The sequence below is a fragment of the Orbicella faveolata genome, unplaced genomic scaffold (genome assembly GCF_042242905.1).
Source record: "Orbicella faveolata isolate gen_17 unplaced genomic scaffold, um_ofav_v1 contig_4, whole genome shotgun sequence".
NCBI classification, from domain to species: domain Eukaryota; kingdom Metazoa; phylum Cnidaria; class Anthozoa; order Scleractinia; family Merulinidae; genus Orbicella; species Orbicella faveolata.
The window spans coordinates 9,097,501-9,202,764 of NW_028301569.1; the positions used below are offsets into that span (position 1 = coordinate 9,097,501).

The window sequence follows — 105,264 nt, forward strand, 5'->3', positions numbered from 1 at the left end:
TTGATTCCACGGTCAGCCTTGCGCTATTTCCATGGGCATGACTCGATAATATTTCTGGCACGCGGCATCGACGAGAGCCTCTTCGCCACCCAGTGCATAAGATGAGCGATGAGCAGGACAGATAGTCATCCTCGAAATGTCATCAGGGGCAGTGAACATTGATCCCCGCGCTAAGATAAAGTCGATCTCCGACTCAACATCAGTGCCGCCGACGGAATGAGCGTGTGCAGAGATGTGTTTTCCACATGGAAGTAACGGGAGTATAAGCGCACCTTTTTCGTTTGCTCGACTTCTTTTATTTTGAGAGCGCTGTTCCCTTAGTTAATTTCCATTCTCAACTCCGCCGGTGTACAAAACTGAGTGATTATCTGCTTGTTTAAGAAATTTTGCGTCTCAATTTTTTTTTAATTATTACGTCCCTGTTCCTATGAAAAGTTTACGTTTGTCTTTATTCAAAGTTTTCTACATTGTATGTTTGTTTGTTAATTTGTTTTGTTTTCTTTTGTAATTGTTCGCCCCTCTTGCCTACTTGTCGTTAGGTCTTTCCCCCTTGATCCTTCGTCTTTCCTTTCGGCCTTTCTGTCAAGGATTTGCTTTGAGTATTCTAGATCAAAAGCAGCAGGTTTTTTTTTTCAAAAATACAAACAAACGAACAAAAAAGCTATTTGCGTTTCTACAAAATATGGCACCTCTCAAAGTTCCATTTACGTGGGCCTTCCTTAAAAGGCGTGTGACATGTCATCGCGTGACGTACAAACATTACATGTTTCGAACATATTAGCACCGGATTCACTAATTTTGCTCGTTTCGGCCACTAAGATGCTTAGAATTTACTTGTTTACAAGCTCACTTGTACGTCATAGAAGGATAGAAGCTAAGAAATACTTGATACTGTCAAGAATTGCGATGTTTTTACAAGAGCCGTCGAGGTACTGCTCAGATCGGTTATTCGTTCGGTAAACACTGTTGAACGGAAGATTCAGAAGATGACTATTTGAACAGAAAATATGGATAAAAACCCATCTACAGCCACTGGATTTACAAGGTGAGCTTATAATATTCATTTTTTATTTAACAGGATGCTAAGAACTAAGTTTTGCTTTTACTATGATTTTGGGTTCGACAACAGAAACTCTAATTCGACTATTTGCAGTTGTTGACACCTCGAGGTAGCGACTGTCCCGATTTCTGTGCACCAATTAAAAGCCCCAAACTAATCTTTATATTCTTGAAAAGAAGAACATTTCCACTAAACACAACTTTAATCTCAAGTGATTCGGGGTTATTCCACATAGGAAAAACGTGTCTTGAAAAACGCTCCAAAATTAGATTTTAAAACCATAAAATATTGGTGATTTTTAAACACGCGCCGTGAATTCAAAATTAGACGAAAAATCCTTGTTTTCGGCTTGAATAATTTGCCAATACCTCCCACACAAATATACAAAAAGAAGAAAAGCGAACTTGCTTTTGCACTTTTCAGGAGCGAAGTTCTGGTGTTGATACTCGGCGCACTAATGTCCGCCATTTTTGAAGTGGTAGGCATCTTGTACAGTTTTTGCGAATTTTCTGGAAAACAAAAGTAGATCTAAGCAAAAAAATCATACCACGTTTATTAACTCATCATAGGGTATCTCTGAGCGAAATATGAGGATAGTAATTTTTTGGACCATGTTCCACCTCTCACTCGGTCACGAAAACAAGGCGCTCTTAAGATGCAAACTGATATTTCGTGAAATGCTGAGGGGGGAGCAAATCGCAGTTAGTCTTCAAAAGACTCTTTGAGACACAACGACAAAATTTCCAAACGTTCGCGAGGCTTAATCAATTTAACATCATTACCTCGTTTTTAATTTTTCACCTAATATTTTTCCAGCTTCAGTGCACTTTTAGGGCAATTTTTATCAAAACAATACCGTTATTTATAGGCTCCCGAGTCGGTGATATTAGTTGGTGGCGAAAGATGTATTAGACCACCTTATCATACCGTTAGCCGAATCACATGAATGAGTGGAAAATTGGAGCTTTTAGTTAAAATATAGTGGTTAGAAAGCATGAAGTGTTTTTATTCGTGGCAGTGTTAAATAGTCACTGGACAATACGACTCTTCGTAGGTTGCTTGATAAGCCTAGAGCAAATCTCAAAACGTATGGTGAAAGGGCTTTTTCCGTGGCGGCACCAAGGCTCTGGAATAAACTATCCTTCCAGACCAGACTTTCATCATCAGAGGCAGTTTTTAAGGCTAATCTTAAGACTTATCTTTTTAAGCGTGCATTTGATTTGTAGTTTTTACTTTTTATTTGTAGCCTAATTGTATTATATAGCGTATTTACTTCTTAGGATTTTAACTTTTAGGATTTAGGATTTAAGGTTTTTAAAGAATTAGGATTTTAATTCTAAAGTATTGTAAAGCGCCATGGACAATAAGTGGAAAATGGCGCTATATAAATGTATATTTATTTATTTATATAAATGTATATTTATTTATTTATTTATTCGTAGTAGGCTGATTGGCGCTCTATTCGCACCATTGCCTAAATGGTTGCACCTTTAGGGTTTCACACATTATGCTGTCTTCATTATGCTAATACTCGATGCTCGGAGAGTCTCGCTTTTGTTGTGCTTCATTATGTTTAAGCCTTGTCCAGTCGGGAAATATTTGGCGATCAAACACGATCAAACATTGTTTGGTAACCAAACATTTTCGCGTTGAATCGTGTTTGAACGGACATCAAACATTTGATCAAACACTGTCAACCATTTTGCTCGTTTGGTTGGTAATCAAACATGCTTGATACCGTATGGCCACTCAGTTCAACATCAACATGTTTGGTCACCAAACAACTTGCGTTTGATCGTGTTTGGTCGCCAAACATTTCTTGTGTGGAAAAGGCTGAGAGTCCAGAATTTGAGGGCACCAAGTCTTTCAAGGGAAAGCTAAGTAAAATCAGAAAGCCGAGAGTGATTTCATTCACACCCAGCTAATAACATCGAACAGCTGAAATGAATGCGAATTGTTAAATCGCCATCAGTCCTTTAGGCTAGAGTCTAAAAATCTCGTCTAGTTGCACGTACAGCCAATGTCAAAGCTTAGCTAAAGCTCACCAAATAAAACTGTCACATTTTGTTGTCAGTGTGAGAGGCAGACTGAAGACAGGAGGTAAATTGCAGACTGAGGGTACAATGTAGACTGCATTGTGATGTTAAATTTCGACGAACGAAAGCTATAACAACACGGGATGATTGGTGTCGGAATCGATCCTTTGCCATACTGGCTGATATCCTATCCAAACAGCCCTCCATTTTTAACAACTCCTCCCTCCCCACCCCAGATATTATTTCTTGTAATCAGTCCCTGAGCTAAGGAATGAATTATGCTTCCTTTTTTTTTCCCTAGAGTGTACTTATTAAGATTTGCGATGAAACTAACGCAGACAATTGTCATTTTACTTGTAATGACCAGAGTGGCGGGTGTAAACACAATTAGGCAACTGTCGTGTTCGAAAGCGAGGAGTTTTATTGCCACGGAAGGTAACAGATTTGCCTGCGAGTGCGTTAAGCGAAGTAGCGTGGGAAGAGGTATGTAGGGGGAGGACAGCTTAAGAATGAGAGAGAAGGGAAGATAGAGGGTGGTATAGTGAGTGATCGAGAAGGCGCGGTGGCCTCATGGTTAGTGCGCTGTACTCCGGATCGAGTGGTCCGGGTTCGAGCACTGGTGTTCTTAGGCAAGACAGTTTACTTTCAGAGTGTGCCTCTCTCCACCCAAGTGTATAAATGGGTACCGGCGACCTTAATGCTGGAGGTAACCCTGCAATGAACTAGCATACCATCCAGGGAGGAGTAAAGCAGTAGTCCTAGTCGATTATGCTACAGGTAAGCGCCGACCTGATGAGCCACTTGGCTCGTATGGAGACTTTGCCTTACCTTACTATACTGAGTGATCAATCCTGACTGTAATAATAACGGAGCGAAGGTGTTTGTGTAGAAACTAGAAAGCAATAAAAGCATATTGACATTAAAAAGAAAAAGAAACAGTTTCAAATTTGACATGATTGAAACAAAAGGATTGAAATACTATGAGGACAGGGCAAACAAGCTTATGACTACATCTATTCCCGCGAGGAGACTCATATAAAATGGACTGGGGTGCTTGTCCGAAAGTTTGAAAAGAACCCTTCAGAGGTATACCAAGATCCTGTTTTGTAGGCGTGGCTTGAATTGTTTTTTTTTTACCGATAAGAGGTATCAATTCTAAAACAACACATTATCTCCTGTCATGTTCAGTTTTTAGCTCAATACCCTAAAAGGTACTGCAAAAGCTTCCGCTGTGGACCTTTTGAGGATGAACACCTGACGAGATACCAAAAAAGCCTTTTTGACCCCTAAAAGGTACGACGAGCACCCCCGTCCTTTTTATATGGGAGTCCCCCCCCCCCCCCCATGGGAAATTATTTGACAAAACCTTTAAGAACATTGGTCGTAAGTCAGCGGCTTGACCAAAACCTGCAGCGCATGCACACAGACAAGTTTACAGGGGAAAATTGAGCATTTTCTGTCTCTCACAGCCGTATTCATCGCATTCTTAGTGCATCATTAGCGAGATTAAGCAATGACGACAGCCACGCCAACAACAACAACAACAACAACAACAACAAGAACGACGCCTAGTAAAAGAATGAATTCATATTTTACCTTCGAATTTCCCAATTATCTAGTTGTCGATCTGTTCAGCCTTCTGATCGGTCCAAAAACTTGTTTCAGCTATTTATGTGACACAGCGATCAATTCGAAGTAAAATACGAAAAAGTAGCCGCCGTGGCTCACGTTCTGCAAAATACGCAGAACTTGGTCATTTCACGTTGTTGTTTTGCAGAGAACGGCTAAAAACTATACAAGGATTTTAGCAAGTGCACAGCCATTGTTCTGCTTATTAGACCTTTTGTTTGGTGACGTTTTCGATGTCGTTGTCGTAGTGGTTTGCTTGACTTCCCTATTATTTGCAATCTAAACCTTACATTTATTTTCTTCATATTTAGGATACAACTTGTGGTAAGCAGTGTCCCCCACGAGGTTTGTTCAAATTTCTGTCGCTTTTAATGTTACATAGTCTTTTCAACCGCCCATGAATTTAACACTCACAACAACGTTAACGTCCGTGCACAAAGCAGCAACCATTATCATAATTGGACTTACCTTTGTACTGTTCTCTTGTCATTTCGTTATACTGCGTGGTTGACCACAATCAAAATAGAGTAAGCATCAAGAACTCAAACAAAACCAAACAAAACCTGAATTTCTTTGCAGTACTCGACAAGATGTACACTGGCAAATAATAGAGCGTTTTTACTCACGTGACCAGCAGACATGCAAATTTACTGAAACAAAAGAAAGTGTTTACATAAGGAAAGAGTTTCACTCCTGCCGGTTAGACGGAACATGTTTATACACTGTTCAGACAGGTTAGGTCGTTACAATTCTGCAATTTACAACATGCAGCTGATTGCACGGGAGTATGTACAAACAGAACAATTGTAACCTTCCAAATGAATCATCATATGACTTGAATTGAGTGAAAACAAGGATGTAAACACATTAGCCGAATCTGTTTATTGTTTTGGAACACCAATATGGCTGCTGTGATGTTATTTGAAACTACTTCATCAGTTCAGTTTTGAATGAAACAAGACGGCTGAATAAATTAGAAAGATTGAAGACTTATCTGTACAGCATTAGTCTTTATCTGAAGCAAATTTTCACAAAATGCAGGAAAATGCTAAAAGCGTAAGATGGAATAATTTACCAAGTCTTCAATAGTTCAACTCTTGGTATGAATTGTTTGTGTCAAAATTTCAAGTCGTGCCCTGAATAATTGAAAAATGAATACAATTAAAAGAATATTTTAATTCTTGTTCATTTATCTAACAGATGTTGACGGAACAAATTTTCAACTTACTTTCCCTACCAAGTCCGTCACCGATTACGTCAGATTTGATCTGCTGCGTTGTGCGCCACCGCTGACCGCTTTCACGGTTTGCTTTTGGATAAAAACTGCTGACCAAGCAGACGACGGTTCCAGCTTGAGCTACTCACTTCCAGACGAAGACAACGAGATTTTAGTAATCGATTATACGAGTTTCAAACTCCTACTTGGGGGTGACGGCGAGTAAATATCATTATTTGATTTGAATTGCACTGATTTGAGTTAACAGATAAAATTAAGTGATGAGAAATTGTGGAGGAAAATAAATGATAGGAAATTAATAGGGTATTTTCATACAGTTACACCGACATCTGCAGAGGCGTGGTAGCCTCACGGTTAGTGTGCTCGACTCCGAATCGAGCGGTCCAGGCTCGAGCCTGGTCGGGGACATTGTGTTGTGTTCTTGGGCGAGACACTTAACTCTCACATTGCCTCTCTCCAGCCAGGTGTATAAATGGTTTCCGGCGAATTTAACGCTGTGGCCAAAAAAACCCTTGCTATGGATTAACATCACATCCAGGGAGAAGTAGAAATACTCATTTCTTTATGCTACAGAAACTGGAGATAAGTGCCGTCCTGATTGGCCACTTGGCTCGAATGCAAACTCTACCTACACCAAAATCTCCAATACAAAATGTAAAACATTTCAGTCAGAGAGGGGATATTTCATATTAATATACGTTATGTCCTTCAGTCAATGTCATGGAATTTTGTTTATTTTCTTACTACTAGAAGAATGGATACAAGCGTCAATGATGATCAATGGCATCACATCTGCTCAACATGGGAGAATACCGCTGGCTCGTGGAACTTTTACATTGATGGCTCTCTCTGGCGAAATGGCGATGGTTTGCAAACAGGACACGTGGTCGACAACAACGGCATTTTTGTCCTTGGTCAAGATCAAGATAGTTATGGGGGTGGTTTTGAGCAATATCAAAGCTTCTTCGGTCAGATGTATGGTGTGAACATGTGGGACACTGTTCTGCCGGTCGACGAAATTTTGCGCTTGTCGACAAACTGTACTCATGGGGTTGGCAACTATCTCAGGTGGATTGATTTCGTGACAGGTTTACATGGAAATGTGACAAAAAAGTCTCCAGCTACGTGCCTGGTGTGAACTGAGCATGCGCATTAACTGATTGTTTGTCTCTATATAGTCTCTTGTTTGTATTTGTGCATATCTTCCCAACTTAGGTGACAATAGCTCGCATGTTGATGGTTAGAAATCCGGCGCGAGCAGATATTATTTCTCTTTGTAGAACTTGTGGAACTTGTCAGTTTTATCAAAAAGTCTGTAACTCGACAAAATAAGTTCTCTTTAATTTTCCTCTTACAATAATAAGCAGTTCCTCATTTAAGATCACAATAAACTTTCCTTTGAATATAAATCTTTGCATTTTATGTAGGTATAAATTTAGTTGATCCTTAGTTTCACCTGATTTAGATGCTTGGAAAAAAAGGTCCGTTTACATAACATATATTACAATGAATTAAAACGAATAAAGCGATACTTTACTATTTAAAAACAGCTAGGCTTTTTATTTTGCCTTAATTTATGTGAAATTTATTAACTACCTTGGTTTTATATCAAGCTACACAGTAAATAACGTTAACCATTTACAATAAATGTACAAGTTTAAACTAGGAGATATATAATTAGATATATTACAGATATAAATGCCAAATCCGCCAAGATGGCGGATTTCCGTCGAAACAGATCGAAAATATATAATTCATATGTCACATGACGCATTTATTTCATCTAAACACTCTCTAAGTTTAATGACAGTAATTAAAATAAATCTGTAAAGCCTGGTTCACACTAGCGACATAACGACATAACGACATCGTCACAAACGACATAAAAAGGACGTTATCTCGACATAAAAAGGACGTTATGTTTGTAGTGTGAACATTTAGACATAATGACATATCAGCAACATAACAGCATGAACATAACGACATAAAGATAAAACTGATCTTTTCCTTATGTCGTTATGTCGTTATGTCGCTACTGTGAACCAGGCTTAAGTTATAAAGCCTAGTTCACACGAGCGACATACCGACATAAACACATCGTCATAAGAGGGACGTTATGTCGTTAAGTTAACTTTGTAGTGTGAACATCCTGACAAAATGACATAATAGCAACATAACAACATGAACATTACGCAATAGGAAAAAAAAAAAAACTGATCTTTTCCTTATGTCTTTATATCGATCGCTGGTGTGAATCAGGCCTAGCTGGAGCCCCAGGGGTCAGAATAAGGTAGTTTCTGAGGGTACGTTTCTTTGCGATGACTTCAGATCAGGATCAATGATCCAAAATCACTCGGATCACAATTCATCAAAGGAACCATTGAATCCTTGCCTAGACTAGGTTCGTCGGATCTTTTGATGCGCAATGATCCAGGGGGAGGGATTCCATATATAGGCTATATGGGTATGTGCCGTGGGAAAGGGTAGGGTTTTTGAGGTTCTCGATTCTTTTTGCCCCAGTTGGCATTGGGTATCTATTTACATTCCCTTCGCTCTTCAAACAGGGTCAGGGTTTAAGACCCTTCGCGGCACACACTATACACAAATTTACGGAAGTACCCTCCCCTCTGGGGAAAGTGATCCGATTGATATTGGATCATTTATCCTGATCTGAATCATCACGAAGGAACGCACTCTGTTGTTCGCTTTGATCAAAATACACAAGAAATCTTTTTTGACCAGGGTCTTGTTTCGTGACACAACAAAGCAGCTTTCAAGTTTCTATTACGTTGCCACTATCCCCAAGAGACCAAAGATACGCGCATGCGCATTTACACAACTGAACACTTTTCTACCACAAGAAGCGATTCCCAGACTTTCACTTCTTCCTTCGAGGTAAATGTCTTAGATTTCTTGACACAGGAAACAGTCAACAGTATGGCAGTGGCAAATATCATTATAGCACCACCCATGTAGAATACTGGGTCATACGATCCTTGGAGATCTGCTACGAAACCTTTGAAAAAAGGGAAAAATCGCAAATAAATCTCATGAACAACGTAAAACAATTTATTTATATGCTTTTTACGAGCCTTCTAATATTCTGTATGGATAGTAGCGTGGTGACGCTATGCCAAAGTTAAATGTGCAGGATATAACCTCACATTGACAAATGCGAAAATTAACGGAGAATATTCCAAAGTTCCCGGTGATCCCCCGAGGGCTAACAAAGGTTACCTTTCAAATAGGTTTAAAAACACCTAAAGGCTTCTGAAAATGCCACTAGCATTAACACAATCTGTCCAAGGCGGTTTAGTTCAATAAGTCGTCATCAAAATAAAAGAACAAATAATTCAAATGGACAAACAACTAACTTCAAATTGGCAAATAAATTCAAATTAGTACGGGATGTGACGGGGGAAAGAAACGGAACTAGCGTCCCAATTGCGATCTAACGCTCTGCTACACTCAACATAGACTTAATAAATACATTAAAAATGCTGTTGATTAAGAACAAAAGACCCAAACTGAACACGCAAGCGGATTTCATTCCCGCGAAACTTTTTACATGAATGTTTACATGTAACGTTTGCTAATTTCATTTTCTCACATCCTAAAAACTATAAATATGTCTTGCCGTTAATTTTAATTTATTCATTCGACAATGATGACATGAAGTCGTCGAAACGTCATGTAACTTTGCTTACGTTAGTTTTCCTGCTTAAAAATAAATACAAGCTAATAAAAGTGTCGAAAAAAAAATAGAAGATTTGATCAAATGATCATTTGATCACAAGGAGGATACTGGAGTTTTAAAAAGGCTTACCTCCTAGAGCCGGACCACATGCTGAAGTGACACAAGTTACGGACTGATAGACACCGAAACCCAGGGGTCTGAGTCTTTCAGGAAGACTGTAAAGCACTGCGATACTCAAACCGGAACCCATTGTCCCATCAGCTAAGCCGTATACTACAAAGTACGCAATAAAGTGAACATTTGAATTTGCCATAGGTAAAAGGAGGGTAACCATGCCTAAAATACCACTGGCCACAGAATAAATGTATATCATGTTTATCCAGCTGAAGTCATTCAATCGACCAATCGCAGGTCGCACTAGTAAGGAGGCCACTCCACTGTAGATGTACAGACGGGAGGCGACTACCTCTGAAAAACCGATCTCTTCCAAGTAACGAACCTATACGAAGAGAAATAAGTTAAACTTCTAGCAGACGGATTGTTAACATTATTGCCAGGATTAGCACCGAGTGAGTGCAAATGCCTTTCAGCGTAGAATGCTGGCGCGGAGGCGCGGTGGTGCGGTGGTCTTAAAGTTTGTGTACTTATTGAGATTTTCGGATGGAATCGATTCGATGGCATGGAAAACCCACACGGAAATTTCTTCATCCAATGACAATCGCGAAACGACTTTCTCACACGTCAAAAAGCGTTTCATCCAATCAGAAAGCAGCTGTCAAAATGAATCAGTCAGTTCGCAACGCGTTCACGTTGTTGTTGGTACGATTTTGGGGCCTCTTCAATCTTTATTCAGGGAGTTTTTTGAGTTTTCACAAGTTTACACTAGTTTTCTCGCGAATTAGCTATAAACCGCGAACAATGGTGGAAAGTTAAAACAGGCTTACCACTTTATCTCTTTTACCCATTGAAGATTTTATGCAGGAACAGCAAAACAAAAATACTCGGGCAAAAACCCGACAAGTCGTTAGCTTGCTAACGAATTCCTCAAACAGAAGGAAGACGCAAGAAAAGGTTAAGAAAACACACCAGATGTGTGTGAATTTAACCAACAGATGGCAAGGATTAAAAACCATCAAGCCTTCGAGGGTTTTTTTCAAGTGTTAATCGGTTTTTGAAAGAAGGCAAATATCTCGTAGGTATTATCGACAACAAAGAATTTGACCAAGCAAGGAAATGTCTGGAAGCTCGAAGAAAACAACTTAAAAAAGACAAGGCAAAGAAAGTAAAAACAAACAAACAAACAAACAAACAAACAAACAAAACAAAGACAGCTGAGCCGTTGAGTGGAAAAGAGATAAAGTCGGTAAACATTCTGTACGAAAAATATTTAGGCTTTCGAAGAAGCGACAAAGTGCTTGCACAAAATAACTTGACTAAGCTTATTGTTTTGCTGAATGAAAAAGCAATTATATTTATCAGAACGTTGAAGGTCAAAATCTCAGTAAGCAAAAAATAAACAAATTACAGCATGGAAAGTGCTTTGTACGGTATTTACGCACTCGTTGTTTTTGCATCAGAAAACTCGTGCGTATATACCGTACGACCGCACATTGCCATAAAGTAATCTATATATTATTGACGAGCGCGCGTTGGATATGAGATGGTAGATAGTCAACGAGGCAGGTAGCGCCGAGTTGACTACAATCCTCTCATGTCAGGATGATCCAACAAGCGCGAGTGGAATAATTGTTTCATTGTTAACGCTCCCACAGTATAGAAAACTAGACTAAAATAGAAATAAAAACGACCAAACAAATCACGCGTATTTGTAGAGCATGGTATAATGGCTCAAAACCTATGATGGCTAAGCCAATAAAAATTCTCGAATTGCTTTATCCAATGATCCAGGTTTTAATAAATCTTAATATTGTGCCCATTGCTCGTATTGCATATCTATAGAACAAAGTGACATTGTTACCTAGAACTAAGCTGCAATGCGCAAAAAGAGCTAAAGCTACTTTGACCCGGCTGCACACCTTGCGCCTTTTACACGCCCTGCGTGCCTACAACACTGTTTCAGACTTACCATATGCACGGGTGGAATGTAGTGAGCAAGGTAAAAGATAACTCCTGCCAACGAAGAGAGGACGAATGCTTTGTGTTTAAGAAGTGAAATGTCCCAGAACTTCTTGTCTTCTTTTTGTTCGTTTGTCTTCAGTTCCTCTTTCTCAGAATCTAACACTACTGGTCGGTAAACAAAGGCCAAAAGACACATTAAGACATCAATGCCAGCCATAGATAGAAACGTTCGTCTCCAACCAAAGTTTTCGAAAAGCAGTTGTACGATTGGGCTCATGATAAATAGCCCTCCACCGGGCCCCATTGCTATTAGTCCCAGGCTCAGCGAGCGCCACTTTGTGAAGTAACTTGGCACGGCAATGTACGTAACTATAAAAATACACCCTGATCCAAAACCGAACAGAGCTCCGTATGTTACGAACATGACATAAAGATTGGAGACTTTTGATGTTGCAATGAGACTGGCAATACAGATCAAGGATCCAAAAAATGACACAAGTCGAGCACCAAATCGTTGATAAAGCCTCCCAATAAGAGGACCATAAAGTCCTATGCCCATCATTGCAATTGATCCAACCCATGCTGTCAAGAGAAAATGCGTATGACACTTGCTTAGCTTTGAATTTGGGTTATTTTCCAAGAGTGACAGAGTTCCCCATTTAAAAGATTCCCGCATTAAAAGATTTCCCGCTTTTAAAGATTCCCCATTTTAAAGATTCCCCCATTTTAAAGATTCCCCCTTTTAAAGATTCCCCATTTTAAAGATTCCCCCTTTTAAAGATTCCCGCTTTTAAAGATTCCACGTTTTAAAGATTCCTACTTTTAAAGATTCCCCATTTTAAAGATGCCCGCTTTTAAAGATTCCACATTTTAAAGATCCCCGCTTTTAAAGATTCCCCATTTTAAAGATTCCCGCTTTTAAAGATTCCCCATTTTAAAGATTCCCGCTTTTAAAGATTCCCCATTTTAAAGATTCCCATTTTAAAGATTCCCCGTTCCCCGTTCCCCGTTCCGCATTCCTCGTTTTAAAGATAGCCGCTAACTGCATGCTCATTCATCCCACGTTCATTTGTTTGTCCCCGCAGGAGATCGTTCGTTCACTCGCCAATTCGTACATTAGTGCGTTAAATTCATTCACTTATTTGGGGACAATCGAGAAACAAAGATACCTGTTTTAGCCTTTCCCTGCTGAAATTCGTCCAGCAGAGCTGGGAATAGAATGCCATAGCTATAGGTAAATCCACAAATGGCGACATTTGAAACAACGCCTGCAAAACACACCAGCCAGGACCAACAACCGTCCTGTTGGGGTGAGCTTCTTTCTGCGCATCTCACTACTTGTGTTGTTTTCTTTCCACTCTCACTAGCCTCAACCTGCTCGACCATAGCTGTCATCTTCAATTAGCTGCAAACCAATAGAAAGGTGGAAGTTACTGAGACGTCTCAAGACTTCTTGAGTGGAAGAAAATATTACAGAATGTCGACTCGACTTAAGCCTGCGTCGCAGACGGAAATTGGAACGTGTGTCTGACGGTATAAAAAGACAGGTACAAACCAAACACAAACAGTGTACTCGGTGCCATGCCAACGGGAGTGAGTTAATTAATAGCTGGCCCAGAGGAAAACAGTTGATTTTGCTTCCCAAGGGCAATAAAAAAATAGAACTTACCATAGAACAAACATTAGCCACGCACAATATATAACCTCATTAGGCCGTTATAATTGGTGGCTCACTCACCACGGCTATATGTACGCGCGAACCTTGATTCAAAAATTTATATCGTTAGCGCGCGCAGCTTGGGACATCAAAGACTGCAAAGATGGCGTACAGAACGACGTATCTGTCACAGGTTATTTGCATGGTGTGCAGGTGTTGTTACCTGCAAATAATGAGTAAGCGCCAGGGGAGACAAACTGTTTTTGTCATGTTTTGTACACCCTTTATTTTTTTTATAAGAATATTTTTCTTTTTCTGGCCGAGGCTGAATATTCTTATTTTCTGCCGATTTCAGGCTGAAAATATTCTTGTGAATATTCTTATAGCATATGACATATTGGTTTTCGACTGTATTTGGTGTCTGGATGGTGTCGAAGCAATTTTGGAGCCAGTCTGCAGGCATTATAGCCTGATATCACGCACATAACTTGCAGAAATGATTATTGGCATCGAATAAACGACTAGTGCTGTTTTTGTTGCTTCTTGGTTAGTTTTGCCGTTTGGAGAAAGGAACAATTTTACACGGTTGAGTTAAAAACGTATAATTGTATTGAATTTACAAATTTTGAACACACATTATATTCTTTTATAGTCCGAACCTGGAGTTTATTCTTAAAATATTCTTAGAATTTCGCAAATTTCAGCCTCGATATTCTTATAAAACATATTCTTATAGCAAACGAAATCTGTATCAATGGTTCTGCCAGATAAATAATTTTAAAAATTCTGCAAATGTCATAAAACTTAAAAAGCGTTTGAGATCATGCTATAGGTAAACAAGAAGTTCGAAGAGCAAGCTTTGACGTTGCGCCGGGCAAAAATTTCAACCTTCTAAAACTTTTTTGTTTTAAATTTTTGCGGGAAAAACGTTGGCCTCCTATTTTCGTAGGGGAGGAAGATTGCGTGACGAGCCCAAAGAGCGTCTGCGTAGAAGGCCAGAAAAAAGTAACAACGAGAAAAAGCAAAGTGATCCATCGCAGGACAGGCGGATTAGCGAGACAGAGCTCGAAACGTAATACACGAGAGCGAAGCGTCGATCACACTCCGCGCCCGCACGTGTATCGCGTTTCGAGCTCTGCCTCGCTAAGCCATCTTTTCTAGCCTAAGTTGCAGTTTGCAAAAAAATTTAAAATGTTCAAATGTTGTGCGGAGTGCGGAGTGCGGAGTGCGGAGTGCGGAGTGCGGAGTGCGGAGTGTAGAAATTGTAGCCAGAGTATCGGAAATGCATTATGTAGAAAATGAGTGCAGATAAAACGGCTTGTATGGAAATGGAAGTTAAAAAAATTATCTTTATTCCGTCAGCCGTACGCAACTGAATAAGTCGAATAAGGTATAACACCCTGTAAAACTCCTTCCATTCCCCAGCCCTCTGTGCGGACGGCGAAGACAATAACTCGATCTTCATAAAAGCTTTTCACGGCCGGGGGTAGGGCTATATAGGTCTGTGCGGCCCCAAAGGGTATGGTTTTTCAGCCGTTTTGGTCAGAGTATGGTTTTAGCACTCTAGTCTTGAATTAGGAATGTTTCTTAGAAGAAACTACTTTTTCATCATTATCAATAAGACCAGCAACAAAAACCCTTCATAACTTATGTTTAGGGCAAGTGTGCCAGCGGCAGCGGTCATAAATAGGGTAGCAAAAATCGCAGATTTTGGTCATAAATAGGGTAACGATTTTGGGAAGTGGGCCACACACCTCCAACCAACTTTTCTAGAAATCTTTCCACACTCCACATTTTGTACACTCCTCATTTTGTATATTCCTCATCTTGTGCACTCCGCACTCTGCGTTTTCTACCTAACCAGTTCGGTTTACCGAGAAACAACTCCAGCGTAGTGGTCAGAGCGGGTTTTGAACCCACGACCTCCGGTTTTCAAGTCCGACGTCCCTGAACCACTCGCCCACGTTGCCTCCCTTGCAGGTTATTTCTTGATATCCCTTGTTCACAGTGCGTTGCTGATTTATTTGTAAACATCTCATTCTTTTGTGTGAGTGTTTGTCACAATATTATTATTTTTTAGGGCCCGTACGCAAGGGGTTGATAAGATTTGTTTGGCTCTGCCTAAAATCTCGACAAATTTTGTCTCCACTTAAAAACACCAAAATATTCAATAACCACAAGTGTCAATCACGTTGAAATCTAACGCCTTCCTTTGGGTTCCGTTCGCGGGAAAGTGACCTTTAATTATCGAGAGATAAACGGTTACCTGTCTTGCTTCGGCGTTTTATTGCTTGTAATTTTTTTTTCTTTATCGTCCTTCAAGCCATTCAGTTTGCTCTGCGAGCCGTATAGCTTGTATGGAGTCGCATTCAACATCTCTAGGTAAGAATTATAAGGTCTTCGTCGTTCTCATCTTCACAGCTCGATTGCGGCGCAAAAATTAAATATTTTGGCGAGCTTCTGCTGTATGTATAGACTCTAAAAAGCAAGATCAAATTTCCTTGATTGACATTTTTAGTCATATTAACACCAGATGTTGCTAAAACTAGTAACGGGGAACGGGGAAGGGGAACCGAGAGCGGGAGTCTGGGAACGAGTATACAGTGGTAACCCGCCTGAGAATTCAGAATGGCGGACAAAGGAAAAGAAAAGGGAACGATCTGAGGAAATGTGAGGAAGTGGTACGGTTGTAAACGTGAGTATCCACCGGCTACGTCCCCAGATGACCAGTACGTTCTTGTTAGAGCAGAGTCCGATTGGTACTGGGATGAACAAAGCATGAAATGGCGCCTTGGGAGAAAATTCAGTCGGTGTTATCACATGCCACCCCGATCGGTCAGGCCACAGTCGTTCTGAAATAGAATTTCAAGCCTTCACAGTCTTGTCATATCTACTCGCTTTGTGTTCGACCTGTCATGTCAATATTTAAAAATAGCAACACGCAATAGAATATCGAGAACAAGTGACATAACACATGACTATCTTTGAACGTGGGTCGTCCGCTGTCTTGACTGTCTTCAAGTTCGGTAGCATGGTGGCCTTTCGGAGATGGGCAATTCTGCTGGCAAATCAGGTAAGCAGCAGATATATAACCTGTGGCCTGGCCACTTTGTTAAAGACAAAATATATGAGAAACGAGCAAGGAATATTCCAGAATAATGCTGGTGTTGGTGAAAGATGACTGCGGAAAAGCGACCACGTGACACTCGGTATGTTTTTAGATGACATGTTGTCACGAATGCGTATCAGACGAGAAACAACCTTTATTCTCAGTTTGCCTTTTGTATCCAGTCTGCAGTCTGCATTTTGCACCGACCGATTGAGGTAGCATGTGAAAATACCGATTCGATTTTCTCCCAAGGCTCCATTTCATGCTTTGTTTATCCCAGTACCAATCGGACTCTGCTATAACAAGAACGTACTGGTCATCTGCGGACACAGCCGGTAGAAACTCACGTTTACAACCGTAACACTTCCTCATATTTTCCCAAATTGTTCCCTTTTCAAGCCTTTTTTCTTTTGTCCACCATTTTGAATTCTCAGACTCCCGTTCCCGGTTCCCGGTTCCCCGTTCGTAACTTTAGTGACATTCTTTTAACGCCTGCAAAATCTGATAGTTTTGACGCTTGACAAAGATTTGTCCCGCTCCGAGGCAAAACGACGGCGCTTTTAAAGTTTGTTACGGCTTGAAAAAATGTTGGTAGGAAGAAAAACACCGTACGCACTTGTAGAACGCAACTGATGACAAATATTTTTGCATCGCCTGGAGCGTGCGGGCCCTAAGTTGTTTGCACTTTTGCGTTGCTGATACATTATGAAAATTACGTTAGTTTTGCGGGAAAAAGGGATGTGAGAAAAACATGTTGCGATATGATAATACAACTAATAAAATAGCGAGAGTCAGAAAAATGAGGAACACTATGGTTCGATTTAGAAGCATAACGTGTGACCCCCTGTGTCGTAGAAGGAGTTCCGGAACTTGAATAAGGAATATTGAAGTGATCCTTTGGAAGATGATAATGATACTTGTTTCGTGACAAAAGCGATATAGGACACATCCGAAGTTAATATAGAGCGTTTGCTAGTTGCTGAGATAATTTACACTTAATTACGTTGTGAGAGATTTTCTCCTCGGCGACAAATCCTGTTCTGGAAAATTTTCGTTACCACAATATTAGCATAAACAGAAACAGCTGTCTTTTCAAAAGGATTTTATGTCAGCATTTGACCCTTTCGGCTCCGAGTCAAGTAAACTTATTTACAAGGGAGTGGATGTTTCTATCTTGGTTCGTCGCTTTCGTGACAAAGTTGGACGGGTCTTCGTCAGTTAACCGCTATCGTTCTTTTGATACTAAAGCAAATACCGAAAAACTCGTTCAAGTTATTTTGTTCGCAGTCTGTAACCGAGTTAATAAAATCCCTCGGTACGTTCTATATTCAGGTGTCAATGATTAAATCAAGACGATCAGAATATAATTTTCACTTTTGTTCCAGGGCCAGTTTTTACGTTCAGTTCAGATGCGAGTCGCGATGCGGCGAAAACGAGTCGCGGACTGAAGCGACGAAAACGAAATTTTGGTTCCCCCCGTGACGGCTTTTTCATCAGCAACAGAAAGAAGAAAGAGGTGTATGTAAATTTTAGATCGCATGAAATATGAATAATCGAGACCAAACACAAAATCTGACCACCAACGAATTAAAGGAGTCGTGCTTTCCTAGTGAAGGCTGAAGAGTGCCAAGAAAAACCGCAGAGAAGTGTTTCCTGACTTTAATGTCCGAAGGTCGCAAGAGAGAGCGCTATTTTCTTGATAAAAGACCTTTGCTGCGTACACGTGCGGCGGGCTTCACCCACACTCCACTCGAACGATCGAATTGAAAATAAAGGCGCCATGCAAGCTCGGGAAATTCACGGTCACTAGAAAAATAAACAGGAAAACAGAAACATTTGGCATTTATAAACTAAATCTAGAATGTCTCAGTACGTCTTTCCTTCGAAATTCTGATTGTTATGTAATATATTGACACTGCAGGGTTCAGTCTTTGAATCCGTAATAAAGGAATATGTTTTGAAGATTCCTAGGGTCGATTATTATAACATAATCAAGATCGGGCAATTCGTCGACTAGAAAACTAAAATGATTTTTGGAATCGCTTGGCATTTCCAAAGAAACATAGAATGCACTCAGGCCGGATTTCGATAAGTTCTTCGCCGGACAAACCGTGCGGACATCCACTTTATACGGTCAGAGGGATAAAAAAAAGATAAACAATAACATATAACCGCTTACCTCTGAATTATTTCTGGCGATCACTAAAAGCTTGCAGGCGAGCGGAAGATGGAGCTCGAAACAAACTCGAAGAGCTGCCAGGAGTATTAAATTGTAATGCTGTTCTCTCGGTAGCGTGGCCTGGTGTTTTTCAATAGGTTTATAAGTGAGAGCAAAAGCAAAACTGGTTAAACGAGAAAAACGATTATCAAACCGGATCGAAGAGGAGACGCTAAACATAAATTTCACGCGGTACAGCAAGCGTCCGTTTTTTTCTTTTATTAATTATGATTCTTATTTGCCATATAGGCGGTAAGCTTTTTACACAATCTTGTTCAAGGCGATCACTTGTTTTGAACAGGTAGCTATATAAAACCAAGAAATTCTAACCGGTATTTCAAAGACTAAATACAAGGTGTCGAGTTTCGCTACTCCTCTGTCCACTCCTCTTAGAAAGGTCAGATGCTCAAACTGCAAGAAACAGTACAGCCTTCAGATAAATTGTAGACGGAGAAGATAATCCTTGGCCTCGCACGACCCTGCTAAATACAGTTGACAAGATAAGCGTGTGAACCGGGCATGCACGTGAACTGAACGTGTCGGTATACGAGCGTAGAGTCGCTCAATCACGTGCACAAACTAGCCATCTTGATTATTGCAGACATCTTTAAATAAACTACCCTGTTACAGCGATATTGGATTTGTGGTCAAAATGCTGCTAATATAATTACTGAGTACCTACGGTCTTAAACCCAAATGTTTCAAGAATATCGAGATGGCTCATCTCGATATTCGAGACATACTTGAAGGGAGAGCATTGTAATCAGTGGTGACGTCACGAAGCGTGCTCGTGTCTTGAGTTGTCAGTAATGAAAGGCTACCTGCAAGACTTTCTCAGTTCCATAATGACACTCCTTTTATAATCTATTATATATGGGTTTTCATCAGTGGAAACCCAGTTTTTTGTTGTACGCTCGTGGTAGTGAGTGGCCTTGCAGAGTGCGGTCGGTTACAAAATGGCGGCCACTTCTTAACGTTTTCAAAGTGTTTGTGCAGAAGATTGTGATAATTTTGTTTACGTTTTGAACTACTAGTAGATTTATCCTAAAGTAATTATTCACTCTCGATTTCCGGCTATGCGTGACAGTTGTCTTGCGCCCTCGTCAACCGTATCACTCGAAATCTCGAGCTCAGAATCAAATTAGCTGCAATTACTAAATCGTACCCGCTGCATCATACAGACCTTTGTCGCTATAGGTGTAGAGGGCCCGTCTAATCCTACCTCTCAATAGACCTTATGACGGTTTTCAACGCCATCTTGACGGGTAGGCAAAGCGTTCACGGTTCAGAAATTAGTGTCTGCTTGGGAATACGATGGTAAATAACTTTTTGCAATATTGAATTTTACACTAAAAACCCTCGTGTTAAACCTTGTTCCTAGAGTCTGAGACCGTGGACAAAACTGGGGGCGGGAGATGATTGACATTTCACAGATGATTTCAGACCATGTGCAACGCACGTGCTACAATTGTAGTTTGTTAGATACAAATACAACATACATCTTTTCTTTTTAATATATTCATTTGATCCATATCCAGAAAAACCAACAACAGAACAGAGCAACGTTAACAGAACATTATCGTCCAATATTCTGAATATTGTGTCGGATTAACACTTCTTAGATGTGATCATTTAGCACACAACTATCGAAAGCAAATAGAAGCAAACTTGAAGCTTAAAACCGAACCGTCGGCTTGCATGTTAATTTTCTTTCCTTTTTTTTTTTTTTCGGGATGTAGAAGATAAAATATAGTAATTAGTGGTTTGACTTGATTTTTTTTTTTTTTGAAATAATCGTTTCTTTTAAGGTCTCGGTAACATTATAAACATCACTTTTCCGCAAAAGGACCGGAAACTCGCTACAGCGGTTATAACTTCCCCTTCTCAACTTCAAGTTGTTTTAAGTTAGTGTTAGTGTTCCGCTTGCGCGTCAACAGAACCCACAAAGTTTTTTTAGAAACTAACATCTATGTCATACACTTTGCCAGTTTAGTCGAAAATTGAATGAGATACGATTTCTAACCGCAATGCAATTTTCCTCCTATTCGGCTCCAATACGATCAAGTGGTAACAGATGGCCATAATGTAAATTTCTTGTTTTTCTCCGTTTCAAAGCCGCACGGAAGTCTCTTTTGCCAAAGACGTACAGACATGGGTTGAGAAATGAGGTCAAAAATCGAAGCCATATGCAGATGTAAATAACAAGAGGCGGTAGTTGCTCCAGATGATGAAGTCGCAGGATGAAATAAGGCAGCCAGCCTACGGTGTAAACCAGCAACATTACCGCAAAAATTGTAACAACTTTCTTTTCTGTGTTTTTTATCGCTTTTGCTTCTTCCCAACCTGGAGTACTTCGCTTTTGAACTAGGTCGATCTGTCGTGACACTTCGACGAAGATCTTCGCGTAGACGAAAACCATGCACAAAAGTGGGGCCAGGAAAAACACAAGAAGACACGTGATGTCGTAGATGTTTTCACGCCTGATGACGTCAGGAGGGGGGATTTGATACACATCGTGGTGAGCTATGTCCATCCAGCTTAGCTGAACTAAAGCAGTTGCCGCTGACAAGATCCAGATAAACAGGATTACGGAAACGCATCTTGAGAGGGTGACTATTGACGTGTAGCGCAACGAATGCATTATGGCCAAATACCTAGAAATATGAACAGAGGGTGAATACTTCTGAGAACTCATAAACTACATATCGTTCCGCAAAACATATCACAAATCCTGATGCGTTGTAAAGATCAATGTCGGTGGCAGAGCATAGACCTCTACCCCCGAGGAAGGGGGATTACCATAAAAAAAAAAAAAAAAAAGAAAAAAAAACAGGGGTGCTCGTAGTACCTATATATGGGTTATTGACCAAGCGTGAGGTCAAGATGGCTGGATATTGGCCAAGTTCTTTTTTTTTTTGCGTTTTTATGGACCGAGACGAAGTCGAGGTCCATAAACAAGCAAAAAAAGAACGAGGCCAATATCCAGCCATCTTGACCGAACAAGCTTGGTCAATAAAGGATTTATTATATGGGATAAAATACCAAAAAATGATCCGTGTACGTGTTTATTTTCGAGGACTGAAAAGGAAGCCCGTTACATGCAAAAATCAATGGCGCGTTCTCCTTTATCCTAATTGGCTGAATGCAGAAATACAATCATTTGATTGGTTTACATTTTTGACGAGTAAATGTCTAACTTCTGAATCAGAATAAATGAATGTACGAAACCGCTCGAGGCAAATTCGAAAAGTTTTTTTTACCTCAAAAATGTCTAAAATGGCTTAAATTTTCAGCACTTAAGCTCCAAAGAATGTTAAACCATTAGAGCAAGACAGTTCATTTCATCTGGCCGTCGCTTTCGCCGATCCTTGGGCGCTTCGAAGAACTGTAGCTTGGCTCTGTGGTGCAAAGCTGCCCCGACGTAAGCTGGATGTTGAAAGTACAGTTGTTAAAGCTTCCAATCGTTGCTCCTGAGAAAAAACCCGATCCCATCTGGACTGGATTAAAGGTGGCAGACTCAACACTGGTAACAGAAGTGGTGGGACGAGTTGTGGTTTCTGTGCGAGTGGAGATGCTAGAAAGCTGGTTGCTGCTGGAGCGGCTCAGCGCAAGGGACATTCGCCGTTGATGTTCATGCGAGGCCGATTTGTAAGCGTCGAGACTTTTCAGACTGCGATGGCCACTTAACTGTGCCACAAAATTATCTGGGACGTCTGCATCGAGGAGACGTGAAATGCAGGTCTTTCTCACCGAGTTGTTGGTTACTCTGCCCTGTAAACCAGCATTTTTCGCAGCGGTGGGGAGAAATTTGCCGATTTCGTTTTTACCAAGCGGACTTCGCATATACCACACGTCGTCATCTGGTTTTCGCTGATGTTTGACTGCGAGGTAAAAGGGGGAATCTGGCTTGTTCATCTCCAAAGGACGACGGCGAGCAAATTCTTTGAAGAATTTAACCGGGCAACGCTCGTTGCCGGTTGCTTGCGCAGTAGGGTGGAAAGCACGAACACTGTATGGCTTGTCCTGGCCTTGACGTGTTTTGGACCCTCGCTCATATCTTCACACAAGAATATCATTCTCCGTTTCTGGGTCTTTCTCCAAAGTGACGTCTCCCCACTTTAATCGGCGGCTTTCGTCTCGAGCTCTGAACCCAAAGTGAAGGGCAATTATCCACCACAAGGTACGCTGCAAGGCTGTCGGATTGGAGGTCCCAAATTCACCACACTCGAAAAGCTTGTCTTCCTCGGCCTCGGTCAGCTCACGGGCAGCTTGTGGTCTGTTCCCCTTACCATGTTCCACAACAAGCTGACGACGCTTGGCACTTAACGCTTCTCTGGAGAGTTTGAAGTTGTCTCCGTCAATAATATTTACATTTGAACCTCTTTCGCTCAAGGAGCGTTGGAGACTACGTTGAAAGGACGTCAAACTGACAGGCTCGTACTCTGTGCCGTCCAATTTCTTTGCGGTTTTGAAAAATTTGCACAACAGCAAATTCAGTTCTTCCTGAGGTATGTCACACTGTTCCCTACTCTCGTTTTCTTGTAAACAAAACCGCTTCCATACCTTCATGTCACTTTGTGTTTTTACTTTTGTGTTTGCCGGTTTTTGTTGCAAAATAAATTCATGAAACTCGTCAACATTTTTGTTTTCTTTGTTTTCTTTCTCGTTGACGCATTCAGTTTTCTCGTTTTCCAGCTCCATCGATACACAAACCACAGGAAATCTTTAACTGTCACGGAAAAGATTTTTCAGGGAAAAACTAAGAAAGAAAATGTTGGTAAACCGGCTTTCGCCTCGGATGAATTTTCCTTGCGGGACAAAGCCCTTATCCCGGGCGGGCAAGATAGCTCCATCTTGCCCACTCCGGTAGCCAATCACAGCACGAGATTCGGTTCATCTTGCCCGCTCACGGAGCTAGTCATATAATAATGCGTTGTTTTAGAGCTGGTACCTCTTATGGGTGAAAAAAAAAAGATTTCAAACAAAGTCCACAAAACAGGATCTTGGTACATGGTACCTCTAAGGGGTTCTTTTCAAATTTTGTGACGAGCAGCCCCGTCCTTTCTATATGGGAGTCCCCCCCCCCCCCCCCGGTAACTCTACAAAAGGTTATGAGCGTGTATACGGATGCGCGTAAAACCTATACAATCATCTCACTCTACTCCATTCAAGGCCCTTGAGGTAAGAAGGGCCCATACACGCGTGTACTAAAACGGTCAGATGAGAGATTTACAATTCAATGTTTCAGTTGCTTTTTTAGAAACCCAGTCTCAGCTGTGTTTTGAGTTGTAAAAGGTCAACGAAGGCTAAGATAGTGGTCCTACAAGATAAGTTGTATTTGTCTTGTTGTCTCTTATATGGTTCTGGCCGGAATGATTGGCAGTGACGTATAATTTAAGATATAAATAGTAAAACAGGTCACGTGACATGTTTTGTCTCTTGATATCTTGTCAAGAGAATAAGAAACTAGACCATCCCGGGCACGGATAGTTTCTTCGAGTAAAGGAAAAGAATAAATGATATCTTATCTTTCGCGAAAGTTACCTTTCCCCACCCCATTTGAGATTTTACCATTGCCCGGATTATGACATCATCAGACACGTGACCGCCATCAAAATATCTTCAGCGATTTAAGGACGCCAAATTCCTATTGGTGTGTACTTTTGGTCTTCTTAGGGCAAAAGGCAACGTTATATTTCTACAGAAAAAAGGTTTTAACTTTCCAGGGGGTGTTTCCAAGGAACTAGCCATGCCTTAAGATGCTTGAGTAATTAGCATAGATTTTGACGATTTTACTTCTCCGTTTACTCATTAGTTATTGTTTCGATTGAGACAATATATCAAACACTCGAGACAGTGCTTCTTTGGCTATCCATGCCGCAAACACCTAGAGATTCGTCAAAAATACTCCGCTTCGCGTCATATTTTCAACTGCATTCTAGGCGTCTGGATATCCCGATGAAAGACTGTCTCTCGTGTTTGATATATTACTTCTTAACTGACTAAGAGGCGTTACTGGTTAGGAAATAAGTAGGATCTTTCACGTACAGATTATTTTACCTGTCCAAGCTAACGGCCGCAAGATGACAAACAATAGAAACTGACGTAAAGCGCAGCATCTGATCTTCAGCGATACACAGCGCCGATTGGTGCAAAATGTTGCACGTCATAAACAGTGGTATACTAATCAATCCCGTGAGTAGATCGGATGAAGCCAGGCTGCATAGCAATACGTTTGTAATCGTCCTAAGACATCTCTTTCTTGCAAACAACACTAATACTAGTCCATTGGCCATCAAAATTAAGATCCCAATTGTTATAGGTGGAATATCTTCCCTGACGCTGAAGCCAAACACGAAGGATTGATTGTTCATTTGAGAGCCGTCGGAATGTGAAGTGTTCAATGCTTTCGACGTGGAATTCCGGCCTGACATTGTTGTTAAGCTCAGCTGTAGACAATATCTCCTACAGGGTAAAAACGAACTGAAGTTAGTCAACAGCTAGTTTTTCTAAATGTGTTTATTTGCTTTGAGTTCATCTTGAAGTAAAATTCAGTCCAGGGTCAAGTCGGTCAAAGCCTGATTAAACTGACTCAGGATTAGCGAGAATTTTGAATTCAGTTTGGTAACGTTTCGGTGCGTTTTTCTGTTTATTATATTGTTTGTCGTTCAGTTTTGAATTTGAATAATCTCAAACTAAACAAAACATAAGCAGTGAAAAACAGTTTAATACAAGAAACATTAATTAATCCTGGGTATGCGTTAAACAGCTTTCGAACAAACCATCCCAGGGGGCTGGCTATAGAAGCACTGATTTTTTGATATAGACTATTTTGTAGTGTCTATAGAGGCTTATAGACCCTTTAGTAATCCGTCCTTCTACTCCCATGTTTTTTTATGTCCACTCAAACCAGACGAAGTAACCTCGATGAGATGAGATAACCTCGCGGTTCTATTAGCCTCCATGCACAAACTATATACCATTGTAACCTTTAATTGTTATATATGTATCTTTTTCCTCTTTAATACTAATATTGTAACTTCAAAATGTAAGTGCAAAAAAATAAAGTGAAGTTGAAGGCCTCTCATGCAATGTACAAGATTAGCGTTTTTATCCTGTTAAGACGCTAACCCGGGAGGTACTCTGCAAAGTTTAATAATAGGAGGGTCCTCCAAGGCCTAAACCCTTCCCCTTTGTATGCCATTTTGACAGAAAAGTAACCCCCTTCACTGCATCCCTTTTCTAAGCCCTTGGAACGAAGATAATGAAAAACACTATAGGAGAAAATCAAGCATCAACAGAGGAAATGTTTACTAAAGAACAAGTATTATATATTCAAAAGGGGCGCTCTTTAACTTGTTTTCTCTTTTAAGTGGAAGAAAGAGTTAATACTCTTTAACTCATTTTTCTTTCCACATGGAGCACAGCTACGTACAGACCAGTTGTCTTGATCTCTTAAGGTGTTTCATAACTGTGAAAGCAAGTAAAAGAATTCTTTCACAGGAATAAACTGTTGATGAATCCTAACTGTTTCCAGAGACGAGTTTTTCAAAATACCCAAGATAGTTCAGCGAGCGCTGTGATTGGTTGAAAGCTAGTTTCCGGAACTATGGAAACCGAGAGTTACTTCCAACATTTATTTCCATAAAAGTAGAGTACTCGGTTCTCTTTCATAAAACACTTGGAAATGGTTGGACGTTTTAACAGCTGGGGAAACATGTACACTCGCCTAGCTACCTCGGCTATTTTATCATACTTATCGTCTCCAAAACATCTGCTCGTCGTTACCACACTTTTATCATGGAAACAAGGAAAGCGGATTAATGATAAATGCATTTCAAGCCGTCTTGGCCGGCAATCATTATATCTTGCTCGCACGTGAAAAGGGAAGCAAATATCAAAATATTAAACAGAAAAATGACAAAGCTAATCATCAAAGTTTGTTGAAAGTATTTGTTGATAAGAGATAACGCCCAGAAGTTCAATAAAACAATCGCAGTTGATCAAATAATAGCGACTTGTGAAACAGCTAAAAAGAAAATTAAAAGACGTTTGCCGGTCAGTACATATTAGGGACGTTTAGGTAGCTGCGACGGCGACGCCGAGGACAACGTGGATTAAAAAAAATGAATTTATACTGTACTTACGAATCTCGCGATACTCTTAAGTCATTTACGGTTTGTTTTCCTTTGTCAAAACTATCTCGAAACTGATAATGGAACTCAGCGCAAAATTCGAAATAGAATTTTTACAAACTATCCGTTATCCGTCGTGGTTCAACTCCTCCGCACAACGCAGAATTTGGTCATTTCACATAGTTGTCAGTTTAACAGAAGACGGCAAAGAAAAGTACCATGCAAGAACTATTATGCAGGTGCACAGCCATTGTACTGCTCATTAAACCTTTTGTTATTTAGCGACATCGCCGTTACCGTTGTGGTTTTCTTAAACTACCTATTAAACTAAGTTATAATATTTGGCGAAGTCCCAGATCGATAATGAAAAACCAAAGGTTGCTTTAACAAAGAAATATATAGATATTTTTTTGTAGAAATTTGGGTTGCAAAATTTGCATTGTAAATTATGTCAAAGTACCACACCTATTTTTAGTGTTGGAGGAAGATTGAATCGTTTGTGCCACTTTCATAAAGAACCAAAATAATTCAATCAGTCTTTCATAAGAGAACCTGTCAACTGGCTATCCGCTGCCATTATACGATCATCCTTTAATTAAGACTTTTACCTGCACAAAATGATGCTTGTAGATTACGTCCATAAACTTTAGTTTCTGACTTCTGCACATATTGGTAGTGATTAGAAAAACAGGTTCATCATGTATTATCATATTAGTGTATTAATATAATGAAAGCGATTTCTGAAACCGCAAAATATATATCATGTTGCCAATTTCCTCTCGTATCGCCGAAATGTTTGGTCCTCACAATGGATAGGGAAAATTCCCCAAAATAGAAATCATCCACTGAGAATGTAATAAGAGAACGTCCAGCCGGCTGAATTTATCTGCGAGATCTTAGATGAAGACAGTTTATTAGCAGATTGATATCGTTTCTAGCACTCTTGAACAGCGTTGTTGTTAGAGCACACACTCATATTTGGGAAAAACCTTTTTCTTAGATAACTGAAAATTTTGAATATTTATTACACTGTGCACGGTATAAACCAATCTCGGAAAAACGTTTTGCGCAAATAGATTAAAAAAAAAAAATAATAATAATAATAAAACAATTATGTGATGAGCTGCCACATGCAATTTTGTTCCTCTAAATTTGAACAAAAATACCTCGATATTATGTTGGTCTATATTGCACGTGCAGATCATGATTTTGTTATTATGAAAGTATATTTTAACTGGTGTCGCACAAATACAGTAGCACAGTTGTGGTTCCGGCCCTAAAGTTGTAAAGCTGAACTGAATCTGCAATAGCGAAGACCTTAACTTTTATTTGTTTAACTTATTATCTGGCTCCTTGTTTTAAGCGTTGATTACGTGCAAGAAGCAAAAACAGCGATGTAATTGTTGTTAGAATATTGTAGCACACACAACGCTAGAATAAGTTTACTCAGTTCTACTAAGACATTGCAGCAGCATTTCATGAACATGAGTAAGCAAAATTCAGGAGGATTGTAATTACACAACGTTTTTCCGTTCTCGGCTTTACGTTTTACCGACAGCAATTTCTTACACTAGCATACGGTAAGTCATTTTACGCTCATTGACAGAAAACAGAATTGCAGCCGATAAGTAGATTTATATTAAATTGAATTTCTCTCCTGCCATGGATTTCTGGTGCATTCAATTTTTTCTGACCCACCACTCTCCTAAAAAAGAAATTATAAAACTTCTGCCACGAGTTTTGGTTAATTGTTATTCTTTCTTATATATAGTTTTTGCCTTCCTCGCTTGCAGGGGTTTAATGGTAGAGAAAGGATAAGCAACGACCCGAAAAAACACATTCAGATAGCAAAATCGATAGAAAATGATCAGAAATTTCTACTTAAAAATGCAATAAATTAAATTTTAAAGAACCAGTCGAAAACTTAACATATTTATAGCGAATATATATAATAGTTTTTGACGTTGTAGTATCGTCTGCTTGATAATTTGCCTTTCACAAAAATTCAATTTTACAACACCCAACGGAAGACATTATCCCATTGAGATAAGAAATATATATGTATACCTTTTACTTCAACCGCGCGAAATGTTCCACGCAAACAAATAAGTTAAAATAGACTTTTCCTTGATAAAAAAATAAACTGAGCCGGTATACTTACAGTCGCTTGTAGTCTTGCTAAGTCCTTAACGATCTAACGAAGGCGATTTGCCCTGAAATTAATTAGAACTGAAAGGTCACCATGTTCGGTCGACACAGTTCTTTGTTTATTTTCTGATTGTGTACTAGAAGAGAGGAAATGGGACAGTCGTATTTGATTAAAGGCGAGCCAATAGTAAAGCAGTGATATCTTAACACAACATGAAAAGCACCATGAAAATTGATTTCTATTCCATATGTGCCAAAATACAGAATTTGCAAATTTTCAAGCAATGTTGATTGACTTTCCTCTCTTATTATTCAAATTCAGCTTTAAATCGAGCTGGTTACTTCTAAATCTTTTAAAATAATCTCTCTGTCACGTCTTTAGTGAATTCTTAGTAGGCGAAGACCCTTGTCGGTTTGTCTTTTCAATCTATCATTTTTTTTTTTCATGATTCCTCAGGCAAACATAATATTGAAAATGATATCCGGCTACCTACGCTAAAAAGCCTCCGCACTTGTGTTATCCTTTTTTTATTCCATTTATGTCGAAAGGTCTCCTAATTAAAGGCCATAAGTAAAATAGGATCTAAAAGGTGCGAACAGCTGCAACTAGAAACAGAAAAAGGTCATCCCAACACATACACTATCTTTATTTCCAGTTGTCTTGTTGAAATATAATGATAAATTGAACACTGATTATTCAGAATAAGGAATTTTCCAGTTGTATTTCGCGTCGTAAGAGTCATTGAGTTGGCCGACTTGAAATTTTTCTTTCAATAGATGAACCTGAATTGCCGTTTGTGACATACTACTCGGCCGAGTCATGATTCCCTTCTTTAATCTCATAAGGTACTTTTGTTTTCCCGTCCGCTACTACATGTCTCCGGGTTAAATAAAAACCGCGGTATCACAAAAGACTGGCTTGTCATGTCTGCCTTTTGACTGTTAAATAAGCCGGGTGAATAACTGTTTTGCATTGAAGCCGCTGAATATCGAATATATTGAACACCTCAGGAAATTTTTTTAAGCGAGGGATAACTGGCAACAAGAGATGCTTGCAACCATATCCAGAACTACGCCGCAAAACGTTTCCCGATATGTAATTTTTAACGAATTGTTTTCCCTCAAATTTATATTATGGTTAACAGCCACTAATTACCTTTTTCTTCCAGAATATATTTTGGGGGTTCTAATTTCCCTTGCAAATATTTACGGCAAACTAGGGAAAAGTTTTGATAAAAAAATAAAAACGGGATATAACTGACGGTGGTGCACGGTCGTTTTGTTACTGAATGCCTTTCGTTGGTATGGCGCCTTCTAGAAATTATACACGAAAGGAGCAGAGGACTGGCACTTAAAGTAATGAATAATTAGACTATCAACCTGAGTTTTCTATGAGCGAATAGTCAAAACGACGCGTAACCGCGTTAACTGTCGCTCATCAAGAACGAGGGCGAGAGGTCTAATTGTTTTAAGAGATACATTAAGGGATTACAGCACACAAACTCCAATTTTGGGGCGCGTTGTTTATTAGCGAAATAAAAACAATGCGAGAACCAATCAGATACGAGTATTTCCAACAGAACGCAGCCGAGTGGCTACTAATGCCATGTCTTAATACTGAACCATTCAACTGTGTAATTAGAAATCCGCGAATCTGATTGGTTCTTTCGTCGTTTTCTATTCGCCACCGCTGATATGTCTGTCCGTGGTGGAAGTGCCGCAGGCAGAAGACATGTTTAGAGCTATGGGGGAGCCTCTCCTGCATCACAAATCGCCTTGTTCTTGCGTCAGATAAAGTCCGCAGACACAGACACGTACTAAACAAGAATGCTTTTCATCCCAACTTGAAACAACACCAATTTATAAGGGGACTTTTAGGGAAATTGCAGAAGTGCTTTTGATTAGTTTTCTACACAGCTTCCCGTCTAACACGTTGTAATCATTGTAAGCGAAAAGACCAGCTACATACCAGGCTTAAATTTCCCAGATCCTGGAATTGATCGAACACGCACTTTACCGATGACCTTAAAAGGTTAAGTAAAGAGACCGTTCAAAGCCAAGAGTCATACGATATTTACCAAACAAAAGCTAATTTCAAAACGAAACTTGTCCCAGGCTTACTTTACCTCATAAATCACACTTTGTTGATCGGTCTTCTTTGAAGGATTATCTTTGACGAGTTTTCCACAATTGCGTTGATTTTGTCGCAAAAGACTGAGGCAATCCGGGTTGGGACTCAAGAGTTTTCTAATGCTTCACGAGAGGTGTTTCCAATAAGGCGCGCTCGTTGAGCTGATCGCATGAATTGCACGCAATGTCATTGTTAAGTCCTTTTCAATGCCGTGTCAGACTGGCGTTTGCCAGCGAAAACTTCTTTTGTCAACAAAAACATAGCCTATAGAGATTTAGCTTCGTTTTCTGCTCTGAACTGATAAAAATACAATTACGAGTTTTGATTATATTAACGAGAGAGTTAATTTGATAGTTATCTTTTTATCATTGCGACAACTGTATCGCTCATCGAGAGTAAGATACCATTAGCAGCGTCCTGATGTTTTGCATTTCCGATTGTCGTATGCAATTATTATTATTACGATTTTTTCTTTCATTTACAGAAACTTTATTACACCTGACATGAGGCCTGACATCAGTAACAGCCTCAACTGAGCCTAGTTTCTGTAGTTTAGTTTTATAATGCAGAAAGTAAAGCAAGCAACTTCAGTAGTCTCGGCCTTTCGAGTTTGTCATAAACTTTTACTGCATCAAGTTTACTGTATTATATTCTAAGAGCGGTGCTGGAGTTGTGAAATTAAGTGTTATTACAGACGAAAAAATCATTCTTTTCAGTCTGATAATAGGTCAGGATTTATCTTTCTTCAGTTATATAAACATAGACTAGAGTAAGGGTCGATGTAATACGTGCATAGTTCAAGCTTAAAAGAGTATCCTAAGAGATAATTACTGTATGACCCGTGCCCAGTCGTCTCTTGGAGTCCTGTTGACCCACAACCTCGTTCGCAGGGCTTTTTCCTTAGAGATTGGGAGGGGCGGGAAAAGATCCTGGCATCAGCTGTTTCTCCCTCGACTCTCCCCCTTTCTTTACAAGGAAGAGAAGATCGAAACGACAGAGACAAGTCAGGAGACACGAGAGGGAGAGGGCGGAGGGGAGGGGGGGGGGGAGTGGGGAAAGTTTGTCTTTGTAGTCCAAAATGGGTGTGTTTCGCGCCTTAGGGTTTGAAATTGGAGCTTTTTTAGCTTGCTTGCTTTGGGTTTTCTTTTGGAGGAAGCCAAAGGAGCTTATCTACATAAACCAGTGCATTTCGTTTTCTCGGGCTATTCATAGAGCAATGGTGGCAGAAAGATGTTATTCGAAACTGATAGAACGCTATTTCCCTCCTACGTTTAGCGTTAGAGACTATCTGAAAATGAATGTATTCTCTTCGTGATTCACAAATAAAGCCCAGATTTTACAGGAAAAGTACGCCAGAAGCTACTGAAACAAAATGCTACATTAGAACACTTTGTAATTAGTAGCACTTTCTAGATCTTATTTGTATTAAGTTAATTTAAATTTTAATCACTATTCATAAGTATATAATATGTAAATGATTTTATGTAAAATTAGGGAGGGCCATATTGTAAACTACTGGGAAACCAGTAAATTATATTACCCTCGTTAAATAAAGTCTTTTATTTTATTATTATTATTATTATTTTAATGTGCATTCTTCCAAACGAGAGATATAGAGCACCCTCGACAAATATTGGTTTTTCTCTCATTCCGAATGAGAGATTGTGTTTGTCTCCTTCAATCTAAATGTGGGTAATCATTTTAAAGTTAGATCATGGCTGCTGCTTCTCCTTGACCAAGCTCATTCATTTCTGCCGCCAAAGTGGCCCTCAACACTGTGGACTTTGTAGACGTGAAGTTGTGCTCAATTTTCACTGGACGCAAAAGTTCCCAGAGGGCTTTGCGATAGTCGTATTTGCCAAAAATGTACATACAAGGGTTCAAAAGTGACGCAAGGTATCTCAGCCAAATAACGATATATATTAAAGGTGTTGGTAACTCGGAGAGATCGAATCTTCGGAGACCAAAGTATGGTAACCAGCAGACTATGTAAACAAGTAACATGGCCGCAAAGATGGCAATGGCCTTCCTTTCATGTCGATTTCTACGCTGTGCGTTGTGTGAGCTGGGAAGATTTTGTAGTTGAATATTACGACTCTGGCGAACTATTTCAAAGATTATGCTTCCGTACGTGAAGCACATGAGGGCAAAAGGAAGTAAGAAAAGGAAGGAAAGGAAAAAAATGTCATAAATGAGCTCTGCTTTGAGTGCGACCTTGCTTAACTCCTCATGTGGGTCGTGGTGGACTGGGTCGAGCCATGTAAATTGCACCGATGCTGTAATGGCTGACGTAAGCCAGATAAACAGGATGACCAGAATGCACCTGGGAAGTGTGACCAGGGAGGTGTATCGTAGTGAATGTACAATTGCCAGATACCTGAAAACAACGACAAAAACTTATTATATCAAGACCATTTTTCCCCAAGGATTTCTAAAATAAATCAATACCGTTGAACCTGAACAAATATTTAGGTTCCAAATGGATTCGAAGGCTGGGTTGCACAGTGTAGAGAATTCAAAATTTATACATTACATTTATACAGTCTGGCTCTTCTTCAACTGAGCGCTGAGCTCAGTGCTAAAGAAGGGCAAGGTCCGAATCGTCGGCTAATAATAATTTGACTTTTTAGCACAATTTTGTTTTCAATCTATAACAGCAAGGTGTTGTACTTGGTCCATTTTACAATCAAACCGTGCGATTTAGAGCTTTGGAACACGGTAGCAATCGAGTGTGCGTTTCTTAGAGACCAACCACGCCTTGGTGCCCTATTTTGTAAGAGGTGGTAGAAACGTGGAGTAGTGGGCTGCCTACCCTGGTGAAGTAAAGTGCGATCCATGCCCTGGGTCACCACTTTGCTGTCAGTTAAAGTCTGGCAAGACTGACCACGCAGCTGGTATCAAGGGCCCATGGCGAGCCTGGAGAGCCCTTCTCAGAATTAATATCCGAATATAAAGGAGGGGCCATATAAGTCCAATGGCGAGCCGACGACTGATTATGGTGACGAGAAATCGAGAGGGTAATTGTTTAGATCTAGAATAAAGTTAGCCATGCGCTCTCTGAGGGCAACCTTATCAATCAAGAGCCACCTGCGTACTTCGCATGCTAAACAAGATTGTACGTTTGCTAATAGTCAGCGCATGGTATGGTCTAAGGCTTATGTAACAGTTCTCGTAAGGTCTGACGTGAATGGCTTCATACTCTTTAAGGGAACAATCAAACAAACAACAGAAACAATGCACCTAGCCCTAAAATAATAACAGCTGCTATCATAATAAAACAATAGCAGATTACGAGAGCTGCTACACTTCTGTAACCTAGACGAATTAGTGTGATTCTAACCTGTCAATAACAACAGACACCAGGTGACTGACAATCGAGACTGAAATAAACCTTGCCAATTGCTCTTCCGTGATACAAATGGCGGATTGGCGGATGATGTTACAAGCAATAAATAGAGGAATAGCAACCAGGCCTGTAAGCAGATCGGCTACAGCCAGACTACAAAGCAGCAGATTGGTGATCGATCGCAGATATATTTTCTTTGCCATCAACAACAAAACCAAACCGTTGACAATCACAATTAACACGGCCAGAATGATTGCAGGAACATCCACAGCGGGGTAGAAATAACCATCGTCCATTTCATCGTATTCGCCATCTGCGACAGATTTAGGAAAGTTAACTTTAATAAACTTACGCCGATAAACTATTACTTCAGACTGGTAGTACACCGAAAACTGATTCAGCTCAGAGTTGAAATGTTGAATTAATCAACTGTACAATCAGTAAGCCACTTCTGAGTTGCCTTTTCCCTTTGTGGCAAAGCGAGTCTTGGCGCGAAACCATTCATATGTAACTGTGTTCCTCCTACATGTTCATTTTCGTGAAAATCAAACTCATTTTATATGAAACTAAGGTTTTGCACGAAGACTCGTTTTGAAACAGAGGCACGAGGTGAAACGGAAATGTACTATTCAATTAACTGAATATCCAAAGTCCGTGAATGAAATGATGCGAAGTTCAAGACATGCAATTAGCCTCCGTTTTTACAAAAGTGCGGACCTGCAATGAGTGTTTAAATAAACTACAAAACTATATCTGAGTCCAGTTGCCTCTTCGCTATTTTGCATGCCTTCTCAATAATTCCACACACGATTCTGATAGAATCAGTCCTCATAACCTCGAGGAAGTTTCTCGTTAATTTTTTTTTTTCTTTTGTGGGGGAGGGGGGGGGGGGCGGGGAGAGCATTAGGGTAGGAAAAGATCAGTGGGGAAATAATTCGAAAAAAAGGGCACCATGACGATTCCATGGAGTTTCAAAATTATTGCTTTTTAGTAAATATTTAATTGATGAAGGGGCGACAAAATAGACTAAGCGTTGAATGCAAAGGCGGTGTAAAAAGTCCTTTTCGCTGTCTAGGTCCTCCCATAAATTTCTGTTCTTTTGTAGAACTCAGGCTCTGTGTATCTGTAGATCGCTTTAAGCGCAGTTTACCGAATTTCAATCAAAGGTAATAGCAAGAATTGAAAGAATACGCATGAGCAAACTTAATGATTATTCAACGTAAATAAATGTAAAATCGGCTACTGTGTTATGAACAGTTATTTCGTGAAATAAAAAAAACAATTTACAAAGAAAGAACTATTTTTCTCACCTGATAATGTAAAGCCCGTAGTTTCTACTTCAGTAGAGATGTTTCCATACTGAGAGTCGTTTATAAGGGAGGACATTCGATCCATTTCGTAATGTACAACAACCTCACAGCTTCTTGCTACGGTGATTATAAAAAAGCAAAGAAGTACATATGTATTTGAGTAATTGCTTCGCCCAGGAAAAAGTTCTTACAGTTTCAGTTATAAAGCACCACAGCTTACTCAGCTCCTAGAAACGTGTTAACGAAGAAAACAAGTATATCATTTTCGATGAAAAATTCGCAGTACGTTATCGGTCCGCTTACATCAGTTTGGATAGCAAAGATTGAAATGAATACGAAGAATTCAAAGAAACAAACTAAACATAAGCGAAGTGACAAACAGGTGTTTGTTTTATCATTTTGCTTTTGTTCCGGCGACTATTATGCAGGACAAAGCTGCAAACCAATAATATCACCATTTGAAAGAGGTTTCTACACTAAATTGGCCTGCAAATAGAGTTGAAATGAGAGCCCTATTCACATTTTTTTTTAACAGTTTGGTTATTAAAAACCACAGAACTACATTCACAAGCTGTTTCTATAACAACGAATTCTTCTTATACAATATTAACTGTGCTTACTTTCCATAAACTAATTAAAAAAGCAAGGCGAGAACGTTTTTAATTAAATTTGGCCATTAATTTTTGGTGTGGTATTTTTGTCCTCATGACAAATGAGATATCATTTGACATTTGATACCCATAAGTACATGATTTCCGAAGAAGATTAAAAAAGATCATTCTATCCTTGGAAATTAGTTTTTGCAGCTGGTTCATTATGATTTAGTTAATTCAGCCTGTGTAAATAAAAATGTGAAAACGCACCCTGAACCCCATAACTACGTCAGTGAAAATTGTCGCTCACAGTAAAACCATGACTTTACTTTCAAGAAATTCTTTAACCAGTAAAAGTATTCACTGGTTTGCCTGACGTCAAAAAGGAAATCCAACACCTTTTCAAGATTTTTACTGATTTTCGTTAAAGCGTGCACAAGGAGAAAACAAGACGAGAAATCACTGATTGTTTGTTTGATAAAAGTAAATGAAGTCAAAAAGTTCAGTTGTTCTATTTTCATCTTTTCCTTTGAAAGAAAAAAAGAATATAACAACAATATTTCTTATTTTTATACTGTTAGGCCTTCCACAAACGAAAATTTCATATCACCTCCATTTAATTAACTACTTTAAATTTGACGCGTTGGTCTAAAAAGTCAATATTTGTGAGGTGCCATAAAACATCATGTTTTATGGCACGGGAGATAATTAGGAAAAATATCAGCTGATGAAAACAAGGTGCACTGATGACAAGTAATTTGTTGCCATGGTCCTAAATGCATTCGTTGTTTAATTTTCGTCAATCAGTCAATCAGATGAAAAAATATATATGCTATGGTCCCTTATATAACAGAGAGTCGCTTAAACGTGACATTACCGAATCGTTTTCTACCAAGATATAAAATTTCTCTTCGTAAACCAGGAAATACATCTAAATTAATATTAAGTCAATATTTGCATGAGGAAACTTGTTAACCCAGCCTTTCGTGTCGGGCTTAAAAACATCACTTATACTTTAATACCATACTTTAACGATGTAATCATTCAAACACGAGCTCTTAAAAAACATTCAGAAAGGAGATATCAATTGATTATGACAAACAGTGTGCTAAAAGGATAGCTTGAGTGGTGATTTGGGATAAATGAATTTAATGCTAATGTTCATCCGAGTTGCATGTTGTACAATTTTAAGTCGTCTAACTTGGATATTTTATACGCAAATGTATCAGATTAGACATTCTAAGTAAAGAATTGGTACCAAAACCATAGCACGAATGAACAAAAAAATTTAGTACAAAATTCGTTCAACTTGTTTCTCAGTATTCACAAAAACAATATTCAATTCACTCCTTTCTAGCCAATTGAAATCAAACAATTGGTCTAGAGGCTTTAATTATCCTCTCAATTCATTAACGGCTTTGGACCTCTTACCATTAATATTAAGCCTACTGTATTGCCGCCTTTAGTGAAACTACTGTCCAAAATTAAGACAAAGCTTAAAAGTTTGTCTTCAGATAAATATGAAAAAGTTCCTGGCCGGTTCAAGATATCCATTTGAAAACACTTGCCGTTGCAAAATCAAATAAATCTCCAAATAAATCATGTGGCTGATAAATGACCATAAAATGCATATTTTTGAAGAAAGAACAAAATAAACAGCTGGCGCAGATGGCCGAATTAAACGTCTTCGGACCAAAAATGACATTCTCCTTGACTTTCAGGTAGTCTTTACTATACGTTTTGAGAATTTGGCGGTACATCAATTGAAGGCAAAATCCTTTACTAAATGGTTACTTTTCTTTATTCTCGTCCCCGCCCGATTGTCACTGAGTTATAAATCGTCAGTATCGTAAGGAGAATTAAGATGTTAATGACTCGTAGCAATTAGTCACATGAATACAACAACGCCAAACGAGTCGTTTACCTCGAATATTTCGAATGTAAGATCAAGATGTCGCAAAACTTAAGAATCAATATTCTTTTCATCTAAGATTTGACCAAGAAAGGGAATCATACCCCGACAACTTGAAATACTTGTTTTCGGCGACTACGCGGTGATCATATCCCAGTGTAGTCAAACTTCATAAAAAGAGGAATATGACTGAAAAAGAATTGCTCGCAGTTTAAGTGACTCAATTGAGGTCGACAGATGAGTTATACTTATTTATACGAGCAAGGCTACGAAATTAACAAATCAAATGGCCAAGGACTTGATTTCAGAAAAATAAATTTAAATACGTACGTTTTTGACCTTGACATCCAGTATCTACCTTTCTGTTAGCTACCTCTCCGGTGTCGCGATCCAAGTTGAGATTTACTATAGCTGCTTCGCTCTGATAAAACCAATAATTCGCCAGTAAGATGTTAAGTACATCATCAAACTGAATATACAGGCAAGAAAGCTTTATGATTGGCCGAAAAAAATCAATTTGTTTTTCTTGTGTTTATAGAAGCGATATCCCTTTGTTCTTACTCATTTTAAATTGGAAAGTGTATTCACTTTGACGTATGTTCGTTTATTAATAAGGAAGAAGGACGCTCTTGAACTTTCCCGACCCAGATGAAGTCATTGAAAGATTTATTGACTTTACGGGCCATAATTATTACGCACTCGAGGTAATATTAAAACCATACGATTACTTTGATGTTAAAATGCGGACACAATGCATACAGGACCAGAATTGACAGGGTTTTGGATCTGTCGTTCTCGTTTGATCGCCTACTCTCGAAGTTTCAGGATTCGCGCGTTCAGCAACAAATGACGGCAACTCCCACGTTTGTTTTCACCTCTGTGCGACGACACAAATGGATGACAGCTGAAGATCGAAACACGTGATCGACACTCACGTTCCACTCACTCGGACTGTGTTCCTCATTTAATCCCGAGTTTATTAAAGACGACCGGGATAAACTCCTGTTGTATGGGCCACGAGCCTTATTAATCACAGGGAATAGAGCAGTTTTCAATGCGTGTCGAAAATTAATTGATTTTGCATCAACTATGCTACAAGATTGGCTTAAAAAACTCGCGCCACTTTTTTCGTCCGATCAGAAATAAAACCAAAGCCAATCGTGACTCGCACAAATTGCACTCGTTTTCCCGCGCTTTGCGTCAGCTACATGATTACCATACTTTGAGTTTTGATTGGTTCGCTGTGTTGTCTGTGTCCTTTGTGATTGACAAGAGTGATTACTTTGGTTTTGGTTTTACGACACTGAATTGAAAACCGCTCTATTGGACTGTCATAAGTCTGGTTAGTCATTAGTAGTTATAACTCGGCTCCTAGAGTTCACCTGTTTAAGTTTTAAGAAATAGCCCAGTTTCGTGCTGAATAGTTGGCTCGAAAATGGATTATCACTTGTACTCATTCTAAAGCTGGTGAAACTTATTGTTACGAAGATAGAATCAGATATCATTGAGCAAAGTGAAAACAGAAGATTAGATTGTTGTTACAAAGTTGTTCTTCTTTATTACCGCCTAGGCTCATCTTTTCTCACTTCACGTTCAGCACCGTTTGTTTCTCGGCAGAAACAGGAGAGCTAACCAAAACAGGATTTCCTGATAACTACAGGATCGTTGGACTGTTATGTCAGCTGTTTTTACAACATGGGAAAACGTTTAATATAAATTTTAAATAAATAAATAAATAAATAAATAAATAAAGGGAGAATGCAAGAATATTTCTTATAATTATTTTTTCCCGAATTAGTACCGACAACAGTTTGATACCGGCAGTAGTTACATGATTGTGGCCTCGTAATAGGTATATTATCAAAGAAAAATTCAATTCAATTCATTTCAATTTTCTTTTCTTTTCATATATAGTTACAAGAATTGCTTGCCCCCCGCAACTAGTTCCAGGACTACCAGAAGCGGGGAAAAGAGTTTATATTAAAAAGAAAGAAAGAAAAAAGTAACGATGATTTACAATAAAATTAAAAAAAAAAAAGATGCAAGTACACAATAGAAACAACTACAAGTAAGGGAAAAATAATTAATCTAGAAAGTTACATGATCTATTATTCTTTTCAGTAAACTTAGGAAAATGTTTAGTTTCGTATCAATCAGACCTATTTTTTATTCCGTATAATACATTTTAATAAATTTATTTTATTTGGTTCACTTGCTGAGACGATACATATCTCTGATTCAACTTAATTAGATTGTACAAACTAATTTCCTGAAGTATTAAGTGGTCTGCTTCATAACAGAGACAATCATAGCAGGTCAATTAGTACACGTTGTAACATGTAATATACATTACCGTTATGGTTGAATACATTATCATTAATCATAATAATCAAGGGAGACTCTCCTGCAGTAAGATATAAAGAACACACATAGTACTGCGGTGTCCTGCAAAGTCCCAGACAGTGATTTACTAGTATTGATATCAATAAATATATGTTTATGATATATATTTTGCAAGCTTCTCTTCCTTGAGTTTGGATACCAAGCGAGGATACTCCTCCTACAAACGTCATTTTTTGTTCAGGGCAAAGCAACAAGTGTTGCTATCTTTTCCACTCACGGAGTAGCGAGGGACTGACTGAGATGAATAACAAAATAGACCCAGAGAGTGTGGGCGAGGATAAAAGGTGAGGTAATTCACGCTGCACCACCCCCTCCCCCCTATGAGTGTGATTGACGATCGGCCGCATGACCAACATTAAAACTCCCCATCGGGAACTTGAACGGAAGTAAGGCCCGTGAGCAGAGTCACTTCAATATTTTGTGGAAAAGATCTAAATAACCTGTTGACAGAAGGGTCTGAGAAGGGTCTGAGATCGGCTGGAAGGGCTGCGAAGGAACTGGCTGAAAGCGAAGTGGCCGAGGGGGGAATCGCCCCATCTTCAACTAGAAGACCTGTTCACAGGCTAAGATCGAATGGACTTTGTTCGCAGGGTAGAACGGAAGAAGATACATGTAGTAATCTCGTATCCAACGCAAAGGGGAATGTTCACAAAGAGATGATGAATGAAAAACATATGAACGAATAAAATCAGAGAAAATCGAAAGGTTTTTTTTTGGCTTCCCTCTGTTGTGGTTGTTATTTACTTGCAAAGGAAGTTGCGACTGTAAATCTTTTCCCCTCTCCATTGATTACCCTCAACAAATGCCTAACTTTTAGTTACCCCACCTGTTCCCCTCCCTTCTTTTGAGGAGGACAGTGGACGTACTGATGGGTTTTAATTCGTTACATGTATCCATCAAACCCACCCTACCTCCCCTCCCCTCCCCTCCCCATGCTCTCTAGAGGGGGAGGGTGGTAGGATTGGTTTGATGGATACACGTAAAAAATTTAAAAACAAAATGTTAAATGTTGAATGTTTATAGTGGACGACGCACTTAGCTAGCTTTAGGCAGGCCACTTAAACTGAAACTAACAAATATTGCAAATAAGCATAACAGGCTTAAAAATCCCAACTGGCGGGAGGTAGACCAGTTGGCTATTTACAAGTATGACCGAGGAGTTGAACTGGGGTCTACCCAGAAACAACTCCAACTAAGTAGTCGGAGTGAAACTTGAACCCGCAACCTCTGGATTTAAAGTCCGGCGTCCTAACCACTCGGCCACGCTGCCTCCAGGCGAATTAAAGCTACACTGTCAATTCTTCTGTAAATTAATTGTTGATAAAATAATTGCAATTGTTGTAATTGTGGACATAAATAAATTTAAAAAAAAAAACTGTAATTAAAGAAAAAATGTAAAAAACGTAACCGACGAGAATTTTGGTTGATTACATGAGACCAGAAGAATTCCAGCCGTGTTGGAGCTACGGTTCATAAGTACAGTTGTATAATTTGGGGAAATAATCTTCAACAACAAACAACAATCTACACGGTAGTTGTCTTCAAAGAAGAATGAAACGAGGGGGAACGAAACCGTGTCATGAAGTTCTGTTTGGAAATGCTTATCGCCTGACGGAAGTCTCGCTTACCAAAAACATAGATACATGGATTGAAAACCGAGGTGAAGAACCTCAGGTAAATAAATACATACTCGACAACACTGGGAAGGTCGTAAAAGTCACTTCCCAGGTTATGTTGGAGACGGACGGTAAAGAACGGCAGCCAACAGATGATGAACATCAGCAACATGACTGAAAAAATTGCCACAGCCTTCCACTCATGGTGTGTCCTTTTCTTGGTCTCGGCCCACCCTGGAGAGCTGTATTGCTTGATGTGACGATATTGACGTAATATTTCCAGGAAAATGTCCACGTAAATGATCGTCATGACCATAAAAGGAATCACAACATACAACACCAGGGATGCGACGTCATAGCGAATCTCGTGCTTCATGACGTCATCGTTTTCTTCCTCAAGATCTTCGCGCTCATAGTCAATCCAGGCGAGCTGTATCAGTGACGCAAATATGGAAGAACTCCAGATAAATACTGTAGCTATCAAAACTCTCTTCCTTGTTACCAAGGCATTGTAACGGAGAGAGTGTTTAATACCGATATGCCGGTCCACTGTGATGGCGAGTAAATGTGAGACGGTGGACACAGACGTGAATCTTAAGGCCAGTTGAGAAGGAACGCAGATCGAGGTTTGTCTGATGATATCACAACTCACGTGTAGTGGAATGCTTATTAACCCCGTCAGGAGGTCCGATAAGGCCAGGCTACACAATAAAAGGTTCATATTTGATTGGAGGTTCGCGCGAGTTTTCACTAAGTAAAGAACCCAACCGTTTAATCCAATGATGACGACTGCGAACACGAGAGGTGGCACATGGTAAGAAGCATCGAACACTCCTGCAAACTCGTCAGTCTCATTTCCCATCATTTCGATATCGGAGAAATTTTGGTTCTCCATTGAGGCAGCAGTGGACCTTTGGTAGTATTCTTAGACCTGTTCCAGTAAAAACGATATTTTAGTAACCTAACTACATCGTGCACCAACTTCAATTCAATATTCACATCTCTAGTGTCACTACAACTCACTGTGACAGTAACGGTAGTCTTATTAATAAGTAATCGAATTACCAGCCTGGATCAAAGAAGATAGTAAGAAGCTTTTGCGTGACACATGATGTGGGAAAAAATAAGTGCGCCTGAAAAGATAACAGATAAATTTATAGAGCATTTTCACATGACGTCACGGCAGCCATATTGGCGTTCTGAAACATTGAAACAGCGGCCATTTTGGTGTACCAAACCAATCCTGTGGGAGTTAAACGCTTTTCTTATGTAAACACTCTTTTTGCATGTATGATGCGAGAAAAAGTTCTAAAGACCCTATTCATAAATGGATGCCAATTAAAAATTATTTTAAAGTATTAAAATTAGCCCAACTAAGCTGATAATTCAAAAGAATTTTCCTCTCAAACGAGGTTAGTTGGGCTAATTTAAATGCATACAAAAGGATTTTTAAATTGGCAGGCATTCATGAATAGGGTTCATAGATTAAGAAGCTATAAGGCCACGTTTACCCATTCTGGATTGTTTAACGACTTATTTCATATAAATCTGTAGGGATCAAATGAAGGGGTTTAATAATTCTTTAATTATTTATCTCGTGAAGTTTTATGCAAAACCTGTGTAAGAAGGTCTCTCGAACTGATCTAGAACGCATTAATGGTTGTTGTTTAGGTAGACATGGGACTTGCTTTAAACATATACAGTTCTACAAATTTAAATGTCAACTCTATCTATTAGCAGTCGATTTACTATCCTGAAAAACTTGTTACCATACCATCCACATGCAAGAGTATTGATTTATTATCGATTACTTGTCGATCTGTAGTAATTGTTCATTTTGCAAAACGCTACTTCACATCCATCCACGGTCTATTTATTACCTTTGAACCCTTTTCAGATCGGGTAGTTTTCGAGTTCTACAATGAACCACGTGCTGGGAAATACGTCATAATAACCAAACAGTCGCCATGGATTTCTCAATTTTTGCAAAACATCGGAACGACTCACAAATAATTAGATTCAATAAAACAATTATTATAATAAACAATCAGCTAAATCTAAATTTTCATTTAAATTTTGTACATGTATAGTATAACTAAAAGAAATTTCAAATCTGAAAAACATTTCTGCCAGCAAAATACGGTTGCCATGGACACATCGTGTTTCGAGTGTAATGTCGTGCCTTCCCAAGATAAATTTCACATACATAAGTTCACGGGCAACTTTTGCCAAAAAAAAGAAAAAAAAAAAAAAAAAAAATCACAAAACTATAAACGGTTAAAACGTCACGGGCGCATTTCGCCCACCGCCTAAACAGGGCTAGCCATTTACGAATGAAGCACCTCTTTTTTTCTGTTTTCCATGCTTTGCGTTCATCAAGTCTTTACGCAACACTTTGGAAGAGCACTTCAGTAGCGTACGTTAAAATTGCTTCTCCAGGTGTAGCCTAAGGCAATGTCTAGCGTAATTAATAAGTGCTTTAAGCCACGGACCATTCTTTCAAATTTACAACACATAGTCAGTGAAAATGGTGATATAAAGAGGTAGCAAAAAAAATAATAATAATAATTGTGTTTTTTCTAAGATTTTCCTTTCGTTTTTAAAAGTCAGTGTTATCTGCATTGTGCATTTGTCTTCCTGTATTTTGTCGTTGAGATCATTGATGCTCTAATATTGATGATCTCATATATTGGCCCCGTTTATAGCGAGGAAGGTTACCGCTGTTTTAAATCTCACAACAACACTGCCGAGCAGCAGAGGGAACCAGCGAGAAAAAAAAAAATTTCAATAGATCATCAGATTACCTTCCGTACCTGTGTATATTCATTCAACTATCAGAGACTCACGCCCAAGTTTGTGAGAAGTCTCACTTTGATAATAACATGGTGTTCCCTATAGCTTTACATATATTTACCAATACATTTAGACCATATCTACATCTACCAAGATTGAATCGGGAAAATCTCAAGACAACACACTGACTGTAAAAACTGAACACACCAAATGAATCTAAGAAAAAATAACTCAAAAGATGTTGACGGATAGGATTTGTATGGATTTGAAAGAATCCAAGGAACTAGAGGTAGGTATCTCCTCGTGGAGGCAAATCCAGTCGACGATATAGTTCTTGGAAAATCGGAATCCTTAAAAACGTCCTTTATAGCATTTGGGGTTCTGAAATTACACTATAAACATATACATGTACGTGTAATCTTGTACCTTCTACATTCAAGGCTCGTTACTGGCTTTAGTCCATCGTTTCAATTTTCGTTCTGTCGAGCGCATTAAAATTCAAAGGCCACTCATCTCGCTCTACCCATGTTTGTCCATAAGTCATATGCCTAAATTTGAAATTTGGACAGTTTTTGATGCAAGGAGCAAAAGGTAGTATTTAGATATGTTCTGGATGGTTTGCGGTATTATTTCTGTACCTTTTTTGCCTTTCGATTTGTATCTGCAAGCCTTGTTTATACATTAGGTGGACATCATATACATTTGTACGTGCGTGACTCAGTGTCTAATTGTCTAACTGTTTCATTTCCCCATAAGTTGCTTCGAAAGAACCGTTTTTCCTTCAAGCAATTCAACAAATTGTTTCATTTTACCTTCAGTCATCTTTAACTAGCGGCTACTTATTACCATTATGAAGGCAGCAGGAAAATACGGATAAAATTCAAAAAAGAAACCCACCTTTTTGTCTTATTTTCACTTCAGCTTCCGTTTCAAAAGTATAATAGATATTCTTGGCTAGAATTTCCAGATTTTTCGATGAAAGCCTTTGCAATTGGGTTAGTGAAACCAATTGTTTCGCGCCTAATTTATTTTTGCCTTCGTTCGGTAGCAAGCCACTGACACACTGACATCAAATGACCCGATCCCCCGTAATGAGTTACTAAAAGTCCTGCCAAGAACCTTTTAGCGAAAAGCCTATGTTCGCAATAGAAAGCGAATAACAAATAAACAAATGGGATTTCCTTTTGCATAAAATTAAATACTTGAGCATTTTGTTCCGCAATTTAGAGCTCTCGAGCACTGAAAAGAGACAGGCTAAATACTCTCAGGTATATACGATTGTTATCGCACGTATTCAGAGGTCTACAACGATTAAAATTGAACTCGAGGCATGTTACTAGTGGTTCAGTATATTCAAATCGTCGGCTTTCTCTTTATGACTAAATATGGCTGTTGTTTGATTTCCACTGGAGAAAATTATATTGCAAGCTGATAAGTTTATATAATGTGGCGAGAAGAGAGAGAAACACGCCGCAAGAACAAAAAGAAAATTATAAATAAACATATTGAGCTATATCGCGTAGACAACGGTCTTCCTCCTCTCTTCCTCTTTCGTTCTTTCGTTCTTTCTTTTCTTTTTTTTTTTTTTGCTTTTACCTTTGAATACAAATGCTATTAAAATTTTGTCCATTACCACAGAAAGGTTTCGTCGAAAACAGGGACAACTTACCTGGTTCGGTGATGGCAGAATAAGCTAATTCTCAGCTACAGATATCCTCACAGAATGTTGTTCAGCGGATGCAATCTTCTAATAAGAAAATCAAATCAGTCGTGCGTCAGCGTGAATTATCCGGTAGATATTGTTGAGAATTCACTGAAATTGTCCACGATGGCTCGTGACACCAAACCAAGCTTTATTTTCACAATAAGAATCTTTTTTAGCTTCATAGTGGAACCTTTGGTTTAATGCTTCTGCCATTTAAGATTATCTTTTCTTTTAATTTCAGTATTTTGTCTTGCATGGAACAATCTTGTCAGAAGCGTGTCCACAAATACCTACATTAGCTTTCTTTTGGCACAGTAGTGTTACGCAGATGTCGAGTTTGGAGTTCCTAATATTCCTTACCTGTGGCAGTAAACACTTGAGTGTCGTTCTTACATGTGAAAAGACTAGTTATCACCAGCGCCAGCCGACTACTGCGATCAATGCACTTTCAGACTCAAACTCGTTCAGACAAGACTCTTGGTGTACGCGTGGGTTGAAAGCTGTCGCAGACTGGGAGTGTTAACTTCAGTGCGGATATATATTTTGACTTGCCTTGTATAAATAGATCCGATATCCTGCAGAGTGGGTTCTTACTTTATGCAAATTCTTGAAGGTAGTTTCACCTGGATCTGTTCACCGTTTTCGCTAAAATTCTCTGAGAAAACTAAACCATGAGATAAACCTTGCAATCACTCAGCAATGCAATTTTGTTCGCGCATCCAACGCACTAAATTAAATCAGTTTGTTCTTGCTTTTCCATTTGTGACAAGAGGCTCGGGTATCAATTATATCAAAGAAACATTCAGATTTGGCCCATTACAGCAACTCTATGCTCATGGGTTCCTGACTGATAAGCATTTTAACTTTGACAAGCGGAATTATTGTTATCAAAGGTCCTCGATGCCTGTCTATGGTTTAAATAGCTTATTCCGGAATTGCTATAGATTCCAGATTCAAATTTGAAGCGAGAGCCTTACCTCAGACTAATTAATACGCAATTTTTCTTTTAAATCTTTAGTGACCGCAAAAAATTGCCATGTATTTACAGAAAACATCGAAAGATGGCTTTGAAATTAATTTCCTTCGCAAAGGCAAACAAATCGGTTCTTTGTCTAGCAACGGGTAATTTATCTATTTATTAATTTAGAAATTAGTTTTGTGCGTCTTATAGCAGCTGCGAACTAATTTAGTTTTCTTTGCGTAAGGAATCCAACTTTTGTATTTTGAAACTGAGTCAAAGCAATCTTGCCTCTCACTGTTCGGAAGCTGCAAAGCGTTTCAGAGAATTATTTCAAAGACAATGACTAAACCACATCGATTGTAACCGATCAACTCAGTCACGATAATAAAGAAATTTTGTCAAGGAGGCCATTTCTAAACCCAATAGCTCAGTGGTCAGACGTAAGTCTAATTAACCATAGATAGGACGAACAATCGCGTTGGTGAAACTGTCGCTTTTTATAATGACGGTTCAACTTTTTCTTGATCATAGTGAGTTTCTGTTAATAAAGAATAGATTTTTTACGTCAATAGAAGAAAATTTAGCACATCCGGAGAGCTGTGGTGCGTCCCAGCGAACACCGAGGATTAGAAACGCTTTTTTTCCCTTTTTTTTTAAAATAAAACCGGTTCGTTTGGCATCAACTGGTAGTAATAATCTATGTCTGTAGACAATATTATGTTTTCGTATTTGTGATAAACTTAGATTGGCCGGCAAAATTAGCTTTTCGGCATTAGTTTAGGCTAAAAACCCATTACGACTTAAGTTGTGAACAAGTTGGAACCCATATTGGCTTAGAGTCGTGGTGAGAAGCTGTTTATAATTTATAAGCAATTTATTTTACCTGCAGAAAGGGTAATTCCTTTTGAACTCTATGAATGAATTACTATGCCCTTTTAAGGACTTTTTCCTCATGCTTTTCTCAATGTTTACATAAGTTGGAATCTTTTTCACAAAAATACCTCCAAGCACCGGCTCGCTGACGGAAAAACTGTTTCCATGTGACATCACGGCGGGCATTCACTACTCATTTATTGGGGAAAAAGTTTATAATTTGGTATATACACACAGCAAGTGATACGCATTGTTCCTACAAAGAAACCAAGACTGAAAGGGTGTGGAATAAAATCCTCTGCAAAGCCAAGTCGACGATCTGAAAATCAGCAGTGTAAGGTTCTATATCAAGACTGCATATATCGAGGAAGTTCTAACTCATCATCCAACCGACCGTTGCCTATATTCTTCTCGCTCTCGAGCATGCACTATACACTATACAACATAAGCCTGATCTCCCAAATATTTTTTGTAAATAATCCTTTTGCCAGTATACATTGTCAAAGGGATTGCCTTTGGTGAACTAGAGTCGAGTAGTTTTCACGGCGGAAAAACTACAGCATCTTAACAGGAAAAAGTGTGGCTAAAACACCAGAAACTTACCTTATAATTTTACTTTTTGCCTTCCCTTTTCCCGTTGGTATCAACTTCAACTGTCCGTGAATCCACACCGAAGCGAAACCGTAAGTAAAACTGATTGCACTTTGACTAAAAATGAGCCGACAAAAAAATCGGATTAGTGAAGATAAGGCTTGACTCAATTTTCATTACGAGCTTTGCTTTAAAGCCGAGTTAAATAGGTACTCGAGACTTCCTTACTCGAGCCACATACCCATCTGGACGTATCAGAGGTTAAAGCCTATTTATACTCCCAATGATCGTCGACCCAGAGTTGCTTGCCTGTCTATCTGTCTCAAATTTGGCCTGGCTTAGTAATTAAAAGTGATTGCTTTTGTCACATCACGAAATCTTTTCTAGATTAAAAATCTAATCAGAAAAGTAGGCAGGCAAATTATAAGCTTGTTGTATAGAATGAAAAACTTTCATACGGTCTCAGATTCTAGATCGACATCAGGGTCCCTTCAAAGAAGCAATTTAAAGGTGCTCGTTCGAGTTTGCTATGTTTCATTCATCACTTTAATCTCACTGCTAAAAATAATTCATATATAAAAAAGGCATTTCATGACTGAAGATGTTTTCTTTAATAAGAATAACACATATAGAAAATAAGATGATTTCCAGACGCGAAAACTAAGTTTTCTCCTTTCGAAAATGAAGTGAAACCTTATCGACTATAAATCTTTATGATTAAGGAAGTTTCTCGGACAAAAACCCCCAGTCTGTGATTTATCCCTTGTCACAAGTTAGGTGAAAGCTAAGTAGTTGTGATTTCAACAAGCAGAAGTCAATTCTGAACAAAGACACGCTTGTTAAAAGGTAAATATTTCATTGCAAAACGTCTGTTTAGCGGTTCCGTGTCAACACTGTCGATTGATGCGTATCTCAACATTAATTTCAGATTATTTTTGTTATCTTTTCTTGTTTCACACCGCATCATTTATTATTTAGTTATACATATTGCATTGCCTGCTTATGGGTTTCAAAGAAAAATATCAGTGTCGGAGCTATTGAAGAAAAAAAAAAAAAAAAAAAAAACGCCCGCCGCTTTGAACGTACAAGCCTTTAATTCACACACGGCAAATATAAAATGTTTCCTGTTTCTTCAAAACAAAATATTTGGATAACGTTAGTTACATCGGTAAAACTTTAATTGTACCATCAAACGATCGTGCAATAAGAGAATTGAACAGTGGTTGTTCGATTTTGTTGCGCTTGTTCACGTGCGTCACAAGGATTTTAAAAATCTTCGCCAAAAAGTTCGCCAAATCACAAACATTGAGGTGCTCTTTCTAGGCGTATCAAAGATTTTTCCATATAAAAGCTTAGAATACAAAACTTAGAAAGACGTTAACAGAGAGACTTTTTAAGTTTCATATTACTGCAAGTTTTGAAAGAATTTTGTAGCTTGAGCGTTGTCTTGAGAAGCGCAATAGCTGATTTTGATTTTTTTTGCCATCTTACAAATCTAAGAACGCTTCACTGAATGTAGTCGCGAGAGACCAGTAGGTGAGGGGCCTGGGACGTCTGACTCTTGTGGTTTCACTGGGAAACAATTTGTGCCGCAGAACGTGAGAGATTTGAATAGAAAGAGATATTTACCAGATGACTTGGAGACAAGGAAGTGGTACATTTAGGTAAATGGTGAACGTGATATAAACCAAACTTTATATATAAGCATGCCGTGAAACGCTGATATAAGTAAACGCAATTTGCAATGTATAACGAACATGACAAATCACGCAAAATAACCACGTTGGAGATATAACGAACGCCACGATTCAAGTAACGAACATCGTTATTAATTAAACGCTTTGATTCAGTGCAAGAATCGTTATCATAGAAGGCTTAGAACAACAAACAATCGACTTCACTCAAGCCGTAGATCAAAACATAATTCGTGAAACTTGGCCTAAAACGCAAAAGTATGAGTTTAAAGTAATGATTTAAAGTAGCTTTAAGAAACGAAATTTCATTTTAGATTTCTATTGCTTAGCAGAATTGCCCGTTGGTTTTCATGGTACATGTACGTGGTTTAAGAACAAACCTTGATATAAACAGAACCTCGCGGTAACATAAACAGACCTTGTGGAAGCAGTGTTTCCCTTGGTGTAAATTAACCGCAAGAACGAAACACGTTTATCAAAAACTCCGCTCGCTTTAATTATCACAAATACAAATATTTACCCTGATGGGCTCCTGCCCTGGGGGAATTATTTACCGCTCGTAAAATACGGTAAAATCCTCTCCAAAAGAGCAATTTAATGTTGTTTTTGATACGTTTCGAAAACATGGTGGAAAGCTATGAGGTAGAAATACAAGTGATGTTACCATTCATTCATTCATCCATCCATCCATCCATCCATCCATCCATCCATTCATTCATTCATTCATTCATTTATTCATCATTCATTCATTCAATCATTCATTCATCATTCATTTATTCATCATTCATTTATTCATCATTCATTCATTCATTCATTTATTCATCATTCATTCATTCATTCATTCATTCAATCATTCATTCATCATTCATTTATTCATCATTCATTTATTCATCATTCATTCATTCATTCATTTATTCATCATTCATTCATTCATCCATCCATCCATCCATTCATTCATTCATTCATTCATTTATTCATCATTCATTCATTCATTCATTCATCCATCCATCCATCCATTCATTCATTCATTCATTCATCATTCATTTATTCATCATTCATTTATTCATCATTCATTCATTCATTCATTCATTCATTCAATCATTCAATCATTCATTCAGATCATTTAACTATTTATATTTATTTATTATTTATTTAATTTATTAATCTATCTATTCTTTCGTCTGTATGTTCATTAATTTGCATTTCTTTCACTTCATTCATTCATTTACCATGGTTATTCTTTCATCGCTCCTTTTTCTTTACTTTTACATATCCGGTTTCTAACCATAGAAGTGAAACGAATTTTAAAACATGTAGCTCTTCTATGTTAGACGGTCAGTCAATCAACCAATGATTAAACATATCGTCCATTGGTAACCAACGCATTTAGAGAGGGTACCAAAAAAAGTGCCGGGGGGGACACCCATATAAAAAGAACCAATAAGGGTGCTCGCCGGAAATATTGAAAAGAACCTCTAAGCATTTGCTAAGAGATACCAAGATCCTGTTTTGTGGGCGTGGCTTGAAATTTTAAAAACAACGCATCAACTGACACTTAATTTTTGATAGCGATAAAGTCGATTGCTTCGAATGCCTTCCACTCGTTAAAGCCTTGTCGTAAATCTCTATCCTGTTTAATATTAAGTTTATTATAAACCAAACGGTAAATAAAATCGATTCCTTTAATGGTCAGTTGATTGACAAATATCTCCTGTAGTATTTGTTTCGGCTCAACACCTTAAAAGGTACTAGAAAAGCTTTCACTGTTGACCCTTTGAGGCTGAACACCCTACGAGGCTCCGAAGCTGCTTTTTAACCCTTAAAAGGTACGACGAGGACCCCCGTCCGAGTCCCCCCCCCCCCGGGCCGAAAGTCACCTGGCTGAAAGACATATGTAAGGCTAGATCAGGGGTCGAAAAGTTTTCGTCAACAGCAACCCCGCTCCTTTTAACTGCCCGGATCTGCCAATGTAGGGGCCAATTAACCAGAAATACAGTGTGGCGCTAAATTTTTGCGATTTTTGCGGTTTTTTCCACGATTCGCCAAATATATAAAAGTTGCCACTGGCGAAAGTATACATACAAACATCACAAGTAGAATCTTGTTTCTGCCATTTATTTAAAAAGTCTCTTTCGTTACTTCTCTAATTTTGTTTCTTTTGTCAATTGCATGCAGTTTAATGTAAAAATTGCGAAAATGTTGTCATTTCAATCTATGTTTCAATTTTAAAAACGCGACCTCGCGAAAAACGCAAAAATTGGCACCCAGCACTGAAGAAAAAGTCCTCTACAATCGCAAAAAAACTAGTTCCCGCAAAATACAATGATATTACCGAATCACAAAAATAAACTCCTGCAAAAATTTCGTCCCACACGATACCCGCTTTATTTTAATTATTGTTTCAAATATGGTATAGCTCAAACCAAAAGACTAGGATCTATATCATAGTCTCTTTCTCAACCTAAATGTTAGACTTGCACTTCCATAATACCATTTTCTGTTACCGATTACTATACTCAAAAAGTATTACAGAGTTGTAAAATGTTGTAAAATCATAACTCGCGCCGGCTCTCCAGCTGAACCCAGCTAGGGCGTGGAACGGAAAAGACACAGTGACGCTTTACTATTTCCTAAATGAATATTCGAGGTCACGACCATGCAATTAACACATAAAGGTGATAAAACTAGAGCATCGTTTAACCCAATTCACAGGTGAAGAGGTAACCAAGATATCAAGAAAATCTAAGGCCTCGTGCACACTTCACTGGAGGAATTTAAAAACGCAACAGTCACCGGTCATTTTGGATTTGCGTTTAAGTAGAACTCGGTCAGGGAATCACATGATTATCGTTACCAAGACTAAATCGTCGTCGAGAAGCTCCATTTTCAAAACGTTTTCCGTCCAAACGAAAACAAAAGCGGGCGTTTTCAAATTTCTCCTGTTTGAAGAGCGTTTTCAAAAAGCTCCGTTTTCGTGACGGATTAGTGTGGACGGTAGGCCAAACCGTAGAAATATAGCTGCGTTTTCAAATTTCCCCGGCGTAGGGTGGATGCTGTCCAATAAAATATGAAATTTTATTTGATAGTAGTTTTCATCTAAAATGGACAAACATTGCGTTTTCATGCAAGTTCATTGTGATCAGGAAATGGGTTGTGAGAAAATGCTCTCAGTTTCCTGGATATCAAGCCATCTGATGAATTGAGAAAACTGTAGTCTCATTCTCAGAGGAAATGCAGTTGTCACCAAGCAATTTGTTTTTAACATCCGCGAGTCGGACCATGCATTTTTAAAATTGTTTGTACCTCGCGAACTTCAGATTGGCAGTCAACAAGTTCTTTGTTTTAAATTTACTTTAAGTGTTTTATCCCTACTTTTTTGAAAGTGGTATTTAAATGCCAATAAAGATCGGCATGAGGATATCCGTCTGCTGCCTGTCTAACCAAATGTAAACGTGCATAGTGACTAACTTGAGTGCACAACCCCGAGGCCCGGACTCTCATGTGAAAAGGTCGGGGATGCCCGTCGAAACATCTGAATTAAATCCCTAAAGGAGACCCACCTGGGCGTAACACTAGCTTTTATCAGCGTAGAAGGAACCAAACTACTCGCAGGGTACATTTTCTTCGATGCTTCGATTTCGTTAGAAGCTCCGCCTCCGTACCTCGCCTCTTCCAGGAGTTCAGTTAGTTGGGTCGCAACGCGAAAAGACGAACGAAAAGATAGGGGACGAGCGGCATGGGAAGAAGTTCGCTCTTCGTACGAAGCCTCTCTTGAGCTCTCCTCTTTTCCTCTCCGCAGTTCTTTTGTGCTGCATCGTAACGAACAGAATGTCTGAAATACATGTGGGCTACCTCTGAGACAAAGCACTCGCGCGCGAATTCCTACGCTCTGCCGAGTCTGGTGGCTGTTAAATCGAGGCTAGCAAAATTCCCCCATCTGCTATTTCAAGTGCAGTGTTTTCAGTGTTTTGTTTGTTTGTTAAGCTAGTAAGGTCAAATGTTTTCTTTTAGTTTTATATTTTTATTTTGTATTTGTTTGTTGGCTGCTCGAGTTTTGGAGTAAACAATCACTCTTGTTCCACTGACTGACACGAAAATAGAACAAAACAAATTTTATAACTTATTGGTTTCCGGGGATGTACATAAATATATTTACGTTGAAAAGTTTGAATTATATCAGTGCGGAAACTGGAAACATTAGTAAGCGGAAACGTTCTATTTTTAAGTACAGACTTATGAAACGGAAACTCCCCTTAAGATGTTGAAAAAGCCATAAATTTCTAAAGCGTGAACTGGTAATTTTGCATATTCCGGCTTTTGGATTCACTTTGTGAAAGACAAGTACGTAAAAAAGGACTTAATTCGTGGATTCCGTTAAATGCGACGGGACGGCCACAGCCAAGAGTTACAGGAGCTACGTCCGCCGGTTTGTGCATCTTGGAAAGTTAGCCTAAATTTTCAATTTCGTCGTTTGTAATCCGTGTCAATCTTCTCCATCCTTAACCATCCTTGTTCGTTTATGGTTTATTATTATCTCTTTGGTATTTTTCTATCATAGTGAACTGCTACTTTCAGGTTTCCTTCAATTTCAAGGTTATCTCGTATTTGACCAAAATAACCCAAAATACCGTGCCCTGATTCATAGGCTCGATTTCCGCCGCTTTCTCGAGTCCGGTCTTTCCCGAACAGCGGCTGGTAATCGAACCTACCTGATTCAGGGTTCTTTATTTATCCATGGAGTCGTTTTCTAAGCAACATAGCTAATTTTTGTATCTGGTGCTAATGTGCTTTTGGTGGTCAAAAAGATAATTCTGAGTTGTAGCGACCTTCGTCAAAGATGCAAAGATAGTCTATGTCACCGACCTCCCTCTTCGAAAGAGAAACAGTCGGTCTCGGATTTTTCTTTTGGAGACGGCGGCTGTAACACACGCTACTGACCAAGATCGGGGAATGTCGTATTTTTGTACCGACAAAATGCAGTGTTCTTTTTTATAAGAAATAAAAATCTGCATTTTTAGAATTTTAGAAGTCGCTGCCGAACCGAGATAAATGATTTCACAGCTGTTTTGAGTTCTCCCTATTCAAATTTAGATGTTCCCATTCTAAACACGCTTGATTTTCCATACCTATAGAACATAACCCAAAAATACACCTGTGGAAAACATATCACTTTGTGCTTCTGCACAGCGTTTAGCCAATCACAGTGTGCGCGTTTTTTAGAAGGTGTTTTTCCTCTTCCCTTGAGGGCTCTAGTCGCAAAAGGTCTCAATCTAACGAAGATGGCCCACATGTGTTTCCCATAAAATAGCATTCACGCCCGGATACGTTGAGAAAATTAAATTTGGAATTCCCGATATCATCAATAAAACGATCTTAAATTTGATAGTGTTTGTCAGATTGCGTGTAGATCCCCTTTACCAAAACAAAAAACGTGAAACAGTGCACACAGTGCTTTCTCAGACCGAAAGTTTCCTTTCCGACTATAAGCGTACTACTCCTTTTGTGAAAAAGGTGCAAGGCCCTTTGTACCCTAGACAACGAGCAGTCTCTCTTTTGCGCGAAACTCTACGGGAAAGAACGCATGCAAAGAAGAACGCAGGACAAGCGAGCGGTCGTGAGGTTGAGCTTGAAATGCGAAGCCGTGAACAAATACACAGTCACGTTTGCACAAATTCACTTGTTTTGGGTCCTTCCCCACGCCGCTTTCGAGCTAAAGAGAGACTTCTCGAAGCCTCTTTGTACCCCGGCCAAAGTGACTGAGACTGCCGCTAGAAATTGTATCGGAGTTCCCGGCTGTCTAATGCAAGGCCGTTTTGCTGTTTATGATCATAAACATCCTAAATACCTTGGAAGAGAATTTAACCATGGACATTGCCTCAGTCACGTCTTTTTTTCTGGCTACGGTCCTGTTATGAAGTAACTACGGATTGTTGTACCCTCCCTCTCCCCCGTCTTTCTCCCTGGATGGAGTGCTTGTCCATCGAAGCAGGGTCACTTCAAACCGGCATTTTTTTTTTCTTTTCTATACTCATTCATTCTCATTGGTGGACATTATTTAGAGAAGGAAGGATTAAAAACCGCAACGAAGTTTCATCAAGGAAACGGCCGGGAAACGCTGAGCGCATTCGCCTCTTACGCTAATTACAGAACACGGCAACGTTTTTCAACATGACTGAAACTAAAATGGTTTGTGTCAGTCCGTGATGTTCGCCACATCCACAGACCGGATTCTATAAGTTCACAGCCAAATCTGCGGTAAAATGAGGGAAAGCTGACTCCATTTTGCGCGAAAATCACGAGATGTAAAATCATTAAAGACCGGCGAAACGCAGTTAAAGGCCTGTGTGTAAATGTTCTAGAGATAGCGGCATCTCAATACATCTTGAAAGCGTTTAAAACTGGTGTCTAAGACTTCTAACCGTTAATTTTTTTCGTAAAATTTCTTTCTCTAAGCAGGTTGTATTAGGCATTTAATTGGTGTGTTTGTAAAACTATTATTTAACAAGGGGTGAGACTTTTTATCCTCCAGTAGAAAATGTGACTGCCGCCTTTACGTAACAACTACATGTAATGTAACCACTTGCATTGCAACAGTAATTTGAACTCGTACTGCAACGCTATGTTAGCTCATGTTGGACTTCCAGAGTTCGCTTGCGCTTGTAGATCAAGACAGCCATAAATTTCGAGAAGGAACTACAAGAGATTACTACCAGGGTAGTCTAAATTGACAAAATTTTGTGCTCAAATCAGGGTAATTAAATAACGCTTTATGCCAGTTACTTGACGCAATTACAAACACAAAGAAGGACACTTCAATCTGCACGAAAAGGGCTTCAATCTAGAAATTCCTGGGATTTTCCATGTGAGCTATTTACGGCTCAAATCTAAGAACTGTTTGTTCAGATAATTTTAGGGCACACATTAAGGAAAAAACAAATAAACACAAAGTCATTACTGACCTGAAAGAATGCCAGTGTCGTCGGCGTGCCGAACTCGAAATGACCACAAAAAAATGAGTTTGCAAGCTGTTTTGCATCAATTATCAAACACTCTTTTGGAATTAGCGCCTGTAGAGGAACAGGCCGAGTTTTGTCGGTTAGCCGTGATGACACACACAGACGACAGCTGAAATGCCAAATATTCCGATATCATAATCCCTTTATCTGCTATTAGGATATTAGAGGTCAGCTCGCCCGTTCCGTTATGAAAAATAGCAATTTGGGATGCCAAATGGAGAACACAAAGGGTTCCAATTTTGTTTTCATTTTTATTTCTTGCCATTTGGCCAATATAGTCATGTTCTTTGCTTGTGCCTCAAATAACTGCTCTATCAAGACCCAGGATTCTATTCTGCCAGGGAAAATCTAAATTTGACGAAGTAGTTTTTGCTCAACACTGCTACAGAGGGCTAATTCATAACAAGCTGCGATGAAACCTCAAGGCAGATTGTACTTACAGATAACTCGATTATGAAAACATGGCAATAATTTCCTGAGTTCTTGGCCGAAAATAACTCCAAATAATGGTACAAATTGCAGTATAAACATCCCCTAATCCAAGCCAGTAACATTTGTGGTCCGTAATTATCACTAGATTGCTTCATTATACCACAGGCCGGAAAACTTCAAGCTTTCTCTCATTATGAAGTGCGCAATATGTCAAATTAAATGTTCGATTCAATTCAAAGAGAACCAGATTAAAACGACGCATTGTCCGCTTTTCAAACGCAAAGACAAAATCTTTCAGTTTGGACCAATAACGTGAAGCCCCTGTCTTTAAATTCGGCCGCATAATGAGCTTTATATCTTACTGATAATTAGGACGTTTATCAGAACGGAGCAGCCTCTTGAATGTGAAATTCAATTCTTGTTGTGACATAGAAGATAACGGGTAATAGCTCACGCTTCCAGACCGCGGTGCTTATATCAGAAAACGCGCAGTTGAAGGCGGTATCTCGGAAGCTGCTTCTGTAACTTCTCGTCGAAAATTACTTTGTCCTTGAGGGAAGCGCAAGGCTTGATTCGCAAATCCCCTCGTGTGCTGCAGGTACTTTACCACAGCGGAATATCTCCAAAACAGCGGCCAATAGTAGTGATCATCAACTTTTTGCGAGCGACGGAGTTCCGTTTCTCGTCTGGCACAACCCCGACGCTTTTTTTTTCTGACGTAGGAAATTCATCGAAACTCACCGAAGGTAAGGAAAACATCGTTAATAGTCAGTCATCTAAAGTTATATTTACTCTGTTTAAAACCTATCGTGCAAGGCAAAAACATTAACTTCGATCACGAAATATCGGGTTTATTTATTGTGTTTATTGTTGACACTTTGTAGCGGTCGACTTCACTTGTAGCGGACTATTTCTATCTACACTTATTGGTCACATAGCCACGAAATTCTATTATTAATTTAAGCACTAAAAATGAGTTTCTTCTTAAATATATGTGAACATAATTTTTCGTGATAATAAATTGACTTCGATTAACCAATGGGTACACGCTTAAGAAGGTTTATATTTTGGTCTCGACTCAAACAAAGCTGATATTTGTTGTCGTTGTAGGCCGTATAAACACGTTTATCTGTGTTCAAGCCAAGCCATGTTTTGTGTTAAAAAACACGTTTACAGATCAGCTTTATTAACATTAACGTTTATTCTTCAAAAGTATATACTGATATAGATACCCCCGTTTATATTAGTATCAGGCTTTTGTACAGTGTGCAAGTTCTTTACGGGAATGGGGCATGAGGGGAAAGGGGGTTCCGAGGCGGGAAGGGGGGCACTTGAAGACTCGAAGCGGGGGTATCAACAGCTATATTCAACAACGATATAAATATGGAATGTATTTTTGTTGTTATTTTGTTTTTTGTGTCATGTTCAGAAGTTGTGACTGTAATCGCAAGCCTGCGCGATTTCATTAACAAGAATAGGTTGCGTAATATTCCAGCTTTGGTTCTAGACTGGATTCTAGACAGGCGAGGCTGGGTTCTGAAGGTCTGCATGAGGGCAGATGAAAATACTTTAAAGCAACGATTGACGACAATGTTTCATATTTCCGTCTAAACGTGGAGTTGTCGATCAAGCTACCATGATATTTTAAACTGGCAGATTGTACCAGGCTTTTATCACATAGACAAAAAATAACCGACAACAGAATTGAATAAAAAAAAATTTAGGTCCAAAGTCTTGAGGTTAAAAATGTCTTCACTGCAAAATGATACTGGTCTTTTTCTTGAGTTTGTTGTCTTGCTGAGGCTACCTTGCAAAGGTTCGGGAAAAGGATAGCACGGGCAGGGACAAAAATCCCCCAGGGTCAAATTTCCAGACGTTTCTGAGGGAACTTCCTGATTACGTGTGTTTCTCTGTTCAGACTCCGTTCAGATAGGAATTCAGATGTCCTATGTATTGAGGGTAGTCTACGCACCCGGGCTAAAAGGGGGAGGAAAAAGGGAGGAGCGTTTTTTCCCCAACCGCCACGCCCTCCTCTTTTACATAAAATATGAAAGTTACGTTCTAAAATTTTGACCGATAGTCTCCTGTCACTTAATTCCACCCACAACCTCGCTATTGACTGGTACTGTCCTTATCTCCACGTATCAATTCCCCATACTCTAAGCTCCACATTTCTTCTAAGCCAGAGCTGGGAATTTGATGTCACATCAACATGCACTGCAGGACAGAGTGTTAATCTCAATCTGATGATTTTCTTCACTTACTTGTTTCATGTGATTTTGACAAGACACTGATGTTTTAAGAACAAATGATATGCTTATCACTGTATAGGATTAAGCGTTTAACCCCACACAGATACACCCTATTGATAAGAACGAAATTTTAATGTTCTCACGTACAAGTAATACCTTAATCTACTTATGATAAGGACCATTCTCTCTCCCACCTTAATACCTGGCACACGTGGTAACTTAACACTCAGGGGATTATTCACTTTTATTAAAAACTGATCATTGGATAATGCAATTAAAGAGTTTTCATTGGCTTAATTAGCTGTCATGGTATGCGTACGCATAAGTTTTGGGGCGTTTTTAATTTTTATTCTTAGTAGGTTTCTATATTTTGGAGGCATCTTTTAAAAAACAATCAGTCCAATCGCCCTTGTTGGATATGAGATTGTTGTAGCCAACTCATATCCAACACGCGCTCGTGAAATGATTGCTCTGTGTAGAATATTTAAAAACATCCTACGCAGTTACGTGCTTTATTTATCTAAAACGGAGCAAAGCTTAAGTTTGCCAGGTAGCCTGGTGTTTGCATGGTTTTAAACAGAGTTCAAAATTGCTGCGCAAATATTAAATTACATAAAAGAGCTACTAGGTTTACGTGCTCAAGACTGAATTCCCTCAGATTAGGCACAAAATCATGAAAGAAGTTGGCGGGATCTAAGGCAGTGGTCGCCATAAAAAATCAAATTGATTTTGAAATAATGACGATCTAGGAGAGAATTTGTACCTTGATGTAGGCTTGATGAAATTCTCCCAACTACTACAAGAAGAAATGTAAGAGTCTTAGTAAGGAGATTTCCTAAGTCGAGATTCAGGCTTTTAAAAAAGGTTATTTAAACGGAAGACATATTTCCAGACTACCAAAGCATCGCTCGCGTGAGAACTAAATTTAACTGATCTTCTACGTGCGACCCTGCATAAGCTGAAAATTTACAATCGCTTGATAACCCCGAGGGTTACAGCACTTTGCAGCACTTGATTAATCCTTTAATCTCCAGCAAGAGAGAATAATATGTTTTTGCCTTGTCATAACAAATGTGAACAATCAAATAGGGAAGTCATAAACATAGGCCGTGTAAACACGTTTATCTGTGTTCAAGCCACCCCAAGTTTCGTGTTAAAAAAACATGTTTACAGATCGATATCAGCTTTACAACAGTGACGTTTATTCTTCAAAAGTATATACCGATATTATTTTTAATATTCCCCTGATTACATTAGTATCACGCTATTGTATGTGAAAGTTCCTTACGGGAATGGGGAGGAGGGGAAAGGGGGTTGGGGGACTGGGAGCTCTTAACGGTCGATAAATCCTTCGTAGTGGGAGTATCAACAACTATATTCAACAAGAATGTGAAGATTGAATATATTTTTTTTGTTGTTTATTTTTGTTGTTATTTTGTTTTTTGTGTCATGTTCAGATGTTGCAACTGTAATCGCAAGCCTGCGCGATTTTATTGACAAGAATAGGTTGCGTAATATTCTAGCTTTAGGTTCTAGACTGGGTCCTAGACAGGCTGGGTTCTGAAAGTATGCACGAGGGCAGATTAAAAAAGGCCAAATCTATTTAAAGCAACGATTGACAATGATATTTTAAACTGGTAAATTGTACCTGGCTTTTATCACATAGCGCCTAGAAAACAATTCACAGACAACAGAATTGAATTAAAAATTTTGGTCCAAAGTCTTGAAGTTAGAAAAATGTCTTCACTGCAAAATGATACTGGTCTTTTTTTTTTTTTTGCTTTGTTATTACTCGCTATTGGCTGGTACTGTCCTTACCTCCACGTATCAATTCTTCATACTCTTTGCTCCACATTTCTTCTAAGCCAGAGCTGGGAATTTGATGTCACATCAACATGCACTGCAGGACAGAGTGTTAATCTCAACCTAATGATTTTCTTCACTTACTTGTTTCATGTGATTTTGACAAGACACTGATGTTTTAAGAACAAATTATATGCTTATCACTGCATAGGATTAAGCGTTTAACCCCACACAGATACACCCTATTGATAAGAACGAAATTTTAATGTTCTCACGTACAAGTAATACCTTAATCTACTTATGATAAGGGCCACTCTCTTGGACCTCTTGTCCCACCGTAATACTTGGCACACGTGGTAACTTGGCACGCAGGGGATCACTCACTTTTATTAAAAGCTTTATCATTGGATAATGTATCCCGAGAGTTTTCATTGGCTTAGCCATCTTGGTATATGAGCCATTTTTATCATGCTCTAAAAATATGGTAAGCGTGCATGTAATTTTTTGGAACATTTTATTTTATTTTCTCTAGTTTGGGGACGTTTTCAATAAAACAGTTAGGCGCTAGCTCGCGTTTGTTGGATATGAAACGGTTATAGCCAACCCATATTCAACGCGTGTTCATGGAATGATTTTTTTTTAGAATCAGTTGTTTTGTGTAGAATATTTCACAATATCCTACACAATTACGTGCTTTATTTATCTAAAACGCAGCAAAGCTCAAGCTTGCCAGGTAGTCATGCAGGTGTTGCGCAAAACTGTTGCGCAAATGTTAAATTACATTTGAAAAAATCTTCTAATCCCGCAATGCCCAAGACTGATTTCTCCTCAGATTAGACATAAAATCATGAAAGAGGTTGGTGGGATCTAAGGTAGTGGTCGCGATAAAAATCAAGAAAATCACGACTTAAGAGATTGAGAAAATCTCCCAACTATTACAAGAAAAAATGTGTGAGTCTCAGTAAGGAGATTTTCTAAGTTGAGACAGAGGCTTTTAAATCAAAGTTTATTTAAACGGAAGACGTATTGCCAGACTGTCAAAGCATCGCGTGAGAACTCAATTGATCTTCTACGTGCGACCTCGCGCATAAGCTGAAATTTTAACATCGCTTGATAACCCCGGAGGTTACAGCACTTTTCAGTACTTGATTAATCCTTTAATCTCCAGCAATAGAGAATAATAACTACTAATAACTTTTTGCCTTGTCATGCCAAATGTGAACAATCAAATAAGTAAGTCATAAGTAAGTATTTTTAGCTGAGTGACCCTAAAGTTCAGTCCTCGAAGCTTTTGAAACTTGGCCTCCGAAGGAAAATGCGAGGTTATTGCTTAATAAATGAACAAAATGACAGTCGCTGTGACGAGGCCTTACATGCCATACAGGCAGTACAAAGGATGCGAAATACGAAACTACAACGTACGAAACATCACTGTATGCGATGAAAAAAAAAGTAGGGCTGGAAATAGAAGCTTACCTTAGAATAAGCAAAAGAACAGTGAGCTGGTTTGCAAAGGAGCTTGCAAAGAAATATCGACTAAAAGAGACCATATAATTGCTAAAAGATTCAACATTTCTCCAGAATGTACTTTTAGATTTCTCAACCAACATCCTGACACAGAATCAAGGAACGTAAATGCACTGACATTCTTGTAATACTGTCAGTGCTTGCTTCCTCAAAATACTAGCCAGCGTTCGATCTACCTTGCAGGATTGTAGCCACTATGAGGCAAACCGAGACACTTGCTTCAGTCGTTTTTTCGTTTCTGTATAGTTTCTGTTTTTTAAAGGGGGACAGTAAAAAAACTGCTTAATACCATAGTTAATAACTATTTAAATACCTAGGAAGAGAATTTAAACATGGAAATTGCCTCAGTCATAATTTCTTTCTAGCTACGGTCCTGCCTTGCTCTACAGGATCGTTTTATTCAAGCTCAGTCATATATTTGGTGCCAATTGGCAAGATGAAGTGAACATTAGGAAACTGCCAACGTTCGATAACCAGACAAGACATTGGGGTCCCTACTAAAAAATCAGTTAAGGTTAGGATTGAAAACAGAACATATGCAGTAAGTTTAAAGTCACGGTATTTTGAGTCATTGGTCCTGCACAGAATTACCTTTAAATTGAAGGAAACCTGATAGTAGTTTACTAAGATGGAAAAACATCTGAGATAATAACAAACCATAAAGGAACAAGGATGGTTAAGGATGGAGAAGATTAACACGGATTACAAACGACGAACTTGAAAAATTTAGGCTAAACTTTTCAAGATGCGCAAACCGTGTCGTAGCTCCTTTAAGTGTAGTATTTCGAGAGGCACCTGTTATCACGTATTAGCCCTCGAATGGACAAACAACAAACAGGGTTGTAAATGTTGAGCTACCGAAGTGAAAATATCGATCGCTTATGCACCAGGTAGGGCTAGCGATCGATGACGTGAAAATATTTTTTGTCGAGGTTATGAGACATAAAACAGATACAATCCTGCTACTTTGATCACGCAGTTCAAGTGATTGTTCTCTCAGAGATCATATCAGTCGATTGGCATTTCAGTACAGAATGAATCCATATAAGCTCTTTCAATAGGCATTTTATCGTATACATTATCAATATATATCCGGCTTCTTCTTACTTGCCAAGAATTCAGACCAGAAAAAATTGAAAATTCTATGAAAAAAGCCTGCATCGCTATTTAAATTCAGTGAAGGCCACTCAATTCTATAGAACTGTGGGTATCATATGCCAGCTTTAAAATTTAACAGCCGTGATATAAGCTAATGCGTTATTTCTTGCAACTATTTTAAATTGCAGGTGTAATTTGCCCCCAAAAAAGTTTTGTGGATGAAATGGGTCCTCCACATTGGGTTTATTGTGAGAATGTTTTGAAAAATTTAAGGGTATATGTACACATCGCTTAAATTTCAGGTTTGCACAAAACTGAAATAAAATAATATTATTATTTTTGGGTGCTTGCCGGCTGCTCGGTCTTTGAGAGATTGATGCGTGCCATTTTCCATTTCTTCCCCCATATCTCACGTTCTAAGTGTTTTTCTGTCGTTTAATAATTCTGACTTCTCATCTCGATAAATGTATCGCTAACTATAGGTCAAAACGTGCATGGGATATTTTACCGCTTAATGGATAGCGTTATAATATATTATAATAGCTTTTTTACTCATGAAGAGCCCTATCTGTAATACATGATAAGCAACACAAGAAAAACAGACACTGTTTTGTCCGCGTCACGTTCTGGTTATTTTCAGTTCTGTTTGATTTTATTTCTAATCGCTATATTTTCACGCCAGATAAATTGGTGCGTGTCTCAATCTATTAAAACAAAAAACAACTTTTCAACTTGTAAATGGTACATTTGGTGGTGCCATTGAAATAATTGATTCCCTTCGTACTTCAATCCGTCAGAGAAAGACCGTGCTCTTAGTAAGACGAAATGCCTGTCTGTTCGATTCTTCATTGTACCAAGTGCATTAATTATCCATAAATTATGCACAGTCAGTTCTCATTTAAGTCAACTTTACTTTTTTGGTGTTATTCAAAGAAACCAGCAGGTGGTATTTGCTTTCTTTTGTAAGACCCGACTTCGCCCAAGTATTGACGCTTCGAATCGAATTTTGTGATCAAGGTTGGTGTTTAAATGGGAACACTTGTCACATTTTCAAAAGCGCTTTATATTTTTATCTTCGAAGACAGTTATATGTAAATTGAGGTTCAATTCCTCTCTCTTTTTTTTTTCGGTCTCGTCATATTTGTTAACTCTATTTATTGTCTGTTTTAGACTTTGCAGACGGATCTTCAGAGTTGACAACAATGGCTAAAAACTCTTCGTTACGAAACAGCTCTTTTTTGGACAACAATTCAACTGGATTTCCATCTCCAAACGACACAGGAGAAGGTAAGAATCATGTTTAACATCAATAACGTTGCGACCAAGACAGCTCTGAGAAAAAGAAAACTCAGCCTGGCAGAAATTCATATATTCCCACGACATCATTATTTTAAATGGGTACGTTTACACAGTCAATGTAGTCTGTACTCTCTGTCTGTAAAGGTACAAAAAAACCTTGAAAGAAAAGAGATTAAGCATAAAATTTAAGTTTGAAATGGAAGTCCCAGCCTGATATAATTAACGAGCAATGCAAGTACGGGTCATTGGTGCCAAAATCTGGCCGCATTAACAGAAATGTATATGATTACTCAGCTTTTTTCCAAGCCCAAAAGCTAGAATTTCCATGTTGGCGTAATGCCCGCAAAAACGAGATAGTTCAGTATTATATAGAGGATATCTTGGGGTGGGATTTTGAGCGCACCTGTTTATGTACATGTTCAACTGACATTCAGTGTTCGATGCTGAAGTCAATTTATGGATTTTATGGTCTAGATATATAAAAACGTTCAGTCAAAGATGAAAATGTTTCATTGGCCTTTTCTCGAGCCGTATCTAGGTCAGTAGTCTTCTTTATCGCCTTTCCTGCTCCAGTGCGATCTAGCTAAACTGTTTATTTTTTTTATAAGAATATCGAGGATGATATTTGCAAACTTTTTAGAAATATTTTAAGAATAAACTCGAGGCTGAAATTTTGAAAATAATATAATTTTGTATGTTGAAAATTTGTAAATACAATACAACTATATCTTTTTAACTAAACCGTATAAAATCCTTTGTTTCTCTGAAACGGCAAAACTAGTCAAAAAGCAAGAAAAATAGCACTAGCCATATGTTCCATGCTAATATCATTTCTGCAAGACGTTGTGTCGGTCATGTCAGGTTCTAATACCTGCAGGTTGGCTCCAAAATTACTTTAACACCATTCAAACACCAACTACATTCGAAAACAGAAATGTTATACGCTATGATCTAAGAATATTCACGAGAATATATTCAGCCTCAGCAAAATCGGCAGAAAAATAAGAATCTTCAGTCTTTGCCAATTTTGTGCTACGAAATTATCTGGTTTGTCTTCATTTGTGATAGAATATATTAGTTCATGGAGATCGTTTATGTGTGGCTGGTGTTCAGTGTGAAGATATATATAAAAAAGAATGTATAGCGTGTCGGTGTGAAAAGATCAGGGACGGTTTTCCTTAGGTTAGCATGACCTAATGAATTCAACGGGACTTTCTACTCTGAGAGAACAGGCTCGAATAAACAAGCATGACTTTGGCAAGTGAATTGTGCTGAGTTTATTTTGCACTGTTCAGTTGGACAATAAATATAAAGAGATGAAAATATTTTATTGCCACGGTTTTTTGGGTTTCACCTGCCGACTGACAACCTCTCTGTTATTTTAAAGACTGCATATATGACAACCTTTGTAACTTTTTTATGACAGATTGAATTCAGTCAGAGCGTTTTGAAACTGGCAGTTTACTTAAAAGAAACCATTTTCCGTGTTTCCATCGAGTTATGGAAAGGCGACGGGAACTTTGGGTGAAAAGGGGATTTCCCAAACTTGCACGAGTGTTTCACAGCATGTTCTATAACTCGCGATAGAAACACGGAGAAAATATTTTTTATTTCTTCTTAGAAAACATGTACCCTGCGAGAAATTAAAATAAGGGAAAATCACTTATTTATTTCGATTTTAAAACGTAAACTCTTGTTGCTCGCGCCATCGTCAAGTCGTTAGTTCTGTGTTTTTATCGAGTTTCAGTATAAATCTACAGGCGTTCTATCACAAATGCCGTTCTCTGGTTGGCTGATGTACGCTACTCACTATCTATTCTGTTGTAGATAGTGAGTAGCCTAGCCGAGTGCGTTTGTTAACAAAAAGACGGCCGCTTCTGTGTGTTTTCGACGTGTCTGTGAGGAGGATTTAGAAGAAGTTTTGAACGACAAGTAGATTTATACTAAAACAATGAGATTATTTGCTCTTGATTTCTATGGAGATAGTGGACTCAAGCTGCGCCTTCGTCAACTATCAGGCGACAGAAATCTCGAGCCGGAATCTATTTGTTAAGAAATAGCATTTTCTAACAACAACAACAACAACAACAACAACAACAACAACAACAACAACAACAACGAAAACGGGAATATATCAAATATTATATATTTATATTGCAGATGACGGATTGAACGGTGAAATGCACCAGTATTTTGACCCTGCAGCAGATATTCCTGCAATTGTCCAGGCTCTTTTAATTCTGACTGTCAATGGTTTGGTTTTACTGTTGATGGCAAAGAAAAAATATCTGCGATCGATCACCAATTTGCTGCTGTGTAGCCTGGCCACGTCCGACCTACTTACAGGCCTGGTTGCCGTGCCGATGTTTATCACGTGTAATATTATCCGGCAGTCAGCGGTTTGTGTCGCGGAAGAAGAGATGTCACGCTTCATCTCCGTATCGATCGTGTGCCATCTGATGGCCGTTACTACCGATAGGTAGGTCTCAGGTTGTAATACAAATATATACTTGGACGGTTTGGTATGAGTAGAATCAAAGAGTTGCTGTGCGCGCTGAATATTAATCAAATTTATTATATGGCTGTGTCCCACAAGGATTGGGAACTACCGAATTCACGAATTTGATTGGCTGAAATCGATATTGACCGCGGTCTAGATTTACCCATCTAGACCGACATCTAGACCGGTCAGTCATTTTGCGTTGACAAAGTAGCAAACTAAAATACAGAAATGTTCACCATTTTCTTGTATTTTCTTCTCAATCATTTATGGAAGTGCCAAAAAGCCTGATGACAAAAAAATGTAAAGAGAACGAGCAAATTTCGGCAGGTTTGAGTTAAGCTCATCGCCGTTCGCAAGCAAAATGTCAGCAAACCAGTTACATTAAAAAAATTAAAGTTTTCTTCTTTGCCATATAATAAACATCTTATTAACCGAGCTAAGTCGGTCTGTATGGGAGAATCTTGACCTCGGTCGTGTGTACAGACCTCACTGCGTTCGGTCTGTACTCAACACCTCGGTCAAGATTCTCCCATACAGACCTCCAGCTCGGCTAATAAGAGCTAAATAACATGGCAGACGTCTGTTTTTTTTGCGTTTTCTTCTACTTCAAACTTGTGGAGACAAGGTTCTTTTCGCTACCTGAATTTAAGAATAATTTTTCAGCTAAAAGCCATGTAACAATGAAGGAAATGCTACAGAAAAATCGTCATATGAGTGGAAAATCTAACGTATCCTCGCTATCATACTGCAAAAATACGAATTTGTATACTTCTTCTACACCGATATGTGAAATTCCAAAATTGTAAAGGTAAGGGGAAAATGACAAAACAACCGATGTGAACAATGTTTTGAGATAAAACGTGCAGCCTATGCAATCACCCCATAGCCTGAATTTGCGTTTTGATCAAGCATAAAAAATGTATAGAAACCAGTGAAGGAAACGTTTCTATGACTGAGAGATTTTTCCTTGTTGCTACACTGCAGTTAACGACCATGCACACGTACTTTTCACCCTAACTCTATAACTCTTTATTTCAGATACCTAGCCATCATTCATCCTCTCCACTATTCATCACTTGTGACAAAATCCAGGTGCATTCTGGTCATTGTGCTTATTTGGTTACTGTCAGCGGTTGCATCATTGGTGCAGTTGACCTGGCTCGTTCCAGTCTCCCAAGACCCGCACGATCCTGACTTCTCAGCCGACTTCATGAAGAAAGAGTTTATTTACGATATCATCTTTCTGACCTTGTTTTTCTTCCTCCCTGTTGCATTCATGTTTTACACCTACGTGAGGATCACCTTTGCAATCGCTCGACAGAGTCGCAATATTCGACTGCAGAACATCTCTGTGCCACATTCGGGAAGAATCAGAGGTCGGCATGAATGGAAAGCTGTAGGCATCTTTGCCGCCATGATGCTGGTGTACATCATTTGCTGGCTGCCATACGCTGGACTTCGGAGGTTCGATCTTAATAAGCTGCCGATAACTTTAATTTATGTCATCCTTTATTTGAGGTATCTTGCATCATTACTGAACCCGTGCATGTACATCTTTGGCAAACAAGACTTCCGCAAAGCCATCTTCGAAAACATACCTGTACGTCCACTAGCACTGGAACTTAGTTTTACGTCGACTTCAAAGTCCGCCATTTTGAAGGCAACTTTAGCAACACCTGGTGGGAAAGTCCGCATGAAGTCCTTTGCCAGAGTTGGCAGCAGGAAAATAAGAAACAATTGTAGGACAGTAGCTTGAGTTGGTAAATATCTTGTGAGCCGATAGCCTAGCAATCGTTAATAAGCGTTTTTTTAAATAAAATAACTGAGATACTACGCGCGCTCTCATTGGTCGATAGGTGTGTTTAGATGAGAGTATATAAACACTGCTGTGACGTTTTAGATTCGCGTGTATTTTTGAGAAATATTTTGTAAAAGCAACAAAGCAATAAAGCAGTTAAGTGTTTACATAGCCTCATCTAAACACGAGGGGGATTGTCAGAATTCTCAACAATTACGCAAACCCTCGACGATGACTGTCTCGAATTCTCCGAACTCCCCCCCCCCCCCCCCTTGTGTTTAGAGGAGGCTATTTAAAGATGGAAAAAGTGCTCTGTTGCCGTACGATGCTTAAAAACAGCAATTATATGTTACCAATTTTCTCATAGGTTGCATCATGAGACTATGATCTAGTCTCTAGGTTAAATACAGTGATCGATAGCTCTGAGGAAGAGTGGCGGCCAGCGCAGAATGCGAAATGGCTAAGGGATTTAACTATGGAGACAACTTGTAGTATCTCTCAGGTTTTCTGGTCAATTTTTCTCTCCCATTTGATTTACTTGATCAGCGTTTATTTTCTCCTTGAGATATCAGTATATAAACATGAGAATACAGAGATTGATCACCAAGTGAAGGATGAATACATGTACTTTTGATAGTCAAATTTACTAACATAGGTAAGATTCATTTGTATATATATAGAGCGTTACCCACAGAGTCCTTGAAGAAAAGTTGTATAAAAGGTGCCGTACTTAGAATTAAAGTTAACCATTGTGGTAATATCTCTCTTGAATTTATGCCAGAATATAATAACTGGAGTCCTTTATCAAAACGCGTTTGAAGCCAATACCTCGTGGTTTGCCTGGTGGAGCTGAAACCCCCACCCTTCCTTCCCTCTCTCTTGTCAGAGGCACCCTACGACACTTTTCTCTCAAATGCTTTAAAACGCTGTTTCAGGCTACTTCAGTGTCTTGAGTGCTTTTAAAGCTCTGTAACTTGATGTTAATTGTAGGCCGCGCTATAAAATTCTAATATTAATTGTTCAGTCTTTCTGGGGTAGATTGAGTCGTCTCGAATTTATCTTGGTCCTCTTCCCGAAAAACCTTTATAAGTTAGCAGCTGTTGTCTTTCGGAAAATCGTTGTTGGATTTTTGTCGGTATTTTTCGGTACCCAAACGACATATTTATCCATCTGAAAACAATAGGCGCTATAGTTTTCATACCGACGAAAGTTCGTGGTGACACTTCACTTTACCCACATAAAAGTGGAGGGGATAAAGGGTCTTTAAATTGTAGGCTTCATTTCGTGTTCGATACATACTGAAGCTATCAAAGTAGCCTATAGATTACGCAGGCGCAATTCGACGTAATTCTCGCCATGTGAGCGTATACGGTTTACCGCCATTATTGGAGCTGGCCATGATAACTTATAAGCAAAGCAGTAGCTCAGTTTTCTTTGCTGGCTTTTCAGTTGTACACAGTTTATAGCGAACAAATTCTTTTTGTTTCAGCGAATCATTCAGACCCTCAGACGTTGTCGCCGAGATGTTTCAGTTTTGTGAATTAAATGTGTGTGTGTTAAGTTCTTGAATGAAAACAAGTTATTTGTCAAGAGTAGTTGGCCACTACACGAATATATAACTACCGAAATGATCCGTTGGGTGGCTCTATCTTGTTTGTCTTACCTTGTAGAGTTGCAAAGAGATGAAATAAAATGTGTAGATCACTATTTGACTGAAATTTAGAAGTTTGGTTTCGCTCGCAATTTCTCATTAAACGTTTAATCATTTCATTGAGATGTGGAGTTCATAAACAATTTTTTTTAGAAGTGATCAACTTCTAGTTTCTCCTCACAGCTTGATATATTTTCAAGCAACTATGTGGTGAGAATACAGACTATATATCATCACTATAGGAGACACTTCTGTTGTTCTACCACCAAGCTCACAGAATTTGCATTAATTAAAGAGAGTGTTTTGTAAACAATATTTCCAACATGTACGGAATTTCAAGGCGTTTACTCCTAGAAAGACTGACAACCAAGCGCAATATTGATAATTACAGTATAAGCTGTAAAAGATCTTGATTACGTTTTTTCCTTTGGCTTCTTGGAGCCGTTCTTTTCTTTTAATTAATGTACTATCAAATGCAGATTTTTGTTACCCATTTTGTTTACTTAATTTGACATCGAACTGTTTTGCCAACACTGAACTATGGCCTTTTGTCGTAGACTGAATCGTAGAACCATTCTAGCCAACCCAATATTGCTGCATTTGAGTTGAAGCTGTGGTTGCTTGCTGGCATTCTTCGCATTCCGGCGCCGATTTCTCTTTTCGTCTTAGCTGAAACGTTACTTAAATCCCCCCCCCCCCCCGGGAGGGGGGTGGGTGTGGAATCCCATATAAAATGTACGCGGTCACGGGGATGCTCGCCGTACGTTTTAGGTTTTGGTAACTAGCCAGTTAGGGTGTTAGCTTCAAAAGGTGCGCATCGCAAGCTTTTGCGGTACCTTTTAGGGTACTGACAGAGCTGAAAAAATATGAGACGTGTTGTTTTACAATTGGTACCTCTTAAAGGTGAAAAAATTTCAAGCCACGCTCACAAAACAAGATTTTGGTACATTGTACCTGTTAGAGGTTCTTTTCAAAATTTCTGACGAGCACCCCAGTCCTTTTCATATGAGAGCCCTTCCGCGATCGTTCAGTAAATCCTCAAAATACTGAACATTAGCTGCCGTAACTTTACCCGATTAGTGCGTATTGTTTATTGGAGGCACTTGAATGATATTGTTATCGCTTAACTAATAAATAGGGCTCTATTTAGCCATGTTTCAACTATGGATCTTTGTCAGTCGTTATGTAAGTGACAGATGAAGATAAATTGAATAGTTTTTGCATAGAAAAAGAAACAAGCAGTCAAGGATATATGAGCGTTTACTAATTTTCCAGGCCATGAATTTCCGGGTGACATCTTTGATATTTGCATATCAAGTCAGTGTAGCAGTAGCGTGTTAAAAATGACACATGCTAAAGCCTTTGTTTTTTTATAATTCTCGGGTCAAATATTTCTTTCGTTTGGTCCATTAATATTTTCTTCTCTTATTTAGCCTTGGGTGATCTTGGCACCATCTCGAATAATTTCTGGTTTTTGGAGCTAATCCTTCAAAAAGGAGCAAAGGTAAGGATTTCAACATCGAATTAAGACAATCAAGGAATGGTTGTTGAGACTGAAACTCAGCCAAGATGTACTATATATTTCGCATTTATATCTGTCGCACGAGAAACTGTCTGATTCCCATATATAAGTCTTCATACATAGTTTGAAATGTCGTAATGCAGTTTACTAGCTGCTTTTCTGTCGAATATATGTTCTCTAAACAGACCTCATTCAGTGACACGCGCTTGACTGATCGGGATTTCCCCCTCGTGCCAGTTGACAGGCTTAATTAGCAAGCGAAAGCCAACTTTTTAACTAAAAAGAACACGTAGATTTCAGCAAAATTTCTTATGAGAAGCCACAAAAAGGGAAAAGGTATAGAATGAGGATTAGGCTTAATGTAGTATTAGGCCGCTAGGTTGCAAACCATACCACCAGTTGTAAAACGTTCCTCCTCTGGCTTGCTTTGGGGTGAAATTTGAGACGAACATTGGGACCTTAACTTTACACTCCAAGGGACTGTCCAAAGCCGTTTTATAATTTATTATGGATAAATAACTTGTCTGGATGAATTTTGTGGTTTTATTTCAGTTCACTGAAGATGAGTTATTGCTCATTAATCCTGAAAGTTCCGCAAACAGGGAATACAAAAAGTTAAAGAGAGTTCGCAAGGGGTCAGTCGTATTAAGGCTGGGTTCCACTGGACAGTCAGTTCAGTACGCCAAAAGATTATGATCTACCATGCTGGTTGTGTTTCAAAAATTGCTTGTGCCGTCGAAACGTTGTTGTTATTCGTAAACTTGGTCCAAATACCAGGGGTGACAGTTATCGACATTTGGAGTTCTCGTAAATTTACAGAGGAGTAGATTATGAAAAAAAAAAATTACTATCAAATCTATCCCAACAGACGCGCGATAAAACCTAGAAACTAAATGCACGAGTCGTCTGTGACATATAGCTTATCTGCACGGACGTCAAAGTTTTAGATTTTAAGGTTTTGAATTATGATAATTTTATTTTACTTTTATTAGTGTCTCAGTGCTGGTAACGCACTATACTGGCTAGAATGTAATGACACTTAAAAACATGTTCTAAGTTCTTGTCTTATCTTAAAGATCGTCTATCAAGCGAGAGCAGAAGTTAAGGGACTGAGATTTTCTCTAACTAACGTGAAATATTGTAAGCTTGCTTCAAACAAAACTAGCTTCTCAGGTTCAGCTCACTGAGTGGTGTTGACGGTACCAGCATTTCAGCGGTTTTTCCCACGCACTAAAAATACACGTTAATTCAGTGTATCAAACGATGCCGAAAAGTGATCCCCATCTCTGCCGCGGTGCAAGATATACTATTACATGGGTAAGTGGCGAGCTGGCTTAACTAACGGGGCGAATAATTCGATTTATTGTAACTCTGACTATAAGCTCGTGAACAAGTAAATTACGAAGAGACGAAACAAGCACTCTTCGAAATAACTACTTAGGCACGTTAGTGGTTTATTTGGGACAAGTGCGTCTACACCTGCAGCGGCGGATATTATATCAATTGCTTGAATTTGTTTCCTTTCATTGCCAGCGAAAGCAATCAGCTGAAGGAACTCTATTGCCCTACTTTTACCGAGAATTCAAAGCATTAATGTGATAACTTAGGCAGAGATCAACAGCATCGTCGCTATATATTTTTTCCCTTTGCAATATTTTGAGCAATTCTTTTGACAAGTCTTCGTCAGACGGACGCCTAATTTTATTGTACATATGAACATAACTATAAGATTTCGAAGTGGTTTCGAACTCTTGTGAATTATTAATTACCTGCAATATTTAGTCTAGCAAGGATATGTAAACTGCCTTTTACGCGCTTTATTGCACTTATAGTTTGCAGAAAATATTTTCTGCTTCGGATTTACGCGGGGAATCTCTTGAGACGTCCGGTCAAATTACTCCGTCTTTTTAAATACAGTTGCTATGTTTTTCTACGAATGGCTTTCAACTGATTTATGCATCTCGTTATCTAAAAGCTTCGTATTGATGCATCCACAGAACGGTTCGTTATTGTTTGCCACCTCAATAGAAGTTCGCGCAGTGAGTCGCACATGGAAACGTTCCGTACGTTTGAATAACACTGAATAAATTGTGATCAGTTAAGAATATTAATGACATACGCCAATTCCGGGCCCTGGTCGGCATCATGTTATACTTTATAAACATCGAAAATTTTACAAATGACAGTTATCGGGACTTGTATTCTGTAGAGAAACTCTTTGGCAATATTTAGCGCATTCTAGTTGCTTTATTTTTCGCGGACTTGATTCAATCCCAGACATAACAATACCGGGAAAATACATACATTTTTTTTTTTAACAAATAGTACTGAACTTCAGCGTGTTCATTCCGAAAATTGGCATTAAATCAGAAACTGTTTAACATTTGCTGCAGGTGGAATATTTACCCCTTCGGCTTGTGACATGAGGTACCTGGCACGCGGTATGAAGAGTCCGTTATCCATTGGGTGATCAATGAATGTACATTATTCAATGAGTTTACTAAAAATATGTATTTGTATTTTCCTCTATTTTTAATCTTAATTTCAATCCGAAGGATGTAGAGAATGTCTAAGACCTGCGGCAACAATATTCTTTAAGACGGGTTTTTGGAAGAGGTATTAATCAACCAAGCCTGGTCAAGCTCGCTCGAGATTTTAGAGGCGCCAAGGCAGGACACTTTCTGGCTTCCCGCCTGTAACATCTGCGCTGTTACCGCGCGCTTATTTATTCTGGCTAACTGGTCGAGATTAAAATTTATAACGACGCAGTTTCTAAAGCGTGCTTGTAAAAACACGAGTGGGCTGTGAAGGCGTGGTGGCCTCATGGTTACTGTGCTCGTCTCCGGATAATGCAAGCGGTCCGGAATAGAAATACTTCTAGTTGCTTCATGCTACGGAAACCGGGGATAAGCGCTGGCCTGCTGGGCCACTTGACTCGTATACAGAATTTACACGGAGGTAAGGAGATACTACGCGTGCTCTCATTGGTTGATAGGTGTGTTTAGATCAGAGTGTGTAAACACGGTTGTGACGTTTTAGATTCGTGCGTATCGTTGAGAAACATTTTATAAAAGCAATAAAGCACTTTTTTCGTGTTTATATAGCCTCATCTAAACTCGCGGGGTGTTGGGTCAGTTCTCGAAATCTATACAAACACTCGACTACGTTTCGGGTTTGCATAATTGTCTCAAATTCTCCGAACCCGTAGTGTTTACAAAGTCTATGTAAACACGGAAAAGGTACTCTGTTGCTTAACTATAGACCACTCAGTCGAGATAGGCCTAACCATAGCTCATGCTGGAACTTAACTTTCTTACAGCAAGTGCTTGAATGGAAGTCGTGGTGCGCAGGCCCGAGTGACTTGGGACTATGGACGTAACGCCAGATTGTAATGTCGGCAATTTATGCCAATTACAACCTTGACATGCAAAGAACATGACAGCCATCAACAATAACAACTTAGTTACACTAAGCAGCCTTTTAGCCAAAGATGTCCCTCAGGCGTACATTCTGCCTGAGCGGCCCTCGACTTTCAACCAGAAAGCAAGTTTCGTGAACGACAAGAAATACATCATTCATGATTACTCTTCGAACATCACCGCTGACCACAGATACTTAAAGGCGATGAGAGCTTGTCCTGTGGCAGGCAATGAGCTTCCTATCCTACTGACACGTGCTGTGAATCCCCGTATAAGAGAAGTAAGAAAAACACTAGATTATAAAACAAAAGTAGCAGTTGGGGAAAAGGAAGCGACTTAGCTTGTGAACCAGGGCGCGTTGCATGATGGGCACAGATGTGAGGAGGTTTGGGTTCTAACCCTGGCCAGTTTCAATAAGTGGAACTAATTTTCACATTTACGAGTCTTACACGAAGGTTACTCGACACTTGGCCATCTATCTATATGACAGAAATTTATTGTACGGACACCGGGAGTCGAACCTGGGAAATTTGATTCAGGATACATTCACTTACACACTACACGACCGGAGCGCTGGCTGAAAGTACCCGAATTGTTTAACTCAGCTGGTTTCATCAGGAGCTCATCACCCGGAGCCTCCATATGTACTATAACGTAGAGTCAACCCTTTCGATTCCCGTATCATTCTATTTCTAGAACTGTAATTAGCGTAAGGGTCTCTTGGTTTCCCACGAAATATCTCGTTTATGCAGATAGAAAATGCAAAATAGAGCGTAAGAAGGAGATCTCAGTCTATGTTGTAACAAGGAATGGTCTTAGCTCAGGTATCATTGGTTATTGAAAAGGGGTCGTGTGAACTCCTACAATGCTCTTTGTAAAAATAGAAAGATACGGGAAAGGGTTGCCTCACAGGGTTAGTATAGGAGATGGAGGCTCTGGGTAATGGGCTCCTGGTTTCATACATTGTTACTTTATATAACAAGTCAAGAAATGTCTACCAGGTCTCACTCAGCTCTCACTCATTGTTAACAAAGATTTTCCTTAGGGGTAAGGGTTTTTGAAGAACGCGCTGTACACGTACACTTCCTCCTCCCTCTTGTGACTAAAAAGGCCATGGGCCAGTAACAGGTAACTAGGTAATGCCTTAGTATCCCAACACAGCTATTAGCCACAAACATAACATTGAAGCAGGGCTGATTACTACGTAGAGAGTTTAACGGGACAGTGACATAGAGTCTAGGTCATTACCATGCGCCAGTAGACAATTGGTCCTCAATCCAGTTGTGCTGTGTTCTGATGCTACACAGTGCTGACGAGACTTAACCAGCTCGAAACAGCTGTCCACGGTTACAATTTTTGGCTTTCTTTTTGGGCTCTATTAGTAACCAGCCTTACTTCAATGTTATGTTTCTATTTTTGGCCAATCAGATCTTTTACGGATCTTGCGTGTACCAACGGCGTTTTGGTTTGCGGTCCTTTGCATCGTTGTAGCCTACGTGTAGCCGTACCCACTCCCCCCCCCCCCTCCTCCGAGGAGAGAGTGGGTACGGCTACACGTAGGCAAGCATCGTTGTTTTAGCCAGCAACACTCGTTTTTCGGCATTCTTGGGCCCCTTTGCAAATTGAAAGGGTTCGTACTTGGAGCAATTAAACAGATGTTTCTGTCCTTTGAAAGAAACGAATAGCTTACTCGTGTAAAATAACGTAACGTGGCGAGACAGAATCGTCTAATTGACCAAAGAGCAAAATGAAAGAAATGAATCGGTGGGACAGAACCGCTGGCTAAATAAAAGCATGAACAGGCGTGACAAAATCGCCCGAGAGAGCTTGATCTATCTCTAAAGCCTGGTTTTCACGAGCGACGCAAGCTGAAGCGCAAGCACAAACGTAAGCAATCAAGTAAAAACGAAATTCGACGCAAACACAAGCACCAGCAAAATCATCCGAACCTTCCGCCATTTTAAAAACTTTTTAGGCGCGAGATAATTCTGATCCAGTGTTTTCATTGGCCAAACATAACCACTTGTGGTAAATATCCTTCTACTTGTGTTATGCCTAGGCGGTATTTCGTTTTCACTTGTTGCAGCGTAAACGCAAGCATAAGCGTAAGAACAAGAAAAAGGAATTTTTTCTGATCCTTGTGCTTGTGTTTGCGCTTGTGCTTATGCCTGCGTCAAGGCCGTTTTCACGGTGAAATAAGAATTATTGTGTTTGCGCTTGCGCTTGAGTCGCTAGTGGAAACCAGGCTTAATTTAATGTAATCAATGATAGAGCAGTATTGATAGAGTGTCGTGAAACCAAAACCAAACCAATTACTTACTTATTATGCTACTCAACAAATCTCAAACCATAGGAAAACCAAAACCTTGCATGCCTGAAATTCACCCTAAAATACTGTTGTTGTCTTATTTATTTAGTTATTCCTTATCGACTTCATGTTTTTTTTTTTTTTTTTTGGTTTCAGCATTGGTCTGAATGGCTTCCTTTCCTCCCTAAACCTGATATCAGAATCTTTGACAAAGAGGACACTAAAACTCGTCCTATGATTGTGAACTTTCCTTTTCAAAGTTTTTCCGCCGATAAACATGCCGTCGATCCCGACATCCACTACGAGCTCAGTTCCAAGACCAGAATCCCCGAGATGGGGGCACCGTGCCCTCGGTACATGTCACGTGACAACTACACTCTTCCATGCATGATCAAAACTACCCAAGGGGTAGGGGGTAGAGGCGTGTTTCTCGCTCGAAACAAAGATGAAGCTCAGAACGCTTTTCGTGAACTTAAAACCAATTTCCATTGCCAGGAACCCGTAATCACTGAAGTCATTCAACACATTAAAGGATTTCTCAACGTTCAACTCTACCTTTTTCAAAATGGCGACTTTCATTGGCTGGGAGTGAGACGAAAAACGGATACGGCGTTTCGCGAGGTTCACCAAGCTCCTACACCGGATGTGGACTGGAACGAGCAGAAGCAATTGAGAAAGGTAGCATGGGATGTTGCTTTACCAGTGATGAGCTATCTTCACAAACATGGCTACTTTGGGTTTACAGGCGTTGAAATACTGATCAACAACAAGGGGAAGTTTCTCATTGATGTTAACCTCAAGACCTCGGATTCCACGTATTTGTTACTTCTGGCTCCTCATTTAGCGGCGTTTCTAAACTTTCCCGTTTCCATTGTAGCGGATATTCGTCCGACAAACATTAAACAGTTGCTTGAAGAAATACATAAGGTAAACTGTGAAAAGGATGGTAGAGTAATCGTGTTGTCAGGTGATGAAGAGCGTGGCGATAAACCATTGAAAGCATGCGTGGTTGTATTCGCCAAGGACGTGGAAACAGCTTTTCTCTTACATCGAGAGTTAATCAACTCGTGTGCATTGATATGCAATGGCATCGGTGATCACAACAGCAAAAATCCAAACAGAATGGTGGTGCTAAATAAGACATGAAAGCACTCTTATGAAAATCGCCGCAAGCAACTTGTTCCTAAGATTCACGATCAGTTTAGCAGGACAACAGTTCAGAAAAATAATACCTCGTTTTGTCAGAAGTTAGCATGAGGCCCTGTTAAGGCGGGGAAGGGGGTGGGGGTACAGAAGGGGTGTTTGGGTATCTCACAACCACTTAATTAAAATATCCCGTATCCCTTTAATTCCAATTGCAAAAACTAACCATTTTCTACTCGATATCCCGTCTTATCTGATTTTAATGTCCCATATATCATTAAATTCCCCCCAAGACCCCAAAAATCCTACATCTTGTTAATTTTTTACCTAGATATATCGTATCCTTGGCACCCCTAATAAGGCCTCAGAATCTGGTACAATCAAAGAACTTCGTCTTGCTTCTTCAATTTGCCACTTTCTAGTCAATTGGTGATCGTTATCCCTAAGTAAACAGCTGCATCTCTGTATGACCCGTATAAAGGAACATCATCTCAATCGTTTCCGGACAATTAGGTGACCAGTATGAGTCCAATATTGTTTTCCTGCCTTCATCAACAAGCTGAGTTGTGAAAGAGCCATTGAATTCACTGGATCTAAATAGATGCGGCTAGTTTTTTTCCGACGCTGTATCGATATATTTCAGTAAGACTACAATCTTTTATAATCAGGTCTACGGTAAATGTTGATTTGTCTACTTTCGACTTGAAATGGCGATGTGAAGAAATCGATCAACTGTGAATCCCCAAGTAAGTAAAGATCTAAGCTAAATTAATTACAATGATAAGGTGTTTGGAAAGTCTCATTTAAAGAGGCGAAGCGTATTGTGTGGAAAGTGTCTCGCCGTATCACCAAGAAAAAGCAAAATAACGAAACCTTCGTTAACATAAAGATCTAGATGGGGTTTTCACTCATGGCCGAGCGTTTAAACCCACTTCGAAGAGAGAGAGAAAAACAATTAAGTTCACAAAATCAAAATTCTACGTTAATTGGCGTGCTCCCATAACCAAAACAAATTAGTTTTTTTTTGTTAGAATTTCCACTTCTTTTATAATATTAAGTGCAATTTCCATAAAATATGGACAACAAATTTGTCTTGTTAGTCTGCCTTAGAGCATGTCATCTTGTACTACGGGCAAAATTATTCCCTTAAGAAAAAGTCTTTCTCGCATGAGTTTACTCAGAAAGAATGCACACTTTTGTTCTTTTTTCTTTCATTATTAAACAAGCTATGGAACCACAAAATCTTTTAATCAAGGTCTTGTCTTAATTGGTTTGGATTCTATGGGTATTTTGACAGTTGAATCGATTCCAGAAATTTACAGTTCTTGTCTGTAATATATTTGTTCCAGCCACGCCCATGGGCCCGTAACATGCATTTAAACTAGAATTCGTTTGGCTTGATTCATTTGCTCCAATATAATAATTGATCAAGTTTTCCGTTTTGTTTTTGGGTACGTGTTGATTATGAATAGGTTTTAATGAGCCAAGAACCGGTGAATCGGAAATGACTAGAGACGTTTTGCTAAAGGGTTTCCTGTCAGCTTATGAAATGGTTCAGTCCGACACGAAATCATCCGTTGAGAAAAACACACAAAAGAAACACGTAAATTTGTCTGTTAGCATAGCCTACTTCAGATTAAAAAAAAAGCGATTTAATTTTCCATTATTTACATTTGTTTCCTTGCTCCGAGTTTTTATGTCAGCAAAGCCATTTTCAGGAGACCCTTTCTATGAATATTTGGAGAATTCAATTAAACATATGATTATTTCCCAGGCCTTCAACACAGTCCTTAATGTCCTTAATATATATAAATATATACATATATTAATGTCCTTAATATATATAAAACTTTTCATTCCTTGTCTGTTGAGATAAAGTTAGAATGTAAAATGTAATGTCAGATGGCAAACTGTTCTATGAAGAAAAGAAGAATTGTGATTGGCTCCCTTTGTGGTCTGAAATTTACAATACAGATTGCCAGAAGTTGAATAGATTCGGTTTAGTACAGTTATGTTTTGCTTTGTGGTTTGGTGATCGAGTTAGTCGTTTTGTCTACCTTGCCACTACGCCAAAAAACCTAGAAATTGATAACTAAAGAAAAACTTCACTGCCTGCTTTTTGATGTATCTTGGCATGCCATAACTATAATGCCGATTCTCGTTCCGCCATTTTTGACAATTAATGTGCTAATAACAAAGCCTGATATTGTCATCCGCTTTCGATCAAAGAAGCCCGAAACGTCTGACGTCTTTAATGTTCTATTGGGATCTAACGCTTTCTCGAGGAGTGTTAATGGCTGATCAATATTTAATGCGCCATGCTGTTTTACAATTAGTCATAGCACTTTTCAATTGTCTAATTTCAAATTGGAGATAACGAACTGCACGAAACTGCAAAAATCTGCTCGCACGCTTGCGAAGCCCTTAGCGCTCGAGACACTGAGGAAACTAGTCTTGTGGGTTTTATTGCGTTTTTTGTTTCGGTATATTTTTCCACAAAATTTTCAGGAGGCCACTCTTAAAGACATCATAGGTGGTCTTGCATCCATGAAAAATTAAAAAGGTTCGATCAAGGAAGCTTTACTTGGAAACGTCCGCATTAAACTACGGAAGCTGTTGTCTGAATATTGAATTTCTTTATTGTAATGTCAAGCAATTTCAATTTATTTCGAATGTCGTAAAAAAGTCAATTCAGTGAGCATGTTTGCATGGAAACCTTAAAATAATTTTTATCGTTAGTTGGTTCTTATTCACATGGGCAAATGAATTTTCAGCTGCTTATAATTGTTTCATGAAGATTGTATTTTCCAAATAAAAAGTATATTTATGTATTACAAACAGCGAGCGGAAATCTCTTTGCGTTCGCAAGCTGAGAAGCGTCAAAAGATTTCCTGAAATGGTGGGAAAATTTCACTGGAAATAAGTCTAATTTTAGAGATACAACTCATTCACCTGAATTTCATCGCGAAATATAAACCCCCATTATATATCTCAGTAACTACGCGCGCTCTGATTGGTCAATTTAGCAAGCCGTATTCTACAGACTGTGCAGCCACCTTAAATTTTAAGCTGTTTTTATTTCCACAATGACTTGTGATTAATCGAATTCTTTTATTAGCTTTCTTGGCAAATAAAGATTGAAACCTTTTCGTTTTCTTTAAATAGTGTACTAAAACCTGCTAGGCGACTTAACAACGACTTCAAATTTAATCTTTTTGCTTTCTACCGGCGTCAGTTAACTGAATGTGTTCTGTATGACTTGATATCGTTTTTTGAACTCGTGTACCACACAGTAGAAATATAATAAATATCTTACAAACCTCTTTTTACTGTAAGTCACAGATCTGCGTTTCGCGCCTTAGGTAATAAAACGAAGGGTAAAAACTCCATCCGTGACTTAATGTACGGACCTCAAACTTGGTTTGTAAAGGTACACATATAGCATCGAAAACCAGCAGAAAAAAACGAGTTCTTATTCATGGCAGTCTCAAAATTTAATGATATCAAGGCTTTTCATCGCAGACACAGCTGGAACGGTAAGCCATGAAAAAAAGACTTTGAAATTGGTTTCTAAGCAACCAGGAAGTTTACTAATATCATACAGCCTAACATTACTGCTGTGCTTTTCAACACCAGCTGAAGCTGCTTGGTGAAAGAAAACGTCGCCGAGGTGATTCAAAAGATACGGCCATGTTCTTCAATATTTTCCTGTTATAGTCGCACTTGAATGACGAAAAAGGACTTCCATTTCTCGACAAATATCGACGTGAAGACATTAAATATCCCCAAGTACTAGTAAGTATACATTTAAAATTTTCAAGAAGCAATTGATGGAGAGAAAAGAAATTGAAGATCAAATTGCTTAATGAATCTCAATATTATTAAGGTCCCAATTGCAATGGCTTTAAGCATAATCCCTTTTTTCGACTACCAACAAACGAATGGGGATACGTTTTATAGCAAGCCTGATCAATGACATCAATTCGCGTGAAAACCTGAATAGATAAACACGAGGCGGTTAGGCATCATTTTTTGAAGGGCGGTACATTTCACCATTCAGATAATCACAGTAAATGGCAATGGGTTATGATGGTAAAAGTTAGTATGTAACGTCCGGGCAGACGATAACACTGTGCTTTGCAAGGTATTAAATATACGCTCTATTTCGGCTCCGGCCACTGACACTGTCCACATATTTAATGTGATTGCTGATGTCTACGGCATTTTTATCAATGCAAACCAAACACCTGGCAGACAGAACGATTCAACAAGACTACGGTACTTAACTCACTCAAACGGCAACTCAAAAAAAAAAAAAAAAAAATCGAAGTCCCCTTGACTGTAGCTTATTTCAGTCTCCACTGAGAAGTGTTCTAGGGCTTGAGTTAGCACCCCCGCCCCCCCCCCCCCCCCCCCAAGGGAAAGTAATCGATATATTCATATATATTTCCACTTTTTCTAAATGACAATATTATATTATTTTTACAAATTACCGTACACTCTCGCTCTATATTTTAGCTTTCTCACAAAGCCAAGCAATTTCTCGTAAAATATACTAGACCATGCAGTTACTATTCGTTGGTGTATTGCTTTCAATTCAAGGCCAAATTGTTTCTCTCATGAAAAACTAACGACCACAAAAAAAACTGGCTTCTTCCGCACCGCATAGCCAGACGTCTGCAAGCCCAGACATCTGCATGCCCAAATACGGTCTAATCGACTGCATCCGTTGGAAACTACAATATTATTGTTTACTGTTAAATTGCGTCCAACCAGTCGTGTTATTCATAACATATCCATGTCAGATGAAGGCAAAAAATTAATTGTCAGAAAATAAAGAAACAGACACCGCAAAAGTCATGGACAGTTGAAAACCTGATCAATTCAATTTCAGCACTTCCTTTTCCACAGATAAAGTTATAAGGCTTTCATTATTAGTTTCCTTTAAACTGATAAATTAAGAAATGACTCGAAGTGTCTCCTATTTCCTTGCCCTCCGCGACAACTGCTAAGCACTTCCAAAAGTATAGGTCCGCGTAGGCGTACATGCAGAAACTGCTATAACGACCAATCTGACTTAATGTAAGATATCTGTAAAGTGCGTATGCTTTTTCCCATCAGCTTTAACCGAAAAATGAACCAAAACACACGTGAAATTATCTTATGCCGGACTAACTCCGAGTTGTTTGTATTAGCGACTCGATACTAGTTTATTATCTTTCGTTTTCGATTGTTTACCGTAAAAGAGATGAATGCGTAAACGTATACGTGGAAAAAGTGGTGCGAACGAGGAGTCCAAGATGTCCCAGCGCACGATTTCAACGAGTTGGGCTTACCTTTATTTGGGGAATGGTTTTTCGTCTGAATAATGAATGATACCTTGGTGGTTTTTGTTTAAATGATAAATTAAGTCTTGGTTTGATATTACTTTTACCTGGAAAGGTCAATTTTTATACTCTTAGTTATAAGTTACTTAATTTAAAGTTAAGTTTTGCCCGATAAAGGTTTGGTCTCGTCAGTAACCAACCTTATCTAGAGATCTCTCCCACATACCTGTCTATGTGACATAACAAGTGATTATGATCTGGACCTTAATTAATGGTAACTGAGGGGCGACCGATCATGTGTTCTCAAGGTTAATGCATTTTTTAAAACTGATCATGAGAATGATAAAAATAATAAAAAAATATAAACGCATCGACTGGAAAAAAAAAAAAAAAAAAGTAAGATTTTGTGAAGAAGTGAGTGAGGTGCAGCCAACAAGCTATGAGAGAAAACAACTAATTTGGAAGATACTGCAATCTTGAACTAGGAACCAGGTGAGTACCAAGAATTGCAAATTAACCTAATTTGATTACGTCATTCTTAATGTTAAGCTAAGATGAGATTTGCCAACTCCACTAAGCGTACGAATCTTTTTATTGCACAAAACACAGACGTACTGATATCTTTACTTAGCTCGATACCTTGTTTCTCCGATGAGTCCATCAAATATCATATGAGAGCAAATTAACAAGCGCTGAGCTCTCTTTGCATGGCATTGTTATCAACGTTTCAGTCCATCAACTCGCGACTTCAAAGGTGGTCAAAGATGGCAAGATTAGCTCGCATAATGAATAATTTCCACAAAAATAATAAGAGACAAGATTTGTTCAGTAATTCAGGACTTTTTGGCGCCGCTTGGGTTGATAATCAATTATCGCCAATGGTCTACTTTACGGAAATGTTTGTGGTGAAAATATAGCATTTTACCTACTGCAGCCCTGGATTTTTTGCCAAGTTACAATATCGTGCTCTCGCCGAAAAACAAACTAGGGCTAAAAAAGATCTTGAAAAGGCAACGTGGAAATATTTGTTTTCACTTCCCACAAATACATATTAACTAGGTATCCTAGTCAGTTGATTGGTTAAAAATGTATCGATATTGTAAAAGAATTGATCTGTTAACTACAGGGCTGCATATTACCATAACAGCCTTGTTAATTAACCGAGAAAATTTAAGACTTGATTATTGCAGTTCGCTGTTTTATTAGATCGATTGCCGTCATCCTGTTGAAAAATGCTGTCATAATCTTTGGCCATCTTTTAAGGGTCTTCAAGGCGCGCAGGTTTGTTACAAGATTTCTTCAAAAAAATGTAAATAGAAACGACTCGAAACCGTAAACAGAGAAGCAGGGGTTATGTCACTATGTTCAAAATCACTTTTATCCTTAAATCTAACAAAATCTAAAAATATAATAGTTAACTGATGCTTTAAAAAAAATACGAAAGAAGAATCAAACAAGGTAAAATATTGAGATGCAAATATGAAGGGCAACGAACAAATGTGCTAAATTGTTCACCCTCAGTTGCCATAACTGACAACGCTCCATTAATTTGACACGGAAAAAGGAAACATAACTTGCATTTTAAATATTAATATCAATAACTACAACAAAAAAAACTTGTATGTGCATATCCAATACTTCATGCATAGTTCCCCGACGTTTTCAGTTAGTATTACGTATTTTAATGCTTTATTACCGAGGTATTTTATGTCAGGGACAAAATGGACCCTTTAAATATTCTTCACCCTCCAACTCAAATTCCATCTTGTTTCCACTTTCAAGCTATTAACATAACACTAAGACGAAAATTTAAATAATGGGGTTCAACCATTAGCTAAGCTGTAGCGGCTCCCCCTGGCCATTTTGTCTTGTTTTGCTGTCTGTTTTTTTTTTTTTTTTTTTTTTTTTTTTTGCTTCCTCTTCTTTTTCTTTTTCTTTATGTGTAATAGTAGGCCGAAGCTTAATAAATAAACAAATAAATAAATAAAAAAAAAAATTAGAATTGAAATTATCTGCAACCGAACATCATAGCAATTACCATAAGGTATATATTTACTAATGTTATTTAGGTAACATAAAATAAACAATATGTATTTCAAATAAGTATGTTAATAAGTAATTTTCAACTGCGTTGAAAATTAACTCATAATTGTTTGGAAATTCGAAAGCTTTATGAGAATTTTTACGACACGAAGCTTCTTAGTTTGAACTTAATCGGGTATTTCCCATACTTTAAATGTATTTTTATTTCTTTTTAATCTGTTTTTCATTGCGTTGCTATGTGATAGCTTTTCCGTGATTGAATTTCATCGTTCTAATTTTAAAACCGTCCGACAAAGTTTTCACTTCATAATTGACTGTCAATTTTTCTGTGCCATCTAAAAGCAAAAAGTTCACGTCAAATGCAATATATTTATTACGTGTATAAATCTGACAGTTGCAGAAATTGATGGCATATATTGTTTTCGTGTACACTTCCACGCTTAACGCTATTTTAATATTTTTGGAATATTGTCACTTAAAGCGTGTATCAGCCTCGATTAGATAAAACTACTCTCAATTCGATTCGATAATTTTACTGATAATGAAAATTTTCAACGCGAGGAGATAATTAATTCTGGAATTAACCCAACTAATTGAGCATCAAATCCGTAAGACACGAATAAAATATAGCTGTAAAAAATGCTGAAATAAGCTACCTGACTCTTCCTTGGGTTAACCTTTTCTGACATGCGCATTAAAAGTATCTACGTCTATTTCTTAAACACTGTTTTTAAACCATTTTAAACGATGCATGTTTGCACAAACTATGTTAATTTTGTGTTATGTGAATCTTTTGCTTTTTTTTTATTAAACTGGGCGATTTTCTACCCAACATCTGTGATTAAATGTAATCTTCTGTTTATATCCCCGGTATCTTCTCACGCTTCTTTGTCCACAAATCGGTATTTGTCAGAATAATTGATTTCTAGTCATTAAAATTGTAAAATCGACATATGATTGAGTCTCACAAGAAAATCACTTATTGCAAGAAACAATGAAAGCTTTCCGCTCGACGGTAAATGTGGAACGTTTTAAAAGGCTTTTATGAATTCCAATATAATTGACTCACAAAAAAGCCGCCTTATCCCCTATAATTACAAATGATGACCCAAATCTAAATTCTCATAACAATGCTCGTCACATTTCCATGCAAGCAGGTGACAGGAATAAAGAAAATTATCAAGTGTAAGAAAACTGTTTTGATGTACTACAGAGTTCTCAAAACTCACATAAAATAAATTATTCAGACACAATTGTGAGAGTTTAAATCTTTATCTTAGAATGGGACAGTTATAAGTGATGAACACACTCTTTAAGCGTTCGCACTTTACGAGGGCTTGGTTGGCAAAACGTTCACCTTTACCGAAGGACGGCAGACTTGATAAGCGGTATGGAGAAAGCATTTAGATTTTTATTGGGTCTTAATTTTTTCGATACTTTGGGCCAAATGAATACCTATGCCATATATTAACCGTACAGTTATTTTTTCTCAACCGCACGAGTATAGGAACTGATTACCTGCTTTTCTTTCACATGAAATAAGTATGATTATCCTAGAAAATATGTATTTACGCCAACCGCTTCAAGATACATAGAAATATATATATATATATATATATATATATATATATATATATATATATATATATATATATATATATATATATATATATATATATATATATATATATAGATAGATAGATATCGACGATCTGGAATCGGGTCGGAAGGGCATGCTAGAAATTTAAATTTCACAATTCGGAGCGATTTTTATAGGCATCGGGACGATCTCATGTTTTTTTGTAAACAAGTTAGAAATGCATGAATTGAGAAAATGTGTTCCACTTTCAGTTTGAAGTATTTTGAGCGCTATCACAAATTAATTCTAAATTACAACATTATGTGCAAGCAAGACCATATCATTTTAACGCCGATAGTGTCAATACTAACGTAACATCTATTCAAAATTTGGACTCATTAAGCAACGTTTTGCTGCTGATTCTAAATTCGGTAATTTTGTGTGGTATACTTCGAAGAGACACGATGATGAGGAATTTTCAAATTAAACAGGAATTAACCTTTTAAACTTTAAAAAGACAGTCTCCGATTTAATGAACTGTTGCAGATTTGCGAAGATCTAAAAAAAAAAAAAAAAAAAAAAACACTTAGTAAACAAACAACAAAACTTTAACTTAAGATTTATTTTTCCTTAAAATATGAAATGAATACATCACCAAACGAACAGCTTTTGAGCAAACTTATCACTTACTTATAGAATTGCCTGAATGTGACAAGCAAATGTTCTATAACGAGATTTAATATTTCAGTACTAACTGATACGATCCCCTTAATTCTAGAGCTAAATGTGTCAACTTCTGGATTAATTTTTGGCTAATTTTTCATGTAAAGCTGTTCCTCAGTTTGAAGAACTTGACTCTAGAATTTTTTGGACATAAAATTTAATTTAAAGCCACTGCATTATTAGTATTTATTACCAGAACTTGACGTTTCAACGCACAAAAAAATTCGTGTAGCCAACATTTAATCGACCCTCTTTATAAAACTAGTTTTGATGGAAAAACAAAATCACTTGATTTAGCAAAAAAAACAGAGAACATAAATCCTGTAAAAGCCTACGCAACTTAGCTAAAGCCCTAAGTCTCAAATTTATGGAAATGGCTTAAAAACTACTTTAAATGATTCTTTCAAAGTTGGAACACATTAGTCTTCTTTCACTATTGTTATGGCAACCATTGCCACACAAGCAACAAAAAGTCGCGTTCAATTTTAAACATTTTCTCTGCTAGAAATTTGCTACAAATACTAAATGACAAAGTCACTATGGATGGATTATGTCAAATTTGCTAAAGTTTATTTTCTGTTAAATTAGTGGAAGTTTATATATTAAGATAAAAGAAGCCCAAGGCACCTGTCAGAGAAACAATGTATTGCAAACACAAGGAAAGATAACTGCCGCTTTTCGGTATTCTTAAAAGAGCTAACCGAAAGCGAAGTAAAAACATCAATTTAGCAAAACAACGCTAGTATGTTTTTTGTTTTGTTTTTTCTTTCAAGGAAAAAAGCTTTAGCAAACACGCACGAAAATAATTTTGCACATTATTTTTCCTAATGTATCGCTAAAACCTGAGTTAAAATTTGTGCTAAACTACTTGAACACTTACTAATACAATATATATTAAAGGGTGTAGAACTGCGCATGTTCGGAAAGCGGAATAATTGGGCATGTAATTTTCGAGTCCAGGTCCCTTCTCTTTTGCGCATGAAAGTCAAGGCTTGGGGTCGAGGATTGAGAATGCGCAGTGCTCAGCAAGTGTGCCGAATAGTGCGTGATTAGCCTAAAAACCCAGCAGCATGTCAATCTACTTTTTTTGCAATATTCCTGTTGTCTGTGAACAGACTCCGGAGCTAAAAGGGTCTGACCGCGGCCGGAAGGGCCGAGAAGAAACTGGCGGAGAGTGAAGTGGCTGAGAGGAGAATGGGTTCGCAGGCTAATACTTTTGTTGATCGCCGCCTTTGCGATTTGCCGAATTGGACTAGACAACGATACACTCTCTATGAATGTTTTTTTTTTTTTCTCATGACCGTTCAATACAAATTAAGTTATAGAGCAGCTGTTTGGACGTTACGCTTTCCATTACAACTGTATTCTTGTATTTGAAGAATGGGATGTTTTCCAGCATGTTCAACAACTCATTTCCGTAACTATCTTGGCGGTCTGCTTGATGAAGTATTCTTTTCCGTTCCTAACCTATAATTGCACAAATAATGGCCCAAAAAAACCTCAAGGCATGTTTTGATAACGTTTGATCGTTTCCCTGTGTCAATGTTATTCTTGAATAAGCCACTTTGCAGATACTATCAATTAATGCAGTGCAATATTGTGACTGGCTTTTCTAAAATGATACCTCGGACAAGCTTGTCTGGTTACTTTGAATCAGGTTAACAACACACGTAAACCACGACTCCGGTTCGATTTTTTATCGCGAGGCCTGCACAAATCAGGATATCTACAAACTTGACTAACTTTTTCAACCAGATATTTTGATCACTAGTAGCAACTGCGGATCTGACTCACAAATCTTCCTCGCGGACGGGAAAATTTTTGTCCCTGCAGTCGAACCGAATAAGATCGATCTTCCCAGCTTTGTTGGCAAACCAGAGGTTTACAAGATTATGCAATAGACGGCCGCCATAAGGCAAACTTTATGGTAAGCTTTGTTTGATTAGATCGCGTCCCTTTTAATAAAAAAAATATTTGAATAATTTTCCTAACACGGACGCATTTTCCACGCCACACTTTCCTGAAAGGGCACATCAGCAATTAACTTGAGGTTTTCGTGTCTAGTTTTGTATGTATTTCCTTTTCACGACAGTGTAGCGGTAGCTTTCCTTTATTGCTGTTTCTTTATGAATATACTAGCACATCTATATCCTTCCTTCTTTTCTCTCCGTCTGCACATCAAGGTTTCATTTTCCTATTTAGTTTTTATATATCTACAGTATTTCTTCTTCACGTCAGCGTAGTTGCTCTCATTAAATTAATTGCTGTTTCTTTACGAATATACTATCACATGAACAATGAACGTAAGGTTTCCGTGTTTAGTTTTGTATATATTTCCTTTTCTCCCGAGGGTGGTCGATCTTCTTGCTGTTTCTTTCTGAATATACTAGCACATCAACAATGAACGTAAGGTTTTCATGTTTAGTTTTGTATGTATTTCCTTTTCTCGCGAGGGTAGTACATCGTCTTGCTGTTTCTTTACGAATATACTATCACATGAACAATGAACGTAAGGCTTCCATGTTTAGTTTTGTATGTATTTCGTTTTCTCGCGAGGGTGGTCGATCTTCTCGGTGTTTCTATCTGAATATACAAGCACATCAACAATGAACGTAAGGTTTTCGTGTTTAGTTTTGTATGTATTCCCTTTTCATTCAATGGGCGGTGGTCATACATCCTCGCCCATCTATATCCTTGCAACCTCTCCCTCTGTTACTTAACCCTCTTGTATAAGAAAAAAAAAACAACAACTGTAACTCAATTATCCTCATATTTGCATATTAGATCAGATTACTGCAATCAATTTTTTGCTGACCAACTGGAAGTTCCTTAAAGTTATGAAACTAATCAAATCTGATCGTTTGGACATGTCTTGCTTCCTTGATTTCCTTTTGATCCATTTTCAATTACGAAAACGTAGTCATCAGTTTCTTTCGATTTGCAACTTATCCGCAGGACTTTTCTCTTTGTGTTTCGTTGTCTGGTGTTTTTTTACCTTTAACAAGACAAAAAAATTAAATTACACCTTGAGAGCCTCCGACTCGAAAATTATTATGCATATAGGCAAGGTTGAATTAAGAGTAAGTTCCATGTATTGAGATTTAAAATAATACGACCAAGTGGGTTAGCTACTCTCCGTGGCGGCCACTCGGTTTTTGTTGGGGAGCAGGGATGGCGCAGTGGTGAGAGCGCTCACCTCCCTCCAATGTAGCCAGGATTCGATTCCGGCCCGGTGCCATATGTGGGTTGAGTCTGGTTTTGGTTCTTGCCTTGCTCCGAGGATTTTTCTTTGGGTTCTCGGGTTTTCCTCCCTCCAAATTCTAATTCGACCAGGATAGATGACTTGTATGGAAACCAACAAAGGTTAATCTGGCTTCTTCTCTAAATATTGTAATTTATTTTAGTACTCATTCTACTAAATATTTTTCTACTTGAAAAAAAGGGCATTTTCCACAATCTTGGATCCACCACCTTGGACCCGCCACCTTAAGTCTCCAAACGTTTCAAAAATAAGTCAGAACATCTCCAAAATTAACTCAAAAGATCAGGAATAGTATATGGTTATAAGAAATGTAAAGAATTTGGAGGACAATCCTCATAAAACCCGAATTCGAATTAAAACAGCAATTAAGTGGGCTTAACAAAAACGCCAAATTTGGCTAAAACATCCTTTGAAAAAATGTTTGCTATAGACGAGTCAAATCACGAGAACATAATTTGCAGAAAATAATCGCAAAGATTGACCACAACTGTTTGAATCCTATGCCTGTAATGAAAGACTGAAATCAACCCAGGGACCCCTCAGGCTAAATAGGGTCAAGATAACAAACAAAATAGATCAGATATGCAGTAATTTCCGGAGGTAGACCTAAGTTATCTGAAATCCTGTATGAATAATTAAATTATAGATAGGATCCTGCGCGCGCTCTGATTGGTCACAAACCCATGTTCTATCAGTGTACAAAACATAGAAAAAGCGTATTCCGGAGAAATTTGCCACATAACCTCTAGTCTACATTTTTGTTAGAGATGGCGAAAAACATTTTCTTTGAATAAATTTGTGATGGAGTTCTCTGCGAAGCAGCAGAACATTTTGAAGACGAGACATGTAACACTTAAGTGGTATTGAATTGCGTCAGTTTCTTGATCTTTGTGCTTTGCTGTTTCTACTCGGAGCGTGTAAAATCTATTATCATAAAGCAAATGAAGAAGCCCAAGGCAAAGCCGTGTATTACATTGCGACAAAACACTCCAGAAATTTGAGAACACTCGAAATTTCTACATTTCGCTCGTTTTCTCAAATGCACGTCGTGTTTTATCACAGTGTAATGCACGGCTTAAGCTTCTTTACTTGTTAAGTGATGAATAAAATTCTTCTCACGCTTTGTTGAAACTTCACGCAAAATTTCAACCTGCTTCAGGCGTTAGGTTGGTGGGAGAACAGAAATATTGAACACTGACCGCGAAAAAACATCAGTAAGGATTGTGGTTTTTCTTTGTTAATTCAAATTGTGACAGAAAAAAATCTGATTTTTAATTTATTTGTTTTGGTTAGGTACTTTACGCCCTACTGTTATGCTTAGATGCTTATACCTTGACGGCCCTAAATGTAAAATCGAATAATCTATCGTTTATAAACGCCAATTTGTAATTATTTTCTGGATTCATGGATGCTGTCTACGAATCTTTAAGCTGACTGTTTTCCTCCGTTATATGAATCTAAGTAAGACACCAAGAAGCTGGATAATATAACATCAATTATTCTTATCTCCTGATGGATTTCGTGCAAACCATGTTTACTTTTCCGCTATAAACCTAGATATACTTTAAATATATCTTTCCTCGTTAAGAAAATTCTCTAGGTAGGTAATAGATAATATCTTTTCATCTATTTGTCTTGGCTAACTTCTAATATTTCGATTTTTCTCTCTCTATAAGTCAAAGGTGTTTTTGTTGAAATCAAAATTCTAGGTATGTAGTAGATGAGATAGCTTCAGTAATTTGCCTTCGGCAATTTTCCAATAGTTCGAGCACGTTTCTGGTATAGGCCATATATAAATATATATATACTAAATATGTCTTTCTTAATCTAAATAACTATTATTAGATAAATAGCTTTATATATTTGTCTTCGCCAATTTTCCAATGGTTTACAGAAGTTTCTGGTATCACCCATACTTAATTAATTAAGAAATATATTTTTCCTAATTACAATTACAGCGATATGTTACATAAGGTATATCTCTACTATTTATCCGTCTAGGCTAATTTTCAAGGTTTACATAAGTTTCCCGGAATCAGCCATATGAAAGAAATAAGTCTTTCTTCATTAGAATTTTAACATTTTAGATATAAGATATTTTTTATCTATTTCTCTTCGCTAATATTCCAAGTCCGAGCTCGTTTCCCGTTATTAGCCATATATAAGAAATCTATTTTTATTCAAATAATTCTAAGTGCATATTAGTTATATATTGTTTTTATTTGTTTGATATTGGTTAAATTTACAATACTTGATTGCTTTAAGGTGAAAGCCATAGATACGAAATATATCTTTCTCCATTCATTAAAATTCTAGATATAAGTATTTTATAACAAATATCCTTTTTTTTGTGATGGCTCGCTTATTTCCCAATCATCGAGTTCATTTTGGTATCAGCCATACTGATACGAAATACGTGACGTATATTTTTATTTTTTTATTAGAAATTTAGCCATGTAGTAGACGGGATATCGTAATTTATTCGTCTTGGCAAATTTCCTATACGCCAACTCTTTAATTTACGACGCTTGCTATATCAGTACGAAATATACATAAATATATCACATGCATCATTTAAAGGTCTAGCTGGTCAGCAGAAAAGTCAAGAGCTTTAAGCTATGTAGCGGACGACAATTTTTGAACATATTACGGCAAAAACGAAAAATAATCTGCCTTGAATCTTCTTCAACTTAAGCATATCTTTGCAATTCGCTGAGTATTTTCTCTATCATTTGTAAACGGACGTGTTTGCAGTTACTTGCTATTTACAGTGTACATTTGAATTGGCATTCCTAGTAATACACTATTTGCTCTGAAGAAGACTGTAGAAGGAAGACTGAGGTTTCTGCCTAAACAAGTCTGTAAAATGAAAAATCACCCTTTGATATCTAAAACTTATTAAATACGCGCTTTTCATTCAGTAACAGAAATGTCTTTAACCCCTCACAAGTATGAGGGGCGTACTGGGAGAATCTCGGTCCCAGGCCATGACCATACGAGCGCGGCGGGTTCTGAATATTTGAAAGCCGACATTTTCAGTCCAAGTGCGGTCTTGGGAACTGTTTGGTTAATAAGAGAGTGATGAAAGATTTATGACAAGGCTTTGGAGAAAGCTGTATACACTTAACCCGGTCCAATACTAAGAAATATTGCACGGGCAATCAAGCACGTTGATTGGTACATGACTAAGTTGTCTTATAGTACAGAACTCATTTTAATTAGGATTACTGACGCATGTATCGACACTAAGTTGCGAAATATTTCCCTCTTAAATAAACAGCAAATTGACCTTAAAAGTGTTGTACTAGACTCTCGCGTACAACGATAAACACGAAGCGAGTGGGTGACACGACATTTTCAAAAAACTACCAAAGTATACTCTAGCCTGCGAGGTATATTCCAGTCCATTATTTCCTTTCACACGGAAAGTAACAACGTCACTTTTTCCAAGTGAAAGTAGATTTACAGACATGTGCACACAGGCTAATGGCAAGCTCCCACTTTTTTACACGGTACAATGAAAGAATATGCATTTTCTAAAGGCAAATTTCCAAGCCATCCACATAGCAGGTAACCTTTCGCATTGGTGATTTCAGCTGCACATTCGTTGGACGTCAGTGAGGGCCTTATACAATAATTTATTGTATTTCAAACCAACAGCAGGCGAACGGACAAATATTAATTTTAGCTTATGTAAATGTAAGGGAACTGGCAAACGTCATTATACTAAACAATATTTCTCTATATTCCCGTTGTCATATTCGCTTTCATAATCATTTATTTCAAAAGCGGTGAACTGACCGAGAGTCAAACCGTATATTTTATTTATGCATTATTAATGAGCAGAAGATATTGAGATTTTTGTTAGATTAATGACTTTTTTGTTACAATGCGCAGCTTCAAGCTGTAGAAATATTAATTTACGTTCAAAATAGATTTCCATATCAATGAAAGTTCTCTGTTGCGTTATGAACTTGACAAGGAATTACACAACGCGATACAAGTACGAATCACGTGACAAACTAAATGATTTGTCATACATCATGCTGCATGTCTAAATTCGACCTTTCTTCAAGTTATGCACCAAACGTAATTTGTCAAATAGAAGTTGTTATCAATTTTAAACACGTTTCCTTATTGCTGCAGGATATATGTCCTGTTTTTAATGAAGACAGAATGAAAGCGCAACAATTGAATGTTGACAAACTAATTTCCTGCAGGATATTAATTGTGGTGTGTTTATTTTGGTAGGTTTCAGCCCAGTTCGAGCGTTTCACGAAGAAGGAGGCATAGAATTGATAACAGATTAAGACCATCAAAACTCACATAGTTTTATCTGCGTTCATTTCCCGGGAAGTGAATACAGGAGAAGTCTGATAAGTCTGTCTACAGATCCGCTGCAGAGCTTAAGTGACAGCTAGAAGGTAAGTTAGAGGGCAAAAACAAGAGAATTGAATTTTTCATTCATGATGATTTTGAGAGGATCAAAATAATCTTCAGACTTCTTTACGCGTGAATGAATCACTCCAATGACTTGATTTTCAGTATTCTTGGAGGCGTGAAATTTATATTTGCATGACAGGAGCTGAAGAGAGCTACGGTTATTAAATCCCCCTTTCAAAAGAAAAATCATCACTTTTCGTTAACTGCTGTGTACATGTTGTGCTATTTTATCACATGCCGTCCTTAAGGTCACCTCTACGCCAGTAACTCGGTATCGTAAATGATATTGTTTATTTACGTCCTACCAGGCCATAATTCTCAGTATTTTATGGTATTCCAACAACTGCACTCTCATCGTCTCTGGAACCGTATCTCACAGTCGTTTTTGCTTAATTTTTCCACAATGTTCTGCTTAGCTCTTAGCTGCATATCATTTAATTACATAAAAGTAATATTCGGGCTTGATTATAACTTGCTTCGCAATCTCTTTGAAGTCTACGTTTCACAGACGTTATGCCAGAAATTGGATACTTTCCTTAACACGATCAAAATGACAATTTTTCTTCGATATGCTAATCACGGAGTAGTCATCTTATCAGCTCAGAGTGAAGGCAAAAAATATATATCTATATTAAAAACTTGGTATTTTTTTTCTTTTCCGGAATACAAATGTTTTTCGCAGCAGTTCGTATTTAGCACACAGAACCAGATTGAAGAGCAACCCAGCAGCGCAATTCTATTCGAGACGTGGAAAACTTTCTTTATATCACTGAATTCTCTTATGAAAACAAGAGGGAGATCTAAGCACATAGTTTGAACAATAAATCAACTAGACATTAAATTGAAGAAGACGGACCCTGCTGTTAGGGAACAACAAAGCTATCTTAGGGTGAGTTACAATTATATGATAGCGCTTTTTGATAACCACTGAATTGCAGAGACCAACGCAAAGACAAGGTAGCTTCAATGTCAATCTTCAAAGAAAATTATGTTGTTTCCTTATCCAGTTAGCACAATTGTTGATTACTGAGCTACAACTGGTTCGAAAACGCAAGCAACTAACTCTCAACCAATCACAAACAAAGATAATTCCTTTTTAGCCAATCAGGTGTAAGCAAGCTGATGTGACGTTTCCCACCCTTGATACCATGTTCACGTTCTTTCTGCAACGATTTTCACTTTTGAATTTGCAAAATAAGTAAATCGAGCGAATGTGAGAGTAATTAAGGCTTTAAATTGACACGAGACACAGCGTATAGTCTTATGTTATCTTTCAAACTAGCGATGTTATCACCTGCTATAGAATAACAAATAAAGAAACATAAATTTGATTATTTTTTGCCGTAAAAACAGGAAAGCATAATATTACTAATGCAAATTTCATTACGCTAAGTAAAGATCTGCCAAAACCAAGCAAGACGAAACGAAGGCCAAATACATGCATGCCAAGTGTTTCGTTACTTTCCGAAGGTTTCTTTCCGATAACATATCATCTTTCAGTGTTATTTTACATACATTTCGAGAGCCGAGCGAGTTTCTCACTTTAGTTTTCTTAAAGATTTTAGAATCGTTTTATTATACCATCTTAGAAAAATGTGGAATCAAAGTACAGTTTTCGTGTTTCTCAGTTTACAAGTAGTGGAAAAAGGATAAGAAAATCAGGTTTCTCGTGCAAATTAACGACACAGCGACGAACTAAACATTGCTAACGCATTATTTCGAGAAATAATTTGACAGTAATCGTTCCTTCAAAACTAGTATCTTTAAACAAGACGTATGTAAAGATATCGGCAAAAGCATGCAACGCTTTGTTGACATGAAAAAAGAAGGAATCTTTATTGAAAGACGGGCTAATGCTGCAGAGTACAAAGTTCATTTAAAAACTACATCGTGTTTCGCTTTTTACTGCCAACTTTATGCAATTTCACAGTTTAAAAACAAACTTCCTGCCTTTTTGTTTAGCTGCTTGTCTATTTTTCCTTTATTTAAATCTTTTTTCAGTTGCCTTCTAGACTGTCTTGCTTGCTAATGCTTCAGACTTGAAAAACTTATCAGAAGCATTCTACTTTACCGAGGAAAATAGTAACTATGCGGGAAAGAAACCATACTTGTGTGTGTCCACACCGCGCGCGTATATTTGAATTGCGAGTAATTTTTTTCAACTCAAGTGTCAAAGTCAGTATCATTTTTCTTTGCTGCCCTAGCTACGATTAGGCGAGAACAAACTACTCGAAAGCCTAACAGCAATTGAAATGACGGGGGAAAAGGTTAAAATCTTGTCAGCACATCCTTGCAAACAATAGATCTTTTCTGAGAAAAAGCAAATTGGATTTTAGATCACGTTTGCTCTCAGCATCTGATCTGTCAAACTAAACAGTTGTTTCCGATGAATAAATTCACATCTGAGAGAATGTTTTTCAAGTGCAAACAAAATGTAACGCAGGCATCACGTTCTCAAAGTATATTTACTTAAGCAAATGGAATTTTACTTAGAAGCCATAAGTGCAACTTATGGCAAAGAGTCGTCTCTTATCGTGACGCAATGATACGTCATTCAATTCCCGGATGTTACTTATCAGTGAAATCTGTCTAGTCCAAGTAATAAATCTTAATTTACTGAAGGTCGTCAAACAAAGATAAAATATGTCATACAAGTTTCACGGTATTATTGCTAAGTTTTTGAAATCCAAGCAAAGCAGTATGCCCCTTCCTATTTGAAGATGGCAAGTCATAAGCACGTGTGAACCTTGAATAGCATCTTGAAAGTCGGTTGATGCAAAAGCTTACATGTCAATCCGGCTATTTCAATTTCCTATTCGAGATCTCGTTCTAAATGCACTATTAATACTTTAATCACCGACTTTTGCATTTATGAAGAGTGTTAATGGAATCACAAATCAGCCATCTTTTGTTTCTTCACGACGTATACGCTTTATCTTATTCAATCTTTTCTTGTCACCGCCTTCCAATTGACATTATCACAGCTTCAGTCTCGAATTATCAACCTCTAAAAGCGCGAAAGTTTATTTTAAGGCTATGAAAATATCGAGTCGTCGTAATTTAATAACACCCAGAGTCAGCTATTGTCCGTTTTATGAAAGACAGAACAATTAACTACACACTTCTTTAATCTTAATTAATTGTTAGTGTTAAATCAAAGAAAATACCAGATTTTGCATTGTCATCGAATTAACCATACGACTAGTACGGAAACTGAGCCAAAATAGGGTAAAATAGACAGGCAATAATGTTGGCAATCGAAATACACGGAGAAAGATATCAGGAAGAAAACTCACAAGGAACGTTAAAAAGCACCCGAAACGTCTGTTGAGATTATGATCGATGCATTGCCCTGATACTGCCAAGTAAATTTACATTTTAAAGACGTAAACAAAGATCTCATCCAACATGGTAATGGCGAATACCAAACAACAGCACTACATGGAAGTACCCCTAAAATTCTTTCATTTGAATGGTCAAACACTTGGGCTTCATCCGCAGACATAATAGTTAGAACTTCCTCGTACAGCATTATAAGCAGCACCACATGTAAGTATTACTCAGTAGCTTTCGTTTGAATTGTCACGGACAGGGGCTTTATCTACCGACAAAGTAGTTAGAATCATCTTTTGCAGCGCAATAAAATAGGCACCTCATCAAAGTATTACTCAATAGCTTTCATTTGAATGACCACACACCAGGTTTCGCCCATAGACTTTCAAGTTACTTCCACCTTTCGCAGCCAAATCAAAAAGAACCAATTGAAAGTACTGCTTAATAGCTTCCATTTCAATTACAACTCACTAGGTTTTCATCCAAGCAGGAATTACTAGACTGCGGAAGGTATAAATATTAGTCTGCTACTGTAAAAACTGCTAAAATCTTTAAGTATTTTTTTTTTTAAGGTGCGTTTAAATTATCGTTTCGGAAACTTCCATGCTGGCGATGCTGTAACTGATCTCTTAAAGTAAGGGCGTTTCTGAAAGCCTTTATACAGAGTGTCAATGTTTGCCTTCGCCTTTTACTCGCAAAACAAAACACTGCTTTCTTTAGTTAAATAATGTCAAAAAAGGATTGATGTAAATGCACACAGAAGATATCAGGACAAAGATTTTGTGTCAGGGCAATCAATCCCGCGGCAATACAAGGGGTCTGACTTCACTAAAAGCTGTTCAATCCAGGCGTGTACAACGGTGTTAGCCAGTTCTTGTTCAGAATCGTTTCAACTCGATTGAGTCATTGAGTCTTTCTTGATTTTCTACAGTTGACTGCGAAGAGTAAAGTCACAGTACTGAACAATGTCTTCGGCAAGCTGCTTAACAACGCAAAACTGCACTCCAAATTCAACGAACGCTCCGGGGACCGAACCAAAAGAAGATGACTACGTTCCTGGTTTTAGCGCCGAACGCGATTCCTTCCCCATCGCTATTGCCATCTTGATCATTGCTGTGAACTGTTGGGTGGTCGCTTTAGTCTTCATGAGACGGAATCTACGGACAGTGACAAACTACATCTTGACAAGCCTGGCTATATCTGACCTCTGCACTGGAGCCATATCGATTCCACTGTTTCTGTCCTGCACCATCGTCCAAGAGACGGAAATCTGCGTGGCGTCCATGATAGCGATGCGGTTCACGTCTTTTTCGACGGTATTGCACATTCTGACCATGACAATTGACAGATACATCTGCATCGTCTTCGCCTTACGATACATGAGTTGGGTCACGAAGCGACGTGGATTCCAAGTGCTAACACTCATCTGGCTTTTCTCTCTCCTCTTGGCGCTCGTCCAACTTTCCTGGACTGATTTGCGCGAAGATCTCAAAGACGACCATTCTGAAGAATCGAAAAAAATGATTATCATTTACGATATCTTCTGCTCCATCGCCTTCACTGGGATTCCTGTGGCCTTCATGGCTTTCACTTATGGCCACATCTTGTACGAAGTTCACAGGCAGAGCAAGAACATCCAGCAACACAACACTCCTGGATGGCAGGAGACAAGACGAAGCACCAAGCAAGAATGGAAAGTGGCCACCATCTTCCTGATCATGTTGCTGGTATATATTGTGTGTTGGGTACCGTTTTATCTCCTGCGACTAGAATATGTCCTGGGCAGCGATTTTGTGAAGCTTAATTTGAGCGATCTAGTTATAGTACTGTTACATTGGTTGAGATTCTGCTCGTCCCTAATCAATCCATGTTTGTATATTTTAGGGAAGCCTGATTTCCGCAAGGCCTCGGGTTTTAAGAGAAAGAAAAGGCAGCAATATGAATCAGAGTTAACTCGCATCTCCCAAACGAAGGCGTCGTCGACGGCTGTTTAGAAACTGGTAGGGTAGGGTGGGATGGGAGTGCGTTAAAATTTACCAACTACACCCTCCGTAGTATATAGGAAATATTTTAAGTTACGAATGGTTGGGAAGGTATAGGTTAAAGAATAACCATGAGAAAGAAATAATAACCAGAAACCATGGTCGAGAAGCTATCTGAAGCGCCGCAAGGCTGAAACAAAGCTGAGAACATCTGTTAAAAAAGAGAATCCAAACATTTTACTCATAATTAATACATGACAAGGTGATCTACACAATGTTAGAAAATACTCTGTTGATGTAGCAAAGTGACATTCATCAGTAACCGTCTATTGCCAAAATGTCTCTAAGAGATAGGCTATGGTTGCTTGACTAAAACATAACGTTACTATTAAACAAAGGGTAACCTGTTTTAGCTTGTTTTAGTTCCTCACATCTCCCGGTAAAAGATAAATACTGTACGATCAAACACCTGGGGAGAGGGGGAGAAAGGACTCGGCGGAGGGATGCTTCTCGTTTCGCTTACGGTTGTAAATAAGGTTTGTCATCTTTCTGGATTTAATTCAAATCTTTTGATGAGCATGCCGAGAACTTTTCACATAAGGGTCTCCACTGGATCGAAGAATTAAAAATACTGGCTATCATATGCCTTTATATACGAACATCTAATTTCTATCAGATTCTTCAGTCGAGATTTTTTTTTTTTCAATCCGAATGCCAGTACGGGGTATGAAATAGGCCAACATAAACGAGCAATCACTAGAACCCTTTAGTAAACTAAGCACTAAATAAAGTTGTCCAATAATTTTCAATTGATTTTCAGGAGAGAAAAGATCGAGTTGCACATGAAACAATTCATTTATCCCAAAAGGTCGTATCTGATAGCACCCAACAATGATCTGTATCTACTGACAGGTGATGTGCAATATGTATATAGCTATATGTATATGAGATGTATTTTAACAGCAAAGTTATAGTCATATTACATAAGCAGAACACGTAGTTATCCAAATCCTATTTATCAGTCGAGAGCGACAACTCGCACCTCATAGCTCAGGGATATTTGAGTGTTTTCGTTTAATTGTAAAAAACATCACAGATACTATCTGTAATAAATCATTTTATTGCATGATAATGTGGTTTTGTTTATTTCGAGCGTTCTGGTTGTTTCTTTCTTGGTGGGAATTTTATCTACGGACCATTTCTTCTTTTTCAAGGGTACTTTCTAAATCGGGATAAGGTAAAATTGCAATAGGCCATTTCCGAGTTACCTTGTGCCTCTGTTTCAAAACGAATCCTCGAGCTCGTGCAAAACCTTTCATCTGAAAATGAGTTTGATTTGCATGAAAATGAACCTGTTGGAAGAAACATTTTCATATGAATGATTTTGCTCGAAGTCTCGTTTTGACACAAAGGCAAAAGGCAACTGGGAGATGGCCTATTTATATCTCTAAAATTTCCTGTACTGAATGGCAGGCGAGGCTGTAACTAGGAAATTGTGTCAATTCTTCAGTGCTTGGCAGTATTTATTCGAGAGTTGGTTCCCAAATCGGCTACGCTTCCACATGGAGCGGGAGTTTTATTAGAACTTAGCTTATTTCTACAGGGCCATAGCCAGAAAAAAAATTATGACTGAGGCAATGTCCATGCAGGATGTAATTTCTACCCTAAGTATTTGGTAGTGGCTTACATTCTCCCTCCAAAAAAAAACAAAAAAAAAACAATAGAATCGAAACAAAATGACAGAGTCAAGTCCCTAGGTTTGCCTTAGACTGGCTACGCCCCTGTTCCAGCTTAATTCACAGTGAAATATTTCAGTGCATCGATCTTGTTCTTCACTGTTAGTACGTTTTCAAACTAAGCGCCATGGG

At 38.4% G+C, this 105,264-nt stretch overlaps 8 protein-coding genes and 1 pseudogene across 12 annotated transcripts; 4 read left to right on the forward strand and 5 right to left on the reverse strand.

Moving 5' to 3' along the window:
* Positions 1 to 5,903: 5,903 nt before the first annotated feature.
* On the forward strand, positions 5,904 to 7,511 carry LOC149101354 (neuronal pentraxin-1-like; the record flags this gene model as incomplete). Its single annotated transcript, XM_089276436.1, has 2 exons — positions 5,904 to 6,163; positions 6,713 to 7,511. Coding segments are annotated over 2 exons (648 nt in total), but the record flags the coding sequence as incomplete, so codon positions are not given.
* On the reverse strand, positions 7,283 to 18,851 carry LOC110068349 (monocarboxylate transporter 4-like). 2 transcript variants are annotated; one of them, XM_089275851.1, is made up of 6 exons: positions 18,684 to 18,851; positions 15,662 to 15,773; positions 12,908 to 13,143; positions 11,746 to 12,320; positions 9,789 to 10,158; positions 7,283 to 8,978 (listed from the first exon to the last, which is right to left on the reverse strand). In XM_089275851.1, exons 3-6 carry the CDS (start codon positions 13,131 to 13,133, stop codon positions 8,794 to 8,796), a joined length of 1,356 nt encoding a protein of 451 aa, XP_089131977.1. In that variant the 5' UTR covers positions 13,134 to 13,143; positions 15,662 to 15,773; positions 18,684 to 18,851; the 3' UTR covers positions 7,283 to 8,793. The 2 variants fall into 2 exon arrangements, with proteins under 2 accessions (XP_089131977.1, XP_089131976.1); XM_089275850.1 differs by lacking the exon at positions 15,662 to 15,773.
* A 75-nt stretch (positions 18,852 to 18,926) lies between these two features.
* LOC149101355 (beta-2 adrenergic receptor-like) lies at positions 18,927 to 25,218 on the reverse strand. Its single transcript, XM_089275854.1, has 2 exons — positions 24,783 to 25,218; positions 18,927 to 21,376 (listed from the first exon to the last, which is right to left on the reverse strand). The coding sequence occupies exons 1-2, from the start codon at positions 25,154 to 25,156 to the stop codon at positions 20,764 to 20,766; spliced, it is 987 nt and encodes a 328-aa protein (XP_089131980.1). The 5' UTR covers positions 25,157 to 25,218; the 3' UTR covers positions 18,927 to 20,763.
* LOC149101356 (uncharacterized protein KIAA1958-like) lies at positions 21,958 to 23,487 on the reverse strand (annotated as a pseudogene).
* A 7,057-nt stretch (positions 25,219 to 32,275) lies between the features above and the next one.
* LOC110068408 (histamine H2 receptor-like) lies at positions 32,276 to 36,095 on the reverse strand. Its single transcript, XM_089276461.1, has 3 exons — positions 35,793 to 36,095; positions 34,477 to 34,795; positions 32,276 to 33,513 (listed from the first exon to the last, which is right to left on the reverse strand). Exons 1-3 carry the CDS (start codon positions 35,875 to 35,877, stop codon positions 32,844 to 32,846), a joined length of 1,074 nt encoding a protein of 357 aa, XP_089132587.1. The 5' UTR covers positions 35,878 to 36,095; the 3' UTR covers positions 32,276 to 32,843.
* A 3,961-nt stretch (positions 36,096 to 40,056) lies between these two features.
* On the reverse strand, positions 40,057 to 47,811 carry LOC110068505 (histamine H2 receptor-like). Of its 2 annotated transcripts, XM_089276280.1 has the most exons (3): positions 47,175 to 47,811; positions 46,007 to 46,856; positions 40,057 to 43,247 (listed from the first exon to the last, which is right to left on the reverse strand). In XM_089276280.1, exon 3 carries the CDS (start codon positions 43,209 to 43,211, stop codon positions 42,225 to 42,227), a length of 987 nt encoding a protein of 328 aa, XP_089132406.1. In that variant the 5' UTR covers positions 43,212 to 43,247; positions 46,007 to 46,856; positions 47,175 to 47,811; the 3' UTR covers positions 40,057 to 42,224. The 2 variants fall into 2 exon arrangements, with proteins under 2 accessions (XP_089132406.1, XP_089132405.1); XM_089276279.1 differs by lacking the exon at positions 47,175 to 47,811 and having other exon boundaries at positions 46,007 to 47,163.
* Positions 47,812 to 58,694: 10,883 nt separating this feature from the next.
* LOC110068683 (histamine H2 receptor-like) lies at positions 58,695 to 71,419 on the forward strand. The gene is made up of 4 exons (XM_089276358.1): positions 58,695 to 59,127; positions 66,232 to 66,348; positions 68,521 to 68,839; positions 69,902 to 71,419. Exons 2-4 carry the CDS (start codon positions 66,264 to 66,266, stop codon positions 70,617 to 70,619), a joined length of 1,122 nt encoding a protein of 373 aa, XP_089132484.1. The 5' UTR covers positions 58,695 to 59,127; positions 66,232 to 66,263; the 3' UTR covers positions 70,620 to 71,419.
* Positions 71,420 to 73,741: 2,322 nt separating this feature from the next.
* LOC110068389 (uncharacterized) lies at positions 73,742 to 82,648 on the forward strand. Its single transcript, XM_020775768.2, has 3 exons — positions 73,742 to 73,816; positions 77,154 to 77,533; positions 79,718 to 82,648. The coding sequence occupies exons 2-3, from the start codon at positions 77,270 to 77,272 to the stop codon at positions 80,705 to 80,707; spliced, it is 1,254 nt and encodes a 417-aa protein (XP_020631427.2). The 5' UTR covers positions 73,742 to 73,816; positions 77,154 to 77,269; the 3' UTR covers positions 80,708 to 82,648.
* A 1,669-nt stretch (positions 82,649 to 84,317) lies between these two features.
* LOC110068641 (octopamine receptor beta-2R-like) lies at positions 84,318 to 104,528 on the forward strand. 3 transcript variants are annotated; one of them, XM_089275802.1, is made up of 3 exons: positions 84,318 to 84,499; positions 97,890 to 98,062; positions 102,346 to 104,528. In XM_089275802.1, the coding sequence occupies exon 3, from the start codon at positions 102,380 to 102,382 to the stop codon at positions 103,406 to 103,408; it is 1,029 nt and encodes a 342-aa protein (XP_089131928.1). In that variant the 5' UTR covers positions 84,318 to 84,499; positions 97,890 to 98,062; positions 102,346 to 102,379; the 3' UTR covers positions 103,409 to 104,528. The 3 variants fall into 3 exon arrangements, with proteins under 3 accessions (XP_089131928.1, XP_020631708.1, XP_020631710.1); XM_020776049.2 differs by lacking the exon at positions 84,318 to 84,499 and adding an exon at positions 96,980 to 97,208; XM_020776051.2 differs by lacking the exons at positions 84,318 to 84,499; positions 97,890 to 98,062 and adding an exon at positions 98,099 to 101,630.
* The last annotated feature ends 736 nt before the right edge of the window (positions 104,529 to 105,264 follow it).

Coding starts and splice junctions, on each gene's coding strand:
- LOC110068349 (XM_089275850.1), bottom strand. CDS start 13,133: ATGACAGCTATGGTCGAGCAGGTTGAGGCTAGTGAGAGTGGAAAGAAA. Junction 12,321..12,907: donor GCAGGGAAAGGCTAAAACAG/GTATCTTTGTTT, acceptor TTCTCTTGACAG/CATGGGTTGGATCAATTGCA. Junction 8,979..9,788: donor ATGTGGTCCGGCTCTAGGAG/GTAAGCCTTTTT, acceptor CTTTTTTCAAAG/GTTTCGTAGCAGATCTCCAA.
- LOC149101355 (XM_089275854.1), bottom strand. CDS start 25,156: ATGTCAGGCCGGAATTCCACGTCGAAAGCATTGAACACTTCACATTCC. Junction 21,377..24,782: donor GCGGCCGTTAGCTTGGACAG/GTAAAATAATCT, acceptor TCATATTTCTAG/GTATTTGGCCATAATGCATT.
- LOC110068408 (XM_089276461.1), bottom strand. CDS start 35,877: ATGGATCGAATGTCCTCCCTTATAAACGACTCTCAGTATGGAAACATC. Junction 34,796..35,792: donor TACGGGCTTTACATTATCAG/GTGAGAAAAATA, acceptor AATCTGTCGCAG/ATGGCGAATACGATGAAATG. Junction 33,514..34,476: donor GTGTCTGTTGTTATTGACAG/GTTAGAATCACA, acceptor CGTTGTTTTCAG/GTATCTGGCAATTGTACATT.
- LOC110068505 (XM_089276280.1), bottom strand. CDS start 43,211: ATGGAGAACCAAAATTTCTCCGATATCGAAATGATGGGAAATGAGACT.
- LOC110068683 (XM_089276358.1), top strand. CDS start 66,264: ATGGCTAAAAACTCTTCGTTACGAAACAGCTCTTTTTTGGACAACAAT. Junction 66,349..68,520: donor TCCAAACGACACAGGAGAAG/GTAAGAATCATG, acceptor TTTATATTGCAG/ATGACGGATTGAACGGTGAA. Junction 68,840..69,901: donor ATGGCCGTTACTACCGATAG/GTAGGTCTCAGG, acceptor TCTTTATTTCAG/ATACCTAGCCATCATTCATC.
- LOC110068389 (XM_020775768.2), top strand. CDS start 77,270: ATGACAGCCATCAACAATAACAACTTAGTTACACTAAGCAGCCTTTTA. Junction 77,534..79,717: donor TGAATCCCCGTATAAGAGAA/GTAAGAAAAACA, acceptor TTTTGGTTTCAG/CATTGGTCTGAATGGCTTCC.
- LOC110068641 (XM_089275802.1), top strand. CDS start 102,380: ATGTCTTCGGCAAGCTGCTTAACAACGCAAAACTGCACTCCAAATTCA.